The sequence below is a fragment of the Lethenteron reissneri genome, chromosome 26, assembly GCF_015708825.2.
Source record: "Lethenteron reissneri isolate LAM-NWPU_2019-01 chromosome 26, ASM1570882v1, whole genome shotgun sequence".
In the NCBI taxonomy this organism is placed as follows: domain Eukaryota; kingdom Metazoa; phylum Chordata; class Hyperoartia; order Petromyzontiformes; family Petromyzontidae; genus Lethenteron; species Lethenteron reissneri.
The window spans coordinates 4900491-5017775 of record NC_083804.1 but is presented as its reverse complement, the minus strand read 5'-3'; the positions used below and the strand labels follow the sequence as shown (position 1 = coordinate 5017775).

Genomic DNA, 117285 nt, shown 5'->3' with positions numbered 1-117285 from the left:
TATACAGATTAACATAACAAAAATCAGCACATTTGTCATTAGCACCATCTTATTTTAGAGCAAAATTAGAATAGGTGGAAGTCTTGGGGCAATCTTTAGAGCAGAAGGCAGAGCGATTGACCAGAGTTGTAAATCATATTTTACAATGTGGCGCCCTGAGAAAATAAAATTGATAAATTGACAATTTTAAATGACATGTTTTTGTTCACGGCAGTATTAAATATCCCTCTTTCATTTGACAACGTAAATATTTCGCGCGTTAAAAAGTAACAAGACACGGAAGCCAACAACAATATCGTATTTTATTAATAAAAAAAAAACAAAATAATATTTTAGACGTAAATATATCTCACATCAACATGAAATGTATAAATTTACAATATCGTGCGCGATGCACATATTGCCTTTGCTAAGCGTGTGACACACTGTGGTTTAATTGGCGAATGTTACGCGTCCAAAACCAGTCCAGGCGTGTTGTGTTGCACAATAAAAAAACACAGACACATTGACTTTTGAATGTTATTGCTGGTGAAAAATTAGGTCATTTTCGAATAACCCATCATATTTTTATATATATAAAAACTCTTTTACTAATGTATGTACATAAATACATGTGACGGATGCAAGCTTGGAGCATTTTGGAAGCTGACATGCCCCGCCTCGCTCAATGCAAAGGACAACGCTTGTCACGCCATCCCAAGCAGACTCAGCTGTGCCGTCTCTCCTATAATTTCCTGGAATGCTATCGTCGAGGAACAGTCATATACAACAGCACTAAGCACCCCTACGCATGTACATAAACAAACAGCATGCACGATGTCTTACCACACATTTCATAGTTGTAACTTAATGCAAACCAGTCAGTTGTGCCATCTCATTCACGTAATTTCCTAGGATGTCAAGCTGAGGATCAATGACCTCCACCAGAACTCATTGTGTAGCAGGTGTGACCTGATCACCGACCGAACGACCTTGAAAATGGGAGGATGGAGCATGGAAGAGGCAGGTCCCTGAGACGGGCATTGGAGTGACAGACAGAGGTCACGGACCAGGGAGAAGCCCCCACCGATAACATACCGGGGTTATCAGCGACACGAGACCTTGGAAGCTGGCCCGTCGATGTTCAACCCACCGAGAGCATTGGCGGAAGAAAGCAATCCCAAGGGAATGTACATATAATTCAGAATGAATATACACTATGTTAACATATATACACACACGCACACACATACACGCTTAGCTGATGAGATTATATTTGCAGGTGTTTCATCAGTACGACATTCCAAACTCAAAGACTGTTTCACTTGACTAGTGTCAACCTTGCTGTATTCCACAACTCTGCGGCCGTCGGTGACGGTTTGGTCACGTCAATCCACTTCTGGATGAGGGCCTCCTCACAACGGAAGGCACTCATAGCATGACAAACGCTTTGTGTGCTCAGTCTGACCGATTCAGGATGGCATTGATTAGGACTGAACTCTTGATCATGATGCCGTGTCATTATCAAGGCACTTCACCCATTCAAACGTTGTTGTAAGTCAAGGCAATTTTAAAGAAGTGTCAATTTTCCATCATCGTAGCCAGCGGTAGTAATTCCACATTCCTATGGCAGGGTCAGTTATATCTAAATAAGTATAACCCGTAAAAACAAAGTTTTTCACTATAAATTCTTTATATGCGTGGCGGCTAGAGTCCTCTCGTCCTCTGGCTTGAGATGGCTGCCACCTATGGGTCAGATGATTGCATTGCACCATTAAGCAATTGGTAATTAAATATAATATTTTTGTCCTAAAAAGTGTAAAATTTTGGAAAATTTTTTTCACGAACATTAATTGTCACGCACAACGAGTCTGTGTGAAAAATGTCAGCTCGATTGGATCACGGGAAGTGGGTTAAAAAACGACCGAAAGATTTGCACGGTTCTAAGCAAGCAAGCGAACTTAATATAAAAGATTTAAAAACAACCACTATTGACATCTCACAAAGTGGTACTCAATGTATCAAACTCTAAGACAATGGGCCACTGCAACCATCGAGTGAGATTCGAACTTGTAACCTTTGAATATGAACTCAGCTCTGAGGACACAGCACTGCAGTCAATTAAAATGTTCCAAAAGCTGCAATTCCAACTTAAACAAAGGTCAAAACTCGACTTGCTCTCATCAAGGGCATTTACTCATGCACAGAGTTGTCAAAATTCTGCGTGTTTCATCAGCAATCTATTGCTGGACATAAAGTGCCAGGGTAATAAGAGTACACACCACACGATATTTTTGTTTGAGGAGCTCAAGCATCTGGAATCGGGCAAGTGAAACTACAACATGTTGGTGGGGTCTGTGGGCTACTTTGATGTTATGTGGGCAGTTTGGCTTTATCTCTGCCATGCTTCGGCAGGTTGTAGCAATGTGGCCCATTGTGGCGTTATCACCGCCGTGTCGTGTAGCAGACACAGTCAAGGCTGATGACAGATAAGTTAAAGATTATTCTCAGAAAGGCTTTGTGGGGGTCCATTGGCATTCTTCGCAGAGACAGAGTGAGGATGTGCACTGGGCCCTGCAAATGTTTCCATTGTCACAGGCTTCACCCAAGGTTTTGCGGAACCTGAATCACCAACTGTTCGCAGAAATTATGGAATCTTGCGTGGGATCGTATTTTTAAAAAAGTTTCATTTTTATTTTATTTCACAAGGTAAGACCCACAGAGCTGTATAGCTATTTTTCAGAAGCAACGTGGCTATCACAAACGATAGCTCAACGAAGTGGCTCATCGTGGAAAATTATAGCGGCCAAATTACTCTAGACGCATATTTCTAAATGTGGAGGGAAAACCCGGAGGACCCTGAGAAAAATCCATGCAACCACGGGGAGATATGCACAATCCAAATATACAGCAGGCGCCAGGGTTCGGATCGAACCCACGGCCTCCTATATACCAGGCGAGGTAGTTAACGTCTCACCACAATGGCGCCCAGCATAACAAAGACAGTGTGCCTTATTTTTTATTGGAGTGTAGCGATGGTGAATTAGTTATCATACTGCGCTACGAACACGGTGATACGAGTGTGGTTACCTGACATGGCAAAGAGCTGATTACCGGCCACAGCTAACATCACTGGTGACTGATTTGTGAACCGGCCCAGAGCCCCCCCCCCTTCTCCAATCGACATTGACTGGCGGCGTGAAGTTACGGTCAACCAACCATGGCCCACGTGGTGTGGGGAGGCCTACATCCAGTGGTGCAATGACTTAAGCGCTGTACATCAGTTTCCAAATCACAATTTGGTGGCTTGTGAGTTCTGATAATCGATCCTTCCAGGATCCATAAAATGTGTACCACTTTGTAGAGGGCATCAGCGGTGGTTGTCCTATGGAGAGAGTGGTCCCTGTCACAGAAACGTGGAATATCTGCCACTGGCTTAGAACCATCAGAGGAGATCATGTAAGTATGCAGACAATTTCGTTTACTTCGAGTCCGAGGCCTATATAAACATCTTCTGAAGCTCCCAATGTTCTTCACCAAGTATCTAAGGCCATGTTCCAGGTTTGCAGACAAAAATCTATATACACTTACACACAGTGTACATTTACAGTGTATGTACAACACAACTAGCCTACGAAATGCTACGCATACACACATGTACAAAACATGATTATTGTCATCTTGTTCTCTTTCTTGCTGAGATAAAGCGCCTCTTTTGGAAAGGAGACTTGGATTCCACATTTACATCGGAAGGGTTACTGTATAACTATATAAAAATAATGTATTCTGTAAAAAAAGATTCTAGAACTATTAAAAAAAAAGTTATGCATCCTAATGTATAGACCAGAGGTCACTTGAAACATTTTCAGGAGTAGCTCTTTGACACCAGCTTCCATGGGCCGTTGTCTAACAGGAAGGGTTGCACATCTCTTCGAGAGATCCGAAGGAATTCTTTGTCTCATGACGTTGATAGGAGTCGGAATCAAATTTGGGCTATGAGACCATCGCACAATGGCTTGGTAATGTCGTTAATGCCCTTCGAAATTACTTGGTCGTGGTGGAAATTGAACAGCTGGATGAAAAACATTGCCTGAAAGGCGATTGCATTGGCCTCAATGTGATTCAGCACGTGTCCATGAGTTCATCAAAGGCGAACGTATAAACACGACACTGTAAACTTTTTTGGTAACTGTCCTTCTTAGATAAGACAGATACACTGTCACAACTTAATAGGCGCGTGGCAATCGTCATAACTCTTTGTAAATACTACATCTGCCGGCACAGCTAGAATATTATACACTTGAATATAGAGCACATATATTTATTTAACACCACACCAACCAATGTATAATTTAAATAACAAAACACAATTGCTGTACTCTTAAAACAAAATTAGGCAATCTAATTCAGAGATGGACAAAAACTTGGTGAGTGAATGCTACGCCCTATGTCAGAGCACTGAGTCAGCACTTCACAAACTGTGAGATTTAGTTTGAAGCAAAGGCTTGCTAGCATCAGTCTCAAGATTGTTTTTTTTTAGGAGCTGAGCTTAAATTAAGTTGACGTTGTTTAACCAAGGGGGAGAAATCAAGGCACCAGGGTGAAACTTCTTAATCAGGGGGTGCTCTCTCTCCTATTCCGGAATATCCCCTGGTGAGAGGTCCCGGGCAGGTGTGAAGAAACTCACAAGCCCCTGGTTGGCTGCTCTTTAGCTGGAGTTTGTCCCAGTGGACCAGAGGGTCGCCTCAATGAGACTTTCGGGTCTCAGAAAGGAAAACCCTGACTGTTGTCTGTGCTTACGCACTAAAGAGCAGCTCAGAGTATTCAGCCTTGCACAGTCTCACTGGGCGACTTCAATGCTCACGTGGGAAACAATGGAGATAGCTGGAGAGGCGTGATTGGGAGGAATGCCCCCTCCCCCGATCTGACCAAAATGGTGAGATGTTATTGGGATTCTGCGCTAGTCACGGAATGTCAATAACAAACACCGTGTTCGAACACAAAGATGTTCATAACTGTACCAGAGCACCTTGGGCCGAAGGTCAAGATTGACTTTATAGTTGCATCATCGGAACTAAGGCCGTATGTTCTGGACACTCGGGCTAATCGGAGGTGCTCTATATACTCATTGGCTGCTACTGTCCTTCCATTAACCCAAGCTTTTCATTGTTTTTTGCAATGATTTGTTTAAAAGTATTCATACACAGTTGTGAACCACTTCATGCCAAGTAACGATTTTGTGAAAAATGAACACGGGTTAACAATGCATTACCGCTAATTCCCTTTGTGAAAATAATCTCAGTTACACGTTACTTCCAAACGCCACGTACAGCATTAGTTAATGGAACATGATTGTGATTGAAGGTGTTTTTACCTTGGTTTCTTGGCGTTCAGTCCCAGTGTCTACTCTAGAGTTTATAAGCAAACCTGGACTAACACGCTCAAAGTCTTCGTTTCCACTATCTTCATTAAGAATTATTATTCATCATCATTACACGGGTTTACCCAGGCAAGACTCACAAGTCTTGAGACGCTTTATCAAAGAGGGTCCCCTGCCACGTTTTTGCAGTAGGGGGCGATGCTGCTGGTGTGTGTTATCCCTATTGCGTCATTTGGAGGTCATTCTTTCCACATCGTCGTATTTTACTTTAGCGAGGGGAGGAGAACCGGAGAACACCGGAAGAAACCCGTGCAGACCAGGGGGGAGAAAGTACACAAAAAAACCACACATACACACAGAAAGGCACTTGTCGGGAACTGAACCCAGGCCCTTTTTGCTGTGAGGCACACATCCAACTACTGGGCCACTCACAGAATACAAAAATGTACCATCGGTGCAACCGGGGGGCACTTCTAAATCAATTCGTATCGCACAGGATTCATGATGACTGCGCTGTCCGATCGGAGGCTGCGATGGTTGACAAGGACACACGTTGACACCAATCACAATTGAGTCAATTCAAATTCTACAGGACTACAGAGGTCACGACTTTTAGCTGCAAACGTGTCTGATCTTCTAGGTCCACTTCAACCTATGCTGGGCAACACGAACACCATGCTAGGGCGCCCCCCCCCCTCCCCGAGTTCTACCCGTCACGCGAGTGCCCCCCTCTTGACAAATGGCCACGGCCCCACCGTCTGTGCCTCCCCTTTCTCTTCGGTGACGACTGAACAGACATCACAACGTCCTTCAGGGCAGCCGTGCGAGAGCCTAGTTCCATCATCTGTTCTTGCAGGGGAGACACCTGGGATTTGTTTGAATGACATAGTAGCAATACAGTATTATTCGTTGGAATTTAGAATCCGGCACGCAATGGGCAAAAACCTTGGCACATAACATCATAGGGATTTTGTTGTCCCAATTTTGCAGCGGACAGAGTGTTTCGGTAACTCCCCACGTAAGTTTGCGGGCGGCGGGGAAGGAATCACACCTTCGATCCTGCGCAAACTGGACATCTGTGAATTCGAGCTTCAAAGGTCATCAGATTTCTCCATGATGAAGATGACTCTGAAAAAATGATTCGACCGCCAGGGCCACTCGGCCACGTCAGCTCCGGACGAGTCGTAAAAACTAACGGGCCCACACTTTCGCTCTTCCATATCCTCGAGCGCATCAGGAGTGCCTGCAAATCTTCCTCAAAATTTGACACCACAGCTGCGGGGTCTGTTTTTTTTTTTCCGTGCGAGGGCAGCGGGCGTCTCTCGCGGGGTGCCGAGGCGCGACTTGACCCCGAGCGCCGGGGGTGAGGGGGCAGGGGGCGGCGGGGAGGAGGCGGCGGGGGTCACGTCGCTCACGTGGTGGAACCCCGGGCCGCGGGGGACGTCGTCCGTGAGGCGCACAGCGCGGGGTTGGCCCGTCGCCGCGACCCACTGAGTTTGCTCCTCTTGCGGGGCACGCAGGTGACGGAGCATTCTGCACGCACACGTGCACACGCGTGCACACACACACACACAAGCACGTCAGTCAATTATTTCACAGCGCTGGTCCCGGCCACACTTGTTATGACGAAGGCTACAATTTTGTCACGGTCATTTTTATTCAAATATACAAACGAGGTGTGGGGAAACAAACCAAGAAGACACAATTATTATTTAGCATAATTGTATCGAGTAGGGTTCTTCGACCGGTGTCGCGTGGGCCAGACGTGGCTCGTGAAGGCTTTCGGTGTGGCGCGCCGTGCGACACCCTCCGAGATATCCGGCTAGCAGCGACGTAAATAGATACAGATTAGTGAGATAAAAGAGAGTTTAATGAGACAAAGAGAAGGGAGAGCTGCAGACAGGAGATAAAGATGAGTGAGATAAAAAAAGAACAGCCTGGAGAAAATACGGACAGATTAGTGGTCACGTGTACAGATGCGATAACTCTGGCGACGCCATGTGATGTCGTACCGTCTGTCGTACAGTCGATACACGTGACGGAGCAATCACATGGCCCGTCAGTACATGCTAATATTATTTAAAAAGTTGTTTGGTTGTGGTGCCTCTTATAACACTGGTGTATGGGATGACAATAAATTAAGAAATTTCCAGGAATTATTTTGCATGCTTCTCGATATCAAAAAGACGAATAAGTGAATTGCACAATTACTAAATTTACCACACGTCTTAAAAACAATATTCGTTTGCGTCGGAATTAACCGCCTTTATTTCCTGCGCGTTTATCTCCCGAATAACGGGGACATCGAACAGCGCAACCGCCGCATTCTGCAAAATCGGTTATTGCGACATCGTTCAAGTGCACGACTCCCTCTGACGTGGCCTGCAACACTGGGAAACCCATCGTGCGCCCAAGTTCACGACATGAAACATTTGTTCTAAACCAGCCTGGCATGTGACAGCAAGATGCAAGCGATCAGATAAACCGAGATCCCACATGTGACAAGCGTCTCGTGCTGTCGACACTCTGCCCCCATTGAACTCCAAGCTCAAGGCTATGAGACGTAAATTATGCCAGAGTTGAGTTATACACACACACGGGATGGAAAGGCACACATGGGTATGGAAAACAACAGATACATACATACACGTCTGTTGAGATACACACACGAGAGATAAATAGAAAATGTATATGCACACATGGCTGTGAAATACTGGGGGGTGGCTGGCCAGCACCATGCCCTGCTGCCTTTGTCTCACCAGTGGCGATGTTTTCTTTACACACCGCACCGCACCAGGTACTTATTTGAGACCGAGTCAACCCAGGACCGGTTCAGATTGAGATGTACAGTACGCCCTCGTTATTCACGAACTTGCTATCCGAGATTTTGGCTATACGCAAATCGCATCTGGGACTCTACACGACTGCAGCGGGAGCGAGAAAGCGATGAGAGAAAATGTGATGAGATATTTATTATAACCAATTTAGATATTTTTTACGACAATTTTCATGCATTCAATAGTATCTTTTACGTATTTTTATTTAAGGCAATTCATTAAAAACAAGACAGGTTTTTGTCGGCCAATTATCATTGTCCACGGAATTTTCTATTCACGAGCATCTCCGGAACATATCCCTCACGAATAAGGAGGAAAACACTGCAAGACAAGACAAAGATCCCCCGTGTAGCTTTAACAGTCTGTTCAGGCAAGGGCTGTTAGCGAGCACCTATGAAGGCAGCCACGGCACACAGGGGAGGTGGCCAGCACCACGCCCAACCGCCTTTGTCTCTCCAGTTGGCGATGTTTTTTACACACCGCAACAGGAACTTATTTGATGCCGAGTCGACCTAGGGGGAGGCCCAAGACCGCTTCAGGCAATCGTCACCGGTGTTGTCCGTGAGCGGGAATCGAACTCGGGCCGGTGGGTTTGTAGCGCGGCGCGCTAACTGATGCACCACCGCTCCACACACACAGGTACACACGCGCGCGCACGTGCGTACCGTGCGTAGCGCGTGCGTGCCGGCTAAGTCGAGGGAAGCGTCATGGGCCGGAGGAGGGGGGTGCAGGAGTGGAGAGAGGGGGTCGCGTTCTTGTTTACGCTGAGGATTTGGTTCCCTCTGCCGTGTCAGCAGTTTCACAGTCACGCCGCACCACACGCTATTTAAATTCCAGCACGAGGCACCGCTACCCGGACTGGCTCGGCTCGCTCTCTTACAGCTCCCCCCCCCCGCTCTCCCCGTGTGCGTTTGCGAGTCTCTTGTCACACGTAATCCATAACGCAAAATTATTATTAGCGTTTGCTGTGGAAGGATAAAAGGCTCCAAACAAACATGCGGACAACACGCATCACTTATATTTTTCAATTGCCTCCACATAAAACTACAAGTTAATGTTTGCTATGAAGAAGGACCATTGCTGGAAAAGTCACCTGTTTTATATATTCTCCCCCCCCCCTTTCACAAGCACAGTGTGTTTGAGACGAATGTGTCAACATCATCAGCTGAGTGCCCAATCAGCTGAGTCTGGCTTGAACCAACACTGGTCACAACTGCTTGCTGGCGTCATCTGGTCCAACCCATGTGAGACTAGGCTCGAAGGAAAGCTGTCTCGGGTGTGGACCAATCAACTTCAAGGACAGTGCATACATTATCAGAGTTATGTCTTTTGTTTGTATTATGACTGCAGGTATTGCGGTCTATGCAAACATGACTCCTTGTAAAAAGGTGTCAGTTTTGTTGCCAGATAGAAGGGTAAAAAAGCAATTATCAGGCAAGGACCCTTTCACTGTTAGATAAAGGGTCCCTGGTTCACGCAAAAAACGATGTAATACGTGACATAAAATAATCATCCGCGTCATTGTGCAGAATACAAGCATCAAAACGTGTTAACGTTCCTCTTTCACGTATCTTTGCCTATGTATCTCTCGTTGCTCCCACACACAAACGCTTTATCTCTACAAATTTGCGTACAGAAAACAAGATTGCGGCAGCTATCTTGCATGGAAATGCGTGTGGGAAAACACGTTTTACTGCCACGGTTGAATTATGATTTCCCAATATCCTAAAAACTTCCACCTCCACACCACACAATGCAAACGTAAGTGCACGTTCTCGTACAGCCCCGTTGTCAATCCACCGATGGGTGAAGGCCCTCCCTACGCCGTACGGGTTGCTTGGCCATACTTCACCACGCGCTGTCAGTTCAGGTTGGTGAAGGCGGACAGAATAGATATCCAAGCATTACAAGTACTGTACAGGTTTGCCTTGCTTCACGCAGGTTCGGTTTGTGCAATTTTGCGCAAATGCGGCTCACATACCAAAATTCGCTATATATATATGCGGTTCAAATTCACTCATATGCGGGCGGATATGCAGTCGGACGTGGGACAACATTGTGTGTATTGAGTGTGTACTGTGTGTTTGTACTGTGTGCGCTACTCGGCAAGCAGCCGTCTCGTGCGGTGCATTGTGGGTTGGGTGACGGTGTGGTCCAACCTATGAGATTTCTCTTTGTGCCCCCCCCCCCCTTTTTGTTGTAACGCATCTCCTACTACCACGTAAAGCGAGGGAAGAAACCTGTACAGCACAACGATGTATTTTTGCTGCACTGCCCCCCTCTACTGCCCACCATGTAGCCCAGCAGCCTGTAACACCTGTTGGCCATGGAGGTCACCTATCCAAGCTCCATCTAGGCACCAATGGTCGAGGACCATCGGACACTGAGCTGGTGCCACTTAGGTCAAAAGTTCAAGAGTGGGGTGGGGTGAGGGAGGGACGGGGGGGGGGGGTCTCTCTGGGAACTATCAGTGAGGCTGAGCCTCACTGATATCCTGAGCTCAAGATCTTGGACCTGGGAATTTCAGTTGAGGCCGAGTCCTCGGTCGGGAGAACTGCACCTTGTCAAGTCTCACACTCGGGAAGAAGCTCAAAGACACCGCAGGCCGACTCTCCAAGCAACCGCTTAATGGCGCCCCTGATGTGCAACACTCGTCCATGCATCTGTACAGCTAATTTGTCAATCCTCTGATAGATGAGGGCCTCAGAAATGCCACACAGGTCATGAAAGTTACTTGACCATACTTCACCTAGTTGGTCAGTACTAGTTGGTGAAGACGGCGAGTACAGTAGATAGCGGAGTAAAGTATAGTTTGCTGCACCACCGACTACTGACAGCATAGCCCCCCCCCCCCCCCCACAGCAGCCTACCACACCCGTGGGATGGCGAGGTTATTTAACCCTGCTTTGCCATGCTGCTCATTTGGGGCTAGAGAAGGTGGAGAGAATTTATGTAGGAGCATATAAGTGCAGTATAACAGAGAAATTTGCCGCACTGCCCTCAGCTGCTCATAATGGAGGGCCATAACATATAACACCTCTTACGCATAAGTCACCCTTTCCCAAGCACTACACAGGTTCATGCCGGCTGAGCTTCTGAGATCTGACAATCTGATGCACATTCCCTGTGATTTGGTCATCACTCCCTCTCTTTGATATTTGCAGTCCCAAAATTTGGTCTTATATGCATTTATGTATGTTGGATTTCTTTTGTACGTAGCCAACTGTGCTAATCGGAGGTGCAAACCCAATAACTTGAGAAAATAGTTAACATTTCAGGACATACCTTGGTGAATGGATTTGGACACTAAAACTCCCAGCATGTGAAATTGTGGTTTAACCTAGAAGCCATCCGTGTGGAGCTTTTAGTGTTATGCCCTCTTGTGCACGTGTTTTCTTCGGGCACTCTAGTTTCCTTTCACAAGCCACTCATAAATAGAACGAGTCAAACATTCCAATTTGGAACCCTCCTGTAAGAGAGTCTTGATACTAAGTGAAGCATTCCTAGGTAAAGGCCATTATTATTATTATAATATTCAGTAGAAGTTCAGACTTTGAATTTAGGATCTCTGTGCCAAAAGCATCAGACTAATGAACAAAGTCATCACATTTTTTCGAGCCATCACATTTGTATCTAACTCTTGGATCTGTGGATAAAACTGCTGAGATGTGTCTCTACCAATGTGCAATACTCACAACACAAAACTGTTTATGTCCCAACTCCGCATTGAAATAAAATATTGCATTAGGCACATGTTAACCAGGATGCTGCCATACATTTTCAAATGATGCTGCTAGATCTTTGAAGATTAAACATAAATAAAATAATGCCTCCTTTCCATATTTGTCTCTCCAAGTAACAAATAAAAGAATGCTGTACACAATTCATTGGCCTCATGGCCTTCTGAGATTGCAACTTAGCAGCATGTGTTCAATCGAGGCAAACTGTGGACCTGTTTTGACATCCAGTGTCTCATCTGCATTCAGGCTTGCTTGGACCAATGCTGGTGAATTGCCCACGTTTGTAGGCGAGGACCCTTTGTTTTCAAATTAAAAGAGCATTGTGATTATTTCTCTTAAGCTAGTTTTAAGGCCATAGGAAATTGGGACTTTGTAAAACCACGAGTGAAGTGGCTGAACGATGGGAGTCTTTCACCAGGCTACCCCCTGTAATCAGTTGTGTTGTGTCAAAGAGAAAATGCACGGGTCCTGTTTCAGGACACACTGCTGTTTACATCCAGGTTTAATTTCTTGATCGTGCATGGCAGGTAAGAGTCAGCAGGGTGCAGAAATAGAAGACATTTTTAATAGAAGACGTAATTCATGGGAATAATATCTAAATGTATAACCCCATGCCATTTTGGCATTGTTCATTGTGTCTGTCATTAGTGATACCTGGAAAATCAGATGAACCTATGGATTTTCCCACTGGAAAGACCTGCAGTTGGTTGGCGAGCTTGCCATTGAGCCACATCGCAGGGAGGCAATAGATCAAATCATCATTACCGTTCCAACCTGACCCTTGTACTTGATTTGCATCATGACACTCAGCGGTCCGAGCTACTACCCCACAACTTCTCACCAACGTCTCGGCAGTGGACAGAATGAGCCCCGTCAACAATGAAACATATTTTAGGGTTTTGTATTGCGCAATTTATGCAACGTCACAAAACGCAGTGCAATCCGAAACATGTATGTGCATATATGTTCAGGTGATTTCAGCCAATTAATGAGTGTCTATAACAAGTGGAAGGAGACAAGCACCTGGGGAAAACACACACATGCAAGCGAGAAATACTTTACCCCATAATATAGATGGGACAGATGGATATTTCGCCCACACTTGCTGTTCCACCTTCTCCTGGCATGTCAGGGGATCGCACCTCCAAACTCACGGGAAGGGAGTTTCATGACATTTGTTTGATCCACCAAACACCTCGGCTTCCACAGCGCCGGATTACAGGCGTGCGCAACCACCGCCCTGATATGACCTCACCACTGTGGCCTCGCCGTGCATGGACAAGGGAGATGGGGAGACATACAGACTCGAGGACACCCTAGGCACGGGAACACCGAGCCGTGCATGGGCTCCACCGAATTGTTTTTGTAACTGGACGAGGTCATTGCGCGGCCAACGATGCCAGATGGGCCATCTGGGATTGCCCAGAGTGTGAATGCAGACAGGTGCAGACTGTGACGCATGACGTGGAAGCAGGAGGATTGCCCTCTGACCAGGCTGGATGGAAGGCACTGCGGACTGGCTCGGCCGGGCACACATGCGCGAGAAGAACTGGTTAAAATTGTGCAGCTGTAAAACCATTTAAAAGTGCAGTCCCTTACGTAGGGTGGGGGGGGGGTCAAAGATCCCTTGGCATCATCCTTCAGAGTAAGATGCTGTAGGCCAGGGTCATGGCACAAATCGAAATCTGGAAAACTATCCTCCAAACTACATTGTAATAAAATAGATGGTTTGGTCATACTGCGTTGACAGCGGTGCACAAGCAGAAATAACAAAATTCACATTCATCAATAACACTGCCAGCTTAAAAAGACAAACATATATAATACATGACGTTTCAGGCAATGGGCCAGGCCAGAAAGGTCAGAGAGATCTGACCTCTCTAGCCTGGCCCATTGCCCAAAACTCTCTGACCTCTCTATGCAATGTGAAGGACCATAGCATGAAACGTCACCTGTATATATACTCTATATTTTTAAGGTAGAATTATTGTAATAAGAATATACTATTTTGTTTGGATTTACACAGATGCTAAATGTGCCCGCATATTTCCATAACGTTAAACTATAATTACCTGGGTCTCCCTTGCAAAAGATGCAGCCAATCAAATTTGGTTAAACACAGCATATAGGATTACTCACACTTGATTTCCCATTTTTTTGAACTGATACTGCCAACATTAAGCGGTCAACGGTTGAGAATAACGCCTCAAGATGTGTCATGGCTCCTCCAATGCAGGTGATAATGTCCTAAACAGAAACTGCTGTGTTGACGCGGCAATAGAACTGTGGATTTCTTGCAAAGTTGTTTAGCGTTACCGGGAAATTGGCGAACCCAACCACTTTCACTCTTACACGGTCTACAAATTGATGTTTTTCATTTTGCATTCAGGGAAATTTGTATAAAATTTACACATGGGGGTTTTTTTGCGGTTAATTTCAATCGCTGTTTTTTTTATTTAATAGTTTTTAAAGTTATCTTGGATGTTTTTTTTTGGCAAAAATACGTTGGTCAAGAGTTATGCCATTGTGTGCTAACACATTGACACAAATCAACATCTAAAAAGTTACTTGCAAGATTGTCTGGCAAACTTCGTGTATCTGCGACTATTGTATTTTTCAACTATCTTGAGTATTTAGAAAAATCTGGAGGTATTTGTTTAAAAATATATCTCAGCAGGATTTGGCAATTTCAAGCGCCCATCACCTCGCATCTCCCTGTCCATCCCACTCATCTCTCCCATCACACTCACCACCCTCATCTTCCATCCCACTCACCTCTCCCATCACACTCACCACCCTCATCTTCCATCCCACTCACCTCTCACATCACACTCACGACCCTCATCTTCCATCCCACTCACCTCTCACATCACACTCACGACCCTCATCTTCCATCCCACTCATCTCTCCCATCACACTCACCACCCTCATCTTCCATCCCACTCACCTCTCACATCACACTCACCACCCTCATCTTCCATCCCACTCATCTCTCCCATCACACTCACCACCCTCATCTTCCATCCCACTCACCTCTCACATCACACTCACCACCCTCATCTTCCATCCCACTCACCTCTCCCATCACACTCACCACCCTCATCTTCCATCCCACTCACCTCTCCCATCACACTCACCACCCTCATCTTCCATCCCACTCACCTCTCCCATCACACTCACCACCCTCATCTTCCATCCCACTCACCTCTCCCATCACACTCACCACCATCATCTTCCATCCCACTCACCTCTCCCATCACACTCACCACCCTCATCTTCCATCCCACTCACCTCTCCCATCACACTCACCACCCTCATCTTCCATCCCACTCACCTCTCCCATCACACTCACCACCCTCATCTTCCATCCCACTCACCTCTCCCATCACACTCACGACCCTCATCTTCCATTCCACTCACCTCTCACATCACACTCACCACCCTCATCTTCCATCCCACTCACCTCTCACATCACACTCACGACCCTCATCTTCCATCCCACTCACCTCTCCCATCACACTCACCACCCTCATCTTCCATCCCACTCACCTCTCCCATCACACTCACCACCCTCATCTTCCATCCCACTCACCTCTCACATCACACTCACGACCCTCATCTTCCATCCCACTCACCTCTCCCATCACACTCACCACCCTCATCTTCCATCCCACTCACCTCTCCCATCACACTCACCACCCTCATCTTCCATCCCACTCACCTCTCCCATCACACTCACCACCCTCATCTTCCATCCCACTCACCTCTCCCATCACATCACACTCACCACCCTCATCTTCCATCCCACTCACCTCTCCCATCACACTCACCACCCTCATCTTCCATCCCACTCACCTCTCACATCACACTCACGACCCTCATCTTCCATCCCACTCACCTCTCCCATCACACTCACCACCCTCATCTTCCATCCCACTCACCTCTCCCATCACACTCACCACCCTCATCTTCCATCCCACTCATCTCTCCCATCACACTCACCACCCTCATCTTCCATCCCACTCACCTCTCCCATCACACTCACCACCCTCATCTTCCATCCCACTCATCTCTCCCATCACACTCACCACCCTCATCTTCCATCCCACTCACCTCTCCCATCACACTCACCACCCTCATCTTCCATCCCACTCACCTCTCACATCACACTCACGACCCTCATCTTCCATTCCACTCACCTCTCCCATCACACTCACCACCCTCATCTTCCATCCCACTCACCTCTCCCATCACACTCACCACCCTCATCTTCCATCCCACTCACCTCTCACATCACACTCACCACCCTCATCTTCCATCCCACTCACCTCTCCCATCACACTCACCACCCTCATCTTCCATCCCACTCACCTCTCACATCACACTCACGACCCTCATCTTCCATTCCACTCACCTCTCACATCACACTCACCAACTTCATCTTTCATCCCACTGAACTCAACCTGGAGGGCCAGCCTGCGGTGTCACCCATGTCTCCACCACCTCCATCTCCCATCAAACACCACACCTCTACATCGAGAAGAACATGTGGCATCATCAACCACTCAGTGGCATATATATCGAGTATACACGCGGTGCATCTGCACCAGAGGTGCCACGGTGGTGAGTTGTAAACTACCTCGCCTGGTATACAAATATTTCGTGGGTTCGAACCAGACCCTGGCGCCTGTATATTTGGAGCTTGCATGTCTCTCTCTCTCTCCCCGTGGTTGCGTGGATTTGTCTCCGCGTCCTCTGGGTTTTCCCTCCACATTTAAAATCAGCATGTGTTTTTGAGTAGTTGGCTGCTCTAAATTTCCACAAGATAAGCCACTTTCGTTGAGCTATCATTTGTGGCCAGCTCGCTTCTCTGTGGGCCTCACTTGGTAAAATATTAATAAAAATAGTTTAGGACTCACGGCTAGAATGGGGCAAAGGTACAGGACGTTGAATTGTATTGCTTGCACCAGGACCTATACCAACCACAACACGCCACTACCACGTCCGACTCCCATCCCACTCACCTCTACCTGTAGGAGATCCCGTGGCATCACCAACTCCTCCACCGCCTCCATCTCCACCACCACCTCCTCCTCCCCGACCTCCTCTGCTCGCCTCCCTGGAGCTTGGCGGTCCAGGACCCGGCCCACTCGGCTCCGGACTAACATTGGCCGATGAGGGAGACGAGCTGGACGTGGAGGAGGAGGATGATGATGCGGACGACGAGGAGGAAACCCGAGTAGGACACGAAGAAGACGACGAAGAAGACGAAGAAGCCGACACGTTGTCCGACACGCGCTTGCCGGCTCTGCGCAGGTTCACGGGCCGGTAGAAGGCGCACACCGACGCCGCGGGGACGGCCTCCCACGCGAAATCTCCGCCGGGCAGTGGCCGCTCCGACTCGAAGTCGAAGTTCCACTTGAGACGGTCCCTCTCGGCCACGGATCGCAGCTGCTGCCGCACGTCGGGGGCACTGACGGTGGAGCCGCGGGCCCCGGGGGGACACGGGAAGAGTCGGCGGCGGGCGCGCAGCTGCGGTGACCCCCCGCGCTGACCCGCGGAGGAGGGGTCCAGGTCTCGCCAGTCGCGTGGGGGGTCGTCACCACCCCCCCGCTCGTCTTCTTGGTCGACGAGGTGCGACCCCGCGGGAGCCTCGTCCCAGAAACGTCGGTCTCGCTGGCCCTGGGCCCAGCTCAGCGGGTCCGTCCTGTGCTGGGACGCTGCGCGGTCGAAATCCTGGTCCAGGGCCCACGGCGACGCTGGGTCGTGGCACATGGGCTCTGCTCGGTGGTGGGCCTCGTGCCACGGGAAGGCTTCGTTCAAGTTGGCGTGCAGGTGCCGTGGGGGAGATCCTCCACGGGGCCTGTCCGGCAGGGGCCAGGCCGCTCGCTCCTGGTCGGGGGGGGGGCCCCGTGGGGCCCCGCGGCCTGCGGCCCTGCGCGGCTCCTCCGGGGCTGCCGCCGAGGCCCATGAGGGTGCCTCGTCCTGGTTGAAGTCCTGGTCCGGGTCCATGGTGGTGGTGGTTTGATGTAATTAGGGGGGCCCCGTTTAAGATAATGCGATGCTGCCGGTCTGACTGTAGGTGAAGGGATGGCAGGAGGTGGTGGTTGTGTTGATCGGACACACACACACGTATACACACATAGAGATACACACAGATACACACATACAGACACGCACAAGAACACACAGTACTGTATGTGTAATGTATGCTGTAATGTACACAAAGAAACACAAGAACAGACACACACACAGAGTACTGTACGCGAAATGTACACTTGGGTACACACACACACACGGATTCACACAACCGCACACGGAAACACACGCAAAGTAATGTGATGCACACTGTATCGCACACACAATACAAAGTACACAACACACGTACACACAGGCAAGACTTTCAGTACATGATGTAAACGTACCACTGTTGCGTACACACACACACAGAGCCTTGCACACACACAACACAATCACACACACACACTCAAGACATCAGACACACACACACACACACGAGTGTGTGCAACGACCTCCCCCTTCCACCCCCCTTAGCACACGGGAGTAAACAAGACTGCAGGAATAAACACACAGACACACACAGACACCACCATCGCTAACACACGACACACACACGACACACACACACGGGGCCGGCCAATGCCGAGCACACGGAACAAACACGAGGAGGGGGTGGAGGGGAGGGGCTGCGTGGTGGGGGGAGGGGGGGGGACGGCCCCGCCCTACCCCCGCCCCCTGTTTACAACTTCGAAACGCGTGACGTCACCCGACGGCTACGCCTTCAACTCCCCCTGCCCCCCCGACTTCTCACCGCCGTCAGCCCGCCCTCCCTCCCCCCACCTTGACAACAAGCCCCGCCCATAACGACGTACCCCCCCCCTCTCTCTCACACCCCCTCGACGGACCCCGCCTCTCTAGGCAATAAGCCACGCCCCCCAACCTCTCACCGCCACCCCCCACCCGCCTCCCTCCCCCCACCTTGACAACAAGCCCCGCCCATAACGATGCACCCCCCCTCTCCCTCACACCCCCTCGACGGACCCCGCCTCTCTAGGCAATAAGCCACGCCCCCCAACCTCTCACCGCCACCCCCCACCCGCCTCCCTCCCCCCACCTTGACAACAAGCCCCGCCCATAACGATGTCACCCCTCTCTCTCACACCCCTCTACGGACCCGCCCCTCCAGGCTATAAGCCACGCCCCCTGAAGGAAAGCCACGCCCCGCGACGACAAGCCACGCCCACACTGGTAAATTGGCAATAATAAATTCTGATTTAAAGCTTTTGTGACTGCAGGGATTCATATTCTTGGTTCTTTCGGTAAAGTCACGTAGAAGGCAAATAATAAAATAATATTGTTTTATATTTGTATTATTTTATTATTTCCCTTCTACGTGACTTTACCGAAAGAACCGAAGAGTATGTTGTAGTGGGTTTACTCTCCAACACACAAAGCGGTGTGTGCCTGAACTAGTGACGAATTGGCGTGTTTTTGTTTCCGTGACAAACCTTACTCATTCGCTGTGTCGGGTTTAACGACACATTTATATTTACGCGATCTAACCCAAAAATAAACCTATTTTATGAATAAATTATAATTTAATTATTCAAACTTGTACCTGTTCATTCTCTCTTGAGCCTATCCGTGTTCTATGAAGAAGGCTAATTAATATTATTTTTAAAGTTGCATATTCTACCGTATACGTTTCTTTCTTTAAAGATCACAGTGCGCTTGACGAACATGTTGAATGATTTGCCTACACGTCTGACTCTTGCTGATGAAGAGACATTGAATGTCGAAACTGGTCTCGTTTTCCGTAATTACCGCAAATGTTTTCACTTCCATAAGGCAGCCGGGGTTGCTGAAATCGGGCGATGCAGTGACCGTCTTTGTTTGATGACTTGCCAAAAGCCGGGTTCCAATTGGAAGGAGCTTGACCAATTCATGGTGGTGCAGCAGAGCAGAGTACTCTACTCTTCCTGGATGAGGGCCTTACCACGACTACTGTCAGTCGTTGCGAGAGGGCCTAACAATAATTCTCATCTTCATAGTCCATGGGTCAGAGGAGAAATTGGTCCCACCTAAGGTGGCATTACTTTAGTCGTATCGATTTATTTAAAGGGAATATACGTGTAAAGTATAGTACCCGATAAGTCACTGATTTCTAATGGTTATTACACAATTCACTGTTATTTACCACTGCAAAAATATTGCAACCACTACGGCTACCCCCACCTGAGGCAGGACCTTCAAATGGAAATATCTGGTTTTCATTAAACTACATGGAGCATTATAGACTTCAGTATAAGAAGTCAGAGGTACAAGTATTCATGGACATGTCCCCATGCCTTAATCAGGAGCGATCAGTAGAGGGCCTCCATTCCGTCAGCATGCGTCCTCGGACACACGCACTAAATGCACTACAATGCACGCAACTCTCCAGCCGTAGCGACCTGTCACGTCTCACGAAGTGACGGTGAGGTCACCGCCGCGCCTGTGCCAGGCCAGGTGCACTTGGAGGCCACGTAAAGTCTCGCTGCTGACAAGGTCACGGGACAGACCCAGGTGCCATAGGTTGACTGAGACGACTGGCAGATGCCAACTCGCTGCATTTTATCCGCCAGGCGCTCCGCTCGTTGTTGTGAGCGTCGCTCCTCTGCCCCCGATTGTTGTTGGAGGGCCACAACTGACCAGTAGCGTACTTTCACGAGCCTCCTCCATATGCATGCTCACACTCTTAACACACGGCGGCCGCCGCCACCACTCCTCTGTACGGGCACCACAAACTCGCCGACAGACACACGCATCACACGCATCGTCACCCTCACTCACATTTACAACACTCCAGAACTCGCTCCTGACGGCCACCACGTGCTAATGCAGCGATTCGCAGGCGATAACAACCGATCGAAAAGCAACGTAACGTTATAGTAGTAGGTTTTTACCCTTTAAACTGGTACAAAACTGACGCCTTTATACAAGGCATCATGTTTGCAATAACCACAACACAAGTAGTCAAAATGCAAACAAAAAGAAACAACTCTGATAATGATAATAATATGCACTGTTCTTGAAGTTGATTGGTCCACACCCGAGACAGCTTTCCTTAGAGCCTGGTTCTCCATTGGTGTTGGACCAGATGACACCAAAAGGCGTACAACTCAAAAAACAGTGCACTATTAGAGTATTGAGAGCTCGGGGTAAGCATTTACACTATGAGACCTCCTTTACCAGTGGCAAAATATAGTAGTAGGTTTTTACCCTTTAAACCGGTACAAGAAACATAACGTTGTGGCTAAACAGGACGTTACAATCATTGCATATAACCTAAGATTGACGCGAGTCAAACAAAAAGTTCACAAACGCTGCAACAAATAGGCAGCGAAGCACAGGGAAGGACGCATGCTTGAAATTACATTTGAGAGACGGGAAGAGGAACACGTAGATGAGAGAACTTACACAGGCAGGTTAGACATCGCTTTCACCGTCAAGAATAGTAAGCGGGTTTGGGCAGGACATGACTGTCAAGGTGGCCAGCGGTGAAGACAAATAACGGAGTGGAAACCAGAGGAGGGAATTCGCCCGAAAGGACATCGACTGGGAAGGTGCAGCAGCCATGAGGATTGTTACATCGCAGAGCCGTGAGATCTGGTGATGGCTTGGTCGAAGCATCCATCTGGCAGCGGATAGACCACGGCTGATGTTTGTGTAGGGTTGAGCTTACAAAAGTGATTATGGTCAGTGGGCTCTCACCTGACTAAACGCTGTACACAGACTGATTGCGGTAAAGTATAAACAATGACAACGGTATTGTCATCTTAATTTTAATCTTGTCATCTGACCCGTCGAAACCAGGACGATGGAACTCCCGTCAGCGGCTCAGAACTGCAATTAAACGGAGTACGATCATCGCTTAGTTTCAGCCGGTTTCAATTTTTTTTCTTAAATCCCGCATCCAGCACACAACATCCATCATACCCCTCTTGCTATTTGCTTGTGGCTACTACTCATCACATGCCCTACTCGAAGCTACGGGCAAAACGGAAAGTATTCCGTGAGAAATTTAGCCCGGAGTACAACCCAGCGCACTCACATGCCAAACATCCCAAACGAAGACTCCTCCTGCCAAAAAAAAGATTCGCGAGACTCGGCGGGGCTCTCATTGGCGCATAAGTGACATTATTATTGACAGTGGCTTTTAAGAAGGAAAAAAAACGGATACTTTTTTAACAAAAAGCTTGGGGTAACTGCAGGCGAAAGATAGCGATTTTAATCATGAAAGCAAGAACAAATTAACCGGCTGCTTTCCTTGAAACATTGGCCACACATTACCAGGGTTTTTTTTTTAAATTACATTTCCCGAAAACATTCACCCGGACTGCCACTTTACCGGGAAAAAAGCAGAGCAGCAGCAGCCCCCTTCGATTCTAGGAATTCGACGATGGTTGGGCGACAGGCAGAAAACAAACCACACCGCACACCTGTGCACGACAACAAGGGCGAGAGAGAGAGAGCAGTGTGGTGGTGATAGCACACACACGCCCATGACCAAATCACCCGAAACGCACACGATCATCAAGAACTCGAAAGCCGAACCCCGCGTGCGCTTAGCTGCGCTCAGTGGTCGGGATGCGTGACCGCGGCTGCGCTAACGGCGCGTGGTCGGGCTGCGGGGCTGCGGGGTGACACGGTGGGCACCAGAGAGCCGCATGGCATTACCCCGGTCCGGTGCGCTCCGCCTTCAAACGGCCACCAGCGTGGTGCAGTACGGAGGGGAATAACCCCGCCGTGACCTGGCACGGCGTGGGGAGGCTCTCTCGCAGCAGCGTGTTGACAACAACAAAAGGCTGTGCACATGCATAGGCACAATGCTGCGGTGTCTCTTGTGCATTGAAGGAATTGACGAGACGCCCATCCCTTAATTAGACTCGTGGTGTTGTCCTTCCCCCCGCACCTTCGACGAGCACGGTCTGCTACGTACGGTGCGAAAGACGTTTAACATAAACATATACGGTATGAAAGCAGAAGAAATTAACGGGGGACCGAACCTTTAACAACGTGGGGGGGTGGAGGGGCTCAGCCCCCCTCTACCCCCCCCCCACTCCGACCCGCGCTTTGGGGCTGCATACAATAACACCGCAAACATAACACTGGGCATGAAAGTCACTTCGGCTCATTACTGGTTGGGCTGTTTGTGCAGCTCCATACATTTCCTCAAGCTCCTGTGCATGCAAAACATTGCAACGGGGTTTCCTGCAGTGTGTTCCTGGAGATACGAGACTTCCCACGTATTTATTTACATATTTCTTGTTGTATGACCGATTGTTACACGAACATATATGCAAAGCTCTTTTCAAATCCACAAATGGATGCCTCCACGTCAGCCATTGGTGGTTTGACTATACTTAACCATTCACCACCCTGGTCAATGTGGGTTACAAGGACTGCAAATGCCCCCCCCCCCGCTCACCAATAATATCGATTACTATCATTTCCCTTTCACACCAGTGATCTTTTCTGCACATTTACAAAAAATATTGCAATGCACAATCTACATTGCTGCCATTACATCAAGTTTATTATACTGCACATAGTTTGGCTGCGCGATACGTATATATACGTTTTAAACCAGCGCCGATTTCATTATACACCGTTTTACGTATACCGGTCTTCTCTCCAATCTAGTTCACGTGGTCCTCCCCGACACACGATCCAGGTCCTTGAACGGGCATCGCTCGTTGCCATGCGCTCCCCTCGCCACACAATTTCTTACGACCGCTTCCATCCCCGTCCAATGCCCTAACGATTGACGCGCAAACACATCGCGGTGTTCCCATCTCCCACCCAAGCACCATCGAGGGTACCTCCGCCTCATCGCAGTCCTTTGCAGATGGCCACCTTTTCATTCCTGCGTGACACTGCCTAATTGAAAATAAACATCCTGTTCAGCGCCGATTTGGTGGTGGTGGGGGGGGGGGAAGTAATTTTCACAGGGCCCAAACTCCCGTGGGTATAACCACATCAAGATTAACGTTCCCACTCCACCCCGAAACCTTCCATACATCGAACTCACATCAACGTTATCAATGGATAAAAAAATTAGCCTATGGCCGTTATGCTCCATATCGTCCAGATGCACGATACCCGACACGTCACGCCGTTATTTTATTTACCCACTCGCTGTGGTGCACTCCCTGGTAATCTCACGGCTCGGCGAGTTTGCCCACATCAGTGATCCCCTAGCCATGAAGTGGACCTCGTGCCAACGTGCGAATATTAGCGGCTCTTTGAAGGCCAAATCGACCTAAGGGAGGTCCAGGTAAGGCTCGGACATATACCATTTGCCACCACCATACATGGCCAGACATTACATCCAAGTCACCTGGTGCAGAGAACAGAGCTAACCCACTACTGCTCACCACAACCAAAGATCCCCCCCTCCCCCCCCAAAAAGTGTTAGACTACTGGGGCCGAATTATTTTAAACGGAGTGGTGGCACAGTGGTGAGCACACTTCACTGCAAATCAATCTTGATATAGGACCCGGGTACGGCTAATGTTGGTGCATTCAACCATAACCCATCGCATTTTCGTCAATAGCAGCTGTTATCCGATGGTAAGAACCACGCATTTGCAAGTTGCAGATCAGTGCCCATATGAGTCATCAGCAGCCACAAATCTTGATCTCCACATCCTCAAAGTGCTGGCCTGGTGCCCAAAACAGGCCCTGTGCCACTTCCACCAACTCGCAAATACAATGTGGCCAATGAAGGCATAACAACCACAAGCACATATTGTACAACAGACACCAAAATATATATTTTTTATTGCACGAGGGTTAAGTAGCTTCTCAAAATCGTGTATCCCACTCCCGTCCCATTTAGAGGACACTAAGGGGAGCACCCCAGCGAGATCAAATATAATTGGGTCACAAACCTAGGCAAAAGGTAACTTTGAAATTCCCCCATGCCAAAACCACAATCGTACATCAACTGCCGTTGTCATTAAAACACCACCACTGCTGTAAGGCAGAGACAGCAGAGGGGGGGGGGGGGCAAACAAGGCCCCTTAAAGCCAGGACACATGACCCCCACGTTCTCTGCTCTAAACCACAGGGGCCCCCACAAGAAATAGCAAGCAGCTAGCTTGCTCGAGCTGCTGCTTGCCCCGACCCTGTTTGAAGGAGGGTTAATAAATAAATGATCATTTATTTTCATATTCGGTTGACAGAGCCAGAAATCACAAAGGTGCATGCTGCAGTCATCGGGCTGCTGGACCTGTGCTCAACACAAGTCATAAAATAGTGTCCCCCGTTTGAGCCCCCCTCTTACCCGACAGATTAACAGGCCCCGGACACTGGTGCGGCTTGAAAATGACCGCGCAATACCTGCCCGATGGTAATTACTGAACAGAAGCGAAAGAAAATCGCAAAAAGAGCACAGAGCAATTGATTTTAGTCGAGTACCAAGTATGCAAGTTTCTTGAAAAACAAGCCACACTATTTATTATCAAACCACACGTGCCAAATTAAGTTCAACCGCATAGCAGCTGTGAGAATACAACACTGATAAAACGCAGAGAACGCCACCTTAGTGGAAACAGACAGATCTCCCCCCCCCCCCCCCACTTTACAAAAAAATACAATTACAAATAAACGCAATGAGAAGGTGCCTGCAAATATGCAAAACTGCTTCACAATGCCCGCTGCAATGTGATGGGATATCTGTAAGAGTTGATAAAATGTCGCAAAGATGTAAACTGTTGCCATAATGCGATAGGCCAAGCTGCAAGGGGCAAGGGTTGCTAGAAGTTCAAATTGCTTGGGTTGCTGTCGAGCTTGCTGCTGTCCGTCATTCCACAGGTGCTTCCGAACCAGAAGCGAAGCTCTGTTGGGTGAACATCCTAACAGACTACAAGCAGGGGGGTGTGGGAGGTGGTGGGATAAACCACGGAAGCCCCGCTCACACGACGCCTCCCGTCATCTCAGCGATCCACGCGGTGTGGCTGGCGATGTTGGTGTAGACGGACGGCACGTTGGGCTGGCACGTCTCGCTGCCCCAGCTCACGACGCCCACCAGCACGTGCAACCCGCCGCGGTGGCACACTAGCGGGCCGCCCGAGTCGCCCTACACGGGAATAGTGGGGGGGGTGGGGGGAATGCACACACACAACCACGACCGCCATACGTCACTAAGTGGCAGTGGCATCACTACAGCGCTTGTGCCAGGCTGTGCGCACTTTTAGGCCACGTGAAGTGTCAAACACCTGCTGGCAGGTCACAGGACAGACTCCAGGTGCCAAGGGTTGACAGAGATACGACTAGCAGATGCACACACACGTGGTTTTTTTGTAGATGAACCCAAGTGCCCTTTCAGAACAGTGATGACAAAGACCTCCTCCATTCCATCCGACAGTGGCACCCGGTTGTTTTTCCACTGCAGATGCGCTCCTAGATTTCCGACGTCACACGCAATGAAACATTCGATTAACGCCCCCCAACCCTCCTCTGGGCACTGCTTGGTCCAACGTCAGATTGCAGAAAGTGGGCAAACCCACCAGAACACCATCAGGGCCCTCCGCGCCAGCACGGGGCCCTGATGTGTTTGGAAGGGGGTACGAGAGTACAGAAAGACAAAGATCCCCCATATAACCTAATCATACTTGTGGCAAGTGCCCTTAAGGGAGCACATACGAAGGCCAGCACGGCACGCGAGGGAGGGGGATGGGTGGCCAAGAGTACGCAAGCACACGTATGCACACAGACCCGCACAACTGTAGGGCATATAACTTCCCCGTGGGCATCATTTCTCGGATGGCCTCGTGTCAAGTGAGATGTGCACCACGGTGGTGAGGAGATGTTAACTACCTCGCCTGGTATACAGGAGGTTGGTTCGATCCCGACCCTGACCATCTGCTGGATATTTTGGAATATGCATGTTTCTCCCCTTGGTCGCATGGATTTATTCTCCGGATCCTCTGGTTTTTCCCCTCCACATTTAGAATCAACGTGCATTTAGAGTATTTGACCGCTATAAATTTCCACGCGATAAGCCACTTTTGTTGATCTATCATTTGTGATGCCCATGTCGCTTGTAAAAAAAGCGATATGAAGCAGCTTCACGAGCACTCATCTGGTAAAATAAAAAAAATTAGTTCAAAGAGCATCGGAGAAAAGATGCTGCTGTAATTCAAGCGCAAGGTAAACTCTAATCCTAGCCCCGACGCGCGACGACACCGCCGCCCCCCTCGGCACGCACCAAGCACGAGGACGCCCCCGCCGCGCCCGCGCACACGTTCTCGGCCGTCACCACCGCCTCGAGCCCCCAGCGCTTCCTGCACTTTTCGTTGCCGATGAGGGGCAGCGTGGCCTGCTGCAGCTGGTCAGGGTACACCTCGTCTGCGGAGGTGAGGGGGGGGGGGGCAGGCGAGGAGTTTCATTTGGTGCAAGGTACACGAACAAACGGGCCGAGTAGCAGAGCCGCGCATGGATTCTGTAACGCTTTGGGGTCCTGTTTATTAGCCAGAACAGCAGTGGCAGTTGCTTGCACCAGACGCGCAGGAAGTTGATATACACAAGACAAGTCTTAGACTGTTGGGGCAAGTGCTGTAAGCGTGAACGGCACGAGGGGGTGGGGTGGCCAGTACCACTCAGGTCGCCTTCGTCTCCCTTAGTGGAGATGTTTACTCATGGCACCAGGTACTAATTTGAGGCCAAGTTGACCTAGGGGAGGACCAGGACCGTTTCAGGCAACTGCTAGCGTCACCACTCCCCACTATGTATATAGGCCGCAAGGAGACACGGGGCTCTGATAGAGACTGGTAGGGGGAACCAGCAACCCTTTGGGGCTGGTTTTCTGTTGAGCAAGTCCCTGATAGCAACACAACTTCACACTCCAACTTACTTCATATGCACGATCACCTTCACGAGTGTTATCATGCGCTCACTCCCTCTGCACCCGCCCGTTGCACGAGGAAGGGCAGAGCCAATGCATGAAAGCTTTTAACCTCAGTTGGGCAGCGGTAAAGATTGGCTTATTTTCTTTCAAGTTGCACTCTGGGACAGCAGTGAAGCTTGAAGTGTTGGCTAGACGTGCACGGCCATTGACGGAGGACACGGAGCACAAGTTGAACGCAGCGCAAAGAATCACCGAGGAGACGTAACTGCTTGGAATTACGTTGAGGCAACCACAAAGGGGAACCACGTCGATCGGAGGATGCGGACATTACATCGACTTGAGGAAAGGACGCGGACCCTACTTGGGTCAGGACACGTCACTAGAGGGCATTAATGGCGGCAGGTGGAAGCGATGAACTCGGCTCGTGTACCGGTGCCAAATGGATTGTTGTATCAACGATGGAGGGATATAGCGGGTGGCTCGGGGAGGCCTTCATCCAGTAAGAGATAAATCATGGCTGCCGATGACTGACTGTCACAATACAACTCCCACCACACTTGCCATCCAAGGATCCCAATGATGGAGGAATGAGAATCTCCACCCACCGAATGGGTCTGTGGACCCCCATCCCGTCGTCACACACATCTTCCCCTCCTCGAACACCTCTCTGGCCTTGGGCAGGCACACAGCCATCACACTGGGACCTGCGCACAACAAAAAAAACTAGGATTGGCACACCCATTTAGTCCTACACGCTTCCAGAAAACAAACATCGTTATATAAAACGCACCTATCAAGGGTGCCCACGGGCGTATATGAAGGGGCGATGTGGATGACAATGAATGGGCCAGCTTCGTCTCCCTGCTAGTTGCTGCAGCACTGCACTTTGCACTGCGCTCTCAACCTGGCGATGAAAGAGTTTGACGACCGGCCATGGCTAACACCACTGGGCATGTGGTATCCAAACCAGTCCTTCATTTGCGACCTGCAGATGATCGAGAGTTAACACGTAGCAGTTATTCGTGTATGGGCACAAACCTCACTCCTTAGTAGTGGTGGTTTGTAGTCGTGGAGGGGGGGGGGGAAGAGGTGCCCTCTGACCTCAAGTGTGAAGGGGAGTGGGAGGAAGAGGAGGGCGTACCGATGTGAGCGGGTGTTGCAAGCTGCAGCAGCGCCAGATCGTTTTGGGGCGGCATCCCCCCGTAACCCGGGTGGGTGACGACACGCGCCACCTGCAGCCGCTGCCCGTCCCCTCCGCGCTCCCGCAGGTCGTTTAGGCCCAGGACCAGCGTGTCGGAGGCAGCGCTGCCCATGCGCAAAAAGACAACACGCAGCAAAGTTCCCCCCACCCTCATTAAGTAAACGCTACCAGGTTTTGGGGGAGGCTCAACCAGGACACACGGACGGGGCTGGGAAACCCTTCCGTCAGCCCTGCCCACTTTTACACGGCCACACCCACTCAACCGCTAGCCCCAGCATTGGCCCCGCCTGCTGCTCAGGCCCTGCCCACTCAGACAACCCCGCCCACTATAATCAAGTAGCGGCACATTTTATTAGTGCATCACATGCGTTCAAGCCTGAAAGCCAGAACACCTTACAGTTAGGACAACAATTCCGATTTTTACAAACTGGGACTGTCCCGGCCAAACCTGGACTGCTTGGTTGTGCACGAGCGGTCACCTGACATCGCAGTGCGCTGCCGTGATGGCCCAGTGGGGGTGGATGAGGGTGGCGCCGCAGTAGTGACCCCCTTGCCCGTACTGCACGCTGCCCTGCCAGGGCCACGCGCGCTGCGCCGCCTCCATTCCCCCGACGACGCGCGACAGCCCCAGCAGGGGGTCCACGAGGACGCGAGCGCTGCCGGCCGCCGCAGTCCCGGGCAGGCCGCGGATCACAGGCGCCCCGCACGATGCTGTGCGGCACCACGGGTCAGCGGAGGTTCAAGGTGGGGGGGGGGGGGGGGGGGGGGGGAGGGAGACACCGGTTCGATTCGGATGTCGCTTGGCCAGGTTCGCGAGGAGCGGTGTCGATCGGGCAGGCAGCAGGCACTGACCGGTGGCACCGAGGAGGCGTCGTCCACCGCCCGCAGCTGCCCTGCCGAGGACGGGGGCCGGCAGCACGGGGCTAGTGCCGGGCGGGAAGCTGGGAAGGGCCTCGAGCGCGTCGCCCGCCTCGAAGCGCAAGTGGAAGCCTCGGCCCCCAAGTGCCGAGTCCGAGTGGAAGGTGACGGTGAGGAGCGGCCCCGAGGAGACGACGGACGTGGGGGGGCTCTGCGAGCAGAACAAACCTGCGAGCGTACGCGCGCGCACACAGTGACGGCGAGAACAGCCATTCTCACCTAGGAGGGGCGGGCCCCATCGCCATCGCCGCCACTCACCAATTTGTAACTATTTTTTATTTTACCAGTGAAGGCCCACTGAGCCACATGGCTCTTTCAGAAGCGACCTGGCCACAATGATTAGGTCAACGAAGTGGCTCATCATGTGGAAATTTATATTAGTCAAATTCGCTCAATGTGGAGGACAAAAACACGGACAAAAATATATTATCACAAGGAGACAAACTCCAAATATACAGCAGGCATCAGGGTCGGGATCGTACCCACAAGATCCTGCATACCAGACGAGGTATTTAACATCGTCCCCCGTGGCGAGATGTTAACCTAGGAGGGGGAGGGAGGGGGGGGGACACGCCGTAACCATCGCTGCTGCCACTCACCGAGGAGGGGCGCCCTAACGTCGGGCCCGTCGTGCAGGCTCAGCGCGTCCCACGCGCACCCGGGGCTCGTCTCCAGGTCCACGTCGAGGACGTGCACACGCAGCGGAGCGCCCGACACCGAGTAGAGCGTCCACGTGCACTGTAGGCCCGCGCCGTACGCTTGCGGGTACGCGGGCGACGACACAAAGCCCCCCGCGGCGCCCGCGCGCACCACCTCGAGCGCCAGGCAGCCTGCCGGTGGAGCGGAGGTGTGGGGTCAAGGGGTGGGGGGTTAAAAGGTCAGCAGCCCCAAATGTCACAGCCAGAACAGTTTAAAATGTTCTTCTGGGAAAGTTTGGCGACGCCACATCCAACCGGCTCTCCTTGTCCTCATGTTACTTAGTTATCACAGGATTATACAATATAATAATAATAAAGGGTTATGGATAGCCATACCTTGATGCTCTTGTAGTGGTGGTACCTTAATGCTGGTAAGCTCTTACTCCAAGCCGGCGGGAGCAGCGTTCCAGAAAAGTGAGAAATTAGGTCCTGCTTACATAGAGCATCTCTGGGGCCTCCAACCCCTAACATAAGAGTTCAGTGGGGGGCTGCCCCCCTTGTCTATTTATAAACTTGGAACTGCCAGTAGAGGGCGTCCTCTCAACCTTCTGACCGTCACAATTGCAATCGCACCTTGGCCATCGCGATCAGCCACGCGCAATGGGAACACACGCGGCCGTATTGAGATTCACAATGTATTTGCTCAAGTCGGGTAACTTTCTGTTTGTCGAACATCTGGAGTGGTTTCTCGTGTACGACTGGCGTCGCGTGTCCATGATTTAGATGTCGTTTCTGCGGCCGTGCCCCGATTGTAACGGTGACCGTGTAAGAATTCAAGCTGAAAACGCATTTGCTGTGTCATGAATCCTATTAGAAAAGTACTCCTTTTTAAATGACATTTGAAATTAGAATACATTGCTTACTATGGATGAGCACATTTGTTTGTTAATGTATACGTGAATTGGAAAACCTGGCAAGAGTGTGTGTGTGTGAACGACGATACAGAAGGCATTGTTTTGGATGAGCTAGCAAGTCGTTTTGCGAGCAGCTCACACACAGGGCGAGAGCCTTGCCAATGTGAACGTCACTCACCCGTTTCTCCAGGAGCAGATGGGCTGCCACTTGGCACACTGGGTAATTCTGCAAGAACAAAAAAAATATCCATCGTGTAGCCTCTACCAGACGGAACATTATGTTAGCAAGCATGGCACACGAGACGTTCCTTGGTTGTTGGCAGCACCACACATTACCGCACAGCACCAGGTACTCATTTAAAAGCAGAGTCGGACCTAGGGGACGGGCCCAGGACCAGTTGTAACCACTGTTAATACCCACATAAGCACGTGTACACGACAAGGGCGACCTGAAAACGGTGGATAGCAATGTTTGTCGATTAGTAAACAGCTCCCCTTTCTTTCCAATAGAGAGGAGCTATAGCCCTGAGCTTGCGGTGTAAGAAATTACACAATTCTACGGCAGATGCAAGTCGATCCACAAAACCACACTCCATAGATAAATCATTATTTATTCACCACCCTTTGTCAAACGACTGCTGGAAGAGGGCCATCTCTCGCACGGTTGTCGGTCATGGAGTTTGTTTGACCATACTTCACCGTGCTGGTTAGTGGGGGTTAGTTAAAAAGGAGGGGGGGGTGGCTGGACCAGTTCAGATATCACGTCGACGTTAGCTGTGGCTGGAAATCAAATTGAGATGGGTGGGAATCAAATTGAGATAACCTGGATCATAGTCCAGTGTGAAAACCGCTGGGCTCATCACTAAGTGGGGGGGGGGGGGGGGGGGGGGGGGGGGGGGGGGGGGGGGGCAGGGGGGCTTGGTCCTGCAAGTGAAATCTCCCATAACCCTCAGGTGACAGCGCACAACGTGGAGGAGAGGTGCAGGCGAGTGGGGGTGGTCTTACCTGCAATTGGCTCTTGAAATGCGTAGGTCAAGTTGAATCCCAGGTTATCAGCAAAACCTCTCAGCTCCCCTGGCTTCCCCGGGCCTCCCGCCACAAACTCCAACGCGATGTCGTGACCCGTCTTCAGTGGTGGGGGCAGCGTCCGACCGCACAGGTGCGCTGTGCGTGTAGGGAAACACACAAAGACACAGATGCCCCGATTCCCCCGTGTAGCCTAAACAGACCGTTGGGGGTAAAGTGTTGTTAGGGCAAGTGCCTACGACGGCCGGCACGGCATACGAGAGGGTTTGGGGGGGGGGCAGCACCATGCTGGGCTGGCCCACCACCAGATACTCATCCGAGGATGTGACGGCATACGCCAGCACGAGGGACGAACCTACGAGGGAGCGCGTGTCCGCGGTGGCGTTGAGTTCGTAGACGGAGAGCGAGTCCGTGCAGTCGCCGGCGGAGCTCACGCGCGTCAAGAAGCTCGCGAAGTCCAGGCGGATTAGCGCAGAGTTGGGGGCCACCACTCGCCACGAGCATCTGATGAGAGTGGGGGGGGGGGGGGGCAGCTGAGTGTCGGCTGTGCATGGGACAAGGAGGAGCTGCGGAGCTGCCGCTGAACGACGCGTCGTAGCGGGGGGAGGGGGGGGGCGAGAAGGGCCGGAGGTCCACGCCAGCGCGAGAAGTTTCACGACAAAAACCACTCACAAGTAGTTGCGCAACAAATACGTAACACCCCACACACCCCTTTTAGCAGTTAGCTCCACCGCCCCCACCCCCCAACCACCCACATCAGGATTTTAACGACCAATCATAGCTTGATTGTGCACGTGATAAAATACGTCGCGACAAATTTCTTGTATGCAACCGGTTTGCCCGACCACTCGCAACTGGTTGCAGAGACGTCCACACAGCAGAAGATGCCGTTGCACACACCAAAGTTGAGAGCGACCGATTTGCTCGGGCGTTGAGCCGCCTTAAGAGCGACAACTCACCGCACGTGCGGCGGGTAGGGCCACGGGAAGGCGGGAGACGAGATCGTCCCCGCAGGTTGCTCAGGCACCAGGTCTCCGCACTGGGGGCTGGCCGCTACCTCGGAGGGACGGTGGTAGAGTGGAGGAGGTCGTCGTGGCGGAATAGGGGAGACGGGGGGGGACGTGGGGGCCACGGAGGCCGTGGGGGCCGCTGGGCCATGCGATGCCGAGACGACCAGAGTGGAGTTGGAGGTCGGGGATGGCGGCACCATCCCGTCCAGCTGCACTGGAGGTCCTGAAAATTGCCACGAGGTTAAGTGAACCAAACGCAAGGTGGCCCTTCCAGGTCATGAATTGGCAAGGGTTCAAGGGTTCAAGTTAACGCTGCTTTGGAAGCGGCAAATGCAGGATCACTTTTCTTGATTATAAAAATGGTAAAAAAAAAAGAAACGAGGTTGAACCCACGATTAGAGCGTCATAAGTTGTTTCAAAACACCAAAAACAAGACAGCTTTCCTCACGTCGGGAAAAAAAAAAAAAAGGTACCTGGCATTTGCACCGCCAAGTATTTGATTGCAAAGCCACGGTTGGACGACAGAGGCAGTGGCCCGGAGCGGAAGTGAAGAAGAACTCGCGGTCCAGAGCTGCGCAGCAGCAGCGGGCGCGGCAGGAGCCCACAGAACCGGCCTGCACCACGGCGACGACGCCCCACGTGGTGGGAAAAAAACAAAGACAAAAGATCCGATCCGAGCTGGCGTGGCACACGATTGGGTGGGTGGGTGGCCAGCATCACGCCCAGCCACCTTCGTCTCCCCAGTGTTGATGTGTATCCATCGTGAAAAATACTCATTAAGGCTGAATGACACACACACCCTGACGGATACCTACAGATATGCACGCGCACACACAGCCCACACGCTTACACATTGACAGACACCTATATGCAAGGCAAAGATCCCCCCAGTATATAGCCCATTACTGGCTGGTGGTGCAAGTGCTGCTTGAGGCAGAGACAACCTAGGGGAGGGCCCAGCACTGGGTTCATACACGTAGCTGCGCGGGATCCGTTTGTGCGAGCAGCAATTCTTCACAAAACACTACAGCAGTCTGCAAAACATAGCACCTTTGGCGGTAGCCTGTACATCAACAAATGGCATGGACACCAAATAATTATTCTCATTTTAAACTCAGGGCTGCACTGCTCTGGGAGATCCGAATGGAAACTCAGGTCTCTTGACACAACACCAATAGAAGTTGGGATAAAATTTAGGGAAGACAAAATATTTTGTTGGGAAAAGAAATATGCTTAGATATTTCTATTGCCTTTGCGCTGTTCGGATTTTGTCGATCTCTGGTGAGGACAAGGCCATAAAAAAGGAGGCTGCCATATCTGGTGTAAAGGCCAATTAGTTTCAAAGACAGTGTACATTATTCAAAGCACGTTTGTTTGCATGTTTAACCATAACGCATGTGTCGTTAATCCAGACGCGATTGCCTTGCAAAAGGTGTCCATTTCGTGTTGGAGCATCTTAACACCCGAATTATTTTTGTAAATCGTAAAAAGCCGAGCCATCTTTCATCAATTCGATAAAGGCGAATTCGTCCGTCCCCCCTAGATTCTTTCTTTAAGTGCGCAGCAGTGTCCCCCCCCCCTACCCACCCAGGAGCGGATCGGCGAGCGAGTTCCCATCGTACAACTCCAGCGCCTCCTGCGCACAGCCCGTCGAGTTGTACAGGGACAGGTCTTCCAGCACCAGCTGCAGGACGGTGCCGCGTGCCACTATTGGTGGCGCCACAGAGTGCGGCGGCGACGGCGACGCCGTGCCAACCTCCGGGTTAGTGTCTGGTCCCGCACGCAGGAGCCAGCTGCAGTTGCGGCCGCCCGGGTACGAGTCCGGGTAGCCGGGCGATGACAGCTGCCCCTCCGTCGACGGCGCCACCGCCACCTGCGCAACGCCCGAGCAGTCCCACGCTGTCGCACGCGCGCACCGGGAGGCCGTCAAAAGTTTGCACGCGTCCCCACAAACGAGCGCTCGCCAATTTAAATTCGCGCCGTTAGCAGCAACACACCAAGACCCGAAATCCACAGGTCGCCGGCTCAATTCGCTCGGCGAGGAAGCCGAAACGATCGGTGGTAGGTTTCCTAAATTCTCTCCTCCTCGATGCACTCTGCACCAACGAGCACAAGGGACAAGCCAGGTGGGGGGGGGGGGGGGGGGGTAGCAGCACCAGGGAATCCCAGGGTATTCTTGGGAGATTGGGGCCACCCCCATCAAGAGACAAAGATCCCCCCCCCTGTATAGCTTTAACAGATTGAAGGGGCAAGTGCTGTTAGCGAGCACCTATGAAGGCCGGCACGGCACACGAGGGGGTGGGCAGCCAGCACCACGCCCGGCCGCCTTCGTCTCCCCAGCGGCGATGTTTACACACCGCACCAGGTACTTATTTGAGGTCGAGTCGACCTAGCGAAAGGGCCCAGGACCGGTTCAGATAATCGTCAACTCGGGTCTCTGGGTTCGTAGCACAGCAGCACTAACTGCTGCACTACCGCTCCCCATCACACACACACACGTGTCCCAGGGCACACGTGTTTAAGCCGCCCGAGGGATGTTCCACGAACACGTACCCATTTTGTGGGGTCGACCGGCTTTATACTTGCGGACGAGAGCTGGGGCAGGAGCCATGGGAGGAGCTGAAAGGCAAGGAGAGTGAAGAAGTCACAAACAGGGCCGTTCAGCAGCCTTGTTCACAGGGCTGTACAATGGGCAGAGGACCGGTTCAGATGTCAGTGTTTGTTCTAACGGCTGGGCCACTGCTGCCAATTGGCCACTGTGGGAGTGTGAAGCTCTGTGGGTCTCGACGAGTCCCTAGAAATACGCGTTTAGAATATTTGGCTGCTGCTATAGATTCTCACACGATGACGACAAGCCACTTCGTTGAGCTGCGATCATTAGCGATAGGCAGGTCGCTTCTGAAAAAGAAGAGCGAATATACCTCCGAGGTCTTACCTGGTAAAATAAAAAGTTTGGTTGCAAGTTTTAGGGCGAGCAATGGGGGAGGGGGGGGGGGGCCCTCACGGCTCAGCACCGCCTGTATCCAGGGCAGGAGGCTGGCGACGCGCGTGTACACGCCGGGACGGCCTTGCTTGCCGCATTCCTCGCCCCAGCTCGTCAGCCCGAACACGGCCATGGAGCCGTTGGTCAGGGAGCAGACCAGCGGCCCGCCAGAGTCGCCCTGCGACAGCCAGTCACACGGGGAGGGGGGGGGACAAGCGAGGAGCTTCATTTGGTGCAAGGTACACGAACAAACGAGCCAAGAAGCAGAGCCGCGCATGGATTCTGTAACGCTTTGGGGTCCTGTTTATTAGCGAGAACAGAGTTCCTGCCATGTGGGTGAGAGATGGGGGGGGGGGGGGGGGCCCTCACTGTCTGAGCTTTTGGATTTCATTTCGCTCGTGTTCACATCAATTGTACGTTTAGATAAAGGACATTTTCTTCATGTCTGCACATGCCCATGTAGGCGATAGGCAAGAAAGAGGTGGTCTCTGAACTTGACAGACGCAGGTAGTCGACAGCAGACTGCAGGGGACGGGAGTTCCAGGCTGTGGGAGTAGTAGAGGAGATGGAGCGATGTCTCACCAAGCAAATGTTGAATGGGGGGGGGGGGGGGGGGGGGCTTCAATGGAACGCCTTGATTGCTGGAGCATAGTGTGTGGAGGGCAGTAGTTCGAGACGAGGGGAGAGGTGGGGGCAGGTACCGCATGTCATCAGCCAAATGGAGGCTGTTCCAGCCGCACGACCACACCAAGTGCACCGCCGATTCTAAACAGGCGCTCGCACTCGGCACGACTAAACCGTGTTGTCGTGATAGAAGCAAAACACGTGCTTGCACACGTGTACGCACGCATTTGTAGTACGCACACACAAAACACGTTTGCACCTCTTTGCGTGTACGCACGTGTGTGTGCGCGTGTGTAAACATCGTCACTCGGGAGACAGAAGCGGCCGGGCGTGGGGTGCCGTGAAGTCGTGCACGGCACCGTGAGGGTGCGACGTGCCGGCCTTCATTAGGTGCCCGCGAACAGCACTTGCCCCAACAGTCCATCAAAAGGCCACAAAGTCGGGGGGGGGGGGGGAATCCTTTGCCATTTCATGCGCGCGCGTACCTGGCACGTGTCCTTGTTGCTGGTGGACGGGAACCCCGCGCACAGCATGCGGGCGGAGATGCCACCGGGATGGCGCGGGTAGTGTTCCCGCTCGCACAGCGCCGAGTCCAGCACGGGGACCTGCAGCTGCTGGAGCCGCTCGGCCGGCTCCCCGTCTAGGCGCCGGGGGGGGGTGGGGGGAGGGGGGTTCGCGAGCACGGTGGGCACAGCCAGGGGTGGTGGGGATGGGGAGGATGGGAGCAGCGAAGTCGTTTTTGCACAGTGGTTGTCCCTCTCGGTGCCCTTTAATTCGGCAACGACAAAGATACGCGCGACGCGGCAGGATGAGCACGTGTAAACATTGTCACTTGGGAGACAAAAGCGTGGTATTGGCCACCTAAAAAACACACGGCACAGTGTTATCAGGAGTCGGAACCAAAAATAACTATTTTTTTCAAAATCGGTACAAAACTGAAGATTTCAAGAGCCGTGATTGCGCGCGAGTACATAGATACCGTCACGAAGCAGTCGGTAGACGGAAGGCTGCAAGACTCGAGCCAAACCATCAACCTCCACTGGAAAGCATTCACAAATGAAATCCGCGCGGGGTACCTTGGACGAGCGCGCCCCAGCCCGTGACGACGCACACGGACGACGGCGCCACGTCCCGCGCCGCCTCCGGAAGGCACGCGAGCCGCACCGCGTCGCCCAGCTGCGCCGGCGACGCCAGTCGCACCAGCGCCACGTCGTAGTCCGCCGTGGTTTCGTTGTAGCGCTCGTGGCACAGGACGAGAGACACCCTGCGCGTCTTTCACGCGGAAAAAGCCACGAGAGAAACATCCCACTCCACCCCCCCACCTCGAGTCGTACAGAGACTAGTCAGGCAAGGGGCTGTTGGTGTCGTGCACTAATCACTACGCCCACCACTGCTCCTCGCATGCATGTGCATGTCAAAGCAGAGAGAGTGCAGGGGGGAGCAGGGAAGTAGAGCAAGATGATAGGGGTAGAGGGACGGGGGCGAGTTCGGTAGAGGATTTTAAAACACACAAAACAGAGGGCGAGTTTGGGTGCGAGATGACGATCGTATTTGTACGATTGCGTGTACGCAGTCCCCCCCTCGCACACCTGCTCCGTAGGCTCCTGCTGGGTCCGGTCGTGATCTCCCAGCAGCGCCTCCCAGTACAGGGGGTAACGCACGCTGCATAAAAGAAACCACGCAACAATTTGCCCAGACGCAACGTTAAACGAGCACCTACTTGTAACCGCAGCGGCGCATTGAGAAATTTGGGAGTTGGCTCGTAAGGGCATGGGGTCAGAACGTTACAACAAAAAAAATACAAAAACACGATAAGAGTGCAAAGTATAGGAAGGGTAAAAAAACGAAATTATCATAAATACAACTTATTTGTTTCTTACCAGGTGAAACCCACGGGAGCTTCTTTTTCAGAAGTGACATGGCCACAAACGATAGCTCAACAAAGTGACTCATTACGTAGACATTTGTAGCATCAATATCATCTCATCTCAATGCACGGTTCGAAAATGTGGAGAGAAAAATCGGAAGACCCAGAGACAAAAAAAATCCACGCAGAAATGCAAACTCCAAATACAGCGTTAAAAATCCCCCCTTTTCACCCACACGCCGCCACGAACACAACCGTGCTTTCACTCCTCCTCCGCGTCCCCCCCGCACGCGCCGTTACTTTCGGAAGCAGTGGGCGGCCGTGAGCAGCCACTGTGGGTGGACGAGCACGGCGCCGCACGCGTGGTCGCCCAGCAGGCGCAGGCTCGCCGTCCACGGCCACGAGTGGGGCCGCACCTCCTCGCCGCCAAGCACGCGCGCCGACGCGTGCGGCGACACGGGGGCCACGCCGCACGACTCTGGCCGGTGCAGGGGATGGGGTTGGAGGTACGAACGCGCACACACACACGCACCACGGTTTGCACGTCACCGACGCCGCAATGTGTAGGCGTGCCACACACCGCACCACTGGCGGCGCGGGTGGTGGGAATGGAGGCGCACACACACGCACGGTTTAAACTTCTATCGCACCGTACGTAGCCCGACCGCGATAATCGGAGATGCGGGGAGAACGGACGACAAACAAAACACGAAAAGCAGTTCTAAAAGGAATGAGTTTTTAATTTAGACGATTTAAAAGTGCATAGCCCCAGTGGCTTCCTAATATTGGAAGGAAGAGCATTCCAGACGGCCGCAAAAGCACATCTGAAAGCGCGCGATGCGGTAACCGTTTCTCTTCAATGGTTTGCCAAAAGCCGTTGCGAGGATGACCGGAGTTCGCGTGATGGTTTGTGCTCCTTGGCGCACACAACCCTTTGTGGAAATGCACTGTTGGACGAGGGCCTCCCCAAAATTACCCACCCTACTTGACTTGCCAACCCACCCCCCTACTGGACACAACTGTGAAGAAGAGCTTGACAGCTCATCGGATTCCTCCAGGAGAAATAAAAATTCTGATTTTGATTCTGAGATGTTCAGGCTCACATAGAGCGCTTGGGTGTCTCCAGAGGGGAGCGTGTATCACCGCTGGTGTGTGCGTGCGCGTCTTAAGCGGGCGAGAGAGAGTCTGAGGCTGTGGATCTGCGGTACCGAGAGGCACAGGGCGGAGCGTAGGCAAGGGCGGTGTCGGCGACGCAGAGTCCACGCTCGCTTCAGCCGATGCAGCAGCAGATGCCTCTTCTAGTGGGGGGGGGGGGGGGGGGGGGGAGACAATCGCGTATCCACACAGGCTCCCCACGTTGGGGCACGAGTGCACACTTGTAAACGCCACACAGCATTCATTCACAAACGTGTGCACGTAGCAACAGGGGCATTTACGTCTACGAGGTCCGGTGAAATACTTTGCGTCACGAGTTTCTTACCGATCGCCGAAATAATCTGCTCTCAATCGGGAAAGCTATACGGGTGGAATGTAAGACAACAATGCAGCCGCTTCATAGCAGAGAGAAAACAAGTTGGAGGCCGTCGGACTGCGAGGGGGGCTGCGTGCAGAATGAGAGAGAGCGAGCGAGCGAGCGGGGGGGGGGGGGTTACATAAAGGCAAGTTTTAAAATTTTAAATAAAAAAAAATATGAAATGATGAACGAAGCAAAGTGCCGAATACACCGAGCATCTTCTTGTTTTCACTGAGCGTAAAAAAAAAAAAGTTGTAGACTCCGCTCAACACCACGGGGCCCTGACAGAAATTGCCATCAGGAGTGACGTGGTGAGAAACAGGGGGGCGGCAGGGGGGGGCAAGCGGCAGGGGGGGGGGCCGCCTGACGCACCTGGCGCGAGGAACAAGAATGTGGCCTTGAAGCCTCGGAGGGAGCTCTCGTGGTCGGACGCGAACACCACGCTCATCGTCTCCCCGGGGCTCAACACGGGCGGCGGGAGCCCCGCCCCACACAGTTTGGCTGCGAAGTGCAAGGGGAACACAAGGGGAGGGGTGGGGGGGGGAACAGTGATTCTGCACTTGCTCTATGACTATAGTACTATACTGCCTTCAACTCTGATGAACGACTAGGTGTTTAAGATTAGAGATTTGTCATATTAATTATTTGTCTGTATAGCAAATGAAAACACACAATTACTTTACTATACAAGTAAAAAAAGTGTTTAAATATTTGTGTTTTAAAAAATATATATATGCGACAGGCCCCGCACTAGCTCAATCTGGCACTGCACACAGGCAGTAGAAAACATGAGAACAGGAGGAGCTGACGGAGGCATGGAGGTACAAGAGCTGACGAGCATTTGGCTGTGGGTGGCGAACGCTGATACTGCAAGGGCACAGCCCCCCCTCAAAACTGGTTACCAGCCATGTAAACATCTCGAAGCCAGACTCCGAGCACAAAGAAAACACACGCAGGTCAACTATGTTGTTGCCTGCTATTGAGCTTACTTCATAAATGTAATTCTGCGTGCAACGGCATCAAAAACGCGAATTTTAAACCCGAGCCGAGAAGCCAAATCGTCATGCCCTCCCCTCCGTGTGTCAAGCGAGCCTGCCGTGTCCTGGATTCCCACCCCCCCAGCCTCCGCTTCACAGCTCGCAAGAGAGAAACTCTGCCCTTTCCGTACCGAACACGTTACCCAGAAGAAGCCACAGTGTCGCTTCCACCCACATCCTGCTGCCCCCACCCCCCTCCAAAAAGACGCACGTGCGTGGATACGTATGCACGCACACGTATGCACGCACGCGCCCCACACACACACAAACTCACCGAGTTGAAGCGTGCGTTCCACGTCGCCGTAGACAGCGACGTAGTCGTACGTGCAGTTCGGGCTCGAGCCCAGCTCAAAGTCCGTGAAGCGAAGCTGTGGAGGACGGTGGGTTTGTTAGGGACGGTGGATTTAGTTATCGTTCACGTGCCATTGTGTCCATCCAACCGCACACCCCCCCCCCCCCGACCAAGATTGAGCCATGCTCTGCACGTACAACTGGCAACTAAGTAGGAGCCCAAAACCATGCAAAGCTTTTCTTCTATTCTCGATGAGTCTCCTCCCCTCTTCGAAAGGGTCCCTGCCACGTGTTTGGCAGCTGGGGGGGGGGGGGGGGGTCAATCTTGCTGCTGTGTGCAATCTCAAAGGAGTGATTTTGCGGTAATTTTTCAACATTTGGATGTCTTGGCAAATACCGATTACACCGGTTGTTTTGTTAAGCTAGGAGAGGCAACCAGAGAACCTGGAGGAAACCTCATGCAGAAGAGGGAAAGAACTTACAAGTTCCACACAAGGTGCCCGAGTCGGGAATCGAACCCAGATATCTCCCTCCTTGCTGGGGAGGCACACAAGGCGCCAGTGTCAACTACCTCGCTGGGTGTACAGGAGGTCGTGGGTTCGACCCCGACTTTTAGCGCCTGCTGTATATTTGGAGTGTGCAGGTATTTTCCCCCTAGTGGGGGTGTATTTTTCCTCCGGGACCTCCTATTTCCCCCCCCTTCAATATTTTAGAATCAACATAGATTCACAGTATTTTGGCTGCTATATAAGTATCTACACAATAAGCCACTTTCATCGAGCCATCACTGTGGGGCAGGTCGCTTCTGATATAACTATAAAGGCAGCTCGGTGGTAAAAAAAGTTGTTTCGTTTTATTTGTATATTTAAGCAATTTGTTGACCTTTTCTATACTTTGAACTCATATTGTCTGTTTGTAATGGGTTGTTGTTATAACGATATCAACCGGTGCACCTCCCTTACCAGACATCTGTGAAAAGGCTTCACAACTCATCGGATTCCTCCAGTCTAAATAATTTATTTTGTTAGTTTAAATACATAGCAAGGCTTCTGCGACCAATATCCAAAGGTTTTTTTTTGGGGGGGGGGTTAGTTAGATCGCGTAAATATAGCAACATATATAAAATGTGCCCGTTGGTGTAGTAAGGGGCCGTCCATAAATGACGTCACGCGATTTTGGACGATTTTTTACCTCCCCCCCCCTCGTCACACGGAGTCATTAAGTCAGACCCCCCCTCAAAAATGACGTCCCCCTCCCCACAAAAATAAAACGTGCTTCAAATCGTTTAAAACTTGCCCTTGTAGTGCGCATTTAATGTGCCGCTGCACTCTGATGTTGTAGGAGAAAACATGAAAAAGTCTATTTAATTAAGTAGAACGTGTTGTCTATATTTATTTAAAGTTGCGCATTTTGACGTGACGTCACATTTCTCAACCCCCCCCCCCCCTCGTTACAAATGTCTGACCTCCCCACCCCCTAGGTGCGTGACGTCATTTATGGACGACCCCTAACACAAAAACACTCCCCCCCCCCCCCCTCCCGAACTGCAGTCGCGCACCTGGAGGCGCTTCCCACGAGGGGCGTGGAGCAGCCAGCGGCAGGTGACCCCCCCCGGGCGTCCGCCGCGGGGGTAGTTCAGGGACTGCAGCTCCCCCTCGCGCCGCAGCACGGCGAGGCTGCCGCAGCCGGAGACTTCTCTCGCAGCGCGCCGGGACACCGAGGGATAGCACCGGCGCACAAAGATAGAGACAAAGAATCCCCCCCCCACACACACACCTCAACCCCGTATAGCCCTTTAACAGACTGCCGTTATAGGCGAGCACCTATGAAGGCCCGCACCGGATCACAAGGGGGCCCCGGGTTGGACAGTCACCACGCCCGGCCGCCCCCCTCAGCGGCAATGTTTACACACCGCAACCGGGTATGCAAATTGAGGCCGAGTCGACCTAGGGGAGGGCCCAGGACCGGTTCAGATTAATCGTTGCTGGTGTTGGCCCACGAGCGTGAATCGAACTCGGGTCTCTCCCCCCCCCCCCCCGGGTTCGTAGCGCAGCGTGCCAACGGCTTGGCACTGTCGCTCCCCCACTGTCACACACACACACACCACACTCCTAGCCAATGTAAACTTACGCCAAGGACGAGCATCATCGTCAGTCACGATCTATCCACCGTTGGATGAAGCCCCCCCCCCCCATAGCCGAGAATCATCTCACGGTCTGGGCAATGCAACAACAACGCAACAATCCACCGAGCGCCTGCAGCGAAGGGCCTCTCCCTCGGGCGTGCTCATGACCGAATCACTGGGAACACAGCCGATCTGAGCAGATGTCAGATGTTAAGCAGGGTTGAGCCTGGATAGAGCGAGGACGATGGGTGGCCGACGTGCATTCAACAAGCGTGTTAGAGGATGGGGCGTTGTGGTGGGCATCACTAGGGTACACAGACAAATCAACTGCTGTACTGTACTTCTATGCCCCCCCCCATCACCTTCTCCAACTCGCACCGACCAGCGTGAAGTATGGTCAAATAACCCCCACGAGTCTGCACATGTCCAGCGATTTCACGTGGAAATTCTAAGAACCGTTCCCAACATTGGCCGTGGTTTTCCGACCACTTCTTACATACGGGCTATGAAAGAGCCACTCTTAAGAGGATTCAAATGCAAACCAACTTGTATTTTACACTACTACCATGCTTTAGTATTGTTTGCCCTTGTAACGTTCTAACCCGCCCCCAATTCGCCGTCTGTGAAAGAGCTTGACAGCTCATCGGATTCGTCCAGTATAAATATTCAGATTTTGACTTGGCCCATCACTGCCCCCCCCCCCCCCCACACAGCCATGCCCCGTCTGCTGCCCTGCCCCCTGCCCCCCTGCCCCCCTGCCCCCCTCGCGCTCACACGGCAGGGAACTCGGGTCGACGGCTGCGAAGTGCAGAGCGAAGCCTCTCCCGCCCGTGCTCTTGTCCGAGACGAACTTGAGGGTCGTCTGGTTGGAGTGGATCACGATGGGCACTGGCAGCGACGTGCCACAGAAGCGGCCTGCGAATGCGCACACACACAAGGCAAAGATCCCCCATATAGCCTTAACAGACTGTAGGGGCAAGTGCTGTTAGCGAGCACCTATGAAGGCTGGGACGGTACACGAGTGGGTGGGTGGCGAGCACCACGCCCGACCGCCTTTGTCTCCCTAGTGGCAATGTTTACACACCACACCAGGTATTCATTTGAGGCCGAGTCGACCTCGGGGAGGCCCGGGACCGGTTCAGATAATCGTCACTGATGTTAGCCGTGAGCGGGAATTGAACCCGGGTCGCCAGGTTCATAGCGCAGTGGGATAACCGCTACACTACCGCTCCCCATCGATCACAAACACACACACGCGGATCACCACCACCAACATCCAGAATCGGAATATTTATTTATACTGGAGGAATCCCCCAATGAGCTATAACGATAGGAGTGCAAAGAATAGGAAAGAGAGTCAAATCACTTAAAATATAAATCAAACTAAACAATGCTTGCATCTTTCCAGGTAAAGCCCATCAAGGATTTAACTTATTTTTCAGAAGCAACCTTGCTCACAAATGATCGCTCGACTAAGCGGCTCATCGCGTGGACATTCATAACAGCATCTAGTACACTCCCGAGCATTTGCCGAGCACAGGCAGTCATCGACGAGGGAATTTCGCAGCGCCACGCGGTTTGACGAGCGTGCGGTCGACAACTGCCGCAGGCCGAGCGTGTGAGTGCGGCAGAGGCGGGGGGGAGAAGGGGGTGGGGGTACCCGAGTAGACGTCGATGTCCGTGTACACGGCCAGGTGGTCGAGCTCGCAGCTGACGTGCGGCTCCAGGTCAAACCGCGTGAACGTGAGCACGATCGACTTGCCTGCCGGCACCTGCACCGTCCACACGCAGAACCTGCAGGCGCACACGCACGCCGCAGCAGCAGCAACAACCGCCATTCGCCACTAAGCGGCGGTGATGTCGCCACAGCGCTTGTGCCAGGGTATGTGCACTTTGAGGCCAAGTGAAGATGTCGAACGCTCGCGGCTACCCACCACAAACCAACAATAACACGGGACCAGACCCCCGAGCCAAAAGCTCACGTGTTGTCAGGGTAGGTAGTGTTGTCCGGGACAGGGTAGGCGAGGGTTCCCGACTCGCCCGTCAGGACCACGCCGGTCGCGTTGCAGTTCCCTGGAGTCGAGAGCAAAAGGGGGGGGGGAATAAAAACAGAGCAATAATTAATGAAAAGCCCATAATATTTCCAAATGGTTAAACTGCGAAGCCTGGCATTAATACAGATGAGTGGGACACTGCCAGAGTTCTTAGACGACATTTTTCAGCAGGCCACATTTTACAATGTGCCCACATCGCTGATTAGCATGGGCGGCTACATCAATGTGAAAGATGTTCAACATACATGTATGTGCACGTGTGGCAGGTCGTTTCAGCGCCCGGTGCAGCAGGCCACGTGTACCACGAGCACAGACGTAGACCCTTGCAAGGCATGATATCTCTCCATCTCCTCCTGGCAGGCCATACATTGGCAGGCCACTCAAAGACCCTTCGTGGATCACATATACTGGCCCGCCCATCAATTAACCATGCTGCTGTCAAATTGGCAAGGTGTCGACTTTGTGAAAGGCGGCACACCAATATCAGGCGACAGTGCACACAGTTCAGTACTTTTCCCCCCGTGGATGGCCATCCGATTAAAACTTCCGTCGCCCTCGTACGCTTTTATCGTCGAAGAATTCGCTCGAAAGCACTCACCGAGATTACTTCTTCCTCTGCTACCTGCGACACAAGAGCACGATTAACTCCGTTACACAACTGTTTTGTGGGCACAATGGAGCAGATGTGCAACGAGACAAACGGGTGTGGTGTATACTGTGCAGAGAAGGTTGCATCTACAGGACGGTATTGGCTGCAGGAAGGGCGAATATTTAGGTTTTTAGAAAATATTTGACAGCTCATCCTCCCCTCCCTTAAACACACCAGGCTCCCGATCATTGCCCGCTACCTAAGTAGGGTCCCCTACTCCCAGGGCACCTGGCCCCTGGGATCGTCACTCGCAAGGCGTCTGCACTCTCCCAGCCTGCAGTCATTAGCGTTGTATTTGGCCTTTTGTTAAAAGATTAAAGAAAGGATTTGACAGAAAACCAACTTCCAGGGGTGGGGGGGGGGGGGGACAAACGCTCAATTGTTTGTGTTAAATTTAAAACAAATCACGAATAAAAAGACAAACCAATGCTAAAAATAACTATTTGCGATTATGCCAAAACACATTTTCGCCCGAGAGCCACCCTGAGAACATCTCCCACCACGCCCCCCCCCCCCCATGTGTCCGCCACGACCCCCCCCCTCCGTCACACCGCGATCCCACCCACCGCCATCCATGTGCTGCTGGATCCATGGCAGGAAGTTGGCGACCCGAGCGAAGATGCCCGGGGTGCCCTGCCGTGTGGCGTCACGGCCGCCCGGGCCCCCCCCCGCACCCCCCGCACCCCCGGCCCAGCCCCGAGCGCACCCGACCCCCCACGAGACCACGCCATGCAGGCTCCACGCGCCACTCGGGCGCTGGCACACCAAGGGGCCCCCGGAGTCCCCCTGGATCCCCACCACAAAGACAAAGATCCCCCGTGTAGCCCTTAGCAGACTATTGGGGCGAGTGCTGTTAATCGAGCAGTATCTACGAAGGCCACCCACCACGGTGCACGTGGGTGGCCAGCACCACGCCCGACCACCTCGTCTCCCTAGTTCAAGTTCATTTATTAGGTATAGCCCTGTGCGCCATTCAGGCTCTTGAATCGGGTGCAACCGCAACAAACAAAAAACAAAAACATGAACAAAAAACATCGTAAAGTGAATATGTGACTAAGTGCAAACAGAAAATCCAAGAAAAGACAGCAAAATATTGCAGAAAAAAAATCACCGTACACCAACGCTGTGTGCAAAAATCCCAGTGGAATGCAAGTCAAACAACCAACAACAACCACAAGTAAACTTATTTTGAGGCCGAGTCGACCTAGGAGAGGCCCAGGACCGGTTCAGACAATCGTCACTGGGTATTGACCGTGAGCGGGAATCGAACTCTGGTCGCCGGGTTCGTAGTGCAGCGGGCTAATCGCTACACCACCGCTGGTCAACCACACACGCTGACATCCTAACCTCTAAATTGGCCGCTTCAAAGCCATTAATGTTGTAAAAATTAGGAAAAACCGTGCATACGCATGGATTCTGGAATGCTCCCCCACAAAGCTTTGTCGGCAGAAATATTTGAGCAGTACGGTTTGCACATTTGCAAATACAATTATTGTAATGATTGTGCCTTCCTATTGTGAGCTACCCTTTGATAAGGCCGTTTTCCCCCCTAGCAACACAATTATAAATTTAGTTTATTGGGCTCATCAATACAAGCGTTCTTGTGAACCCCACGCTACTGACAGATGGACACATGGACAGATGTAAGAGCCCAGGCACCGGGCTACAAAGAGGATGGCAGAGGGGGGGGGGTAGGAGACCTCAGAATCAGAATATTAATTTTATACTGGAAGAATCCGATGAGCTATAAAGCTCTTTTTCACCGATGTCCATAAGGGCGAGTAAAAACGTTACATCAGTACGAAGGCATGAGAGGAGTGTAAAGTATCGGAAAGGTAAACAAATCACTAAAAAATATAGACAAATAAAACCAAATTATTTTTGTATCTTGCCAGGTAATCCCCACCGAGCTATTAGTTTGGTTTTCAGAAGCGACCCAGCCACAAATGAGAGCTCAACGAAGCGGCCCATCACGTGGACATTCAAAGCAGCAAACTAATAAATAAATAAACACCCTATAGATGGATGGATGTTTCTAAATAATAAAGGTGTAATGGGTACCAGGGCCCATGCCACCCACGCTACGCCACTGGTTCAATATTAAATCTTGACTTAAAGCTTTCGTGACTGCAGGAATTAGTATTCTTTGGGTCTTTCGGTAAAGCCACGTAGATAGCAAAAATATAATAAAAAAAAATAATAATAGTATCATATTTTTTCCCTACCTCAGCAGCTCTCATCTGATGACGATTACTTGTGTTGTGATCGAAACGTCGTGATATTATTTTTTATTAATTTACTTTTTCTATCTACGTGGCTTTACCGAAAGAATATGATTCAATATTCTCCTCCCACTGCCCTTGGCTCCCCCCGTCCCCCCTCCCCCACCGCCCCTCCCCCTCGCACTCCCCCCCCCCCCACCGCCCCTCCCCCATCGCCCCTCCCACCTGACAGGCATCCCGGCCCCCGTTGGGGAAGCCGGCGCACAGCATGGTGCGGTCCATCGCGGGCAGGTGCATGGCTGCGAGCACGCGTGCACACAGCTCCGGGTCGAGCAAGGGCAGCGACACTTCCTGCCGTATGCTGGGCATCTCTCCCTCTGGAGGGGAAAAGGCAAAAGATAAACCCCCTCACACCCGCACACCGTAAAGCCTTTAACTGACTAGTTGGGGAAAGTGCTGTTCGCGAGCACCTATGAAGGTCGCCACGGCACACGAGGAGCATGGGGGAGGGGGGGGTGCTGGGCAGACAGGGCCACCCGTGGCCGCCTTTGTCTTTCCAGTGCACACGATTACAGATACTGTACCAGGTAATCGGTTAAGGCCGAGTCGACCTAGGGGAGGCACATGAGTGGTTCAGATAATCGTCACTGGTGTCGGTAGTGAGCGGGAATTGAACTCGGGTGGCCGGGTTTGTAGAGCAGCGCGCTAACCGCTACACCACCACTCCTCACACAATGACATGGGGAATGGGCGGTGATGTGGCCAAACGGTAAAGAGTTCCCCGCTTGTTGTAGACGTTCCCGGTTCGGGTCCCCTCCCACCCCCAGGTTAATATGGCAAATTATATTAACCATGAAATGTTACACGCAGTCTGGCTAGCTTCATGGCCAACATTTGCCACATTTCAAAGTTGTCCTGCCAATGACTTAGCACGTGCAAACTCATTGCAACATTACCCCCCTTCTTAAGTCTTGATTTGAAGCTTTCGTGACTGCAGGAATCCCCCTTCTTATGGCTGGTCATAACACGTGCCATCGGCGACCGGGCTGAGGTCATGAACTTGCGACACCTCGAGAAGCACAGGCCAGTGGCCGAATACTGGATTTGAACCCAGGGGATTCTCAACGCTATCAAGCTCAACGCCCCGACTTCTGAGCCACTCCAGCAGCCCTCCTCTCTCTCGCCCCCCCCCCCCCAAAGCCTAGGCCTCACCCTCTTGCAACTTCCCCCAGCCGCTCACGGTGCACAGCGTGCCCGCGAGGAACTCTTCGTCCTGGTACGGGAGGCACGCCGGTTGCACCATCACCCCTAAAACAAAGACAACAAAATCCCATAAGAGCCTTTTAACCGACTGTTGGGGCAAGTGCTGTTCAATGGGTAGCACACCTACGAAGGCCAGCAAGGCACACGAAGGGGGTGGGTGGTGGCCAGCACCACGCTCGGCCACCTTGGTCTCCCTAGTGCTGATATTTTTACACACCGCACCGGGTATTTACTTAAGGCCGATTCGGCCTTAGGAGAGAGGGCCCAGCACTGGTTCAAATTATCCATCAACGCATCACCGGTATTGGCCTTGAGCGGGAATCGAACTCTGGTCGGCGGGTTAGTAGCGTGGCGCGGAAACCACTGCGCCACCACTCCCCAAAAAGACACGCGCACACACAAATTAAGCAAAGCAACCACACGCCGACTTTTGGTGTTCACGACGTGTACCTGTAAAATGAATGAAAGTTAACGAAAGGGATTGTTTTGTGCACGTGGATGACAATTCACAACCAAGAGGCGGTTTCTCCCTCACCGTACACAATGTCCTTGGTCAGCTCCAGCAGAGCCACGTCGTTGTTGACCGGGTTGAGCGGCCGGAACTTTGGGTGGACGATCACTCGGGAGACTCGCAGCGTCTGCTCCTCGTCGTCGCTCGTCTCCATGTCGTACTCACCCACCACCACGCTCAGCGTCTTCTCGAAGTTCCTGTCCACCGAACAAGCGAACGGGTGTGTGAGTGAGCAAGGCGGTCAGGCCAACGTGGCACAGGAAAGATTGTAATTGTGTTAAAACCACGGTTAGTCGATCGCAAGGCCACATTTGGTGGGGTAAAGTGTGGGTAACTCCACCTCTTCCCAGACATCCGGCCAGCGTGTTAAAGTAGGCCAAGTCTACGACAGAGCTGGGGAGATGAAATCGGCGCGTGTGTAGGTACTCAGACTGGCTGCTACATCGTCAGACCACGAGATATGGCGGTAATGGATCGGGAAGGCGTTCGTTCATTCATCCAGCAGTGGATCGATCATGGCCGATGAACATTACTGTTCAAGTGTGGGAGTAACGGCGCAGCGGTTAACGCATCGCACTCTACACCCGGTGATAAAAAGCAGTTCTACAGAAAGTTGTTAATCTAGACTTAAAAGTGCATAGCTCCAGTGGGCTTCCGAATATCGGATGGAAAAGTGTTCCAAACGGCCGCAAGTGCACCTGAAATCACGCAACGCAGTGACCCCGTCTGGTAAGCCAAAAAGTCACTGCCAAGATGGCCATGTGGTGAAGTGTGGTGAAGCGTGGTGAAGTGAGGTGAAGCGTGGTCAACCAACCCCCAAAAATGGCAAGGGATGGACGTATAGAGGGCCTTTTTCCCCCAATGGCTTGACGAGCTGGAAGTGATCGGTCGGGGAGTACCTGTCCCTGGGAGGAATGCAGTGCGCCGCTGTGAGCACCCATCTCGTGTCGATAATGGTCCCTCCACAGAAGTGCGCCGACCCACGCTTTAGGGAGACCTGGGTTACACGCGACACAGCACAAGGTAGACCTTAAAAAGAGTCGTGTACTGTACGGTTCTGTTTTGCCCAATTGTTCAAAAATTTTCAAAAAATGCATTGGCTAAACAGTTTTCATTGCCACACCAAGTTGTGTTCATACTCTTTGGTTCTTTTGGTAAAGTCACGTAGATGAAAAAATATTAATAAACTGAAAATAACTAAATTAAATAACGACGTTTCGAATCAGTAATTTTGCTGTGGCTGTTCCACCTGATGAGGGAAGCGTGTGTTGCCTCCGAAACGTCGTGATTTAATTTAGTTATTTTCATTTGATTATTTTTTATTATTATTTGTATTTTTCATCTACGTAACTTTACCAAAAGAACCAGAGTATGGATCCTTGCAGTCACGAAAACTTCAAATCTAGAAGTTGTGTTTTAGTTTGTCGTCTCAACCTAGCACCTCCGATTAGCACGGTTGGCTCTGTACGGTGTGAACGTTCAACAGAGCGCCTTGCTTGCTGGACCAATCGACTTTATGGCAAAAATCAATAAACCTTTGCTCAATCTTTATTTGAAGCTTTCGTGACTGCAGGAATCCACTCTTTGGTTATTTCGGTAAGTGCTCAATATTTCTCACAAACTGGAATTTACTCCCCCCAGACCATCTATCCTGCCAAACCCTGCGGCGTCTGTTCAGGTCAAGGCGCAAAACCTTCCTCTTCTCGCGACTGCCCCCCTCCCCCCCGACCTATGAAGTGGTTTAAATCTCACCAAACTTTACACAGGTAGTGGTATAGCGCTGGGTGCTGGCGGCAAAGGGTAACTGCGGTGTACGGCAGTACTCACGCCAGCAGGCCACGATCAATACGAGAGGGGGACATCTAAAGGGGAAAGGTCACAGAAGGGGCCCATCGGGAAGCCCTGGGAACCCGCTGGTAGGTTCTAGAAAGGGGGTGTGGCCAAGGCGGAGCAAGGTCACGCTGGGAGTGTAAGAGGCCCCCCCCCACACCCCGAGCGGGACCTCGTGGCTGGTGCTGGAAGCGGGATCCCCGTTGTGCTGTTCAAGTCCATCGTCGTCACCATCTCGTCGTCACCATCACGTCGTCGTCGTCGTCACCATCTTCACCATCCCGGGGCGCTGTTAGTCAGACAGCCTACCAACTGTTCTAAGTAGTGCTGCCGACAATAAACGGCCTTCATAATAATAATGTGCACGCACGTAGGGTGCGTATTATCCCGACGGTGCTTGTTTGATAAAAGCGCCTCCAGTTATTACCGTCTCCGATCTGCGTCACTACACAAACATATCTTTCGCACCCGAGATTGCGCATGTTCCACTTTCTGCGAAGCGTCTTTGCTCGCACCACCGGGCAATTGCAGGAATCGAGTACCCGCCACAGTGAGAACTGGGAAAGCAAGCCAAGCGATATCCTACCCCCCACAAACCAAGGTCCATCCAACAGCTGGTTCGACGCGAGGAATACGGAGCCGATCATCACCTCACCTGCCAGGGCTGCCCTCCAGGCTCAGAGTTTCGTCCCCCAACGATGCGGCTGACAAAGTTGACGGGGGCGGACGGGAGGGGTCCGATGCCTGCGAACTCTTCGAACGGGCGGCTGCCACACTTGGCTGCTTGGTGCGGCACCCACCGCAAACCACCAAAGAAAGCATCCGTTTTAAGATTCTTGCCGTCGTCCTTTTAACCAATTTTATTGTGATTGCGCAATCGGTGTTACAAGACAAAGTATTCACTCGGATGTCTTGCTAGAGCAAAGACGAAGCCCGCTCCATTCATAATATAATAAAAGTTTTTGGGTTAAATCGCATTATTTATAAATGTGTCGTAACCCTCCACCACGCGACACGGCCAATCAGAAAAAAAAGTGTCACGTTGACAAAAGACAAATAGTTCACCGCTTTAGCCCAACGGTGTGTTGAAGAGTGAATCCATACCATTTACAGCTTTTTTGAGTACGACGTTTCGCTGGTAATTACATCCAGCATCATCGGGCAATTCGCCAGAATGGCTCCATTCGTTCACCGATAGGCAGTCGGCCACAAGCGTTCGCATTACGACACCCATCCGAGAACATACGATTGAGATATGGAGGCCAGATGATGTGCGGTTGAGGTTTAAGTTGTTCGCAAAGAAACGCGTGCTTACCTGGCACTTCGAAATCCAAAATTCCTGCAAATGCACAAAGCGAAAGGTCAACCCCCCCCCAAAAAAAACAAAGGCTGAATAAACTACAATTGTTTCCAAGTTTGAATGAACTTGAGCTCGCATGTGCAATCCATTTGAGCGATGGAAAAAAGTGCTTGGCCATCAGGTACACGCAGCATGTAACGATTCATAGGTAAATTGGTAAACGTGGAGAGCAGTACTGTGGGGCTTCACAAGGAATTGCGGTTTGTTGTCATTCAGACTTGAGAACACAAGAACATAACGAATGATTACAAACGAGACGGGGGGGGGGGCATTCCACAAATCTGACCGACTGTTGTTCGTAGCAGGCAGATCGATTCCAGAATCTCAGAATGGGTTCGTGAAAACCTCCCAGTGAATACGGCTTTCACCACCACGGGTGTGGGCAGCCGATTCCAGAGACTCTCACCGCTCCTTTGCGTAAAATCGCCTCCTGGCCTAGGCCGTAAATTTCCCACACTTGGCTTTTTACCTGCGTGGCCTCTGGGGGTCTCTCCTCCCGTGTGGAGCTTAAAGTCGTGGTCTGGAACTTGGTCATTATCATCATCATCATCATGTGCGAGTGACACTTTGTTTACATGTGCGATTCTTAAGTCAAAGGTGTATGACTTAACCCAGGACACGTGCGATTAAGACCACGTTTCATGTCATCTTAACTGATGTTTCCCCCCCCCCCACCATCGCTTGGTGACGCAAGACATTATTTGGCGATACTGCCCTTGACAGTGCACAAGCATAAATTAAAATTAAAAACTCACTGGGCGACGTTTATGGCAATGGCCCTTTATCATAGCACAGAGAGGCCAAAGAGGCCACAGGTCAGATTACTGGCCTCAGCGCCAAGGGGCATTGTCCTGAATTGTCACACCCATGACATACTTTTTCCCCTTTTAAGGCAGTGTTTTGACGAAAGTGTGACGTTCTTTGGCGAAATCAAACTTTACTTCACCATTTTACTCATACAAGCTTATAATTTTTGCCATGGAAAATTAAAAGGCATTACAGATTTAAATGAGTCCACCACCAGAGCTTGAATCCCGGAATTACGCATATTTCCCCCCCCCCCCCCCGCTTCATTGACCCGCACCGACCGGCGTGGTGAAGCTACGATCAAACTATGATCTCCACGACCTGCACGGCATGGGGAGGGCCCTCATCCAGCAGTGGATCGACAAATGGGCCTTACACGTATATAGGCGGCGAGACCGGTCACGTTACCAGCTTACCGTAGTCGATGTATCGCCGAGTTCTCTCGCGCAGGATCGAGTGGCCGTTAAACATGTACTGTGGCTGGTGGCGAGAGGAGTTTGTGCCAATAGCAGAGGGAGTGGAAGGGGGCAATGTGGGATTTGTTGAAACTTCTGAGGTTGAGTTCGTGGAACACCCTGGGACCGAGTCGGTGGAGGAAGACTCTGGGACGGAGCCGGTGGAGGAAGATTCTGGGACAGAGCTAATAGAAGACTCTGGGGCGGAACTAATGGAAGACTCTGGGACGGAGCTAATGGGAGACTCTGGGACAGAGCTGGTGGAAGAAGATTCTGAGACAGAGCTGGTGGAAGACTCTGGGACGGAGCTGGTGGAGGAAGATTCTGGGACGGAGCCGGTGGAAGAAGAGTCTGGGACGGAGCTAATGGAAGACTCTGGGACGGAGCTGGTGGAGGAAGATTCTGGGACGGAGCCGGTGGAGGAAGACTCTGGGACGGAGCTAATGGAAGACTCTGGGACGGAGCCGGTGGAGGAAGATTCTGGGACAGAGCCAGTGGAAGACTCTGGGACAGAGCTGGTGGAGGAAGATTCTGAGACAGAGCCAGTGGAAGACTCTGGGACGGAGCCGGTGGAGGAAGATTCTGGGACAGAGCTGGTGGAAGACTCTGGGACAGAGCCGGTGGAGGAAGATTCTGGGACAGAGCTAATGGAAGACTCTGGGACGGAGCTAATGGAAGACTCTGGGACAGAGCTGGTGGAGGAAGATTCTGGGACAGAGCTAATGGAAGACTCTGGGACGGAGCTAATGGAAGACTCTGGGACGGAGCTAATGGAAGACTCTGGGACGGAGCTGGTGGAAGACTCTGGGACGGAGCTAATGGAAGATTCTGAGACAGAGCCGGTGGAGGAAGATTCTGGGACAGAGCTGGTGGAAGACTCTGGGACGGAGCCGGTGGAGGAAGATTCTGGGAGAGAGCCGGTGGAGGAAGATTCTGGGATTGGAAAAGTAGAATGTGGTTCTGAGTTCGTGAAAGACCTTGGTGCGGAGCTCGTGGAAGCAAGCACTATTGGATTTGTGGAAGACTGTGGGTCTGGATCAGTGGAAAATTGTGAGACTGCATGCGTGAAAGACCTTGGTGCGGAGCTCGTGGAAGCAAGCACTATTGGATTTGTGGAAGACTGTGGGTCTGGATCAGTGGAAAATTGTGAGACTGCATGCGAAGGGGACTGTGGGATTGGAATACTGGAAGAATGTGGGATTGAGTTTGTGGAATTGTTTAGGACTATTGGATAAGCTGAAGACTCTGGGACTGGATGCGTCGATGGCTGAGTGACGGTGTGCCGAGGCGATTGCTGGGGGCTTGTGGAAAGAATTCCTGGGGGTGCTTCTCCAAGCCGGGAGGGAAGAGTCTTGGTTCTGTTCTTCACGGTTTCAATCGGACCCAGCGCATCTGCGCTCTCCGCAAGCTCGGCGACACCTGCCAAGTCGACAGAGGGGCGGAGGATACCGCAGGATGGTGAATTTCGGGCCGGTAAAACAAAGTCCACCCACAGCTTTCCGCAGCGTTTTCAGGTCGAACCGAATGTTGTTCAACAATGTCAGATGTTTCGCCCCCACATGCTGGGAGCTTTTTTAGGAACCTAATATCGTTCAGTGAATGTCACTGTCATTCCTCAAATGTTATTCAGTTTCTGAAGCTCCCTGCACATGGAGCGAATCATCGGACAATGCCAAACACGCCGTAAATAAACAGAAAACACCGTAACAGCAACAGGAGCACAACTGTAAAAACCTAAAAAGCAAAATTCACCCCCATTAATGCATGGCATCGTCTCGCCAGTCCATCCATAATTCACAGTCCGGCTATAACCAGGGCTGCAATTCTCAAGTATTTTCTAGATTGCCGGCAGACTGGCGTAGGCCCCCCTATTAGCAACAGCCTTGGCAAGATATGTACTGGATGTGGTGTGCCAGGTGCAGAGGCATTTTCTGGGTGATGACCCACAGACCCGGTTGAAATTAAGTCCTGGCCATAACTACATCATCATCTGATCACCACACCATCACCACAGTTGCTCTCAACAATCCAACACATTCACCAACAGCATCATAAAAATGTAGGTAGTTTCACACCGAAAACACGCATTAGACACCACATTCATCTTCACAACACGCACCTATCTCTTCACTCCGTCCAAGTGGCCGTTGGTCACCGAAAACGCCTTCATCATCTGTGGAGTGCAACAAGGAATGAGATCCCTCCTATGCTCGTACAGATTGGTGGGGCACGTGCTTTTAGCGAGCACCTGTTAATATTCACACGGCACACAAAGGGGTAAGGCATGACCAGCACAACACCCAAGCCGCCTGTGTCTCACAAGTGTTGATGTAGACACCCCATACCAGGTGGTCATTTGAGAAAGGATCAACATTCGGGAGGCGCAGCATAAGGGTCAGATACATTTCTTCGCCGACGTTAGCCATGGCCAGGAATTCATTTCGGGTTGCCGAATTTGTGCATACACCATTGCACATTTAACACGTGCACATTAGGTCTTAATAGAATGTAGAAACGCTTTCAAAATTATTCTGGATTCAAAGAAACCACGAATTGGTGAAGGATAATAGTAGCAACAGTTATGTCAATTTACGATGGAGACTGATGTTTCCACAATGCTGACAAGGCTCCGTGTAATTATAATTTGAAAAATAATAATTTACAGCCCTTTGTCAATCCACTGCTGGATGAAGGGCTTCCCATGCCAGTGGTCATTGGAGTGGTGTTGAATAATACTTCGCCGGTCAGTGCGCGTTCGTTTAGAAGCATCCCAGGACCGATTAAGAAACAATCACTCACTCACCACTGATGTTAGCTGTGGATGGGTTAATTGCGCAATACGTGAATATCTGCAACTTACACAGTATGTCACTTTTGATGCTGTAGTCGAGTGCAATTACCGAAAAAGCGGCACACGTATAACTTAAATAATAACGACGACTACTTGAATGTTCACCTGGATCAACAATTTGGGCCAACGTGTCACCATGTACTTTCGAGGCATTAAACTTTAGTCAGATCTTTAGTAAATGTTCTGTGACAATGCAACATGCCATATAAGAAAATTGCTTCATGAAGCGGACTTTCATTATCATGGAATGCTGAGATCACGGCTTAAATTCCTGATCGCGAGACCTCAATAGCTCCACGAAAACAAAGCAATGAATTTAGCTGCAAGATTTGCACAGTGGCTTCATGCAGAAAAATCAAATACCGCAACGCGCCCAGCAGGAGGCACCAGGAACCCGGCTAAAACCCCCAGAGGCAATTCACTGCATCAAAAAGGGTCCCGCTAAAATGATGGTTCGCTTTGTCGCTCACATTGGGATTTGCGGGTGCATATAATTAATAATGATCATCAATTGCAAACTATTGAAAATACATTTATAAAGGTGTCCAGTTTGGGGGGGGGGGGGGGAGGCTTGTTCCCCCATGCCCCCCCCCCCAAACTCCGCCGATCATTAAAATGAACCACATTGCCAGGAATGTTGAGCCAACCTTGGCGCACAAACTTTGGCAAGTTTACTGGGTGCGTGACAAAGCGCTCGGCAGTGCGGCAGCGTACCTTGGTCGAGGTGTGGGAAACTCCCAACGGAGGTGACATTTGCGACCAGGAGACAAGAGATCCAGATTCCAGGCCAAGCTGGAAGAAAAGTCCTTTTCATTGCGACCTGCGACGCAGGCACACCATTGCGGGCGCACAAAAACACGACAAAGAGTCCACGCGTAAGACACGCCGACTGTGGGGACAGGTTCTGTTAGCGAGCACCTATTAAGGTCGACGCGACGGAGAAACGAGGGGAGAGGTGGTGTGGTCAGAAGCACGTCTGATTTTCATCAAAATCTTGACGTTTCACACGCCGCAAAATAACAAATTTAAGGTGGAATTGACCAAGCAGAGGGTCCTCGATATTTCCGAGATGAGCCACGGCATGGAATTGAACGTAGGTTGCTCGGTTTGTGCACCGCAGTTCACCGACCACTGCGCCACTGATTGCACAGACAAAACATAGGCAGCAGAGTCCCTCTGCACGCCGTGGAGATGGAGCGAATAACTCGGTTCCTTTGCCAATTGTTTGGTGCATTGATACATTGGCAGGACCAATGGGGGGGGGGGGGGGGCTTCATCCAGCAGTGGATCGATCTTGGCGGATGCCGATTTCTAATTGTACTCTCCAAACACGCGGTACAACAACACACCGGCGTAGGAGCGTGCGCCAAGTGGACGGAGCAAGAGCGGAGGGCCAGCCCACGGAGTTGGGACCGAAAAACTACAAAGAACACGGAGCTCCGTGCGGCCACACCACCCTTACTTATAGAAGAGGTCGACTCACGCCTCATCAGCTCATCACCCACCTGGCCAGATCATCACCCACCTGGCCAGATCATCACCCACCTGGCCAGATCATCACCCACCTGGCCAGATCATTACGGACCTCATTAGCTCATTACAAACCTCATCAGCTCATGAGTAAGTAACCACGCCAATGCTGCGACAACTCCAGTTCAACGCACTGCCCCCAATTACGTGGCACGATATTTGTTTCGTTATGTTTGATTCTTTTTACAGTTTCTGTTCAACACGTGGCAAAATATTCAATAAGCTTATATTAAACGTATAAATTATGTAATATTGTTGACAATCGAACGCACGATGGATTCGTTATTTTAATGCGTGCAACAAACGTAACGCCTTCTTACTCTTGGCAATAATGTCGTCGGTAATTACAATTAAGGATACATTAAGTTACTTAATGTTGTTAATTGAGGATATGTTAAATTGTCAATTATTTTATCCTATATCATCATCAAACATAGCAACAACTATACAGGGTGGTGCAGATGTCTTGTGACCCCCAATTAATTGACCCCTAACATATTTTTCACTTTGCATATTAATTTTTATCTTGATTTGAAGCTTTCGTGATTGCAGGAATCCATACTCTTTGGTTCTTTCGGTAAAGTCACAAAATAAAGTAATTATTTTATACCTACATTTATGAATTATCTTAACACTTTATATTTTTTAAGTAAGGTTTATTAAAAAAAAGCCTTACTTAAAATATATAAAGTGTTAAGATAATTCATAAATGCCTGCCAAGTGGGTGGTGGGGGAGCGATGGCAGTGATTCTACATTTTTTGTTGCTGCTATGCAACCGGAGTTCGATTCGACGAATCCATGGATCTGCCAATCCACGATCCACCAGCCCACAATATTGTGGTGAAGTATGGTCAAACAACCCCCGTGACCGACAACAGTGTGGGCAGGGACTCCCGTCAATCCGGCCAGGTGGTTTCTCAGCGGTAGAGCGGCGATTGTGAGCGGGCGAGTTTCAATTCTGGATGGGAAGTTCATTCAGCTCACAATCATTCCTGAGAGCTCGATAAAATGAGTACCACTTAGGGGGGTGGGAATAGATGTCAGATGGTCGAATAACAACCCCCACGAAACGCACAGCGCAGGGGGGTGGGGCGAGTGGTGAAGGGGGTCAGGGATGGGTGGGGGTAGGCGAGGGGTGGGGGGGCAAAGGGTATGTGGGGGGCGAAGGGTGGATGGGGGGGGGGGTGAAAGGTGGGAGGGGGCGAAGGGTGGGGGGGGCGAAGGGTGGGTTGAAAGGTGGATGGGGGGTGAAAACTTGGTGGGGGGGACGAAAGGTGGGTGGGGGGGGACGAAAGGTGGGTGGGGGGGACGAAAGGTGGGTGAGGGGGGGCAAAAGGTGGGTGGAGGGGGCGAAGGGTGGTTTAGGAGGGGGGCGAAAGGGAGGCGGTGAGGGGTGGGGGAGGCGAGGGGTGGGTGGGGGGGAGGCGACGGGGGGAGGCGAGGGGTGGGGGGGAAGCGAGGGGGGGGGGAAATCCTCGTGCAACGGGAATGACACACGGGACACCCTGTCTGTGATCCATTTCACAAAGCGAGTTTTGAACCCGCGGGGGTTCCGTAGCGTCCCGCGAAACGAGGCTCTGCAACTTGGCGGCCATGTTTCTAAGGGATGCCGCCGTTATAATTTGTATTGAACCCTGACGTGGTGCAGTACCCTATCACTATACAACGCTACAACATTTAAACAATTTGCTACTGATCTTGCGTTGGTAATGGTGCACGGGCAGTGGTAATAATGATGTGAAAAAATCCACATTTGTCAAAAACAGTGCTGTGTGCTATGATGAAGGGTCATTGCCCGAAACGTCACAATGCTATAAATGTCCACATGATGGATAAGCCACTTCGTTGAGCTAACATTTACGATGGCCAGTTCGCTTCTGAAAAATATCTACATATTTAGCTCAGTCGGCATCATCTGGTAACATAAAAAAGTAAACACTGTGTTTTCTTTACACACTTTAATTTAACTCGCATATCTGTCAACCCCTTTATCAGTGCCTACCTGATTACAGACCGTATTGGTCACCCCCTTAATCTCAACCTTCACCCTTACAAAGTCCCATCACAAGCGGAGAAACACAGAGAGACATTTTTGTTTAAACCGCATTAAAACGTCTGTACGCCGCACGGACCCGAAAAAAAACTCAACTTCCCCTTCTACACAATTACAACCGAGTTAACCCGTAACGGGGTAACCAGCGGTTAAATTGTTGCTACGTTAAAAAAAGAGAAAGACGACACAAATTAAACAAAATTAAACAAAAAAATACTCCGACAGTCAATTGTGTCCCTAACCAAGATGGCAATTCGCAACGCGGTTGCTCGATGGGGGGGGGGAGGGGCGAGGGGGGATGGGGGGGAGGGGCGAGGGGGGATGGGGGGGAGGGGCCGACACGTTTTGTCGGCACGAGGCATCAGCGAGTGAGAATATGAAAGTGTGGCACCGTTGTAACAATTGACATTACGACGGTGACACACACTCACACACGTAAATATAAACACGTGTATGTGTGTGCGTGACGGCGAGGGAGGAGGCTGTAATCCATGGAGAATCACGGAGACGTCGCGGGAGATATTTTCGACTCGATCGTGATGGCTCCGGAACGGTGATGAGACGGGACGGGTGACTTTGTTGTTGTTGTTGATAAAAATATATAAATATATTGTAAATGTTGTCGATTTGCTCTCCCAAACACAACCGGTGTGCTGTACTGATAACGAATTGGTACGTTCTGTTTACATGACAGCCTACTAAATTGGCTGTGTCGGGTGGTGGCGGGGTTAACGACACATTTATATTTTTACGCGATCTTACTCAAAATAAACTATGTTATGGATGATATTGATTGCGAAAGCCTTCGTGTTAAATTGACAATTGTAAATGTGGATTTGCTCTCAAACACAACCGGTGTGCTGTACTGGTAACGAATTGGCACGTGTTGTTTACATGACAGCCTACTAAATTAGCTGTGTCGGGTGGTGGCGGGGTTAACGACACAATTATATACGCGATTTAACCCAAAGAAAAAAAGCTATGTTATGAACACATAAATACATATTCATTATAATCATTAAAATACGATTCCATCGCACGATAACAAAAGCAGCGTTTGCAGAATATAATCACTACACGTGGGTGGGCGGTGCAGTCAAATCAAGTGTTGTACTGCACTTCTATTGACCCCACATCTTTACAATGCGTTCACCAACCGGCGACTGACGGGCGTGGTGAAGTATGGTCAAATAACTTCACCCCACGACCCCTGCACGACGATGTGCGGAGACCCTCGTTTTAGCAGTGGATTGACTTAACGGGACTGTACAAACGTAGTTGTGCTACAACTTGCTAAGGCACTAACTTGGTGTTCTTACTCAACATCTCGGCCAGGAGTTCTCCTGACCCATTTACTTATCCGGGACAGGAGTGCCTGAGGCTTTTGCGCTATTTCCTACCTCTTCACCTCTCAGTTCGCTCTATTCCACACACTCTCCTACCTCAACCCTCTCATCTCACTCTACCCACCTCCACGCACTCTCCTACCTCTCCCCTCTCATTTCACTCTACTCCTCTCCAAACACTCTCCTACCTCTCCCCTCTCATCTCACTCTACCCCCCTCCACGCACTCTCCTACCTCTCCCCTCTCATCTCACTCTACTCCCCTCCACGCACTCTCCTATCTCTCATCTAACTCTACTCCCCTCCACGCACTCTCCTACCTCTCCCCTCTCATCTCACTCTACTCCCCTCCAAACACTCTCCTACCTCTCCCCTCTCATCTCAGTCTACCCCCCTCCACACACTCTCCTACCTCTCCCCTCTCATCTCACTCTACTCCCCTCCACACACTCTCCTGCCTCTCCCTTCTCATCTCACTCTACTCCCCTCCACACACTCTCCTACCTCTCCCCTCTTATCTCACTCTACTCCCCTTCACGCACTCTCCTACCTCTCCCCTCTCATCTCACTCTACTCCCCTCCACACACTCTCCTACCTCTCCCCTCTCATCTCACTCTACTTCCCTTCACGCACTCTCCTACCTCTCCCCTCTCATCTCACTCTACTCCCCTTCACGCACTCTCCTGCCTCTCCCTTCTCATCTCACTCTACTCCCCTCCACACACTCTCCTACCTCTCCCCTCTTATCTCACTCTACTCCCCTTCACGCACTCTCCTACCTCTCCCCTCTCATCTCACTCTACTCCCCTTCACGCACTCTCCTACCTCTCCCCTCTCATCTCACTCTACTTCCCTCCACATACTCTCCTGCCTCTCCCTTCTCATCTCACTCTACTCCCCTCCACACACTCTCCTACCTCTCCCCTCTCATCTCACTCTACTCCCCTCCACACACTCTCCTACCTCTCCCCTCTCATCTCACTCTACTCCCCTTCACGCACTCTCCTACCTCTCCCCTCTCATCTCACTCTACTCCCCTCCACACACTCTCCTACCTCTCCCCTCTCATCTCACTCTACTCCCCTCCATGAAATATCCGCTCCAATAATCGAGGCTTTCCAATCGAAGCCCTTCTCATATGAGGAGATCGCTCATTCTCCTCTGCTGCCCATACGGTCTGGCCACTTCCTTAGCCCTGCCATCCGTGCTGTCGACTGCCTGCCGCTCTTCAAGTCCATGCTCAATAACGAATTCCCCCCCCCCCCTCTGCCTTTGACCGACCATGCCCACTGTTGCCATACATCACCTCTGAGATGCGGCCACATTAAGACGCGACGTGAATGTACACTGCGTTGACTTGCCCCGGCCATTGTCAGCGAGGCACACGGCTGTCAAAAGTCACGTCTGTTGGCAGTAAGTGTAAAGGAGCAGGCTTAACTACTTTCCCACCATACTGGAATGTGTCTGGATTAGCCGTTTCATGCGCACGTTGAGCCATGTTGCCAATTTTTTTTTTTACAAATGCGCACGCGTGCCCATGAAACGACATGCCCGTGTTTATGCGTCCTATTCCTCCTCCTCCCCCCTCCTGGTCTCGCCCATTGCCACCACAGGAGACAGGTCCAGGGTCACGAGGAGGGGTTTGAGCGAGGCCGACGGCAGGGTCTCGTCGAGGGCTGGCAGCTCGGCGTCAAGCACGGAGGCGCCATCGCGGCCGAGGTAACGTACGGAGCCAAACCGTGCTCATCGGAGGTGCTGGGGCGGGCACGGGCGGACGGGAAGGACAACAAACTAAACTCAACGATCTTCTTGGTTCTTTCGGTAAAGTCACGTCTGGGAGACGCTGTCTTCTCGACAGACCTGTTCTCCACCTGAGGACGGCTGCTTGCGTTGTGGCCGAAACGTCGTGTGAGAATTATTTTATTATGTTTTATTTTTATTATTTTATTATTTCCATTCTACGTGACTTTACCGAAAGAACCAAGAAGATGAATCCCTCCAGTCACGAAAGCTTTAAATCGAAATTGAAACACAACGATGTTAATTCTAGATTTGAAGTATTCGTGACTGCAAGGATTCATATTCTTAGGTTTTTTCGGTAACAACGATGTTAGCCAAGAAGCCCCTTTCGTTATCACGACCTGCAAACTCTGATCATCCGACTGCCAGCAGACGTCTCGCTCTAGGAGGGAGGTTTAACCTACCCTTGAGAAACGTGCTCCCCACCCACCCGCCCACCCGCCCACTCCACGTTGGGCAGTCGAGGGCATTACAGGAATGTCAACTGTACGTCACTGAATCTTGACTTAAAAGCTTTCGTGACTGCAGGAATTCATATTCTTTGGGTCTTTCGGTAAAGTCACCTACGTGTTAAATTCACGTAGATAGGTTAAATTTAATAAAAATAAAATAAACAAAAAACTACGATGTTTCGATCATTTTTTTTCCTCCTGATGACGAGGGCTTGTGTTGTGATCGAAACGTCGGAGTTTGTTGATTTATTTTTATTAATTTGAACGTTTCTACGTGACTTTACCGAAAGACCCAAAGAATATGTATGTCACTGCTTCCACATTTGTTCCATACACATTTCTGCATGTGCTGGATCAGACAGACAGCACTTTCTGGTCCTTATATATCTCTCTCTCACTGCCGCCACCTTCACTCCAACCCACACTAACCAGTATGTGGTCAAACAACCCACCCCCCCATGATTGAGTTGAGTCGATATGGAGAGGCTTTAGGCTTTAATCAAGCAGCAAAGTGACAAAGGGCTGTAAATAGTTATTTTATTTTAATTAGGTAAGTGGACTGTGTTCTGTGATCTTCATCAGGTAGCATTCTACTATGGCTTCACGGTTACCTGGCAGAGCCTGCTGCAAAGAGGAGGTGAAAGCGATGTCAAGTCAAGGTAATAATCATACTTTATTGATTTGAGATTTGGGACACTTTTCTAAGAATAATGTTTGGCCAATTCCTTGTCCATTTTTGGCCAACACTTTATTAATTATCTTTGCTTGCAGGAGTAAACCGGAGTGGCAGGAGAAATCCCACACATAGAAGGAGATCAAAAGTAAATCTGTACGGATAGGCCGGCATCCTACTCGTTTTACTACTGCCTACAGATCAAGCAACAAACATATCAATGTCCTTACTAAAAAAAAGTTTCTTGTCATTGTATTACTTGCGATGCCACGTGAATCATAAACGTGGACAATGGCAAAGAAAATGTAACAAAAGCTGAAAAACGTACTTGGAATTACACTTGAGAGACGGAGGAACACGTAGATGAAAAACATATGCAGGTTAAACACATCATATTTACTGTTAAGAAAAGTAAGCGGTGTTGGGCAGGACACGTCGTTGGGATGATGGAAACGAGCGATGGAGTGGCAGGTCATGGAGGATATACGCCCAAGAGGATTGTGGGACCATAAGGGATTGGTGATGGCTTGGGGAGGCCCTAATCCAGCAGTGGATAAGAGCATTGCTGGTGATCATGATGGGTACGGTTGTGGAGGTGGATGTGGTTTTGGGTCGTAAAGCCCGGTACAAATGTACCCTTACCTGTGGAATTGCTTTGTGTTTTTAGCCGAAAACTCAAGGCTTTGGAGGCGCTATCCTTGCTCATCCGCAGCTGTCCGATCCAGGATGCGACCCATCCTGAGCTGCAGGAAAACCTGGACAAGATTCGGGCTAAATTCAAGCAGGTGACTTCAGTTTTCAGTGTAAATGCCAAGCTTTTGTTTATGCAGATTCATGGGCAGTGACATGGCCCAGCGCTAACGTGTTTGCCGCTTGTTGTACAGGTTAATGGTTTTAATTTATTGGCCGCCCTGATTTACTATTGTAGGTGTATTAATGATAACAAATATATATATATATACACCGTCAGATTTGCAGTGGACGTTAAAGATCCCGTGACATCATTCGCAAAAGTCGGCCATTTTGTGCTGGCATGGCAGTCCAAATTAAAAAAATTACCTACAAATGACCCGGTTGAAATATACCTACAATCGTCGCCCCCTACTGCGAAAACTTGGCAGGGCCCTCCTGAAAAAGAGTCGGGAGACTCTGTGAGGCTTTCGTGGGTACACAGTCATCATAGATGCAAGATGGATTATTACACCGCAAGACCGTGAGAGGTGGCCATGATTGGAGGGGCTTTAATCCAGATCTTGATTGGTCATACTGGAGCTCATGATGATGACGTTGCTGCGGTAAGGTGATTCAGTCAGTGGGCCAGACCACTGTTCTTGGAAGGAGTATTACGTCGTGATTTATTTTATACCTACGTGACTTTACCGAAAGAACCAAAGAGTATAGGAGTATTGCATTCAACATCCTGGAGTGCATGATTGCTGTATGGGTGTCAGAAATGGCTCAGTGGCAAGTGTTGGCTGCTGGTCTGTGCAATCACTTGAGATATTGTAAATGTTTACAACCCTTTGTGTGTATGTGTGTGCTGCCTCCCACTGTTTTTTTGCAGGTGTGCTCACTGATCAATGTCCCCATCCATATGAGCCAACCATCAGCATCTGGGACCACATTCTGACGTTGTCTCTACGCACACGTTAAACTACGTGCTCGTTGGACTGTTCTCTGATTTTCAAATCTGCTGGCCAGAACCATGGTGTGGAGGCAGACTTCCAATACTGTGCACAACGCTTCTGCACGGACCAACTTCTAATCCAGTCTGAACCCTTACGAAGTCAACTCGGTTTTAAGAGACCGATGACGTTGCATCACTCACCTCTCAATCACTTGGCTACATTGGCTTTGAGACTGGTGACGAGGTCCCCAGGGGGCTCAGAGGTCAGGGCATTGGCCTGGGTTCAAATCCAGGTAGCTGCCTGTGATTAAACCGGGCTCCCAGGTGTAGTGTGTTGAAGTTCTCAGCCTGGTCACCAATGGACATTACAAAAAAACCATCACATTTTTAGCTCTGAGAATTACAAAATATAAACTTGAATTTCATAGCGAAGCTTACTCTCGGTGTGAGATGGATAGTGCTGGCCCCTACTGTGTGGACCAAAGATCACTTGAAAGCATCTCAGAGGTAGCTGTGTGGCATCCGCTTGGGTGGATCATTCTCTAACACCAAGGACTTGCACTGCTCTGTACGAGACCCGATTTCATACTTTGTCTAATGACACCAATCGCACATGATAACGGCAACAACATTTCGAAATAAAAAAGAAAGAAGCGGAATTGCAATCGGTTTACCATAAGCTAAGGTGTGCAACCATTAAACTCCACAACCAATTATCTTTCAAAGAGCATTTGCTAATCACCACCACCCCAACGTTGGCTAGATTTCTGCCAAGCGGGCAAGTGAATTCCTGAGATCGGGCCACATTGGCCAAGAGCAGTGGAGACGGTGGGGGGAGAAAGTGTGCCAGGGGGCTAGGGCGCGAGACAAGGTCGTGCGGTTTGAGGACACGCCTTGGACTGGCTTGGCACGCTGCTTGCATGGTTCGGGCAGCAGCGGTAGGTTTTGGCACGCATAAAACTGGGTGTGGTAATGTGGAAACAGTGCAAAGCATTGACCCCATAACTCCTAATCCCTCCTCTTCCCACAAATATCACTTCTGGAACTGTAGCTGCTTTTACACTTGAGCTGTCAGTTCACATCATATCTGATGTCATCGTATCAGATGTGAACTGGATCAACTGGATTTAGTTCACGCGATTCAATGTAAATCTGCACCCACACAAGCTATAAAAAATATATATCTAGCTTTAGATAGCTAGTGCGCACCCATTCCACATCGCAATACACATGTAACTGCTTCCCACACACGCAAAAAAACTGGAATGCCTGAAGAAAATGCAGAAAGAGAATAACACGGAACATATCTGCCGACAGGCCAGAAGCCAACTTACAGCTCCATGCTACAAGGCACAACTACTCTGCAGGTGTTCTACAACATATGATTAAACTTGTTTCTAACGCGATTTGTTCGTGTTTTAAATACACGTGGTGAGCTCTAAGTTATGCACCGGTGCAATTTCAACTATAACAAGTCGACCTTTGGAAGTGTATCACTCTGCTCCATTGAGATAGGCAAGTCTTCACATGCGATGCACGCCTCAATATTGTGGAATAGCCCCAGGTTACGGCACACTTCTAAATCGGCACGTTCTATGTCGCCTGGGACAAGCACGCCCACACAGAAGATCAGTCTTAATGTGAATGAGCTCTGCACACAAGATCTCGGTCTTAATTTGAATGAGCCCTCAGTTACTTGGAGCATGTTTTGCAATGATCAGGCATGTGCGGCTTGTAACATTTATTTTCCATCCACGTCATCCTGTTGAACTTCTTTTGCACTGGATGTAGCCAACCGTGCTAACCGGATGTGCGGGGGGAAGGACAAACTAAACAATGCAGTTCTAAAAAAAAATTTCACGTAGATTTTAAAATGCATACAGCTCCAGTGGCTTCCTAATATTGGAAGAGCGCCTGAAAGCGCGATGCAGTGCCCGTCTTTGTTCGATGGTTAGCCAAAAGCTGCTGCGAGGATGACCAGAGTTTACGTGATAGTTTATGCTCCTTGAGATAGGATGCGGTTGCATTTAGACACTTCCTAGCAGTATTTTTTAGAGTCGTTTCTGCCATTGATGTTCATGGGTTACAGCACTTCTCGATATGAACTCGACCACTAAGTGGAGGTTGCAACGCCAACGGGAGGGATTTACAAACAACCGAAGAAAGCGACGAAAAGCCACGATTTCCTTGCAAACTTTATTGTGTTGACAAAGGCTGTGCAAGATGGTCAAATGGACAATTCCATTAAAAGAAATGTTTGAATTAATAACTTTGTGAGCACTCAATGCCCCTTTTTAAAATTCCACGCACACATACCAAGCTGTGTGACCGACAAATACCCACAACGTCGCGCACGGACACCGCACTCAGTGTTTGCATTCAAGTTTATTGCGAGAGTGGCACGGGGAATGCACACTTACGAACCGTACTCCCACCACCGGCACACTGGCTTTGCCCAGTTAAATCAGAATTTAAATTGTGGGATCATACTCTTTTGTTCTTTCGGGGAAAAAGTCACGTAGGTAGAAAAATAATAGATCACGACGTTTCGATTGCCACACAAGCAATCGAACATCAGGTGGGACAACCACAGCAAGAAAAAACTGCTGAAGTAGGCGAAAAAACCAAAGAGTATGGATTCCTGCAGTCACGAAAGCTTCAAATGTGGGATCATAGTTCAAAGGGTATTGGACAGCGGCGCATCTTAAGACGCTGGTGAGACAGTGTTGGAAACTTCACATGGACAACGGCTCGTGACTTTCCGTGAGGCATTGGCCCAGGTCATGCTCATTTAAATCACTCACGATGGACAATCGCAACTCGCTATCTCTTGAATGGGACCCTACCGTTCCACCAGCTGAGCTGTGTCCAAATCAAAACTACCTTGTATGTCCACCGCAAGGTAATTGCGATCACAAAAACTGCAAATTTAGGTTCGTTTCAATTCAAGGGTTACGTAATCAAATCAACCCAAGAATGATGCTACCCCAAATCAATTTGGCATAGAGCAGAAACAGCCGATTATATGAAGCGACAGTATTAAGGCGGTGAAAAAGGAGAACCAATGCCCATCGGAGACCCACCTTTGTCAATTTACAATACTTTCTCAAGATCCCATTGGGGATTAGTGTGTCGGTGCATTTAAGACGATCATCATAGTCTTGTCAGTCCGTGGTCTTAAAACCCACCGGACTGGTCTCTTGGTCCATCACATAAAGCCCCCCACGGTCGTCAGCTGCCATTAGAGATTCGTCTCTCTTTGGCCTATCGTCCAAAGACCCTGTTTGGAGACTGGTTTGTCACGTGTCCACATCTGCAAGGGGCGGCTTGAACCCTCTCGTGTATACGTGGGCAGGGGGGGGGGGCACGAAAACGTGGTGGGGGTACGGTTTGTGAATGCCAGCATGAGGGGGGCACCCTGGCCATCGTGGTGGCACTGAAGCACCCGTGGTGAGGAGAGCAGCAAACGTCACATAAACAAAAGCGGCCATCGTAGCGGACGCACCCATTCATCCGTGTGATCTGTGTTAGCAGCTCAGGTGAGGTACTGAATATGGCATTTTTTCTTTCTTTCTGGAGAGTAAGAACGATGAAATCGACGACATCCACCAAAATGCTTACAATTAAAAACGATAACGGCAACAACAACAAAAAGCTAGACATTACATCATCACCATCACTTAAAAGAGGTTTCAACGAGCCATATCCTGTGCCATGGTCGCCAACGTGTGAGAAACATTAACAACAATGCAAAGTCGTTGTTAATGTGTTAATGCCGCGGGGTCGGGTCAACTTAGCCGGTCGTGTGTCCGGTGCTATTGGGGGATGTGGCGGCAGTTGAGCGAAATCTTTTTCCCTCCACCCCTCGTGCGCAACTTCTCCGCTCAATTTGCTTCTCACTTTCAAAAAAAAACAACACCCCCCCCCCCCCGCCGCCCCCGATGCGACTAAGCTAAACGAAAACTTGAGAAATAAAATAGTCGCGTGACGGTTTTAGTTCATCGTTAGCGCGTGGTTGACGGGCGTGAAGCGTTGGCTGACGGCGGTGCGGTTTCAGGAGGAGGGCGCGCACGGAGAAATGTGTCCGACCCGGGCGGCGTATCTCCGGCGAGTGGCCGAAACAACGGAGTTGAGTCCAGAAAGTGTCCTGTTCCAACTTTGCGAGCGGTGAAGTTGGGGGGGGGGGGGGGGCCTTTGGTTCACAATCACCCCCGCCAAAAAAGGGAATATAAAACCCCTTGCACAGATGGCAAAACTGTGAGAGTATCCAACCGCTGGAACTCGATCGCCAAACTCAAAACCGTCGACCCACACAGTTAACGCCACTGCCCGCTTCGATCATTCACCGGCAGAGTTTCAGATATTCACCAGGCTACTCATGACGCTGTCCACTTGCCAAACTGGACACGAACTCATAAACCGTGGCTGATCAAACTCCACCCCACCGTATGGGAAAACATCGAATCGAAGGGGAGGACGGACGAAGAGTTGATCGATCAATCCACATTGCCAAAGTTTGCTAGAAACATGCGCACCACGTTAGCAACTTGCACAAATACTACCTACTGTATGTCCGTGCCTGAAATCTATAAATTATAATGGAACAGGCGCACAATGGCACACTCCAGAGCTTGACTTTGCAGGGACCTCAACTCGACATGAAAATGAGCAGGTGGATTTTCACAGCTGCGCTGGACACAGCTCCGATGCATTCTCAGTGTTCTTCCGAAACTGAACGATCTAGTTCCCGACGAAACTCCCAGCTCGTCGTGGAGCGAAACGTCGGGACACCTTGCCGAACCAGACGCGCGGTACGACGACCCAAAAAAGACACAAACGGAGAGTTGAGATTTCATCACCGATAATTTTCCTTCTGCCAGTTCAATATCAGAAGGCGATCCATGATTCAAAGAAACAGTTTCGCCTTCTGTCAGCCACTCAAACTATTTAGATTTTCTACTCCAGCCGTCAAGAGCTGGGGTTGGCCAATTTAAGCGATAACGTTTTTGTTAATTCTTACGGTTAGTGGTGCACTTGTTTGCAGGCAACAATCAGACCGCCGTGGACACAATACACGTCAGAAGCCAATCCCACGCATTGGTGGCTTGAGGAACAAGTCGAAACGATGTTGGCCAACAGTGCCGATTCAGTGTCTCTGACACGGGCCATTATGAATGTCCTCCCCCCTCACGATCCTGCCCGACCGGCCACCTTGATGCGACTGCACAGTACCTCGTCATTCTGCAGATTTGGGCAAAGTGAGGGGTGGGTGGGTCCGGTTTGTTGGTGGCACAGCGCAGGGGGTTTTTTTGGGGGGTGGGGGAGGGGGTGAATGGGGTTAGCGATGGTTACACAAAAACGGGCACGTTTAATTTACAACCGCGGCGACGTTAACATTCGGATTCAATAAAAAAAAACGATTAAAATAAACTGGTCTACTATATTTAAGGTCATTGTTTTGATGATGATGATGATAATAATAATAAAAGGTCATACAACGTGTGTTTAATAAAATAGCAGCACAAGGTTAATATTTATAAACCGACGTCACGGCAACAGGCACTGATTATAAAAAAAAATGTCAAGCAGCTTTAGCAACTCGCGCAGCTCGTCTCGCGAGGTCCTTTCATTCCCCAAGTCCCCGCACCCCGCGCTCACATCAGCGTTCTCGCTTTTTGTCCGTGTGCGGGAGATGCCAGGGATGTACCCAAACCCCCCTACACAAAACCTCCACGAAGTCTCTCTTATTCATCAAAGTCCCTCTCTCCTCTTCTCTGGCCTCCTCCTCTCCCATCTCGTCCTCCCCGACACCGCTAAACTCGGGGATGGGTCCTCCAGCCGGCAGCGCACGGCTCCACGGGGCCCAGATGCCACGCGACGTCCTGACGCTCGCAACACGCGCGGTCGCGTTTGCGCCACCAGCGCACAACAACATACAACAACCCTGCCGCCTCAACCGCCAGAACCTCTCGCTCCCAGCGTGCCCGCGGGCGGACACAGCATGCCACGCAACACATCCAAAATAGCCAACTTACATCGGAGTTGCCCTCCACGAAACACGCTCGTCACATTCATTTCACTCCCAGCTGGGAAACACTTACCACCTAGCCCCTACAACCTCGTAAAAAACTAACCGAATCCTTCGGCAGAACTGTAACCACACTTGACAGCAAATAATCGAGATATTTCTCCGCGAAATATTATTTTCGTCTCTTGCCCTACGAACGGTACACGATGCCTAGCGCCTCCCTACCAGTCTACAATCTTTCTATTGCGTATCACAACTCAGGAATGTTTAACACACCCTTATTATTTACCTAGTTAACAGTTGCCGCTAGTTTATACACAAAACGAGCAGGCGACGCTTGCGGAATGCATCATCGGTTACGACCGTCGTGTTTTACCTCCCACCCCCCACTTTTGTTTTAGGCGCTATATATATTTATATATTTTTGGAATGTTTTGACGAAAATTGGACGACACACAGAGCGAGCGTCGGCTGCCCCTGCTCCCACGAGGAGGTAACAACAGAAAAGGAGCCCCACACACATGGCACACGTGTGCTTCCCTCTTCTCGAAACACTCCCATCGCCATTTTCCTGCCTCGACACGTGGGGGGGGGGGGGGGGGTGGGGTCGAAAATCTCGACCCAAAAGGGAGGCGAAAAAAGTGCTCTGCCGTGTGATTTGATGCGGAGTGATTCACGAAGACGCGTGGCTTCATTCTCCCAACGAGCCCCGAGCAGCATTATTTTGGCGGGGGGGGGGGGGCCTTATTGCTCGTTTAAATAAAAGACGGAAACGTTTGTGATTAAATTCGCGGCAAAAAATTATACGAACGTGAAGCGGCCGACGCTTATCGACCAACGAGGAGCTCTCGAATTATTGGCTTCGATTTCAATCGGAGAAGTGGGGCGGGCACCCTTTAGGAAGTGAAAGGTTACACTTCAAAGTGTTGCCGTTTGTCGACGAATGCAGAGCGCAGGGAAGGCACAAACTTGGCAGTGAATGCGCTCACAGTGGCAGTAAAATGACAACATTTGAAAACGTTTCAAATGCAACAAAATCTAATTTAAACGGAGTGAAATGGCAGCTCTTACCGCACACACCACCTCTCTTAGCAGCTCTAAAGCCACGACGCATTTTACGAGGCAATTTCTCTTTTAGAAGAAAACCTTTTTTCCATTTCCAAGACCGCACAAACAGACAGATGCTTCCAATCGCTGGTCATGTGGTCACGCATCGGCAATGACACGCAACGTGGTCTCACAAAAAAAAGTCCTGTGGGCGAGACCCCCCCCCTCCCCCGACAGGGCAGGAGGGTCAAGGGTTCCTTCCCCCCCCCCCCTCTCAAAGTTATGAAGGCAGGGAGGTTACAGCGCAGCAAAGACGCTCCCCATCCGACAAGACGAGAAAGGCACTGTGATGATAATCATAATTGACATTTACGAAGGCGCAATTCATGCAGGGGTCTCGGTGCGCCGTGCACGGAGTTAGGAAATATAAATACTACAAGGTAGTCCGGAGTTCACTGTAGGCCCTGCAGGCAAAACAGTTCGAGGTCTTTAGAGGAAAGCGAGACAGGGCAGGCGACCTCGCCTGTCTTAACAACTGGTGGTGGGGCAGGGCATTCCATCGTCTCGGCGCAGCGCATGCAGAGCCTCCATCGGTCACCGCAGGACCGTTTAATTGGAAGCCAATGCAGAGGTTTTATTATTATTATTGGGGCGATGAATTTGCTCGCGGGATGGGGTCCGCGTGGGCACCCCGGCAGCCGCGTTCTGGGCCAGCTGCAGTCGGCCCAAGACATCGGTCGGAACCGCGAGCAACGGAGCGTTGCGATAGTCAACACGAGAGAAGGACGAGATCGAGGAGAAAAAAATATTTGGTTTTGGCTATGTTGAGTTGTATAGGTAGTTCTGGTTCAGCCATGACTTCATTAGTTATAGTGAAGTTGGGAGTCGGCTGCCGTGCATCGCGGGTGGGAGGAGAGGTGGGGATATATCTGCGTGACATCAGTCCAAGTTGCTTAGGCAATGAACTCAGGGGCACGAGGTGAATATTGAGAATCAGGAGTCCATGGCCGGAGCCCTGTGGGACACCATACAAGGACTGGTTCGACGGTTGATGTGCAGCCATTTTTGCGAGACAGATTGTGTTGTGGTGAATGAGCGAAGCCAAATCACAGGGCTGAGCAGAGAAATTCCCATCAAGGGTTTCAAGGCGTGGGAGAAGAATTTGGATGATTGATGGAGACAAATGCGGCGCTCAGATCGAGGATGACTCGTGCACTCGCGAGCCGCTTGTCAGCTGACCGAAGGAGGTTATTTGCTACCTGAAACAGAAGGTTCTTGGATATCAAAAGCGTGGTAACATTGTGTGCCACAGCACGATCAAAGACCTTCCAAAGTCCGTGCGTAATGCGGTTGAAAAAAACAAGCGCTCTCAGAACAGGTTTAGGTTTGCGCGGCGCCGATTTGCACGCGGTGAGGGTGCACATCGCCTCAAATGACAACCCGGACAACCTTTCAAACAAGATGTTCCGTCTCGGCAAAGGGGATTTTCCAGGTGAATTATTTTTCGTCAAAAATAAAAGAACGATGTTCTCTCTGTGACATTGTTTTGCCCATTCACTCTCTGTTCAGGGAGTTGTCCCAAATACCGGCAAAGCATGGCACGTCGCTAACGCCACGCCAGCGCTGCTGCGCTGTTTAATTTTATATTTGTTTTATTTCCCTTTCAGAGGTCCCTTTGTGAGTGGGTAATGGGCGAATTTATTTCAGTTCTTCTTTCTGTCGTCTTCCTTCTCCCTTCTCCCCCCTCACCCCCTCCCACAACAGCCCGCAGCATTCGCAGCAACTCCCCAACAACCATAAAAAACAATCAATAAAAAAGCACAAAATCACATCTCCTGCAAATTACGAGATAAACGCGCATCTTGCAGGGATTGAAATCTTGCAGTGCGCGCACATGGTCCGCTCTCCTTCAACCGTCTCTTTCCTTGCCAACGACTCGTCCCATTCGGATGGCGACGTCGTCAAGGCAGTCGTTTCAATTCAATCCTACAGTTCCAAGTTCAAATATCATATTTATTTCCCCCCCCCACCCCCCTCTCCAAGGCCGCCGACACAACAAGCACTATCTTGCGCGACAAAATCCACAGCGTCGGTCCTGCGGGCACCAAAGCGAGTCTTTCCACGCCAAAGGGATGCGCCGATTGGCGCTGCTGGGTTTGTTTGTTGGGTACCACCAGCGGAGAAGACGAGCACCACCCGCCGACCCCCCCCCCCCCCCCCCAGTCGCGATCGTTTTTTTGATGGATGCGGGGGACGGCAGGTGCAGACACGGAGCGAGACCCCAAGCGGCGGATAGGAAGCGTCCGGCACCTGGCCGGGCGCGTCACAACACCCGCCCGAGCCGCATCGCGATGGACACGAGCCGCCCTGTTCCGGAAGGCACACGGACTTGCTGCTGGTGCTGCCGCCGCGAGGAGCAGTCGGCTGGCGCAGGAGGAGGGGCAGCACAGGCGGCGGTCGTCGTATTATTAGGCGACGCACGCTGCCGCGGTCGACGGTCAGTCTCTCGCCCGCCGTGCGTTTTCTTCTTCTGCCGTCTTCTTTCCGCGGCGCCCGCCAGCAGTTGGTTCGTCACAGGTTGACGTCGCGCACGTCCGTGGGGGTGCAGGCCAGGTCGGGCTCCTCCAGGCCCTTGGGGTCGCCGTCGGGGCCGCCCGCGGGCCCCGTGCTGTGGGCCTGCCGCAGGCTGTGCTCGAGGAGGCCCTCGATCTGCTCCTGGCACGCGCGCAGGAAGTCCTGCAAACCCCCACGACGAGACGGGGACAACAAAAAAACACGCGCAGTGTCAAACCCGTCGCTGTGCCCGGCAGTCTGCGAAGGCTGTGCAGGGGACCTTTTGTGTTTGGAGACTATGGCTGGTGGGAATGCACTCGCTGGCCGTGGTGCTCCTGGCTAATGCTGGGGTGGGACGCCTGTTTTATGAATTCAGCACAAAAATGATTCCTCCCACGTGGTGTGCTTTGTACGCGTTCACGTGTGCGTGCATTGAAGCTCGCGATGCTTTCACTCATCGAATTGCACGTGCAAGGAGCGACTCGTCAACCGAGGAGAGTGAGCCGTGAAACAAAAATCATCTCGCGTTGCAGGTGCCGTGTGTGGATTGTTACAGGAGGAGAGGCCTCCCATCCAGCAGTAGATTTATTATGGCGCACCATAATGGGTTAAGTGGGTTCACGCAAGCCCCTCCCAGCCATTGACTCGTGAGGCCGGGGCTGGTGACGGTGGTCGTCAATGATCACAACCCCAATATTTAGGTCACGCGGAAACATGGGATTTGAAAAAAAAAATCCCAAATGGCAACGAGAGACCTGCAGAGGGCATATGGGGTATAGGAACACATAGTGGTGATTATATTATTAAAACGGGGGCCCGAAAGGTAATGAGAGATCGTTACATAACCGTGTTTCACTGCCGATTGAAAATAATATATAATCAGTAGAGTGCAGCCATGCTTCCCTATTGAGTCAAGCTGTGTGCATGGCTTCGTGAAGGGTGCAACCTGTGGCGAGTGTGTGAAGTTGTGCCCAAGCCGAGAGCGAGCGGTGAGTGGGTGGGTGATGAATGCGTGTGCATGGTGAGCGACGGGCGAGTAGGTTGTGAGTGGGTGTGCGTAGTGTGAGTGGCGAGTGCCTGGCTGGTGAGTGGGTGTATGCAAGTCTGAGCGAGTGGTAAGTGAGTCTGTGTATGTGTGTATGTATGCGTGTTTGAGTGAGTGCGAAACGGTGACGGGTGGCTATACATTCTTGGTTCTTTCGGTAAAGTCACGTAGAAGGGAAATAAAAAAAATATATAAAACAAAAATTATCACGACGTTTTGACTGCAACACAAGCAATCATCATCAGGTGTGAAATCCACAGCAAGAACATTTGAGTGGCTATATGTCTCTTTGCATGAGTGAGAGGCTGGCTCATAAGTGGGTGGTGAGCGGCTGGTGAGCGAGTGGCTGGCTGGTGAGCGAGTGATTCTCGTTGGTGAGATGCGCGTGAGCGGTCGGTGTGCCTGGCGCGCAGTGAGGCGAGTTGATTTGTGTGTTCGAGTGAACCGGTGGCTGGTTGGTGAGTGGCTGGTGAGTGAGTGGGTGTGGGCGATGAGTAGTGGGGAGCGGTAGTGCAACGATTAGCTCGCTGTGTTTCGAACCCGGTAACCCGATTTTGATTCTCGCTCACGGTCAACACCAGTAACGATTATCTGAATCGGTCCTGGGCCTCCCCTAGATCGACTGAGCCTCAAATCGGTACCTGGTGCGGTGTGTAAACATCGCCACTGGGGAGACAAAGTACCGGCCTTCATAGGTGCTATTCACTAACAGCACTTGCCTCAACAGTCCGTTGAAGTCTACACGGGGGATCTTTGTCTTTGTGCGTGGCGACTGAGATTGTGCCCCCCCCCCCCGGCCCCCCGCTGGCCATGAGCCGTGAGGCGGTCAGACGCCACCGCTTTCCCATGACGGGGCCCAAGGGGTGGAATTTGGGTGTCAGATCTGTAGCCCAATCCGGGGCCCGGCCGGGGAGCGCCGGGGCCGAGGGTGCGCGTGTGTGGGCGTGCGGGCGGGCGGGTGTGCGTGCGCACATGTTTCTGCATGTGTGTACACGTATGAGTGCATGTTTGGGTGGGAGTGCGTGTGTGGGCATGTGTGTGCGTGCCCTTCGTCGGTGCTACTCGCTAACAGCACTTGCCCCAACGGGCTGTTAGAAGGCGATATACGGGGGCGCCTTTGTCTTTGCGCGGGGGCGAGCGCGTGCGTGCGTGCGCGTAAGTGTGCGGTCGGGGTGATGTAGGGAGGCAGCGGGCGAGAGCAAGAGAGAATGTGAAAGAGAAAGTATGAAGGGGCTCTTCGAAAAAGTAAGATGAGAAGGGAAAGCCAGAGAAGTAATCAAGGCGGGGAGATAAGAGATAAAGGAGAGCGTTCGACAGAGGGAGATGGGAAGTTGAGAGAGATGGGGAATAAAAGAGACATAACAGAAAGCACACGAAGGAAAGAGAAGCAGCTTTGACCGAATTATCTGATTAAATACGATTGCAAATATTAGGGTATAAAAAGAGTGAGACCTATTCATAAGCGGTGGAATCCAGGATATATATACGTGGGCGTTAAACCAGACTCACAATTATTTCATAGCGTGCGTAACGCGTATTAACTGATCATAATTACCAGCCCTTCGTCAATGCGGTTAAGGTGACATTCGTTTCATGCGAATCCGGTTCCGTTAAAGAAAAGCACACCCATAACAACTGTGCATAGGATTATAATAACAATTAATAATCATAACGTCATCCAGCGGTACCAACAATTTCCCAAGCTCTGCGATCCTCTACATATGAAGATGTTTTCAGCCAATTAATGACCGTTTGTACACTTGGGAGGAAATCGGAGCACCACTTTCTCCTCTTCGCCGTCTGGACCCTAAATTATAAACGAATGTGGAAATAGCAAAATCACAAGGGTAGATCGAGTTTAGACATCTGGTCAAGAGCATCATCGGATGCGGAAATGTACTTTTGGGTACGAGAATATAAGATTGTTGTTCTGGGATAGGCCTACCGAATTCTCTAGTGGTAGTGCCTTATGCCAATAATATAGACCCGAAGCCAATGGAGCAGGAGTTCCGAAAAACATCGAGTGAGGAATTAAGCCCCCGGTTAACACCCATAACACCCAAAGGATCAGAATCTTTACTTAGACCGGAGGAATCCGACGAACTATGAAAGCTCTTTCTCACAGGTGTCCAGTAGGGGCACGGGGCCAACAAGTTACGAGGAGCGACACGGAAAGAGGAGAGGTGACAAGAAAGGTCATGCAAACACAAGGCAAGGGGGGGGGGGGGGGGGGAACTTAGGGTGGTAAGGGCAAGAGACGGAGAGATGAGAGAGAGTCTTGCAGAGACAGGATGATGTAGAATGGGCCAGGATGAATGGGGGGGCTTGTTCGTTTACGAGTGGTGAGGCTTTATAGTTAGGGGGGGGGGTATGATGTAGGGGTGGGTGAAGGGAAAACATCTTCGCAAGTATGCTTGAGCAGGTCCCTCCACTCACACGCACACACACGTGAAGATAAAGATCCCCCGTATAGCCTTAACAGACTGTTGGGGCAAGTGCTGTTCGCGAGCAGCAGCAGCAGCACCTATGAAGGCTGGCACTGCACATGAGGGGGTGGGTGGCCAGCACCACGCCCGGCCGCCTTTGTTACCCTAGTGGCGATGTTTACATATCGCACCAAGAAGTCATTTGAGGCCGAGTCAACCTCGGGGAGGCATGGGACCAGTTCAGATAATCGTCACCGGTGTTCGCCGTGAGCGGGAATCGAACTCGGGGGGCCAGGATCATAGCTCAGCCCGCCAACAGCCTTCGCTACCGCTCCGCACACACACACACACACACGTAGATATACACACACATCTAGACAAGCACACACCCTATTACACAAATGCAGTTCCCCCAGGCAGCTTTAGGGGGACTGTTAGGGCAAGTGCTGTTTGCAAGCACCAATTAAAGCCAGCACGGCGGCGCACGACCTGTGTTCAATTCCACGGCCTGGAATTGAACACAGGTAGTCAGGTTTTTAGCGCAAGTGCGCGAAAGCACCGCACCGCCGCTCCACTCTCCTGCCACGCAGACGCTGCCCCACTGGTCCATACTCGACCCCCCCACTCCGTACCCCCCACTCCGTGCCCGCCACTCCGTGCCCCCCACTCCGTACCCGCCACTCCGTGCCCCCCACTCCGTACCCCCCACTCCGTGCCCCCCACTCCGTACCCCCCACTCCGCGCCCCCCACTCCGCGCCCCCCACTCCGCGCCCCCCACTCCGCACCCCCCACTCCGCGCCCCCCACTCCGTGCCCCCCACTTCGTGCCACGCACTCCGTGCCCCCCACTCTGTACCCCCCACTCCGCACCCCCCACTCCGTACCCCCCACTCGGTACCCCCTACTCCGTGCCACGCACTCCGTGCCCCCACTCTCGCTCGCATTTCCGAGGTCAGTGTCTGCGGAAATTGCCCTGGTTCTAGGTTCCGCAGGTGAAGGGGGCGGTCACGTGAGACGCCCCGGCCACGCCGTCTGTCACCCCGGCCACCCTCCACCACCACAACCGCTGCCACAATGACCACCGCCACCACCACCAACACCACTTCAAATCAAGATTTAACACCACTGAAGACAAAGAGCCCCCATACTGTATAACCTGGTTCAGATTTTTGGGGCAAGTGCTGTTAGCATGCTCCTATGAAGACCGGCACAGCACACGAGCGGGTGGGTGGCCAACACCACGCTCGGCCGCCTTTGTCTCCCCAGTGGCGATGTTTACACACCACACCTGGTAGTCATTTGAGGCCGAGTCGACCTTGGGGAGCCCCAGGACCGGTTCAAATAATCGTCACTGGTGTTGGCAGTGAGCGAGAATTGAACTCGGGTGGCCGGGTTTTGTAGCGTAGCGAGAAAACCGCTGCGCCACCGCTCCCCGACCACCAGCAGCACCACCTACAACCAGCACTCTCAGCACTACTGACAAGCACAAGGGTGCGAGCAGTGGGAATTCATGAGCATGCCGCGGTGTGCATCTCAGCCGACCCATCACAAATTATTGAGTCTATTTACTTTCTCGCTATTAATTATCAGCATTGACATTCATTCGATTTGGGACCAGTTCAGATAACCGCTCATCGTCCCGCACATTAGCCGTGGCCACGAATCAAAATCCGGTCAACGGCTTCATAAAGAAATACATTTTCCCATGCGAACCGAATGGCGTCGTGCAAACGGACGCAGTTCTCGATAAACATATCCAGTTACTGGACTGTGCCAGCTATTGGCCACCACGTCCAACCACCATCACCACCACAACAACAACTGGAATGTGGATCGGTGGCTGCCAATGAGGATGACCGCCTCTTTGACCCGGCAAGGCTTTTTGACTTTGATTTTCTATACTTATCAATTTCGGTCGTTCCCACCTTGGCTGCCTAAAGCGCTTCCCCCCCGACTCCGAAAGGTTAAATTACTCTTTGACGGTCCCAGCGGGCACGGTCGGGCTTTGTCACATCCGACCGTGCCCCCCCCTTGCTGCTAGTGCTGTGCCCAGTCTCGCTTCCCGTGGGAAACAAGTGTGGCCTCAATAGGTTCTAGCTAACAGCACTCGTACCAGCGGTGAGTTTTGGGGCCATACAAGGGACCTCTGTGTTTGCGTGCAAGGCTCGGTCGGCGTGTGCGACTTTTAGAGGCCCGCAGGAGGTGTAAATGTTCCCGTTGTGTTGAACGTACGCAGGAGCTTTTTCACACGGTACGTAGCCAACTGCGCCTATCGGAGGTGCGGGGGAAGGACAACAAACTAAACACAAAAAGCAGTTGTGAAGAATCAAGATTGAACAGTGCACCGCTCCGGTGGCTTGCTAATATCTGAAGGAAGAGCATTCCAGACGGCCGCAGGAGCGCATCTGCAAGCGCCGCGCTCTCATGATGTTGTGCAGCATAAACGTACGCATCTAATTGCATCGCGTATTATCACCTTATCATCAAACACTTCCCCCCCCCCTCCTCCGACTCGCCATCCTGCACCTTGACAGAGAATTTTCTCGCCTTTTACAGTGTTTCTCAAGGCCAGTAAACGAACGAGCGAGCGAGCGAGCTGGTTGGGAAATGAACAAGGCGAGCCGTAAATTAGCCCGGCATTCCTTGCCGCCCACTCACCTACCCCCCCGCCCCGCTACCTCCCAACTCCTGCGAGGGGGCTCGCACCAGGCTGGCTGTGACCAACAAGACGGCACATCGACAAGCACACCGACCGACCGCCCGGCGGACAATGGGGCTTTCAGTGGCGTGGTCATTGTCTTCCCCGCTTGCCGCTGCCGCCGCCGCCGCTCGCCGGCCCGCCGGAGGATTTGAAACAAAGGGGGAGATGAAAGGCAGCGGGGCAGACGAGATGCGCCTGCAGGATTTCCGAGGGCTGTAATCTGCGGGTCACCTGACGTGCGTGTACGATGCCGCGCGCGCGAAACTCCCTCCCCTCTTGCGCTCTTCTCTCTCTCACCGGTTCCCTACCTCCCTTACCTCCCTCCCCTGCACCCACAACCTTCCCCCCCCCCCCACCAGCTCCCTCTACCCCCTCTCTCCCTTCCCCTGAACCCGCGGCCCCCCACCGCCACCCCCTCTCCCACCTCCCTCCCTCCCAGCTGCCCCCGTGGGAATGGAAAGAAAAACAATGACTTGTGCCGAATAAAATGTGCACGTACGGGGCCAGCCATGGTCTGCGAGCCCTCCCACCTTATCCACCCACCCACCCCATCCACCACCCACACACACACACACATCTCTGCCTCCATTCCCATAGCGTAATAACACTGGCCGACACACGCACCCCTAACAACGCGCACACACGCACACACCCAGACGTATGCTGCCAGGGCCGCCACCTGTCCAGGTTTTTCCCAGCATCGTCCTGTTGCTCAGGTAGCTGCCGTCCTGGGGAAATGACAGCTCCCCGGCGATGTGTCGGTTTGCGTAACGGCGAACCACATTGCACTCACGTGTACTTCTCCCCTCCTTTGTGCCGGTACCTTGGGAGATATTTAATTTTTGTTGGAGACGACGTCTCGGTTTGGTTCGTTCCTTCGAAGAGGTGGGCAACCCTTCGCGCTGGTAACGCCCGCCAGGTAAGATGCAGACGCGCCGGTTGGCACGTACTCCGGCACGCACACCGCCACGTCCAATTTCCACCTTACCCATATAATTAAGGGTTTCTTGGGTTAGACCTACGAAGGCCGTATTGGCCTTCATTAGGTGCTACTCGCTAACAGCACTTGCCCCAAAAGTCTGTTATACGGAGGGGGGGGGGAGGGGGGGGATTTATTTTGTACGCTCTGGTGTGCAAGCCAGGCCCCGGTGTTTTGACCGGCGGGGCCGGGCTCCACCCAGACGCTGCCCACCCCCGGACAAGTGGCACTGGAGGGCTCGCGATGCCTTCCGCACTCGAGCGGGAAGACGAGATGGAGATGAGAGAAGGGAGCCGAGATGAGCGTCGAGGACCCCCTCCTTGACTCAACGAGGCCCAGAGGGCCAGGGCCTCCCGACCGACCACTCACAGGTTCAGAGCGGCATAAACAACAATGCGCCCTCGCACCGTGACTGTGTGTGCGCGTGCCTTCGTGTTCGTGCGCAAGTACGCTGAAGGAATGGGGCGCCAGTGTGGGACTTTGATCCGAGTGGACCTGCCGACGACTGGTACCGGCGGCGTCAAGATCGGCCTCCGTAGAAGAGGCAACGGAGGCGGTGACAATGGGAGGCGGATGAGCAACGCTCGCAACAACGACCAGAGCGCTGGGCGGCTAAACACGCAGCGAGGTGGCACACGAGCGTGGAGTGCAGGCGGTGCATCCGCCAGTCGACTCCAGTGCGTGCGTGTGCGCGTGCAAGCTCACCGGGTCGGCGTGGATGATCTTGGCAAGTCGCAGCGTGAGGCTCTGCGGGGACAGCGCCGGGTGCTGCACGTGCAGACGCAGACCTCGCACGGCCGCCGCGACGCTGCCGCACGCCACCATTGACGCGGTGTACGTCACGAACTTGAAATCTGAACGCATACGCACGCAGTTTAGCACGTGAGAGCAGCAGCGGCAGCAGCAGAGAAACATTCACACGGACGTCAAATAATCATTAGAATAGCCGGGGCGAGGCGGTGCCTGGCTGTTACATTAGAAATAATGTCAACTTGTGACGCATCGCAAATTGAGAGAAACTCAGAGGTGCGAAGAACCACAGACCAGCGGGAAGGGGCAGCCACGTGATTAGCCGACAATTTCCCAAGCTCTGCGGTCCTCTATATATATGAAAATGTCATCAGTCATTTAATGAGCGTTAACGTTTGGAAGGAAAAACGGGAGCACCCGGGAAAAAAAATAAACCTCACACGCGAGGGGGAAACACTCTATCCCATACAGGCGGAAACAGGTGGGGTGCACATTTTTGTTGTGCTGCCTTCTGGCGAGCGAGGGTACACGGCTCCGGCTCGATGCCCACGAGAAGGGAGTTTCACAAGATTTGTGCTGCGTTCCACCAAACCTCGCTGCCTACACAGTGCTGGATCACAGGCCAGGTGCATAGCTAAGTGCAATCCAACGCTTTGGAGGCCGACCCTGGAAGCCCATCAAGGTTGAGCCTGCGGAGTGCTCGGACGATCAACTACCGTGCATGAGACGCAAAACACAGGCTGTCGTGCAGCTACGATTGAGGGCAGCAGACAACAGCGCAGGCAAAATCAGTTTTAAAATATTACTTTAGTTTTATACAGCGTCATTCATGCCAACAGTATGCCACAAAGCTGTACATTAGTTGTCGGACTATACTTCTATGTCGCCATGTCTACGCTCTCCGCCTGCACCCACCCGCACTGACAGGCGTGGCGGAGCACGGTCAGAACAACATCGACGACCTGCCCGGGCGTAGGAAGGAGGCTTTCATCCAGCAGCGAAGTGGCCAGGTGCGATTACATTTTTGGACCACGATTAACAACAATTTGACAGCAGTTCATACGCAAGGCACTTGCCGACCACCACCGCCGCCACCACCACCGCCGCCGCCGTGGTGGCCTGCTCAATGTCAATTGGCCCTGGAGGCCTTGAAAGCAAGCACTTTGAAGCACACCACAAACAACATACAAAAGTAAATAGCTACGTTTGAACGTAAACTTTTGATTGCAGAAATCGGATCGTGGAGACAACAAAAGGGGAGCGCCGATCACAGGCCGCCCCCCCCCCCCCCCCCCTTGTCCCCTCATCCAGATGCTCGTCCCGGTTTCCTGCGTGCGAGTTTTGTGAATCACTCCACTTCACGGAGGGCTTCAAAGATTAAAACAACCTGGCACAATGGCCGACTCCCCCCCCCCCCAAATCACCCCTCTCGCCTCCTCCTCCTCCTCCTCCCACCCCTTGCCCCCCCCCCCCCCCGCCAAAAAAAAACCATACCCACCACAAACTCAAAGGGGGGCAATTTAGTTTGTCCGTGCTTCATGTTGTTTCCCCCTTCTCCTCTCACCGCGTGGAGCCACCTCTATGGGGGTGGCTAAAGTTTCACGCAGGTGGCACCGCGGCGAGGAACCCCCCCCCCCCCCCCCCAGGATTTGGTGGCCTCAGTCGGCATTGAATGAAGTGAAATTAAAGGATTTCTCCTCCTCCTCCGCCCAGCGACCACGATTAATTTTGCGACTCAGCACCTCCACTCCCCACCCAAGTCCACTGTCACTCCCCCCCCCCACCCCATCCCTCCCAGGATTAAACTCTTCATTGCCTCTATACAGGGGGAATAACCGTGCACCCTAAGATTCGCTCTGGCCGGTATTTTTTTTTACAACGTGAAACAGGTGCTGTTAGGTAGCGAACGCCCCCACCGAGGTTCGATAAGGCACGGGAAGGGGACAGTTGTGCCGGTTGCTGATGCTCAGACGCGGGGCACCAACGCCAACGCCAATGGTGAGGTGTGAACTCGGACCGTAGAAAGCTCCATGCCACGACGCATGGAGCCCGACGGGCACTCGCGCATACAGGCGCGCAAGAGACGAAGATCCGGACCGCCCACACTGGGAGCGAGGAGCAGCAGCACCCACGAAGGCCGGCACGGCACACGAGGGAGTGGGTGGCCAATGGCACGCCCGGCCGCCTTTGGTCTCCCCCAGTGCTGATGTTTTTTTTACACATCGCACCAGGTTCTCATACTAAGGCTGAGTCGATCTAGGGGAGGTAGGCCCAGTACTGGTTCAGATAATCGTCCCTGGTGGCGAGCATGAGCGGGAATCGAACTCGGGTCACTGGGTTCGTAGCGCGCATGCTAACCGCTACACTACCGCTCCACACACACACACAAAGACAAACCCCCCCCCCTGTATAGCCTTAACAGACTGTTGAGGAAAGTGCTGTTAGCGAACACCTATGAAGGCCGGCACAGCACACGAGGGGGTGGGTGGCCAGCACCACGCCCGGCCGCCTTTATCTCCACAGTGGCGATGTTTGCGCACCATACCAGGTACTTAATCGAGGCCGAGTCGACCTAGGGGAGGTCCAGGATTGGTTTAAATAATCGTCACTGGTGTTGGCCGTGAGCGGGAATCGACCTCGGGTCGCGCTAACCGGTACACTACGACTCCCCATACACACGTCCACACACACACACGTACATACACACACGCACAGAAACGCACATACGGATTCACCCCGTGGTCAGGGCAACTAACTCAGAAACGGCCCCTTTTTGGCTCAGATTCAAGGAGGGGTGGGTATGGGAAAGTTAATTTAATAACCACCTTCATCTGCGCTCTCTCTCCCTCGCTCTCCATTTCCATTGCATCGCCCACTCCTCTCTCCATCTCTCTCGCTCTCTCTTCAAGTCTCTCGCCATATGCTTTGCATCTTAATCCTCTGTCCTCCCGTTCCCTCCGTCAGCGTCCAAGTGGTTTTGTAAATTCTCTCTCCCGTAAAACCATCTCTCCGGATCATAACACTTTCCGGCTTGTGTTTCGCACTCCCCCCCCCCCGTCTCCTCCGTCTCTTTTAATTCTCCGTGTGTCTTTAATTTACTCTTCTCTCTGTCTCTCCGTCTGTCTCTCTCTCATGCATCCCTCTTTCTCATTCTCGCTTCTGTCTGTCTTTATATATGTCTGTTCCATCTTCTTGTCTTCGTCTGTCCATCACTCGGCCTTATTTCTGTCTCTCGCATCTATCTGTGTCCGTTTGTCCCTCTATCTGTCTGCCTTCTTCAGTCTGTCCGTCTTTTCATCTGCCTCTCTCATCTGTGTCTGCCTCTTTCCTGATCCGTCTGTTTTGGTCCGTTCGTCCGAATCTCTGCCGCCGTCAGACAGCGTGGCCCCGGACGGACGCGCGACGCATTGCAAACCTTCAGAATCGGAATATTTATCTTGATACAGGAGGAATCCGATGAGCTATTTCAAGCTCTTTTCCCACACATGTCCAGTAGGGGCACGGGGTCAGAACTGTCCAACAAACAATACGAACACACGATAGGCGTGCAAAGTATGGGAAAGGCAATCAAATCACCAAAAAAATGGAATAAAAGGATACAAATTTTAATGAATGAAAAATATCTATATTTTTTTTATTCAAAATAACATTTTTTTTATTTTACCAGGTGTAAGGCCCACCGAGCTATTAGCTTCTTTCTCAGAAGCGACCTGGCCACAAATGATAGCTCAACAAAGTGGCTTGTCACGCGGAAATTTATAGCAGCAGTCAAATATTGTTAATGCACGTCGATTCTAAATGTGGAGAGGGGGAAAAACCGGAGCACCCGGAGAAAAAAGATCCACGCAACCATTAACAAAGTACACGGAAAAATATCGGGAGTTACACAAAATTTGATGTCATACGCAGACTAGGCATTCTTCAATACCTCCCAGATGGAAGCAATTACACCCCAGGTTTTAAAAATTTTAAAGTTGAAGAAAATGTTTAAATCCTCCTCCACCACTGCCTCTACCACCCCTCTTAATTTCGGTGGTGGGGGGGGGGGGGGGGCAAAATTGAGTTATTGAACACAATATTCACAGTTATAAGTTATTATTTCAAGATATTTTGTGCCAAATGTCAGCTCTCTATCCCAAGTAGACCATCAGTAGAATGAAATCACTCACTCGCCACTATATATACACACACACGTAATTCGATATCATGACTTAGTAGTATTATTACTCTTAGGGGTATTCACATAGAACTTCTTTCGCACCGTATGTAGCCACCGCGCTAATCGGAGGTGCGGGGTTAGGATAACAAACTAAACACAAAGGGCAGTGGTAAAGAAATTAGTTTTCAATCTAGATAATTTAAAAGTGCATAGTTCCAATGGCTTCCTAATAACGGAAGGAGGAGCGTTCCATACGGCCGCAGAAGAGCATCTGAAAGCACGTGATGCAGTGACCGTCGATGGCTAGCCAAAAGCTGCTGCGAGGCTGATCGGAGATCACGTGATGGTTTTTCCTCCTTGACGAGAAAGCTATGAATTTGATTAGTCACAAAATATACTCTCCACGGATGGAACAAGGCCTCCCCTCCCACAATCTGTCACCATCTCGCATGGCTCCGTAATGTAACGATCTGGCTCACGCACAGGACCCTGATCTCATCTCCTCGCTCCATCTCTACGGTAAACGTCCCTATGACTGCCGGTCCGCCGTTAGCTTCAATCCACGGCGATCATCGTGCGTCCCGCCCACCAATCCCACACTTTGCGGCGATGTCCCGAATTTTCTGCACATCTTCTCTGCTAGTGCACCCTAAACCGCATCCACTGCACAAACCATGGTAGATTCGGATAATGGAAAATAAAAAACTCTCCAGTAGCGCGCGACTCTGGCCATCCAGATCCACAAATACGAAGGAGACATGGCTGCACAACTCCGCTGCTCCCATCGCGGTTGTCCGGCTTGACCACCTGAATGTGACATTGTAGTTGATGCTCTGCATCCACATCAGCAGCCGTACGAAAGGAGAAGAGTTTCTCCTCTGCTCCACAGAGCCCACGATAGTCAACCCTCAGGCGGAAACGCACGGGGGATGGTAATAAAACGTGACCGCCATCTCGGTCGGCACAAATTCCCACCGTCACGGCAAAAATAACGTCAGGTTCGTGCACGCGGGATTTGGTGGATGGGAGCGTGGGTTAAAAAAAAATATATTTTCGCGATTGGTATTGCGCGGTTATTTACGTTCAGCCAACAAACTGCACTCGTTTTAGGAGACCCTGAGAACCAAGCTCTCAAAGTCAAACACATTACAGTGCATGCGGTGTCCTCTGTACGGGATAGACTGGGCCCTACCATGAGAATGAGGAATTTCCACCACGGGCGTGAGCGCCGCTACATGCTTCCTCGAGTGTGGGAGAATGAAACGAGTTGGGTTTTTGCTTTTATTCATTGGCAAAAGATCAAGAGGAGACTATCATTATTCATCCCATCTACACCGGTGATCTTCCCGATATTAGTGAACACACGGGTAATGGGACGAGCCGTACCACTGCGCAAGGTCTTGCAGTTGAGCTGCAATGTTCTCCGACGTGATTTCGGGTTGCTACCTCTGTGCGTTGTTTGGCACGGTGTCCGACGTTTCTCTCCACGTGCCGTGCGCTTCTACGTCAGAGAGCTGTGCCAACAACTGACATTGCCACCACCAGCAGCAGTAGCAGCTGGCGATGCTACATCATCATCGAGAGAGGGAGCTGCACGGTTTGGTTCCTGCACAGTGAATAAAACTATAAACTTTTTTTTAATATACTACCACAAACACTGAGCTATATTTCTCTTTTTCAGAAGTGACTTGGCCACAAATGATAGCTCAACGAAGTGGCTTATCATGTGGACATTTAGAGCGGCAAAATACTCTAAATACATGTTTCTAAATGTGGAGGGAAAAACTGGAGGACCTGGAGAAAAATCCAGGCAACGCCGGAAAGAGAAGACACAAACACTAAATTTAACAGGCCATCATGCTCAGGATCGAACCCACGACCTCCTGCACACCAGGCGAGGTTGTTAACATCTCGCCACCGTGGCACCCTACAGTCGGACATGCCAAACAAGGCGAAGTGTGAACCCGAAGAGAGAGCCAAGGAGAAGAGACGAGTAGCTGCCGAAAGGGCGAATAGCAGATTGTCCGGATAGCACGTACAGCAGGAATTACATACAGATAAGAGAATGGCAGACAAAGGGTTCTCTATTGAAGGATGTCTACTGCCTTGGCTTTGAGAAAGAAAAAAGTTAACCGAACGAGTTATCCCCACCCGCGCTATTTACACGGTCATTATCTGTTTAAGACTTGGGGGCGACAGCCAGCCATTGCCGCACAGCTGATCTGGGTGAACTTTGACCCTGGAGGGGGGGGGGGGCTCCACACGCAGGCCTCACCTGCTCACACTCTCCCTCTCTCTCCTTACCCCAAGGGCATTTTTTTGACCCCCGGCCCAGCTGCAGATTTCACCTGCTCCGTCCAACCGCCGACCGGGGCGGCGCGAGCTGTTGACATTTCGACGTGTCGTTTACTCTTGTCAAAGGTTTAAAATGGAGAAAAAAACCCTCGGGCGCTCTATCTGCGGCCTTAACCCAATTTGGAGATTGTGTGGTGGCGGCGGAGGAAGGGGGGTGGTGGAGGATGAGGGGGGCTGAGGTGGTGCCGTCAATGGGGCCCAGGCGCTCTTAATTGCCGCCGATTGTGCGACGAACACCTGCCAGAAGCTCGAAAAAACTGCGCACGTAAGCACAAATGTTTCCGTCCGTAAAATATCGTGACTCGCCGAGCAAACAATGCGACCGCACACGGCGGTGACGGCGGCTCGGGGAATCTCCCTGCTCGTACCGCTGGCGCCCGCGCTGCCGTGCCACTCCTGGCACCAGCGGTTCGCCGATCTGTCCGGCGCTCCTGCTCAATGAGCGGATTTCATCAAGCAAAAAAAAAGTAACTTGAACTTTTTTGACAAGTGACAGTTGGGGGTTGTTGCGGTCTTCGCGGTTACGCGTCCGAGATGGGGCGCATGCCGGGCGATTTTGGCCATCGGCGTTTACGGGACTTCAACGAGCGAGCCGTAAGCCAGAGGCGGTGTTCGGGGGCGGCGATGAGGGCCCCGTCGGTAGCGCTTTCGCCGCATGGCTCGAATACAAAAACCAACGAAACGATGTTTATTATTTATTTTACAAGGCTATGCAGCTCTTTTTCAAAAGAGGCCTGGCCGAAAACGATAACTCAACGAAGAAGAGGCTTGTCATGACGTGGAAATGTATAGCAGCCAAATAACTCAACACGCACGTTGATTGTAATTGTGGAAGGAAAAATCGGATGACCCAAAAGGAAAATCCATGCGACCACGGGGAGAGACAAAACGTAAACCCCAAATATTACAGCAGGCGTCGGGGTCGGGATCGGGATCGAACCCACGACCTTCCGCATGACATTCAAGGGAGTTAACATCTCGCCACCGTGGGAGTCATGTGGGTGCGCGCTCCCCTACAAAGGCAACACAAATCTCCCGAATCCAGCGGCCGCCCCGATTAACACCGCGCGGCGCGATGACAGCGACGGTACCACGCACCGTGTCTGCTTAGCGGTGGACGCGAGAGATTCCTCGTGACGTCGTTCGTCATGAGAGTGAGGCCACCGTGTGCAGGCGTCGCGGTCCGAATTTGCCAGACTTGAAGAAAAGTAAAAATTCCCTCCCTTCTTACAAATGACACGACGTGGGAGAAACCGCATGTGGGTGGGGGGGGGGGGGGATTGGAGCGCGGGGGTGAAACGAGCGCGGTAATAACCTGTGGCGCAGAGCGCGATGAACGTCTGCGTATGCTTGCGCACGAGGTCCACGCTCTCGCGAGGCAGGGGCAGCCGGTCCAGCACGTGCTCCACAAAGTCGTGCGGCGTCACTGCCGAGATGTCCCACTTGAGACGCGTCAGCACCAGCAGCTCCATGTCCTGGGGTGCGACGACGACGGAAGGGTGGGGGTGGTAATGGGGAGGGGCGCGGGTATGGTGCCACGATTAGCATGGGTTGGCTACGTACGGTGTGAAAGAAGTTCAACGTATATACACACGGTGGCTAGGAGATGTTAACTACCTCGTCTGGTATACAGGAGGTCGTGGGTTCGATCCCAACCAGGACGCCTGCTGTATATTTAGAGTTTGCGTGTCTCTCTCCCCGTGGTCGCGTGGATTTTTCTCCGGCTCCTCCGGTTATTGCAATACATTTCCACATGATGACAAGCCACTTCGTTGAGCTATCATTCACCATAGCCAGGTCGCCGCTTCTGAAAAAGCTACGTGGCTAAAATAAAAAAAAACAGTTAAATCGTTTTCAGGGCGAGGGTCGCATTTCGCTCTCACGATTGCCGTGTTGCCGCGGGATACGTTTGTCCGCGCGTAGCGCCGCGAGCCTTTTGGCGTGACGCCTGCCCAAAGTTTTGCTCAACGTGCTGCCGGGAGAACGCTCCAAGCACGCGGGGCGACACGTCGGACGTCGGGCCGAGCGACTCGCGCGTTGCAAACAACCCGGAGGGAGAGGGTGGGGGGGGGCGGTGGGGGAACTCATCAGAGAGCTGAGCGGCACTGCCGAGACAATCAATTGCTGCATCGTGCGTACAAGAACGAGATGGAATGCCGGATTGTTGCATTGCGAGACCGTGGGAGAGATGACAACGGCTCGGGGAGGTGTTCATCCAGCAGCGGATAGATCACGGCTGATGACGACGACGACGATGATGAGTAATGGAAGCAATGATGATTACGCCAAATCTGATCGTACCACCTAATGCACGATCACCATCGTCATCGTCGTCGTCACCATCATTGTCGTCATCGTTGATCGTGACCAACGCCGCCTTCCACAGCTGACGGAAATCTGCACGTCCACGTGCCCAGCGTGCGTGGGCGTGAGAACCGAGGCTCGCAAATCGCTTCGTCTTATAAATCAGCGACATCAATGATTTTCTGGCATCTCCGCCATCTCCTCCACAAAACCACAAGCCTCAACACCGCACCCTCCCTCCCTCCCTCCCTCCCCCCTCCCCCCCGTCTCTTCCCTCTTGCTTCCCCGCTGGGTCCAATCGAAGATGTCAACTCCCCCACCACCCACCGCCTGCCCTGGCTGCGCCTTCCTCCCCCCCGTCCTCCCCTCAATGAGAGTTGCGGCGCTAGCCCCAGCCGAACGGAGAAATGGCGTCATCATGCTGACGACTCGCAAACGCGGGGCCACGTCTGTTGCAGCCGGGTGGGATGCTGACTCAAGTGAGTCAGCGGTGGAAATTCCACATTCTTATTGCGGGGAACCGTGTTGTTGGCGGAGGGTCAAGCTGTGGAGTTTCCACGGAGTGGCGCGCAATTTTTTGTCCGTATATTTATCAACCCCAGAGAGACGACCGTTTGAAAAAAAATGATGGAAATGTTGCTCTCTCCCAAATATTTCTACTGGTGTCAGGTCAAAAGATGACGACTTACATCCATATCGTTGAGAGAAGGGATCTCACATGGTTTATATAAAGAATACCAATAAATCAAGCAATCTTCCTCCAAACCTAGCCAGAACATCGCTCTCTCTCTCTCCATCATCGTGCGATTTCCACAATTTTGGCAATAGTCTGACGATGTTGGATGCAACCACCAGTCAAACGTCATACCAGATTGCTCAATTGTGTGTGGATCGCTCTGCAGCGGTGTGCCAAAGCAATGCTGAGTTGACGCGTTTGTTGACGTGGCAAATGTATTCAATTGGCTATGTCAGGTGGAGGAGGGTGTACCACACACATTGCCATTGCACTCGCGTGACGATCGGATCCATTGGTCGCGAAAACCCCAAGTTGAAAAAACTCCCCGATGTTGATAACGTTCCTAACTCGAGTCTCTTTAATTACTAAATTTGCCCAACATCCCACAGTCAAGACCCTTAAACTTTGACAATTAATGAGGATTTCCTAAATATATTATTGTTATGATTACCTTCACCACTCTGTGTAAAGTAAACAACAGCTGTTCCCTCTGGGGAGACTGGTCTGTCTTAATAAGAATGAAAAATATAACAATCACAATTTACAGCCCTTTGTCAATCTACTGCTGGATGAAGGCCTCCCAACGTCGTGTCAGTTATGGGGCCTGTTTGACCACACACCTGTTTGACCACACACCTGTTTGACCACACACCTGTTTGACCACGCACCTGTTTGACCACACATCTGTTTGACCACACAGACATGGGCCCTCTTGGACCACACACTGGTCAGCACAGGTCAGTGAAGGCAGGCTGTCTCAGGACCGCTTCAGGTATCTACTGATGAAAGTACGAATGTAGGTATGTACAATCCCCCCCCTCTCCAGTCTCCCTCTTAGGAATGTGGAATTCCAACTTGTGGCTCAGGACTGCAACAACCACCACCACCACCAGAAAGGGTGTGTGGGGGGGGGGGGTATAGTAGCTTGTAGCTGTGGGCATAGCTATCAATAGTGTGCACGCAGTGCAACTGCACCAGGGTGCATGGGCTGGAGGGGGTGGTGGGCTACAGAGGAAGAAGGACATTTGGGCAAGCGGGCCCAGGTTCATTCCTCGCTCCGGCGCCCATTGCCCACCACGCTACACCACCGAGCAGAGGTCCCTACAGGGGTCGCCACTGTGCTGATTTTCCCCTTTCCCTTCCGCCCTTGCACAACGATCCGCAGTGACCACCCACAGCGCTTGGCATCAGCTTCGTAGGCTCCGGCAAATACCTCCTTGTGGCGCCAGAACCACTGCACGCTAGAGGCCAGATTCACGCATCGAGTTTTTTGGAGCTAAAAAAAAAACTTGCCCCATGTCTCTCCATCGCCGATGACAACGCGCCGAATCGCCGCCCACACAATGAGTTTTACCGGAAATTGGGCCCGTAACATATTGTCCGATACAGCGAGAACGATAACCACTTAGAGCCCAGTGTCAATCCACTGCTGGATGAGGGCCTCCCCCGGCGCTGTGTCAGCCATAGCGGTTGCTTGACCGTACTTCACCACCCTCTGTCAGTGCGGCGGGATGGACGGGCGCGACTGGTTCGGATTATAATCGATTGCCACCGCGGCCAGGAAATAATCCTCAGGTCTTCGTTTACCACGGAGGAGCGCCATGGTCGGCCGTCGCGTGCTCAGCTGTCATAGACCGGTTGTGGCTTGTTTCACGCACAGGGCTGTGGGGGGGTTGTCTAGGGTGCCAGGGTGGTGCGATGTTAACTACCTTGCCTGGTATACAGGAAGTTTTGGGTTCGATCCCAACCCTGACGATGCCTGCATATTTTGAGTTTGCATGTCTCTCTCCCCGGTGGTCACGTGGGGTAGTCCGGTTTTGCTTTCCAACATTTAGAATCGACATCGCGCGTTCAAGAGTATTTGGCCGCTGCTATAAATTTCCACGCGACGACGAGCCACTTTCGTCGAGCTATCAGTTGTGAAAGGCAATCTCCCCGCTTGTGAAAAAGAGCCGGTAAAATAGTTTGAAAGATTTTTTGTTGTTTAGTTGGGGGACGTCGGGGCGCGTCGGGGGCGGCGGCGCGAGCGAGGGCCTCACCAGCAGGTCGTGCAGGCGCACCGAGTGGTCGGTGTAGATGCAGAGCTTCTCGGCCGTGAGCGGAACCGTCTCGCGCAGCTTCGACGCCAGGAACATGCAGGCGGCGCCCAGGAGCTGCAGGCGCGACTTGGCGGTGGGCACCGTGGAGAGGTAGCGGTCGAGGCAGTTCATGGAGAGCGCGAACACCTCCTCCTCGCAGCGCTGCTCCTCGCACACCTGGCGGGCCGGGGTGGGGGGGGGCGCACGCCGGCGTTCGTTCGAAAATTCAGTTGACCGAATTGTACGTACGTTGAACTTCTTTCGCGCCGTCCGTAGCCAACCAATCGGAGGTGCGGGGGGAACGGACAACAAGCTAAACAAAGTTTAGTCAACGATAGCTGTGGTTAGGGCGAATATATACACAATAAAGTGATGTTTCAGGCAATGGACCGTCTTCATAGCACACAGATGACTCCTTTTGTTTTTGTCTGTGCACTATGAAGCTGGGGCCCACTGCCCAAAGCAAGGCCCGTTATGTTATTCCTTTCCGGGCCGCAGCGTTATTCACGGACGCGTCGGGTTTTAGTTGCTCGTGGAAATTTCCAAGAGCAGTGCGCGCGTGGATAGGGTCCATACCCCGATCCGGCGGCAGCGGCAGCACCATCACCAAAAACATCTTTCCTAATGGCGACGATAAAAGATGGGCAGAGACGAATGCCCCGCAATGGCCCGTTCATGCCACTGCTGGCGGAAGGGTCTCCCCCCCCACGAGAGGGAGCTCATGACCGCCCCACGAGAGAGGTTGCTGCTTTTCGCCAGAAACGGGGCGGACAAAACGTCTCGAGGCTACCGCTGCGGTCTGCGGATGACAGGACGGGCGACTCTGCACAGCCGCCGGGGCGGAAGGAGGAGCAAGACGGACGGACGGAGATAGACTCGGATGGCATTTCCACAGAGAGACCACGTCTCTCCACAGAGTCGGCAGTTCTAATTGTTGTCTCTCCACAGAGAGACGAGGTCTGGACTTAAAGACTCACAACAACCCCGGGTTACGGTGGCCCGCCGACTAATAAGGCCGTGGATACAATTTTTTTATCGAGATTGAAAGCTCATTTGGCTGGAACTGCTTTTTTTGTGTTTGAGTTCGTTGCCCTTTCCCATGCCCCGCACCTCCGATGAGCAGGGCTGGCTACATACGGTGCGAAAGAAGTTCAACACACACACACACGCAAACAAAATACAAACAACAACAACAATTAAAACTGCCGACTGCATTAACGCTGCAGCAATGGGCCGGCCGTGACAGGAAAAACGACGACTGCAACGACAACAAAAACAACGACTACATTTGCACGTCAGCTCGAGAACTCTCTCTCTGTACGAACAGGGGCAGGAGGAGGAGGAGGGGAGTCGGTGTGGTAGCAGTCGGGGAGAGGTGCGCCGCCTTTGCTCTGCCGGCACGACGCTCGTGCCGTGCCGCCGGCTCGTCCTGACCCTGCCGCGTGTCAACGTTTTGTATTTAAGAACTCGTACCTTGGAATTTTTTGCCTCACTTTATACAGTACATCTAGCTGTGACGGTCCCACTTGATGATAGACAGAGACTTGTGTTGCCTCCAAAACGTCGCGAATTATTATTTTATTTTTATTATTACTTTTATTATTTTTTTATTTTTTACCTACGTGACTTTACCGAAAAAAACCTAAGAGCATAAATCCTTGCAGTCACGAAAACTTCAAATCTAGAATCTAGAAATGTCAACGTTTTGTTGTTGTTTTGGCATCGGTACGCGAGTCGTGCAATGCGTGCACGAGACAAGCAGCGCACTTGCGTGGACAAGTCGCGCACTTGCGTGCACAAATCAAGTGACGATTTCTCCACGTTGAAATGCGTTTTTCTTGGCGACGCCTTCATGTGTCAATGGGTGGGAGGCGCAGTTAGAGGTCATTTAGGACCACTTCATACTTTCAAGAACACAATGCACGTGACAGGATGTGTTTACGGTGGTGCGACTATGGGCTCCCCCTCCCGCCCCCGTGTTTTTTTTTTAAGTCACGGCTCGGCTCAGCCTTGATCGAGTGATGCGGCTCACAGAAGCCCTGCTCAACTTGAGCAGGGTCTCTGAGAATTGCGCTTCCAGCCAGGCTCAGGATCTGCACGGAGCTGAGCCATGGATGAGCCGTTCAAATGCATATTTGGAAGCAACCGAGCGGCTCAAATCTAAACTAAAACTAAACACATTTTTTTTATTCACCAGGTAAGGCCCACTTCATGGCTCTTTTTCAGAAGCGACCTGGCCACAAATCTATCGATCAACATGAGTGGTTGATCGCGTGGGAATTTATAGCAGCCAAAGAATCTGGTCACGGTCAAGCCTATGACTAACAATTCTATCCAATACGAACAGGAGATATTGGCCAATTTGGGCAAGTGTAAATTTAGGCTTTAGACTTCACTGTAATATTCTCCGCACATCGTCTGCCAAAGGGTGGGGGCTCAGTCTAGGGTTAGTCAGTGCCGAATGAAGCTAGTGCGGGGCCTGTAGCATATGTTATAAAGGGGCCCTAAATAAAATGACACATGAATATTAAAACATAATTTTTTTACTTGCATAGTAAAGTAATTGTATTTTTAAATTTGCTATACGGACAGATAATACGACAAAACGCTAACCTTAAACACCCAGTCGTTCGTAAAAGTTGAAGGCAGTATAGTACTATAGTAATAGAGCAAGTGCAGAATCACTGAACCGGAATTGATAGCTTGAAAGCATTTAGCGCGGGGCCCTTGAAAGTGCGGGGCCCGTAGCGACTACATATGTAGCTCCTACACATGTAGCTACTACTTTGCTACGAGGATCCTCCAGTACTGGGGTTATATTCGCGATAGGGGTTTGAGTAAAAAATAAACCGACCACTCACTAATCGAGTGACGTGAAACGTCAATTTCAACCGTTTAGTGCTCGATAAAAAACGAAAGCAAACGAACGAGTTAATTCCTGGGAAGGAATCGACACAAAGAACCAGTCCAAGAATCAGCTACTCAGGGCCGCTTATAGGGGACTTGGAACTTTCGGACTAACGCCGCTACAGGGAACCACTGGAACGCGCTCGTGAATGGGGGGGTCTGCGAAACCTGCGTCTCCAGAGCCGCATGCGACTCTTGAAGCGACTGCTTCGTGACGGTCATTTATTAGGGGCCATCACCCGTCTCGTATTCCCCCCACGTTGCATTGCGCGCTCTTGACAAATTGATTGTGGTTGTCACCGAATTCGAAGGGGGAAAAAAATGGGCAACCCCTTCATCAATCCCCGTTCTGGATGAGGTGCCCTGTCCCGTCGTAGGACGCAGTGAAACGGCAGTGAGCGTGAACCCATACACTGCTTCAATAGCTCTCGGTGTGAAAGTCAACGGGGAGAGAGAGCGAGAGAGAGATAATCATCACCCCCCCCCCCCCCCCCCACATTGAGGCAGAGAGAGCGAGAGTTCCGCAAATGCCCTCATCTCCTGTGCGCGTGCATGCTGAACGTCTTCCGTGCTCATCGAAAGGTGCGGGGGCAGCGGGCAAGGAAGGACAGCAAAGTAAACAATAACAATAATAAACAACAATAAACAACACAACAACTCTCTCTTGCGGACGCGACGCCATTGCCTCCGTGGCGGGGGTCTGTGCGTTGGGGGTTTTTTTCAGAAAATTTTTTTTTGAGTGGGGGGGGGGGAAGGAAATGAGATCACGCAACGAGGAGTCACCCCCCTCCTCCCCTTCCCCATCATCTTGCAAGTTCTTCACGTCGCCCAATATACTTCCTCACTGTACCCCTGGTCAAACAAAACAAATACACAGGGGGGGGCTCGAGTCCCCCCTGCCTCTTATTGGGGTTGTGTACCCATAGCTGCCTCAGTCACACACCACACATCACACACACACAACATACCTCACACACAGCACACCAAACACACACCACACAGCACATACACACACACCACACAACACACACACCACACAACACACACACCACACCAAACACACACCACACCAAACACACATCACGTACACACACCACACACACACCACACCAAACACACACACCACACCAAACACACACACCACACCAAACACACACACCACACATACACACAGCACACACAACACAACACACTAAACACACACCACACACACCACATACACAGCACACACACACCACACCACACACACAGCACACACACACCACACCACACACCCACCACACACACAGCACATACACCCACCACACAACACACACACCACTCCAAACACACACCACAAACACCACACACCATACCACACACATACCACACACGGGAAACACTGTAGAGCAGCAATACGGCAGCCGTCCAGGTCGGATCGGGGTGTGGACCCCTGTCCACGCGCGCACTGCTCTTGGAAATTTCCATTGGCTTGTTTCTTAAAACATTATTATTATTAGATTGGGGGGGGGGGGGGGTTCCATGTCTCGTGCGACACAGTTGGGGTATTGTTTTTGTTTCTTCTCGCTCGGAAGTCTATTTGCTTCGTTGTAGTAATTTATATATTAGTTGTTGTTGTTGTTGCTGCTGCATTTGTCATTTTTGGTGATCGATTGGTCACTTGCAAATTGGGACTCTCTCCTATCCTGGTCTCTTTGGGTCATCTCACCCGTCGGTTAAACAACATAAAAACTTGACATTAAAGTTTTGCTCGACGATCATTCTGCGCGCATTGCGCGTGACCTCAAGTCAATCGCAGACAAAGCCTCGGCTTCGCCTCTCTCGAGTCGCGAGAGGATTTTATTATTTTGTTTTTGTTTATTTAGAATCGGCGTTCGTGGTTGAACCCACATTGTGGTCCAGACGAAGCACTCCCGGTCCACAGAATCCTCAACACGGGCGGAGCAATACATAATAACGTCGCCCTGGTTAAAGGTCGTGAATCGATTTAAACATTATATATAGATACAATAAAACCTCTTAACACAATTCTGTGACTGCAGCGGCCTCTTGTGGTTGGAGGAGTTCTAATTAACAGATGACATACGGCATACACGAGTTGAAAAACGTCGTTACGGCACTCGATTATGTTCATTCATTGCGAGGCTTAAGAATCGATGCATTGTTAACGCTGCTACGTGTCACGCGTACTCGCCCACCCCCCCCCCCCCCATTTCTATGTGATCCACCAAGCCCTCCACCAATTCTCGCTGTATTTCAGTGCAACAGCAAGATTACAACGCCTTAACAAACCCCACCGATGTCACGCTCTCCATCACTTCCTCCTTGATTTTTCTATATCCCTCGGATAACATTTGATTCCTGCTACTTAAAGAACACTGCACATGCACAACACAGTGACAGAGGCCACCTGGGTTCGATTCCCTGCCACGCTGCAAATGATCGGGTTAATCATCCACGAAGCGGTGGTCCCAGGCTCCCCCCTCCCCCTCCCCTTGACCAACACGCATTGACCAGCGTGGTGAAGTATGGTGAAACAACCTCCACGCCCGAAATGGCAGCGTTCCGCCCCTGGCTGCCAATGAAATGCGACCGCATCTCAAGAAGATGCTTCGTGGAATGAGTCTCAGCAGCCTGCACTTGGAACAGGGGGGAGGGTGTCGACAGCACGGAGGGCTGGGAGAAAACGGGAGTCGTACAGGAGACGAATGCACGACCTGCCGTCGAGAGGAACCGATGGCGTTGTGTGTGGGGGCAAAGGGTGCAGCCCTGCAATTGCTTGCTCACGGCACTGCCCCACCACGAGAGGAGGCAGCTCTTGGGAGGCCTCCTCCACAGGCTATTTTGGCCTACTCTTCCACCCTTGCCAGACGTGTCAGCACCCACGCTTGACCTCACCACGCGCAACATACCGATCGGTGATTAACGGTGGCGGTATTGTGGTGGTGGTGGTGGTGGTGCACCCTTTCACACTGCTTGCTGGCTGGGTGGCCGGATAAGAGGCCGGTGGGTGATGTGGATCGGCCTGCCGGCAGTGGGATGGGGGGGGGAGGCGGAGTGAGCGACTTTAAGATTTAAGCAAACTTGGGCCCCCGTTGTTTCAACCGCGTTGCCGGGAGATCGAAACGCGGCTTAAGCTCCTCGAGCCGAAACCTACCTCCAGCATCCACGTGGCCACGATTCGCCGCATGGGCTGCTTAATGTCGCGCTGCACGTGCTTGAAGTAGCTGTGGCTGGGCGCGTATCGCTCTTCGGCCAGCAGGAGGTTGCGCAGCGCGCGGTCGCACACGAGGTGAGGGTCGAGAGGGGCCCTACGGATTTTCTCCGGTCGCTCGCTCTCCCAGCAGAGCAGGCGGCCCGCGTCCATCTCTTCCACCCGCTCCTCTCCCCTTTCCCTCACCCCTCCCCCTCCTCCTTCCTCCACTCGACGAAGGCAAGGAGAAGAAGCTAAGCGGCTCACAACTCCACCGCAATCAAGCAGCCAGCCAGCTCACAAAAAAAACAGCCAAAGCCACCGCAGGAGAGGGCTCAAACGAATCGCAATCGGCCGGCCGGCCGCTTGAGTGTCGGCAGGTCGCAAATCATCCAGGCAGCTCAACAATTAACTACCCGGCCAGACCAGCCAACTCGTCCAGACAATCAGTCAGCGAAGCCAGCAGATCGCCAATAATCCAGCCACAGCCAGCACAGCCCAGCAGCTAGTCAATTTAGGCAGCTTAGCCCAAAGCGGCAGCTCACCAACTCGGCAAGCAGCTCACCCCTCACCAGAAATATAAATAAAAGCCACAGAAAATTACGCCTCCCCCCCCCAGTTCCCCCCAAAAACAAAGCAGCGAAAGTTCTCGCGATTTCTTCCTCCGAGTTCCCCACCCCGTGTCTCGTTGCTGGCTTTGCTGCTGCGGTTATTGTTTCGGTTGTGGTGGTGGTGGTTGTTGCGGCGGCTGCTGCTGCTGCTGCTGAACTGAGATTGTTCCGTCTCCGCCCGTCCGTGCGAACGAGGCCACGGCGCGTGGGTCTCTGCGTGTGTGCGTTCCTGCTGCTGTTTGCCGCTGCCGCTTGCAGAGAGTCGCTGCTGCTGTTGCTGCTCCCTGGCGCTGCGTGGAACAATGGGAATGTGGCTGAGCGGGGTGGTGGTGGTGGTAGTGGTGGCGGCCGCACGCGCAGAGGAATGGGATGGATTGCTCGTTCGTCCGTCGGGCGAACGGGAGGTCTGCTCCAACACGCACGGGCCCATTCACCCTATACGAGAGCCGACCCACTAACACACCCACCGAGCCGCTAACACACCCACCAGCACACCCACCAACACACCCACAACGCCGATGCATCCACTCACCGACACATCCACTCACCCGAATACCCACCCGACGTTACGTCGACCCCCGCCGGCGTCGACCTACTAACCAACCGAAACATACCCACCCACTCACTCGGCGAAACTCCCCACCCACTCAGGCAACCACCCACCCACCTACCGACCCATCCACCCACCGATACATCCACCCAGCAACATCCCCCAGCCGCCAACGTAGCCACCCACCAGAGTTCAGCAACACCCACACACCCACCCACGTATCAACACCCCATGTGACACACCGACAAAGCAAACCCGCCGAAGCACTTACCCGCCACAGTTGAACACAACGTTGTACCCCCCGACTCATCAACACATCCACCGTGTCAACACAGCCACCCACCACAGCTTTCAGCGCACCCACGCACCAACACACCCAAAAACACACCGACACACGCACCCATCAACACACCAACCACGTCCACCATCGTCCCACACACAAGACTATCGCATCATGTCCGTGACGCAGTCACTTTTAGTCTGTTGATGGTCGGCGATGCGGCAATCGACTCATGTCGACGAGCTGGACACGATGCACCATTCAAAGTTGACTTTTTCGATAACGGATTTCTTTTATGCTGTTTGGCGTTTCGACATCGCGGAGTAGCACCGATTTCGGATCGATTTGTCGCGGAGTTCAGTACACCCCTGGAAAAAAAAGTGTCCCACAAGTAAAATATTTAATTTCCTCGGCCATTTCGTGTTATTCGGTACCCCGGGGTACCGCCATGAGGATCACGTGTCCCCCGTGTAGCCTTCAGGCTGTTGCGGCAAGTTCTGTCAGCGAGCACCTTTTAGAAGCCGGAACGGCACACGACGAGGATGGGTGGCCACCACCACGCCCGGGGCCGCCTTTGTCTCTCCAGCGGCGACGTTTAACACACCGCAACTGGGCACTCATTCGAGGCTGAGTCGACCTAGGGGAGGCCCGGGACCGGCTCGTCCGACACAAACCATCCACACGCACTACCCCGAGCGGCTCGCCAGCCCCTGCGCCGCCCGTCATGTGACGCAAGGCTGTTATGTGGAACAGCTGGCGGACAGGCACATCAAACAGCAGTGCTCAGGGGCGGGAGGGCGCAATGGGTTGGAGGGGAGGGACAGCGTGGGGAGAGGGGGGGGGGCAATGGGTGGGAGGGGAGGGACAGCGTGGGGAGGGGGGGGGCAATGGGTTGGAGGGACAGGGTGGGGAGGGGGGGTGGTGGGGAGGGCGCAATGGGTTGGAGGGGAGGGACAGCGGGGGGAGAGGGGGGGGCAATGGGTTGGAGGGACAGGGTGGGGAGGGAGGGGGGGCAATGGGTTGGAGGGACAGCGTGGGGAGGGAATCGGTGGTGGTGGTGGGGAGGGCGCAATGGGCTCTGGGGCACACGGAGAGGGGAAGGGAGGACGAAGGCTGGGTTCGCGGATTTGGGGGCGAGGGGAAGTGGGGTGGGGGGCGGAACAGTCCAAGTGGAGTTGTCAATTCATTGCTGGATGAGGGCTCCCCCGGGGGGCGGGGGGGGGGGGTTATTTGACCATACTTCACCGCGCTGGACAGCGCGCGTTGGTGACGGAAGCTTGTACATTGATTCGCGCGCATACGATTCGATGCACCACGACAGTACACGTTGGCACCTGTGCGTCTTGATCAGGAGCGGAACCTCGAGCGATGCCGTGCTTTCTTTCGCCACTACAAGTTTCATTGGTGTTTAAGTTGCAATGTATTTTGTTTAACCAGATGAGAACTCCAGGAGGCGATGATCGAGTGTCGTTCGCAAGAGTGGCTTGGCGCACACCGCCGTTTGACTCGTGTCACAAAGACAAAGATCCCCCGTACAGGCTTAGCAGACTTTTTTGGGCAAGTGTTGCTCGCGAGAGTAGCACCTATGAAGGCCGGCACGGCACACGAGGGAGTTGCTCTGACCAGAACCACGCCCGGGGCGGCCTTTGCTTATACGCTTACGTTTCAACAAACTGCGCAAGGTATTTATTTTAACGCTGAGTCGACCTCGCGGAGTCACAGGGCTGGCTCAAACATACGCCACTGATGCCAGCTGTGGTCGGGAATCAAACTCGTGCGGCCGGGTTCGTGCGTTGTGAGCCGGAATCGAACTCGGGTCGCCGGGTTCGTCGTGCAAATGCGCTAAACGTGTGCGCCACCGCTCCGCTAATAAATATAAAGATCCCCCATATAGCCTTAACAGACTGTAGGGGCAAGTGCTGTTAGCGAGCACCTATGAAGGCCGGAACGGTACACGAGGGGGTGGATGACCAGCACTACGCCCGACCGCCTTTGTCTCCCTAGTGGCAATGTTTAAACACCGCACCAAGTACTCATTTGAGGCTGAGTCGACCTAGGAGAGGCCCGGGACCGGTTCAGATAATCGTCACTGGTGTTGGCCGTGAGCGGGAATCGAACCCGTGTCGTCGGGTTCATAGGGCAGCGCGCAAACCGCGACACTACCGCTCCCCCAAATGCGCTAACCGTGTGCGCCACCGCTCCGCGAATACACACTCGGCTAGGCGCATTCCTTGCATGTTCATCTTTGGACTGCGGCAGCTTGGTGTGTGTGTGTGGTTGGCACAGGGTTGACAAAGACAAAGATCCCCCGTATAGCCTCAACAGATTCGAGTTTTGCATTGGATTCAGGTTGATCAAACTCAGATGGCGGACCGGCAGAACGTGGTTGCCGTCAAGTTAGAAACTGCCGTCTTCATCGTCACTTTCATCGAAGAAGGAGCGTCGCCAGTACTGTGCACAGACCGTGTTTGACGAGTTGGCGGGTGGTTGGAGTGCAGAGAGGACCCTTCACGACGTCCACAGAGGACGGGGGTCGCGAGCCGACTCATCGACGCGCAGAGCGTAAAACGATCTGAGACACTCAACAATGAGCCGGTTGGCGGGTCTGCAGGCCGCTCTGTTAGCGAGTCGGACGGTCTAGAAATCAGTTTTCGTCCAAAGATGCCCCAGCCTCCTCCGCGTCTCCTTCGCAGCGATCGCCTCCGACGACAGCCAGTTGCTGCTCGCTTTCCCTGTTCTCTTTGTGCTTGTTCGGATGGGCGCGGGTTCATCAAGAACAGCAGTGATGCCATTTTCGAATTGAGCTGCAAATGCATCGACCGTCAATGCAGGATTTAGACACCCCGACGAGAGACCGGGATCTTCTGATGGAAAGAAATCGTGATCCAGTCCTTTTCAGCCTCTAAATGATATCGTTGGGCGAATAATCGATAATGCCACTTTGCTTTGATAAGACTGTGATCCGAAACACCCCACGTCTTCGAAAACAACGTCAGCCACAGTTACGGCATCGGCGGATGTGAAGATGCGATCCAGCAATATATCACGAGCGGCATGTTGCGACTGCGACCGCCGATAATCTCGGCGAGATCAACTGGTTGATCTCGCTCCCAGAACCAGTCGGTCCGGGACAGTTTAGGTCACCACAGATGACGTATCGAGAGAGCCGAGTGACCCACAGTCGAGCAGACCGGAAAGCTCGCGAAAGAATTCCGACAGCGGTGAAGACGGCGGTCGTTTGTGAGCCTCCGCATGTTGTTATTTTGTGGTTATTTTGTTGTTATTTTCACAAGCAGCAGCTCGAATGATTGTTAATGGGTCGTTCACCACTCGCGTATCTAGCCACATACATGCGCTGATATGATCACTCCATCTCCCTGGTGGACGACCTCAATGCGGTTATGCACGTGTAGTGTAATAGCGCCGGCTGGTGGACGGCAGCGGCAACTGTGCTTGACAGACGGCGCACACGCCGGTGAGGGTGTGGGCACGGTGTGTGTTGGCAGAGCGGAAGAACTAGGGCAAGGGTCATGGAGGACCCCATCTAGAGGCCCCTGGAACCTGCTAGCAGGTTCGAGAAGGGAGGCGCGGTCAGGGCGGAGCCAGGCCGAGCATGAAAGGAGGCGAGAGGGGGGAGCTCGAAGGCTGCCGGTTCTGGGAGTGGACCCGACTTGTCGTCGCTGTCGTCGCCGTCGTCGCTAAACGCTAGATATTGCGCTATCGGTCCCAGGGGCCTCCTCTGTCTCAGTCAGTGCCGTCAGTGTTAGACGGCTGGTGTTGTGTACAGGCTAGGCTAAGCTACTGTGGAGTGTGGACCAGACTGTGGAAGCGTGGTTAATAAAGAAGGTGCCTCCTACAAACTCTGTCTCCGAATCGTTGACACTACACACAAAAGGAGCCTTGTGCGTATAGATTGTAAAACGAGCGGAATCGCGTGCTCTACACACTGTACCGTTTTAGGGCTGAGTCAACCTAGGGGAGGCCCACATCTCCACGTGTCGCGCTCGCGTTGTGTGTGTGTGAGTCATGGTCAGAGATCGAATTCGGCCTTGCAGGTACAAATCAAAGGGGAGGCCCGGGACCGGTTCAGGTATTCGCTCACGGGAATCGATCCAAAGCGTCGGGTTTCGGAGCGAAGTGTGCTCACCGCTCAACGCTACCGCCCCCATCCACCACATCCCACCCACCCACCCACACGTATGCGCAAACGTGTATAGGCACATGTGGATATAAATACACGCGCTCAACAGCTCGCATACCCGCACAAACACACACACACACACCCCACTTGTGTGCAATAACTCACGCAGACCTACACATATTCCCCATACAGCCTTTTAACAAGCTGTTGGGGCAAGTGTTTGCCTATTGAGGCCGGAACGGCACACGAGGGGGAGTGGGTGGCCAGCACCACGCCCACCCGGCCACCTTTGTCTCCCTCGTGGCGGTATTTACACATAGCACCAGGTAAAGTGCTCATTTGAGGCTGAGCCAACCTAGGGAACGCCCAGGATCTGTTCAGAAAATCGTCATTGGTGTTGGGAATCGAACTCGTGTGGCCGGGTTCGTAGCGCACTGCGCTAACCACTGCGCCACCGCTCCTCACACGCACAGACACAACGACCCCCCCGTTAAGTCTTAACGGACTGTTGGGGCAAGCGCTGTTCGCGAGTAGCACCTATGAAGGTCGGCACAGCACACGCGGGGGTAGGTGCGATGATTAGATACCCCACCAGATACTCGCACGCTCGCGCACACACACACACACAGCTGTGTGTGAGTGCGTGAGACAACCAGGGCGGCAAGACAGAACTTGCGAGGAGCCCTTCTCTTTTATGCCGTTTCAAAGAAAATCCCTGGCGGTCAGCGCACGTGTTGCCACGCTCGCAATGTCACGAGATGAACGTGGAGACGCGCACACACAAACACACGCGCGCGCGCGTGAACACACGAGTGCGAACGCGTACGAACACACCAGCGTGCCCGAAATAAAATAAAAATAAAGACACGCGGAGCGAATCGGGGAATCGAACTCGGGTCGGCACGGAAATCGCGGCGCACAGCGCTAACCACTTGCGCCACCGCTCCCCACTAAACACACACAGATTCCCCCCCCCCCCCCCCCCGTGTAGACTTTATTTTTTTTAACAAACTGTTCTCGGGGCAAGCGCTGTTCGCGTAGCCGCACTCGGGAGTGGTGTGGCGAGCGACCACGCGGCGCCGCCTTTGTTCCTCCAGCGCCGATTGTTACACTCGAACGTCGAGTCGACCGCGTGGGAGCTCAGGAACGGCCGAGATGTCATTCGCCCGCTGCGCGAGACAAGTAGCAGCCGGGGTTCGTAGCGCAGTGCGCTGACCACTGCGCCACCGCTCCCTCGAATGGCCGTGCGGTGCGCTGTAAAGATGCCGCAGGTTCGATCTCCAGACGCGGCAGTCGAACACTCTCCAGGTTAAATTTCGATTTAAAGCTTTCGTGACTGCAGTGATTCATCTTCTTGGTTCTTTCGGTAAAGTCACGTAGAAGGTAAATAATAAAATAATACAAATAAAACATTATAAAAGAAAATAATTCTCACGACGTTTCGGCCACAACGCAAGCAGCCGTCCTCAGGTGAAGAACAGGTCTGTCGGAAAGACAGCGTCATTCAGAATTATTTTATTTTATTATGTTTTATTTTTATTATTTTATTATTTCCCTTCTACGTGACTTTACCGAAAGAACCAAGAAGACTCTCCAGGTTTTTTTTTTTAATCCCCACGCACGTGTCCATTCGTCAGTACAGTTCTGTACGCCGCAGTTAGTCGATTGGCAAGTTGCGTGTGGCGGGGCGAAGTGTGGGTAAGATCAATACCCGCTTAGAGGGGCATCTCCCTTCTCGTGAAAGGCCCTTCCGCCAGCAGTGTACTCAAGCGAGCAATTGCAGGGCTGCACCTTTACCATTGCTTCACCTGCACGTGGACGCTGGCTGCGACAGGCGTACAGATACGTGAAGTCGCACACGCGTGTCCACATCGACGTGTCTGGACACTTCCCGTGTTGGAGTCGCCCCCCGCCCCGTGTCCCCGGGGTACACGGGGGGCCACGCGAAGCCGGGTAGGGACCCCGCGCCTATCCCGGGGCTTCTGGGGGCCATGGGGATATGGAGGTGTGGGGGTGAAGGGAAGTGGGGAGCGGTGGTGCAATGGTTAGCGCGCTGCGCTACGAAATCGGGCGAGCAGAGTTCGATTCCCGCTCACGGACAACACCAGTGACGATTATCTGAACCGGTCCTGTGGGATCGAATCCACGCAGCCGCCCGTCCATGAACTGGGTTCTATGTTTGATTTAGATTTTATTGTATTTCTAACTACGTGACTTTAACGAAAGAACCAAACAGTATGGGTTCTCAAGGTTATTGAGTTGATGGTATCAGCTATGTCACCAATGACTAAGTAACTCTGAGAATTAACAAACCAAAAACATTTCCTTGGAATTTCATGCGACGAACATTGCTCTCGGTCGCAGAGCAGGCCGGGAGGTGCTGCCCCCTACAGTGCGGACCAGGGGGGTCACTTGAAATGATCTCGGGAGTAGCTCTGTGTTATCCCCTTCCGCGGGCCGTTCTCTAACGGGTGAATGGTTGCACTGCTCCGTGAGATATTTTAAATGAACGGAAGCTTCGCATCATGTTCGCAGTATGCCGCCAATAGCACAATCGGAATAAATTGGTGGAAAAAATGTAAAAGCAAACGTTCACGCACAGTCGCTCCGTCATATCCCTTTTTGTGATGTGACCGCGTTGAGCAAGCCCTGGACACACAGCTCTTACGCGTGCGCATGTACGCACACGATAAGCGCTGCTTATTGTGCTTAAGGTTGTGTCTTTCTCTAAACGAATCACGTTCACAACGTTTGTTGCGTTCCGTGCAAACTTACAGCCCGCACGTCTGATCCTATCCATCAACTCATCTAACCCGTCCCGCGACATCTTACAAAACATATGCTACGGTATGAATAAACAGCCTGCGACAGCATTGCAAGCATATTAATTCACTCTTTTAATATGACTTCACACAAAGGACTGTGTGAACATATAAAGGGTGGTCAGGGCAATATGTAGAGGTTGAGGGTCTGGATGGCTGGTGTGGTTAGAGCTGTGGGTCGAGGCAGTGTCTGGTTGATTAATGTAAAGAGAATTATGTGTACAGCGAGATTCTGGCTGGCTAGGCTGCTCTGCCCCCCCCCCCCCCCCGCATCTCTATGTCCAAATAGGCAGATTTCTTTCCCCACCTCTCTCCACTGGCACTCAGCCTGCTGTCTCGCAGCACCAGGGGCTCGCGAGGGACCCGGGAGCCTCTGAGCCAACTTCCCCCCCGGCTCTCCCTCAGTGCGGTTTAAGGGGTTTGTGTCGTAAGTGTGCGGGCACGTGGGGGGGGGGGGGGTGTCAGGTCATGGGGCCACGCGGCACCGTCATGTGGACAGACACCTGTGCCTGATGGCACCGACCATTGCGCTTGGGTTTGTCGGGGCTTAATAACGGAGTGGTGGCCACGTCCCCCACCCCCACCGCCCCCACCCCCCCACCGCAAGAGGATGTCCACCGTGGAGACGGAACGACGCAATCAGCTGGCGCGCAAGAGCCAGGCGAGTGGGCGAGAGCGGGCGATGGTCGCTCAAATGATCAAAAATCACGCCCCAACTCAAGACTCTTCTACATCGGTCGCAACAAAAATTCACCTCCTTGACCCTTCTAGAACGCCATTAGAATCGACATATTGGATGGGGACACGGTCTGGCCTCAGTCAGTCTTGCGGATCGCCCACTCCGGGTGCTGTGCATCGAGTGAGTTCGCGTTTTGAGTACGGCACTGCATCGTGGCAATTCGTCAGTGATGGTGATGGTTCAATGGACAGACTGACCCCCGCCGTAGGAATGTCGAATTGCCAGGGCCGCGAGAAAATATGAGCGCTGTTCCAAGGTTGTTGTGTGCCGATATTTCTCACGTGATGCAGTTGCGTTTGCTCCGGTTTTTATTTGCTTCATTGCTGTGGGGTCGTCCATAAATGACGTCACGCGATTTTGGACGATTTTTGACCCCCCCTCTCGTCACACGGCGTCACAAATGTCTGACCCTCCCCAGGTGCGTAACGTCATTTATGGACGGCCCCTGTACAGTGCTATTTTTTTTTGTTTTGCTTTTGCAAGTTTGAGTGCCCCAGGTGTCACTCTTGAGAATGAGACGATGCTGGTCTCTTGGATCATGAAAACCAACTTTATATATATACCCCGGCAGTTGCATCTGTTACAGCAAGTACATACACAACCCTTGTGTTTATCTACTGCTTGATGGAGACCTTCCCACACCGTGCTGGTGATGTTGGGGGTTGTTTGTCCACACTTCACCACGCTGGTGCACGTTGGTGAAGGCCCGGGCGGTAGGGTCCCAGGACTGGTTCAAACATCGCTCGCTGCTCACGTTGTAGCCATAGCCGGACATCAAACTCAGGTCGCGGGATTCATAGCGCAATGTGCTAACCACCGCGCCACCATTCCGTCACCGTGTATCTTGCAATGTAGAACATATAGCCTTTAGAGCTATGCTAGGTTATATTAAATTCTAACAATTTATAGACGATGATGCGTATTTCTGAGTGTATATGTATGTTGAACTTATTTTGCACCGGACGTAGCCAACCAACGCTAATCAAGAGTGCGGTGGAAGGACAACGAAAACAATATATTGTTGTACTACACTTCCATGCTGCCGCAGCTCCATGCTCCCCGCCTTTCACCAACGCGCACTTACCACCGTGGCCCAAAGAACGTCTCCATGGCCCGCACGGCGTTGGGAGGCTTTCGTTCAGCAGCGGATTGGCCAATACTGCGAGGTGATGGGTGACCCGGCTGAGACCGATTCAACTCGCTACACTTGCACGTGGCCCGGCGCAATGATGGCGCGGCTGTAGCCAGGATTTCAAACCCGCAGGCTCAGCTTCTACAAGATGCAGGCTGAGTGCTTAAACGCGTCCATTATGAATGCCAACCCCCCACACCGCCGAACCAAGCCACCTGGCCACCTCGTTATTATGCAATGCATAAAACCTTCTACCCATACATTGCCGTTAAAGAGTGATGGAGCCATGCGTCCCTGGCGCATGCGCATTTATTGAGTGAGCATTGTGGGTTGGTGGCGCAAGAACCAGACCATGGGGCGAACATCTCAGAATCAGAAAATGTATTTATATTGGAGGATTCCGATAAGCTCTAAAGCTTTTTTTCACAGATGACCACCAGAACAAAAACAACTATCCTGGACCTCCCCTCGCTTGACTCGAAAGAATACCTGGGTGGTTCGGGGGGGGGAGGGGTGGGGGGCGGTGGTGCATTGGCTACTGCTAGCCTTGGGCCACCCACTTCACGAACCGGCACTGAGCAGCGTGATCACGTGCGGCTCAAACAGCTCCGGTGACCGATCGAGGCCTTCATCCAGCAGTGGATTTTACAAAGGGGGCTTGCGCGTTATTTATTTATTTCCAGCGTTGAGTGTGCTATGAGGAATGTTGAGCAGCAGACACACGCAGCTGCGACAGGGCATCTTTGGCCGTAGCAGCGCTGCCAACGCAGATTCATAATGACCACTATTGTCTGTCTCCGTGTCCCCCACTCTGGGGCCCCAAGTTTACCATACCCCCCCCCTACCACTCACCCCTTTCTCCACGACCCCTCTCCCTGCTTCGCCCCCCCACCCCTCCACACTTCCCTCATACATGGCCTAAAGTACATACATGAGACAAAGACAAAGATCCCACGTGTGTAGCCCGCGTAGGCTGTTGGGGCAAGTGCTGTTAGCGAGGCCGGCATGACACACGAAGGGCCGCCTTTGTCTCACCAGTGCTGACGTTTATGCGCCCATTTGGGGCCGAGTTGACATAGGGGGAGACTCACGACCGGATTCAGATGTCACTCACCACTGATGTTAGCCGAGGCCGGAGTTAGAACCCCAGGTGACCGGGGTCGTAACATGGTGCGCTAACAATTGCGCCACCGCTCCACGAACATACATGGAGAGCACACTCACTCCGCCAAACCCACACACACATCCACAAAGACAAAGATCCCCCGTATAGCCTGTAAACACACTGTTGGCGCAAGTGCTGTTAGCGAGCACCTATGAAGGCCGGCACTGTGGCACACGAGGGGGTGGGTTGGCCAGCACCACGCCCGGCCGCCTTTGTCTCACCTAGGGGAGGCCCAGGGCTTGTTCAGATAATCGTTACTGGTGTTGGCGGTGAGCGGGAATCGAACCCGTGTCGCCGGGTTCATAGCGCAGCGCGCTAATCACTGCGCTAAATATATACAAAACAAAGATCCCCCATATAACCTTAACAGACTGTAGGGGCAAGTGCTGTTAGCGAGCACCTATGAAGGCCGGAACGATGTTTACACACCGCACCAGGTACTCATTTGAGGCTGAGTCGACCTAGGGAAGGCCCAGGACCGGTTCAGATAATCGTCACCGATGTTTGCCGTGAGCGGGAATCAAACCCGCGTCGCCGGGTTCATAGCGCAGCGCGCTAACCGCTACACTACCGCTCCCCGCTCCCCACACACACACACGCGTACAATCTCGGCTGCTTGAGTTTGATTCCCGGCCATGAGTAACTCTCTGTTAGCAATGACAGAGACATAGAGACGTTCACAGACGCAATGCACTCACGCACGCACGCAGAAAGATACACATCTCAGCAGCTGTGATCTGAGTGTCGTTAGTGGGAACAGCTGGAGAGAATTGATCCCTCTCAATCTATCCCACTCCCTCCATTCTATAGATCTCCCTTTCTCTATCTCCCGCCCTCTCTCTCTCTCACATACACAGCGCGTGGATTTATAGCGTGTATTCGTTTGTTTGCTGGCGACTGTGTATTTCATATCGGAATCGCCTCCAGTGCTGTTGCTGCTGGCGGCAATGAAAGTTGTTTGAAAGTCAAAAAAGTCTCTCCATCTTTCTCGTTCTCTTCAGATCTCTCTCCCTCCTTCACTCTCTCCCACTCTCCCGTCCTCTCTTCTCTGCGCGGGCGAGAGTGAGTGGCGGCGAGTCGTAAAGGCGGGCAAGCGGAGTGGTGACCGTGCAGCTGAGGTCACACGGAGGTGGTACCGGAGGTGGTATTGGAGCAGAGATGATGATGATGATGTTGGGAGTGTGTTTCCATGAGCCCAGACCACACACGTGACATGCTGGTATCACCGGAGATGATTATACTTCAGTTCTACCAACCATCTTCAAATCGCCGATAAAAGTGAATTATGCAATGCAATAATTATTGTAATTTAGATGTACAAGGCGTCCTTGATCAATGGATCTCAGAGCGCCGTGTGTGTAGATCGTCACTTTATGAATATGACTGTACGATTTGCATCGCCTCAAACTCCACACTGACATCACCCGTCTGTTCTCGTATTTGTCACCTCTCAACCATCGCCTCCACCTACCTTGTTAATCGCTTTGGATTTACGTCGTTTCGATATTCGTCGTACATTTCAGGTACGCATCCCCCGACGTAAACCGGGGTATGACGGTACTAGATTGGGAAGTGGGGGGGTGGTGAAGAGGTGGGGCGTGGTGACCTCATGCACGTCGCTTCACCACGGAGTCCCGCAGCACCATCATGACCAGATCGCTTCTGAAAAAACAAGTTGATAGCTCAGTGGGCTTTACCTGGTAGAGGTTGAAAAACATCGCTGCGTTTTTTAAATGTTTTAAAAGTTATTTGTTTACCTTTCCTATACTGTACTCTGCACTCGTGTCGTGTTTGTTTTCTTCTTCTATAATTTGCTGTCGCAACGCTCTGACCCCGTGCCCCTCCTTTACCGGACATCTGCAACAAAGAGCTTTACAGCTCATCGGATTCCTCCGCTCCAAATAGATATTCCGGTGCCGATGGCCACGGGACGCGGGCACCACGCGGCCTTCAACCTTTTGAACCCCGCGGCTCGGACTCGGCGTGCCCCCGTGGGTTACAGATCGTGACCCCGCGTCCGACCGCACGGCGCAAGAGCGTTCCTTCCCAGAAACGGCGAGAGCGCTTCCCGCAAGCCGAGAACGCGCAAAGGGGAAGCCTTCCCTACCCCCCTCTTCCACCAATTCCCCACCGCGCCTCCCCCCCCCCAAATCTTCCACTCATCTCCTCATTACCCCCACCACAAACCCAACCACACGGTCCCTTCTTCGCTACTGTCTCGAACACCCCACCCCCCACCTCCCCAACACCACCGCTGTCCACGCCACCACCCAAATCTCACACCACAAACGGACTTCTGTGTTTTTGTTCGACGTGTCACTTTTTGCTTCCGTAGTCCGACCTGTGCGTGTAACGGAGCGCTGAGAAAGGGGGTGGACGAGGAGTGGGAAGCGCTGAGAAAGGGGGGGGGGGGGTGTGGGACGTGGACGTGGAGTGGCGAGCGGCGGTGCAGCGGTGAGCGCTACGCCGCGCTCCGAACCCCGCGGCCCGAGTTCGATTCCCGCTCACGGCCGACACCGGCGACGATTATCTGAACCGGTCCTGGGTCTCCCCTAGGTCGCCTCAAATGAGTACCTGGTGCGGTGTGTAAACATCGCCACTGGGGAGACAAAGGCGGTCGGGCGTGGCGCTTGCCACCCACACCTTCGTGTGCCGTGCCGGCCTTCATAGGTGCTCCCTAACAGCACTTGCCTAAACAGTCTGTCTTTGATGACAAGGAGAGGGGAGTAAGGGAGGGAGCGGGGTGGAGGAAGGGGGGTGGGGCAAGGTGGGGGAACGACCCAATTAATTGTTTACACTGCATGTTCATTAATAACAAAACAACATTTCATGTCACACTTTATTTTATTTTTAAATCGTCCGAGAGTCGATGTCTATCTTCTATCCGTCTACGTTGGGAACACGGCTTGCTCCTGCAGCCGCTAGAGGCAGCTTCGTTTACCTACAAAAAACGATCTAATCTATTCTTGAATGTAATCGCGATCATTCATCTAATACCAACGGTTGGAGGATTGAGAACGTCCCAGGGTTGCCTCGAGGGAGCCAGGCTTCCTCCTACCGATACCCACGATAGATTTCGCACGAAGCGGTACCTATTTTAT

The 117285-nt window shown here is 52.0% G+C and overlaps 4 protein-coding genes across 6 annotated transcripts; 1 reads left to right on the top strand and 3 right to left on the bottom strand.

Moving 5' to 3' along the window:
- Positions 1 to 24494: 24494 nt before the first annotated feature.
- Positions 24495 to 46662, bottom strand: LOC133347388 (ovochymase-1-like). The gene is made up of 27 exons (XM_061559631.1): positions 46652 to 46662; positions 45982 to 46072; positions 45660 to 45793; positions 44774 to 44914; positions 43433 to 43566; positions 41858 to 41951; positions 40919 to 41047; positions 40242 to 40331; positions 39334 to 39511; positions 38756 to 38828; positions 38243 to 38438; positions 37652 to 37806; positions 36564 to 36720; positions 36113 to 36178; positions 35147 to 35458; positions 34033 to 34173; positions 33509 to 33782; positions 32905 to 33053; positions 32529 to 32687; positions 31702 to 31749; positions 30571 to 30801; positions 29906 to 30139; positions 29533 to 29764; positions 28994 to 29157; positions 28458 to 28556; positions 27214 to 27353; positions 24495 to 26082 (listed from the first exon to the last, which is right to left on the bottom strand). Exons 7-27 carry the CDS (start codon positions 40992 to 40994, stop codon positions 25918 to 25920), a joined length of 3339 nt encoding a protein of 1112 aa, XP_061415615.1. The 5' UTR covers positions 40995 to 41047; positions 41858 to 41951; positions 43433 to 43566; positions 44774 to 44914; positions 45660 to 45793; positions 45982 to 46072; positions 46652 to 46662; the 3' UTR covers positions 24495 to 25917.
- LOC133347947 (ovochymase-2-like) lies at positions 41302 to 55166 on the bottom strand. The gene is made up of 15 exons (XM_061560712.1): positions 55112 to 55166; positions 53844 to 53867; positions 53184 to 53311; positions 51598 to 51695; positions 50723 to 50895; positions 50137 to 50232; positions 49150 to 49301; positions 47269 to 47488; positions 46652 to 46675; positions 45982 to 46072; positions 45660 to 45793; positions 44774 to 44914; positions 43433 to 43566; positions 41858 to 41951; positions 41302 to 41312 (listed from the first exon to the last, which is right to left on the bottom strand). The coding sequence occupies exons 1-15, from the start codon at positions 55164 to 55166 to the stop codon at positions 41302 to 41304; spliced, it is 1575 nt and encodes a 524-aa protein (XP_061416696.1).
- Positions 55167 to 61916: 6750 nt separating this feature from the next.
- LTO1 (LTO1 maturation factor of ABCE1) lies at positions 61917 to 68889 on the top strand. Of its 3 annotated transcripts, none has more exons than XM_061559862.1 (5): positions 61917 to 62138; positions 64545 to 64650; positions 65770 to 65842; positions 66524 to 66641; positions 67421 to 68889. In XM_061559862.1, the coding sequence occupies exons 1-5, from the start codon at positions 62077 to 62079 to the stop codon at positions 67431 to 67433; spliced, it is 372 nt and encodes a 123-aa protein (XP_061415846.1). In that variant the 5' UTR covers positions 61917 to 62076; the 3' UTR covers positions 67434 to 68889. The 3 variants fall into 3 exon arrangements, with proteins under 3 accessions (XP_061415846.1, XP_061415843.1, XP_061415845.1); XM_061559859.1 differs by having other exon boundaries at positions 65766 to 65842; positions 68801 to 68889; XM_061559861.1 differs by having other exon boundaries at positions 65766 to 65842.
- Positions 68890 to 69665: 776 nt separating this feature from the next.
- LOC133347528 (G1/S-specific cyclin-D1-like) lies at positions 69666 to 103805 on the bottom strand. Its single transcript, XM_061559858.1, has 5 exons — positions 102709 to 103805; positions 96606 to 96821; positions 92842 to 93001; positions 84968 to 85116; positions 69666 to 77294 (listed from the first exon to the last, which is right to left on the bottom strand). The coding sequence occupies exons 1-5, from the start codon at positions 102916 to 102918 to the stop codon at positions 77130 to 77132; spliced, it is 900 nt and encodes a 299-aa protein (XP_061415842.1). The 5' UTR covers positions 102919 to 103805; the 3' UTR covers positions 69666 to 77129.
- Positions 103806 to 117285: the final 13480 nt, after the last annotated feature.

Excerpts from the sequence above, each read along its gene's own strand:
- LOC133347388 (XM_061559631.1), bottom strand. The coding sequence starts at position 40,994 with ATGAGCGTGGTGTTCGCGTCCGACCACGAGAGCTCCCTCCGAGGCTTC. Across the intron at positions 35,459-36,112 it reads CGGTCGACCCCACAAAATGG|CGTGGGACTGCTCGGGCGTT; the intron begins GTACGTGTTCGT and ends CGCGTGCGACAG. Across the intron at positions 28,557-28,993 it reads TGCAACACCCGCTCACATCG|GTCCCAGTGTGATGGCTGTG; the intron begins GTACGCCCTCCT and ends TGTTGTGCGCAG.
- LOC133347947 (XM_061560712.1), bottom strand. The coding sequence starts at position 55,166 with ATGTTTAACGGCCACTCGATCCTGCGCGAGAGAACTCGGCGATACATC. Across the intron at positions 53,312-53,843 it reads TTTGGATTTCGAAGTGCCAG|CAGCCAAGTGTGGCAGCCGC; the intron begins GTAAGCACGCGT and ends TGCCGCACCAAG. Across the intron at positions 46,073-46,651 it reads CAGAGGAAGAAGTAATCTCG|GGAACTGCAACGCGACCGGC; the intron begins GTGAGTGCTTTC and ends TCTCGACTCCAG.
- LTO1 (XM_061559859.1), top strand. The coding sequence starts at position 62,077 with ATGGAGAATCACGGAGACGTCGCGGGAGATATTTTCGACTCGATCGTG. Across the intron at positions 62,139-64,544 it reads ATCGTGATGGCTCCGGAACG|GAGACAGGTCCAGGGTCACG; the intron begins GTGATGAGACGG and ends TTGCCACCACAG. Across the intron at positions 64,651-65,765 it reads GAGGCGCCATCGCGGCCGAG|GTAGCATTCTACTATGGCTT; the intron begins GTAACGTACGGA and ends GATCTTCATCAG.
- LOC133347528 (XM_061559858.1), bottom strand. The coding sequence starts at position 102,918 with ATGGACGCGGGCCGCCTGCTCTGCTGGGAGAGCGAGCGACCGGAGAAA. Across the intron at positions 93,002-96,605 it reads TGCGCCTGCACGACCTGCTG|GACATGGAGCTGCTGGTGCT; the intron begins GTGAGGCCCTCG and ends GTCGCACCCCAG. Across the intron at positions 85,117-92,841 it reads CATCGCGCTCTGCGCCACAG|ATTTCAAGTTCGTGACGTAC; the intron begins GTTATTACCGCG and ends GTATGCGTTCAG.